Source organism: Gossypium arboreum, chromosome 8, assembly GCF_025698485.1.
Source record: "Gossypium arboreum isolate Shixiya-1 chromosome 8, ASM2569848v2, whole genome shotgun sequence".
In the NCBI taxonomy this organism is placed as follows: Eukaryota; Viridiplantae; Streptophyta; class Magnoliopsida; order Malvales; family Malvaceae; genus Gossypium; species Gossypium arboreum.
In genome coordinates this window covers 9,527,488-9,671,666 of record NC_069077.1, presented here as the reverse complement: position 1 = coordinate 9,671,666, position 144,179 = coordinate 9,527,488, and the positions used below count along the sequence as shown (strand labels likewise).

Genomic DNA, 144,179 nt, shown 5'->3' with positions numbered 1-144,179 from the left:
TATAAGATATAATACATATGACTATGAAGATTAGGGTGATCAATATGGATTCATCTACTTCATTAAACACACAAAAAACGTGTCACTGTATGTATATATTATATTAGATACCAAAATTAATACATACACTTTTTTTTTGTTAAAATGTCATAATTTTATGTATTTTTTAAAAAATTCAAAATTTAAAAATTTTATTTTTAAATTTCAAAATTTAAATTCTAACAATTAAATAAATATCATGTGTAAAAATCAGTTCAGAGACTATACACAAAATATCATCTCATCAATCTCACATTAAGAGCAAAGGCCATCTTACTGAGACCCATTAAGATTATGGGGTTTGAAAGTGGTGTGTACTTAGTTTAGTGGCGAAGGCTTGGGAAAGCACAATTGGGTATCGGCCCATCCAACTAAAAAACAACTATGTTTTCATGGTTTCAATTTGGGAGTAAAAGTAAAATATCACTATAACGCCCTAAATATTATATTTCTGCTTTTGTGAAAATATGATATAAGTGTGTATTTGTTTTAATGGTTAAGTGTTCTAGGTGTGTGTGAGAAGTCCTAAGTTTAAGCTTTATTTTTAGCAATTTTGTTATTTTGGAATTAAGCTTTGTCCTTATGCAGCGTGCTTATTTTTAATTGCCCATAATTTTATACAAGGATGAGCTTGCTGGTTTGAGTGGTAAGGATTTAGTCTGTTGGAGGTCTTGTGTTCAAATTTTTGCGTGAGCGTGGGAATTATTTTTGCTCGGCTTCATGATAGAGTTTCTGTTGGGGTAAAATTCTGAGTAGTGGGTGGTTAGGATTGTGGTGTAGTGAGATTTGAGTTTAACTCATCTTTTTCCCAAAAATCCCTTTTTGGGATATCTGACGTTTTTTCTTCTTTTCCTCTCTGCAATTTTTTCCCTTCTATTTCATCCATTTATCTTTTTCTTTGTTTGGGGCAAAATTTAGTTCCTAACTTCGGGGCTTCGGGTTAAGGTGTTCATACGTGTCAAATCAGGAAGAAAAGGGCTTTCCTCGTAGGTAATCAGAATCGTAGTCGCTCGGGGTGTTAGAGTTCTGGAAGGCTCGGGTGTGTTTTCACATAGAATCAATACCAGGTGTGTACCCAAAACACAAAAAACGAGACTTCGACAAAAGCCGAAAAATAAAACTGTCGACGCCATACGGGCGTGTGGTTACTGGTGTGGTAAGTAGTGTGGTCGACGAAGACATGGCCGTGTGCAGTACACAGCCATGTGGTGGCTAGAGTGTGGCCGTGTTGCTAGACGGGCTAAACCAAACTGGGCGTGTGGGCCCACACAGGCAAGTGGATTCTGGGCCAAGTCGTGTGATCCACATTGCTAAGGCCAATCTGGGCGTGTGGGCCCATTTATCTGAATTTTTCCCTAGGGTTGCACTGGTCGTCCCAAATGACACGGGTGTGTGGTTACTGGTGTGGTAGGCCGTGTGGTCGACGAAGACATGGCCGTGTGCAGTACACAGCCATGTGGTGGCTAGAGTGTGGCCGTGTTGCCAGACAGGTTAAACCAAATTGGGCGTGTGGGCCCACACAGGCATGTGGATTCTGGGCCAAGTCGTGTGATCCACATTGCTAAGGCCAATCTGGGCGTATGGGCCCATTTATCTAAATTTTTCCCTAGGGTTGTACTGGTCGTCCCAAATGTCTGTGGGCCTATTGTAGGGTCAGTAAGGGCTAAATAAACCCTAAACTAGATGATTTGATTGTTTGATATACTGATCTAATTAGGATACTGATACACGTCTACTTACACTATTATCTGCATATCTATTATTTATGTACGCTTATATGTAAGCATGTGAGCATGTTAGACTGTTTGTCTGTATTTGTATATTTCTGTATCTAAAATTTGGGATGGGATGATGTATATTGGAGGAAGTGTTCTGAAAGGCAATTTACGCCTATTATCTGGCAGCATGGCTGCATTATATCTGTTATGTGCCGTATAGGTACAATATGGTGTGTAAGGCTAGGTGGGTGTTTTAAACCCCACATGGTGTGCAGGGATGGTCGGAGATAGTGTGTAGAGGATGGGGGTAGGATTCTTATTTCTGATTTCTGATTCTGATTTGCACATCTGTATCTGTATCTGAAATGGGTGTGGGCCCTAATTTGTATCTGTTTGATGTATGATAATCTGTATGTTTGCATGTCTAATTCTATTGGGTTACACACTGAGTTTATATAAACTCACCCCTTTTCTGTTTGATTTTGTACAGGTAATTCACAGAGTTAGGCGGATCGATGGAGCGGAGAACTCGACGGTGACCTATCGCTATTACTGTTTTATTTTGTTTTATGGTCTTGTTTAAGTTTTGGCGTTGATATTTGAAAGGTTGTATTTTTTGGGACTCTCTGGACTATTTTACACTGTTTGATTTGGTTATGGGTTTTTGGAATTAACTTGCTTATAACTATGATGGTTTTACCTAAAACATGATTTTCTAAAAATACGAATTGTTTTCCTCAAACACGACGATTTCTTAAGCTTCCGCTAAAATGATACGTTTTAAGGCAAGTCGACTAATTGAATATATGTTTTGAATTAAATGAAAGCAATTAAGGGTTTATAAGCTTAAGTTTTTTATAGAGTTAGCTCTATTTTCAAAATCCCTTCCATGTGACATCGCCAGATTCGGCCATAACATCTAGATCAGGTTTGGGGTGTTACAATCTAGGTATTGTCATGTCTGATCACCTAAAATTTTGTTTTCAAACAGACAAAAAGCCCTAGTGCACTAAAACATTGGGTAACCAAATTACCTCCCAACAGCATTCACAACCCACAAGAGTCCAAAAAGTGGAAGCGATTAATGGAATTTGGGACCAAGTCCTGGTGCAAGATGCTTCTAGTTCATCCCTGTATTGATTGTCATGTATCAAACCTTGAATTGGTCTGTTATCTGTCATAATCCACAAAATAATGAAAAAAATAAACATTCCCAATGAATGGAATGATGCCACTAGTCCCTCTCTATAATGAAGATTTTTGTACTAAAAGTTAGATTGAATTTTATTAATTTTAATTAAATTTTTTTGACAAATTAGCCTATGTACATTAGATCAAAGAACAAACTGATTTTTTGTTAAAAAATTCATCAATTTTACTGTTAAAAATTGATTCATGTACGTCAGCATGTGATGCACGTGATACACTAGGTGTCATTATGTGGTTATTTCGTCAACTATATTAGTTTTTAATAATACAAATAGATAGAATTTTTAATAGAAAAATTTAATTTTTATTTAATTTAACATATATGGGCTAAACTTTTTTAAAAATAAAATACAATCTAATATAAGGATATCCATAATATTTTTACCTTTATAAGGATGACTCCAAAAAAATAAATTAAATCAAATCAAATCCAATCTCACAATTTCTTTTATCCATACTCTAATCTAAAAATGAAAAAATTTTCCAAGGATTTTTTCCCTTTGGTCTTTTGTCATGTACTCTTTGAATGAGCACGAAAAAACACCGTAAAATTGAACAGGGTATGGTTGTTGACAGTCTTGACCCCCCACATTAATATGCTGAAACAATTTGATAAAAACTGACAAATTTTATGACTGTTAGGACCAGCTTGAGGATTATTTGGACATAAAAATCTTTTCAAGCTAAGAAAAATTTACCTACAAAAACCTTAGACTGAATTGAGTTTGACCCCAAATTTTTTAAATAATAAACATCATTTAATTGATTTTTTTTCTAAAATATGGTGGGACAGATTTTTTTTTTCTTTTAAGAATCTTGATTAAATGTTGTTGAGGGGAGATTGGACTATCTTTTGGAAAAAGTCTTCAAAGTGTCATTTATTAGAAATCAAGAGGCTCTTGATGGTAAAGGTATTGTTTGGGATGTTTGTGCTCATTTTTATCCTTAGGTTTTGTCTTCCAACTTTACGGAAAGCCTTTGCCAAGTTCACAGAGTGAGAGCATCTCACTCACCATGAAAATGCAAGTAAGAATGGTACCACTTGAACCAACTAATCCCATATAAGGGTGTGGTTTTAAACTCCATCAAGGCCAAATGCTTACATTTCCTTGAAGGGCAACACACTCTAACTTCGTCAACTCGTCAAGAGCTCTCTGCGAAGTTGGTAGACAAAACACATGGATAAAATTGAGTACAAACACCCCGTGAAGCCTTAGACGAATAAATACTTGGAGCTTAGCGTGAAGAGTTGAGAAGGACTAAAGAAGAATTGATAAGCTATTTGATGGGTTTGAATGATATTTATTTAATTAGTGAATAGAAGAATGAAGGAATTAATGTGAAAAGTAGCTTTGATTTTGTTTGGCAACTTTAGCAAGAAAAAAAGAAATATGGTACTTTAATTGAAAATTATATTTTATGTTGGAGGGTGATTTTCTCAATTAGTCCAACAATACATAGTTGTTTGGTTATTTTGTAGGTTTATGATTTTGATATGGACTTAGATAATAGACCTTTTAAAGTCCATTCATTATTAGTGCACTAATTATGATTTTGTTGTGGGTATTTCATGTACACTTGTGGAAGATGATGTTTGAATATATATATATATATAATTTGATTTTGTTAATAGTTGATGTATCTCATCATTTACATTGCAATTAGGATATTGATTATGGTGATTTGTTGTTTGTCATATATAATGATGTTATGTTATTAAGCTTTCTTTAATTTATTAATATTTTTACCTAATGTTTCATATTACATCTAAACGAAATATAAATTTAATTGAAGTAAACAAATTTGAAATTGGGAATTTAGGGTTTAAGCAATATTATATTTTAAGAGAAGTAAAGAATTTACTTAGTAGAGTTTAGGGTTTATATTAGAAAATTTTAGGGTTTGATGTGAAAAATAAATGGAGAGTATTTTTTGTGTAAAATTTAAAATTACAAAGTAATTAAACTAGATCAATAAAGGAGGATACTCAAAAATCTTAAACCGAGTCTTCTAGTGCAAATTAACTTAGCCAAACTATATGCATTTGTATTTTTATTTGTTTATTTAAAGTTTTATATACACATATTCATTCCTTTAAACTAAATGAATTTATTTGTGAATATTAAACAAACACATATACAAACATATTAATGCAAGGATGTAGCTAAGAGACAAACATATTCTCAAGTCTTTTAATTATACATTCTTTATTACTTTTAACTTAATTTTCACGTATCAATTTCATTAGTTGTTACTAATTAATCCGTTCTGAATTTTTTGCTTTTGGATTCGCATTGAAAACTGATTAGATGTGTAACAAAAAACTTGAAAAATAGCAAACGACACGAAGTCGAAAAGTGAATTGTCAACGACACACGGCCATGTGTTAGGTCATGTTTCAGGCCATGTGGACCACCGGAGCTGGCTCGGTCGGGCCATGTGGGCTCATTTTAATTTTTTTTTTGCTTAGACTCGTATTATTGTGTGATTCGTATTTAGCCATTTCGTAGGGTTCGTATTGTATAAAAATGACCTTGAAACATGAAATTTGATAAACTGCTGTTGCGTGTGCATTTGGGTGGGATATGATGTAACGGAGAAAGTGCGACAGTTTAATAATCTGTCTCATTTGGTGGTTTAAAACCACATATATCAATTGTGGTGGCTTAGCCACATTTATCTATTTTTGGCAATTTACCACGTATTATATCTGATAGCCGGTATTCACTATTTTGAAAAGTGACATATGCTCACTTATAGGTGTGTAGGGTTGGATGGGTATTTAACATCATATTTGGTGTGCAACGGATGGTAGTATGATCTGATTATACATCTGTATCTGAATATGTTTTTGATTATGCATCTAAAAATGTATATGATAAATTATGTATATTTGATTTGTTTCTTGGGATGTGTCACACACTGAGCTTATAAGTTTACTTCTTGTTTGCTTTCCTCTTAGCTAACCCGCAAACTTAGGACGGGACAATGTAGCAAAAGCTTGGGTTAAATTTTTATTTTTGAATTTGGTTAAGTGAAAGTATTATTTTCAAATGGACTTTTTTGGACACTTTGGGGACTGTAATTGTTTTGGATTTTTATTTGTCTTTTTTAACTACTTTATGGGGCTTAAATTGTTTTATTTTCAAACTGCAAAATTTATGAGTTACAAGTAAAATCACAATTTTCAAAATTCCGTATAACTTAAAAGAATTTCATTGCAAAATTAAAACTTAATAAAGTGTTTTTCGCTAAAATTGGAAAAATCATTATTAAGATTCAAATTTCTAATCTTTGGTTTTAAAATAAACTTATGTAATTCTATAGGATTCGCTATAATGTTTAGGTTAAGTACAGAGTGTTATCATATAATAAAAAATGAAATTGTAATAAACTTAAATTTAACAATTAATTTTAACAAAGTTAACAATTCTTAAAATTAGCATAACTATTTTAATTAGAATAAAACATTTAGTTTGAATCAACAATTTTATATAAAATTTGAATTCCATGTGATAGTATTATCATCTTAAATATAGTTTAAGTTTGAATTATACTAATTACGATTATTATTGAATTTTATTCTATTATTAAAATTTACTAAAAAACTAATATAAAATTCAAATGTAATTTTAATTGAAATATTATCATATCCAAATACTATGTAATAAGATAAAATACAAGCATCCACTTTCAATTCAACAATAATAAGTTTATTCAAATAAACAAATTCAATGATTATAGTCGCTCGTTTCCTTAAAAGACGGTAGCCACGTCGAGGCCCAGGTGCCATGTCCCCTCAAAGTTTAATTTTTTTTTATTTAGTCTTTTATAAATTTACAAAATAGGCCTCTCAAGGTTTAAAATTTTTATAATTTTTCCTTTATAGAATATTATAACCTTCTTAAAATATAAGTAATCTCTCCAATATTTTTATAGAATTAAAAATAATATTTAAAAATTCATTCTTGATAAAAACAAAGAAAAATCTTCTTGAAGAAACTAAAGTACTTATAATGTTAAATAATAATAAATTAATGTTTATTTAATAGTTTACTTAACATAATAATATTTTATAAGTAAAATAGTAATATATATAAAAGAAAAGAAAACATGAAGAGACTTTTATCATCTTTCTTCATAGTAGTGCTTAGAAAGAAAAGAAAAAAATATTTCTTTATCATTTTTCTCCAAATTTGAAGTATAAGATATATTTTCTTCAAACTTTTCATAGATCTTGAATATTTGAAACTTATTTTTACATATATATACCGATAGTTTTTGTTTTATCAAGTATACTAAAAGTTATCATTAAAGGATATTGATGGAACTTTGAAGTTTATAAAATTAAGTGAAATGTGTATATTTTTAATGGAGAATAATTAGGAATCGGTTTCTAACTTGTTAGAACTGAAAAAATAAAACAAAAATAGTTAGATAATGTTATAATAAGTTTCGGCCAAAGTGAAGGGGAGGAAGAAAACCTTGGTCACTTTGTTTAAATTTATGTCAAATGATAGCTTGTGAATTAGTGAGCATTTCTTTGTAAACGGAATAAAAAATAGTTAATCGAGTCAAATGATAGCTATTTCGTTTTAATTGTTGGAATACTGCTTCTTTTGAATATATTTTTTATATGTTTAAATCAATTGTCATATTGGAATATTGCATTTCTTAAATTGATTATTTATATGCCTAAATTGATTGTTACATAACACTTCAAATTTTAACTTGGACCCTCTAAAATTAATATTCTCACTCCGCCACAGTCTAAAAATTAGAATGACCCAAGATTCAATGTCACATTCTTGAAAATTGAAAATAAATGCAAACTTGACAGGAACCATAAGAAACAAAAAATGTCGAAAAAACGCTCTCACACTCTGCCAACGATGACGATGGAGATTTACATTCTGTCGAGGATCGGTTTACCAAGAAAGTGAGATTTAAGGACGGACTTGATGAAGCAGCCGAGGATATGGTTGTGGAACCTAGTCTGTCTTCAACACCGTCATGGAAAGATAAGCTTCTGGGTGGTGCTTCGATTTCAATCGAAATGGATCGCGACCTTTTTCTATCTGGAATAGACGATGACAATAATGGAGATTTTGATTTATTAGATGATGACGTGCAAACATCAATCATTAATGGAATGCCAACCATCAGTTTTTCTGATCAGATTAAGGAAATTTTATTCAAAGAGATGGAATTAATTATGGTTATCAAACTCTTAGGCCGGAGTATTGGCTACAATACCTTACACAATCGCATAACTAGCTTGTGGAAACCTATTTCTCCTTTTTACCTCATGGATATTGAAAATGGGTACTACCTGGTTCGATTTGTGAACAGATCTGACTATGATCGCATTTTGTCGTAGGGGCCCTGGATCATATTTGGACAATATCTCACCGTTCAACCCTTGACCAAGGACTTCAGCTACAACCTTACCCTAGTGTGGTTTTGGCATGGATCGGACTACCAGGTCTTCGGGGTTTATATTTTGTCAACAAATTGTGGATGCTATTGGGGGACTTATTGGGCAGGTTGTGAAACTGGATTTTCAGACAGATAATAGAACTAGAGGACGTTTTGTTTGCCTTGCTATTTTCATAAATCTTGATAAGCCTCTGGCCTCTCAAGTTATGGTTGATGGGGTGGTTTAACGGGTGGAGTACGAGGTTTTTCCGACCGTTTGTTTTAGTTTCGGCAAGTACGGCCATGTCAAGGATTTATGCCCTACGGTGGCTTTGGATCGGGTCCCTACAAGGCTTCCTGAGAAGACAAGTGTACTTTCAGATTGTACCGACGGTGAAGCAGTTGAGGAAAGGAGGTCAGAGTTTAGGCCCTGGATGTTGGTTGAAATAAGGGCTCGACATGGTCAAAAGAACGGTCGGAATAACACCGGAGGGAATAAACGAGTAATTAATGGAGCTAAATCTTGTGAGGTTATTGGAAGCTCTCGATTTACGGCGTTGAATAAGGTGGGAAAGACAAGCGAAGATCACGCAGTTTTTGCTGGGAATACTCTATCGGTTAAGGAGAATGATATTTTGTCGGTGAAGGTCTGAAGCAAGTATAAGAGGAGCTGAAGTTTTTAATAATAAGGCTGGGGGTTTTAAATTGAGGAGTGTAGAATCAATCTTTTATGATGACCCAGCGCTTAAGGCCAATCCAGGGAGTGGATCCCTCTCAGAGGCAGTTACGGTGGCTATTGAAATGGAGAAATTGGGCCACTCTGATGGTAGGCTTATGGAGGGGTCTACTACTTTGATTTCCATGGGCCATGTTGTTGAAATGAAGTATGGGAAGGCTAAGGAAAAAAAGGCCTATGCTGGCCAATGAATTTGAGCAGAATAAACGTGATTTTAATAATGTTAGTTTTTCTAATTCGATTTCAATTTTTGGTGGTACAGGTTCGGTACATCAAGAAAATTTTAGGAAAGACATGGTTTTGGATGAGGCTAACCGTAGGGGTTTTTCCAATGAGATTCGAGGAGTTTCGAATGAGAGGATTTTCAATAATATTATAGCTCACTTTAATTTGGCTTTCGAAGGTTCCAAAGGCACTCCTATTACCATTTCTGAAGGTGTTTTGGACCCCGGGAAACATTCTGCTATACGTTTTAAAGGTGTTTCTCACAAAAAAGAAAAAAAATAATTCAAGTAGCACATCCCATGGAAAATATGATGAAGGAATTTTCGTTTCAAAAGAGAGGCTTGGAGGGAAAGATTTGATAGAGAGAAGTGGTCGAAAAGCTTCTAACGTATTGCGTAGTAGGGGGAGTCGATTCAAAGCTTCCGGAAACCCTAGAGTTTCGTTAGCCGAATCTATAGAGGAAATGGCTAAACTCATTTCACACTCAACTCTTAGCAAGGATCTCGTTTCTGGAACGGAAAGTGTAGCCTTATCCACAAATGGAGATACTGTCATTCGACAGTAATAGGTATGGATTCTAATTTTTTTATTATGAATTTTACTATTTTTTTCTTGGAATTGCCAGGGTTGTGTTAGTGATAAGTTTTCTCGTATTTTACGAGAATATAATCGGGAACATAGTCCTAATATTATTAGTTTGCTTGAGACAAGAGTTAGTGGGCTTAAGGCTGATAGCATTATCGTAAAATTGGGTTTTCCTAATTATCATCGTGTTGAAGCGATTGGTTTCTCGGGGCGCATTTGGATTGTTTGGAAAAATTCGGTCAGGGTTGAAATTATTTTTAATCATTCTCAGATCATTTTGGCTTGAGTTGGTTCTATGTCTTCCTCAAATTCAGTCTTTATTTCGTTCGCTTATGGGAGTTCGAATAAGCAGAAACGCAAAGATTTGTGGGATAATTTGAAATGTTCGATTCCTTTAGGAAATTACCCGTGGGCTGCAATTGGTGATTTCAACGCTATTCTCTCGTCATTTGAAAAATCAGGTGGTATGTCTAAAGGAAGACTTTGCCCTTTCTTTGGTGACTTCGTGGATAAGGCAGAGCTTTATGATCTAGGTTTCAAAGGTCCCCCTTTTACATGGCATAGGGGTTGTTTGTTTGAGAGACTTGATAGGGCCTTGGGAAATGAAGCTTGGGTCTAGCTGTTCTCCCATAGTTTGGTTACTCATTTTCTAAGATTAAGTCTGATCATAGGGCTCTTCTCTTTTTCTTAAATCCAGAGGCCATTCTCGCCAAAGGTAGGCCTTTTCATTTTTTAGCTAGTTGGGTTGAACATCCTGATTTTGGTAAATTTGTGGAAGAAAATTGGGGTTTCTCTGGTAACATGTCGGATTCCTTAAGCATGCTCTTTCGCGATTTTAAGAATTGGAACAAGACGGTTTATGGTCATCTCACTTCACGTAAAAGTTTTCTTATTAAGGAGCTCACTAAAATTCAGAAAATTATAGATTTATCAGGGTATAATCGATTAGCTCAAGTGGAGTTAAAGATTAGGCAAGAACTGGAGAATGTCCTTCGTCATGAAGAGATTCTTTGGAAACATAAGGCCTGTTATGACTGGATGCATCTTGGAGATCGCAATACTAGTTTCTTTCATGCCCGTATGCTACGTTAGAGGAAGAACAATCATATTACTACTATTCGCAATAATTGTGGGGATTGGATTTATGACTCAGAAGTTATTGAAGCCGAGGCTAATAGTTTCTTCTAGAATTTGTATGGGGAGACTTATAGCCCTATGGGATGTTTACCTTCTAGTAAATTTCCTTCTCTTAGACAAGAAGATATTTCTTTTTTAGAAAAGAAGGTTACTACTGAGGAAATCAAGGTAGCTCTTTTTGATATGGCCCCTCTCAAAGCTCCTGGAAGTGATGGTTTTCATGCTCTATTCTTCCAGAAGCAATGGAATACGATTGGAGACACGGTTTGTAATTAGGTCAGAAGTATTTTTAATGGGGGCACTATCGATGCTGAGTTGAATAATACTTTAATTGTCCTCATTCCCAAGGTGAATCACCCTGAAGACTTTACTCAATACCGCCTGATTAGTCTATGCTCGATTTTATATAAGCTCGTGATGAAGATTATCGCGAATCGTTTTACGATCATTTTTTTTAAAATCATTGGGCCTGAGCAGGCTGGGTATATTGCGAGTAGAAACATCATAAATAATGTCATTATTGCCCAAGAGGTTATTCATTCGATGAGAAGCTCTTCTAAGAGAAAGTGGATTACTATTAAGTTTGCTTTGGAAAAGGCTTACGACAGAGTGAGATGAGACTTCATCAATGCCTCCCTTCAAGCAGCTGGTATTCCTTTTTTTCTCATAAATGTTATTATGTCTTCTATTTCTAACTCTACGATGCAGGTTTTATGGAACGGAGTTCTCTTGTCTAAATTCAGGCCAGCTAGAGGAATTCGTCAAGGGTGCTCGCTTTCTCCTTATCTCTTCGTCCTATGCATGGATTGGCTTGGTCAAGCGATTCATTCGGCTATTGCAGAGGGTCAATGGAAGCCCATTCGCCTTTCTTGTTCTGGACCTCCCATTTCACATTTATTTTTTTTCTGATGACCTAGTTATTTTCAGCAAAGCAGACTTGAACCATTGTCGACTCATCAAGAATATATTAGGTAGGTTTTACGATTTCTTTGGGCATAGAATTAACGCCAGGAAAACAAACATTTTTTTTCGCTGAAGGAGTGGATGAGACAGTGGCAGACTCGACTAGTTCTTCCTTTGGTTTTCAGAAAGTCCAGAATCTTGGACATTATCTAGGTGTTCCACTTTTTCATCAGAGGGTGACTAATGGTTCTATGCAGTTTGTTGTTGAAAAAGTTAGAGGGAAGCTTCAGAACTGAGACGCTAAAAGATTATCAATTGTCAGCCGCATTACTTTGGCCCAGTTGGTTCTCATGTCTATTCCTAGCTATTTTATGCAATCTATGATAATTCCTAAGAGAGTTTGTGATGAAATTGAGAGCTTGGTGAAGCAGTTCATTTGGGGATCATCTGAGAATAATAAGAAGATATCTCTGGTTGGGTGGGATTCCATTTGTCAACCTAAATTTTGCGGTGGTCTTGGTTTACGGAAATTACGGGACCAAAATATTTCATTTTTGCTAAAGCTGGGGTTTAACATTGTTACGAATAAAGAAGCTCTTTGGGTTCGGGTTATTAGGGCTAAATACCGGATGATTGACAATCTTTTGATCTCTATTAGGCACGACAAAATCTCTTTTCTATGGAATTCTCTCTAAAAAATATGGCCTCTGTCGAAACCATTTTTTTAGTTTGAAAAAACGGGGATCGACTTTAAAATGAAATATGGAGTCGCACTAATCATTTTTGTTTAGGTGTGATAGGATCACCTAATAAAATATTTTTATTTTATTCAAATATTAATTTTGGCCTACGAAATTCAAGAAAATGGGTTTGAGAGCCGGTTACGTGCGAGGAAGGATTAGCATCCTCGTAATGCCTAAAATTCGTACCTAATTGATTAAATAATATCCTAATGTCTAAAACTTGAAAAGATTTTGAAATACAATTTCTTTAAAAAAAATTTGAATAACTTGAATTGGGTGTTAAAATTCTCTTGTTCCGAAGGAATAAAATATCACATCCAGTATTTTAAGACATGACTTTTTAAACCCTTGAAATCAAGATCGACTTTTGATCTTCGACAATTCATACATTGAAAGATTACAAAATGATATTCGATTATTTGGTCCAACGAAAATCGCAACCCAGCACGTTAGGGCACGATTTCTCTAATTTCTAAATACGGAACATTGCCTTGTTTTGAAGTTAAGAAAACACGGGCAAGATCTTAAAAGGACATTTGGTTATTTGATTATTTGGTTAAACGGAAAATCAAATCCCAACATGTTAGGGCACGATTTCTTAAATTTCCAAACGTAAAACATTGTTTTTGTTTTGAGAAATTTTCAAATAAACCATTATAAAACCGGCTCAAAATGCATTTATTTGGTTTACTCGAAGTAAAGGAAATGGAATGAACAATTTTAAGCAAATAAGTTAGCAATTTCAATCATAATACAATACATGGAAATGTAAAATAAAGTAACAAATATGGAAAATATACATTGATAACATCTTATACAAATTATTGACAATAATATAAAGATACAAATATGTAAATTAAAACACACCCAATGATAACAACCTTACAACACACGCTATGTAATATCCCGAATTAGGGCCTAATCGGAATAGTGGTTTTGTGATCACAAATCTAAGATAGAAATAATTATTTTATAATTATTTTGAGGTTTATGATATAATTGCATGATTGTGTGAAAATTTCGTTTGATATTTAGGACTAAATTACAAAAGTTGTAAAATGTGTATTCTAGTTCACAAAGGTATTAAGTACTTGTGAGTAATGGGTTTTTAAAGTGGAGGTCCTTGTATAGTAATTAGACCATTATACTAGTTTGGACAAAAATACCTAAAGGAAGATAAAACACCATAGTTTTTAATTAAGGGCATTTTGGTTATTTAGTTATTAAAATGGATTAAAAACAAAATTAAAAGCCAATTTTTGTCCATCTTCTTCATTAGGCTGAAATTTTAAGGGTTCTCCATAGCTAGGGTTTGTTTCAAGCTTCCAAGCTCCATAGTAAGTGATTCCAAGCCCCGTTTTTAATGTTCTTTACGTTTTTGGAATCCCGGTAGCTCGATTTAGCTTATGCTAACAATAAGTCAACCTAGGATTCATATTTGGAAAAATACCCATAGGTGAAATTTGTGTATTTTGGTGTTTTATGATAGAATTTGAGGTTTTAAATTATGTTAGACAACTTGTGCTACTCAGTTTTAAGTGAAAACGAGTAAAAGGGCTTAATCGGTAAAAATATCTAATAGTCATAAGTACATGTTAGAGTGAGAATTTGATGTTGTCATAGAAGGGAAAAATGATCAACATGTCATAAAACATAAGAAAATAGGATGAAGTTTAAATTCCGAGCCTTGGGGAAAAGTGTAAATATGTAAAAGTTTAGAGGCAAAAATATAATTTTTCCAAAGTTTGGGTCAAGGACTGTTTTAATAAATGTGAGTATTAAATAAGCTAAATTTTTTTATTATAGATCAAGAAGAACAAAATCCGGAGTTAGACCGGGGAAAGAAAAAGATAGTGGACTAAATCGATATAGTTGATCGTATTTTGTTTCGAGGTAAATTTGCGGTAAATAATTGCAATATTCTATTATTTTATGTTAATTTTGTTAATTTCCAGCATGTGTATATTTATTTTATGAAATTATTCAAAGAAGACTCAAGCATGAATTGACGGAGAAGTTGTAACGACCCAAAATCCGTGGGCACCGGAAAAGTGTGTTATCGGGCCTCCGTATTAGTGAAATAAGTTCGAAAATAATTATTAAAAATATTTATGAGCCTAGTGGTGTGTCTAATTAGGTTTTAATTAAGTAAATTTAGCTTAATTTAGAGTAATTAGCAAAAAGGATTAAATTGAATAAAGAGTGAAAGTCTAATTATAGATTAAACGCAAATAAAAAGGGCTAAAATGGAAATTAAACCATTTAGCATAAGTTGAGACAACAAACATGTTAAAATCTAAGATATTTTTAGATTTTAATTATGTAAATATATATAATTTAATTATTAATTACTTTTTATTTAAGTATATAGATATTTATTATTTATTATTATTCTATTAAATTATAATTTATATTATTAAATTATGATAAATATTATTATTAAAAATAAGTTAAAATAAAGACAAATGTATGGTGATTAAATTATACAAGTGTAATTCATATATTTATACATTTGTAATATATTTATTTAAGTAAAAAGATTTTTATCATATTAAAATATTAAATTATATAAACTAAATAAAATAAGGACAATTGGATGGTGATGATAATAGGCAAGTGTAAAATATATGTGTGTCCAATTGTAATATATATATTTGTTATTAAATAAGATATTTATAATTATTATTATTATAAAGTTAATAAAATAAAAGAATAAAAGAAATGAAATAAAATAAAGTAAAGAAGAAACAGAGGACATTTCGAAACAGAACAGGAAAGAAAAAGGAAAGAAAGAAGAAAGAGAAAATTAAGGTTTTAAAACTTGAAGTTTAATTGGTAAGTTTAATCAAGTCCTTTTCTTATAAATTTGATGTTTTTGGAATCTTAGAGTGAAATACTCTTGAATTTAAGTTGAAAATTTGAAAGTTAATAGATTTTTGAGTAGGGTTTATGTTGAACAAATGATGGAATTAGGGGTTTATTTGATAGAAATTTTGATTAGAATTGAATAAAGGATTGAATTGTAAACTAAGCTATAAGTTTTGAGTTTAGGGATTAAATTGAAATAAAATTGAAATTATGAAAATATGATAAAAATTAAGTAGTTAGATGTGAGTTTGGTAAGAAATTGAGTAGTAAAAAGGTATGAATTGAGAAAGAAAAATATATAGTTTTAGTTGGGATTAAAGTTGAATTAAAGTAAAAGTTAGATAAAAATTTCAGCATTTAAATTGTGTTATGCTAATAATTGTGAAAGTATTTTAATTGTTCGTAGCTAATATCGAGCCTGAAGCATCGGCCCAAAAAGGAAAAGGAAAGATCGTCGAGGATTAAATCCGAAGAGAATTCTGGTTTGTATTACTATAACTCAAGCTTTATAATTAATATGTGTTTAATTTAATATGAATATGTGGTAAGTATTTTAAGGTAAGTATTTAATGAAATAATAAAATTTGTGATTGGGTATTAAAATTGAGATTGATCTTGAATCAATTATTGGATTCGAATATTGTTTTGAATATCGAATTGAACTGTGAAATTCTTGAATAATGTTACGTATATTGCATTGAACTGTAAAATTTCTAATGAAGTAAATTATCAGACATCTGTGAAAATTTATCAAAATAATAAATTATAATTAATATTGAATCAAAATGGAAATTACACTGAAAAATTATTTAAATACCCTATTAACTAGTCGGGCTAGTCGGATATAGTTGGCATGCCATAGGATATGGAAGAGTACGGGTTTTTTTGCGGCTTATCGATCGAGCACTTATGTGCCGACATCTTATCTTATCGTTACGTTATCGATTCGACACTTTGTGTGTCGAATCATATCTTATTCTTATTATGATTCACATTTTGTGTGCTGAATATTGTTATGTTACTGCTACTGCTATCGTTACTGATTATTGATTAGATATTGTGTACCGTTAAGGCACATTGTGCCATACTGGTGTGTTGGTTGGAATCCGTGTATCCGCCGAGTCCGAGTCAAGTTAATAGGGATAAATGAAATAAATCTACTGATAAAACTAAATTTGAATGATATGTCCTATGTGAAAGTTGAGAATTGAAATACGAAATAAGAATGGTATATATATATAATTGAATGATAACATGAAAGATTGAATTGTTCATTAAGTGATGATAATTGTAATGTAAAAGTATGTGTGTGATTTAATGTATTTAATTATAAACTGAAGTATAGTGATACCACTGAGTATATGCATACTCAGACAGTTGTTTCCGTCTTGCAGTTGTAGAAGTCAAGTACTGAACCAACATCCAAAGCTAGACCCGACTTGAGCAAACTTTTGGTGATGTATATTTTCTTTTGATAATGTGGCATGTACTTAGGATGTGTATAAATGTTATTATGTTTTGAATATAAATGGTTTAAAATATTAGTATTGCAAGTTTAAGAATTATAATAAAAAGTTTATTCATTTCAATTTAATTAGCACAATGATAAATTTAAATTAATATTATATTGATTAAGTTGATTAGAAAGTAAATAGAACAGAAAATGAATGTGTGAAATAAATTAGTTGAATTGGTTATGTTTGAAATGGATATGGTTTTAATTGTAGAGGGTTTTATGTAAAAATAAGCAGAAATACTGTCGAAATTTATAAAAAAAATAATAAATAAAAAAATAAAAATAAAAATTTGGAGTATTTAAACGAATCCCGTTTCACTTAAATGTATGTTTTAGACTTTGAGAGTTCGATATAGGGATTTAGTAATTAAATTATGCTATGAATGTTATTTTATTTGTGAATTATTCATAAGTTGTCTGATACATCAGGTAATGCCTCGTAACTCTGTTCCGGCGACGATTCGGGGTTAGGGGGTGTTACAGAAGTAATTTCAGAAAGTCCCGATTGAACCTTAGGAATGTGTAGGATACAAATGTCATGACATTAAGGTTTAAGGATACCATGTAAGACCATGCTAAGGCATGGCAATTGGTAAGCTTTCTAAGGTAAGGAAATCATGTAAGACCATGTCAAGACATGGCATTGATAAGTTACTATAAGGCAAAGGTCCCATATAAGACCATGCCAAGGCATGGCATTGGTGAGTTCATAAGGCAAGGATACCATGTAAGACCATGTCAAGACATGGCAATGGTAAGTTTCAAAAGGATACCACGTAAGACTATGACAAGTCATGGCAATGGTAAGGTACCCGCGTATCGTTAGTATTCCAAGTGGTTCAACGGGAAAATTTAAAGAGAATATCAAGGTAAGGTAAGACGAGTTATACTAAAAAGGTAAGACAAGTTCATGCTAGAAGAGCAAAGGTAAGTACATAATGTTCATGTATGCTTGATAAGGAAAAAGGTAAGTAAAATGTATTAATAAATTTGATTAAGTAAGTAAGTATTTAAGTAAGTGAGTAAGTGAAGAAGTTTAAAATATGTCTATGACAATTAATGAAGTTGCATTAAGTAGTATCATGCCAAGTAGTAAGATAATTCTTATGAATGTTGTTATTTATTTGCATGCAAACTTACTAAGATTAATGCTTACCCCTTTATTTTCCTTCTTTTATAGTTTTTCAAGCTAACTCGGGGATCGTAAAGCACGCCTAAGTCCAGCACACTATCACGAGGATTATTTTGGTATAGCTAGTCGTTTCATTTTGAGTATGGCATGTATAGCATCGTAGCCATTTTATGTGTATGATCTTATGATATGGCTGATGAATGGTATGTAAATGCTTGATAATGATTAGCTATTGGAATGGCTAATCAAGGACATGTTTGGTGTTATGTATGCCTAAATGCTAGTTATTCCATGGAAATCATGAAAAAGGTGAAATTAGCTTTAAAACAGTATCAGATAGCAATAATGACATGAATTTGGAAAATCACTAAAAATAGTAGAAATGGATTTAGATAGTGAATGAGATATATAATTAAAGCTTGATGAGTCTATTTTCATATGGATGGAACAAAATAAGTATATGAGTTATATTTTATGAGATATTTAAATTTTTGTGAAACAGGGCCAGAGAGATTTCTGGATCCCCTGTTCTGACTTTGGAAATACACCAAAAATTGTAAAAAGATAATTAGAAGTCATGCTTTACATGTAAAGATTCCTTATTGAGTCTAGGTTTATAAGAAACAAACGGCATAATAATTGAAACTCTGTACAGGGAGATATTTAATTCATAATATACAGGGGTCAGAGTAGTCGAACCCTGAAACAGGGGAGACTTTAACTAATAAATTGTACTAGTTGCCCTGACCAAAAAGTATAAAAAAAATTTAGTTGATAGATATATGGGTCTAGTTTTAGGGAAAATTTACGGAATTTTATTTCAAGTTTCTTAACTCGAGATATGAATTTTTAAACGACAGTGACACAGTTAGCCAGCTTGTCTGGAAGTTCTAAAATAAATTGTTTAAGTTGTTTAATTAATGAATTAAGTCCGTTAACACCTCGTGCTCGAATCTGGCAACGGTCTCAGATTCGGGGTGTTACAGAGTCACTCGCGCGGATCCAGGGCCTTAAAACAACGTTGTTTAGACGTTCAGACCCTAGGCACAAAACGGTGCCATATTATGAGCGGTATAAATCTAAATTTTTTTACAAAAAATCATTTGGGTCTCTTGGTTTTTTTTTTTAAAGAAAACTGAATACTCTCTATTCATCTGCTAGGGTTTCAACCTAGCTTTGGCGCACTGTCAATTGGCCATACCATCGCCGCGGTCAGCCCATGGGATCATCGGTGCTTCACACACCTCCGCCTATGCCGATGAAGGTAAGCTTCCCCTTACTCTAATTTTTATTTAAAAATAGGTTTGTAAAAAAACAAAAATAAGAAAAATACAAAGAAAAACATGTGCACGAAATGAAATTCCCAGAAAAAGAGTAAAACTAACACCTTTTAACCCTTGGATCTCTCGATTGCTATTAATCTGTGTGCGTAAACATTTACAGATTACCTTCGGCCTCTTTATAGCCGATTTTTCTAGAATAAATAATAAAAGAAAAATATATAAAGAGGAATAGAAATCCCCGATCTATACATTTTTTGGCCTATTTTCTGTTATTGGTACTGTTTTTGTTGTTTCTTCTCGCAGGTTCTGTGACGTGAACGAATGGAGGTAAGAACCGTTCGCGGGCCATTGGGCCTGCTTTCGTTACTGGGCCACTGTAATTTTGTATTCTTGGGCTGTTAATTTTGTTTGTGAATAGGCTAAGGTTAATTGGGGATTTGGGCTTATTGTTTGTTTATTGGGCTATAAGTGTAAATGTGATTTGGGCTGGTATGTAAATGGATTGGACTATTTTATTTAATTTGGCTTTGGGCTATTTTAAAATGCTGGTGTAATGGAATTTTGTTTATTGTTTTTTTTTGTTTTAATTTAATTTATTTATTTTTGGATGATTTTATTGGCCCGGGCAAAATGGGCCTATTACAGCCTCTACTTCGAGAAAATTTATGTTGGTCTATTGGAAACGGGTGTCAAATTCATTGCTAGGAAGATGTTTGGATTCCTAGTGTGGGACAATTGATTAAGTATATCCCAACAGGTGTTAACATTAGTCCTGGATGCTATCTCAAAGATATGGTAAATGAGGATGGTTCGTGTAATTTAGATTTGTTCAGAATTTGGCTTCCGGAAGAGGTGATTGAATTGGTTATGGGTATCCCTCCTCCTATCCTCTCAGAAGGGCCGGACAAAATATCCTGGTGTCATACGTCATCTGGAAATTTTACAGTTAAAAGCATTTATATGTGTTGTAAAGGTGATGGTTGGAACTCAAAGGGTGATAAATGGAAGAGTGTTTGGAAGATCCCAGGACCACAAAGAGTTCGTGTCTTCATTTGGTGGATTCTCAAGCAGCGTCTTCTCAGAAATGTCGAAAGGGTCAAAAGAGGCTTATCAGACTTTCTTTCATGCTCTATATGTGGTTTTCATTCGGAAGATACTCTCCACATTCTCAGAGATTACACCGCAGCTAAAGATGTGTGGAGTCATTTCTTAACAGGTAATCGATTTTTTAATTTTTTTCTCCCTTAACTTACAAGATTGGATTCTTTTTAATGTGTAGGATTCTTAACTAGTCATGAAAGGTGGGGCTAGTTGAGCTTGCCTTTTTGGAATTCTTATTTGGCAGATTTGGAAGAATTGCAATCTTTTTATTTTTCAGGGTCAACCTTGGAACTCAAGGGAGATTGTCAATAACTCCTATTGCTGGGCTACTCAATATTTCTCACCTTCTAGAGGTACTACTAGTGGCAGTTCTGGTTTTCTCTTAGAAGAGCATGATTATGGTTCTACGATCTTCCTTAATACTAATAGGGCAGTACGTTTGGACACTAGAAACGCTTCTGCTGGGGGGTTGCAAGAGATATGAATGGACAGTGGATCTTTAGTTCAACCGTTATATTGAAAAATGTTCGATATTTGATGCTGAGCTATGGGGCATTTTTGAAGGGCTTAAACTTGTTCAAAGAAGAGGTCATAATCGCGTAACAATCATTTCGGAAAATCTGGACGTTGTTCGAGCCATTCAAGAAAGTAACCTAGCTGTTTCAAACTCTGTTTTAATCAAGCGTATCCACAGTATTCTTTCTCAAGAAAACTCTTGGGCCTTGCGTTATATTCCCAGAGAACAGAATAAAGCTGCTGATTGCATGGAAAAAGAAGCATTATCTTCTAGAATTGAGTTGCAATTTTTTAATTTCCCCCCTCTTAGGGTTTGAAACTTTTTAGATTTGGATCAGTCTTGGGGTTTTTCTCAAGTCTTGGATGTAACTAATTAGCTTTTTTATATCTTTCACCAAAAAAAAAGATACCTAACCAAACTTTAATAAAATTAGTAGACATTCAATGCCAATACAGGAGGAAAAAAACAATTACCAATCAGCACCCTAGCTTAATTAGACTTTCAAAACCACAGAAAACACCAAGAAGACAAAGACTTGGAAACAATAATTAGGGACATTAGAAGCTAGATGAATCTTTCTTTGAGCATGTTGAGGAAATCTGAGATGTTAAGGTTGATGCCCAAGACGTTAGGCTTTGCAAATTTCAACAACGTATCTGACAGGCATGGCGTTGGGTAAATCAACAGTTACATTGGCTATACCAAACGTCTCTAACACGTCTATCATTTTCAACAAATAAACTGACCAAGAAGGGTTTGGGTGAACCTGCAGTTACATTAGCCATACCATGCATCTCAGCACATTCATCTAATTAAAGGGTATCTCTGGGGAATTTTCCTGAGGGGGATGGGGAAGGGGTGGGCTTTGGTTTTGGTTTTAGGTTTGGAGAAGGGCAAGAACCGCAAGCACTGACTAAAAAAAAGAAGAGAACGTTGAGGGAAAAAAAAAGGGCAATTCTTTTTGAAGCCATCTTTGCCTAATGTACAAGTTATAGTATGGGAGATGGGGTTGGAGAATTGGGAGTGAAGGAAGGTGGTTTTATACTGTTTTAAGAGCACAACTCGATTGTATTATAATGCAAGCTTAGTTGATAAAATTTTACCATAAATCAATTTAATGTTTGCAATTTGAAATGGTTGAGGCAGAAGATTGTTCGTGAACTTTAGACGTTGGAGATTTACACTAAAATATTAGCAAGTCCCAGCCTCTAACAGTGGAAGAAAATGGGAGCCTCAAATCACTTAATCTATCTATATCATTAATCCTAATAGCATTATTATCAATCTAATATTGGGACATATTTTAATGGTTTTCTAAACAAAACTTAACGTATAAGTCGATTTCGTCCACTTTTATTTTACAAAATATCTTCTCTATTCCGAACTAGGATAGTTATGTTAGAGTAACTAATATAACTAATAAGTTAGTTAATAGCAGTTAGTAGTTAAGAGTCTGTTAAGCAGTTGGCAGTTAGTTCTATATAACGTGCATATACTGCATACATAGAAGTAAGGTTTTTATAACAGTTTTGTATCACATAATTCACTTCTTGATTCAATATAGAAATTATACTGAATGTTTAACATGGTATCAGACTGCCATTGCTCTTTGGCAAATTGGTTTTCTGTGGCTTTCATGTCTCGGCCCTCTAGTCCATCTGCAGTTCAGTCCGGCGCATCTCCGATGGTTTTCAGCCTGCCCGATGGTATGGTTGATAGCAGATTTCTCTCTACCAAGAAGATTAGTGTCCTTCTTGATGACACTAATTACCTGTTATGATGTCAACAGATTTTTTTGGTGATCAAAACTTTCAAGCTTCAGCATTTTTTAGATTCCCGAATTGTTGCTCCTCCGCAGTTTCTTTTCGATGCTAATGGAGTACTTCAAAAAAATGTTGACTTTATTAAGTTTGAGCAGCAAGATAGTGCTCTTGCGTCTTGGCTTCTGTTTTTGTAAGCCCGGGGGTTCTTCCTTACTTTATTGGTTTGAACACCAGCGCTCACATTTGGAATACCATTGTTGATCTTTATAGAAGCAAAACCACGTCTCGTATGATGTTCTATCGGCGTGTTTTACACTCTTAGAAAAAGGTGAGTTGTCTATGTGTGATTTTTTAGTAAAGATTAAAGGATACTGTGCTAGTCTTGCCAGTTGTGGAGAGTCTATTAGTGAACATGAGCATGTCATGGCTATCCTAAATAGGTTGCCCTTAGAATACGAATCTGTGATCACCATTATCACAGCTATTCCCACACTCTACACTGTCTAGGGTGTCATTACGATGCTTTTGGATGCTGAGGCGCGACAACTATCCTCTGTCCTTGAAGTACTTGCTTCTCCTAATATGGTTACCCACCAGCCCACAAGACAAGATGCTAAGTCTGAACCAACACCTGCATATCGCCAATCAACTAGTGCTCGTGGGTGAGGGCATGGTCGAGCATTTGGCTCGCGGTTTCAATGTCAGTTGTGTGGCAAACAAGGTCATTTTGTTGATCGTTGCTATTATAGATTCGATGCATCGTACAAAAACGCCGGATATAGACCCCCACAGCCTTCACAGGCTAATGTTTGCATGTTTGGTGCAAGTTCGCCCATGGTTCCTTGGCTGCCAACTATGCCAGCACCTGCTCCTAATACACAACCAAGTTGGGTTTATCCACCTTCAATGCCAACAACGCCTTGGTGAAACCCATTTGCTACAACTGCTTGCTCCGCAGTCAATACATCTAATCTGGCAACACATCAACCTCAAGCATACATTGCCACACTTGAGACTGTTGAAGATAATGCCTGGTACCTTGACTCTGAGGCAACACATCATCTCACCCATTCGCCTACTTCTCTAACAGAAAGCACTCCATATAAGGGTCTAGGTAAGGTATATGTTGGCAATGGCAATGCTCTCTCTGTCATGTCCCCTGGTCAGTACTCTTTACTCACTCATTCACGTCCATTGTTCATGCGCTCTTTATTGCTTGTGCTTGGCATCATAAAGAATCTCTTGTCTGTCTCAAAGTTTACCAAAGATAACCAAGTAATCTTTGAGTTTCTTACTTCATAGTGCTAGGTTCGGGACATGCACACGGGGGAGGTTCTTCTTAAAGGGTCGGAGTAGCATAGTTTGTACAAACTTTATTTGACCGACTCTGGTGCATCAAACTCGTCTACCTACCTTTTGATGTATAGTATTGTAGGCTAGGTCACCCTTGTACAAACATACTTACAAAGGCTCTACGCAAATGTAACATTCCTCTTGGTGTCAATAAAAGCTCCTTTCATTGTATTGCTTGTCACTTAGGCAAATAACACAAGCAGCCATTTTCGAAATCTACAACTGAGTATACTGCCCCACTTCAACTAGTGCTTGCTGATGTCTGGGGACCAGCCCCGGTTACTTCTAATAATTTTTGCTACTATGTTGCTTTTACAGATGCCTATACAAGGTATACTTGGCTCTATTTCTTGAAAAACAAGTCTAAAGTTCTTCATGTGTTCCCTCACTTTCAAAGACAAGTTGAAAGAGTCATTGGGCATAAACTTCAAACATTGCAGACAGATGGTGGTGGGGAGTTTCAAGCTTTGAAAAGGTACCTAGCTCAGCAAGGGATCGTGCATCACCTCACATACCTTTATACTTCAGCACAAAATGGCTTGGTTGAACGAAAACATAGGCAAATTGTCAAAACAAGGCTTTCTATGCTAGCTCATGCCTCTATGTCTCTAGTCTACTGGAGTGATGCTTTTGCTAGTGCAGTATACTTGCTCAAATAGATTACCTTCGCATCCTATAAACCATGCTTCACCACATGAAAAGTTGTTCAAAACCACACTAAACTATACCTTCCTACATGTATTTGGGTGCCTGTGCTTTCCTAACCCTAGGCCTTATAATAACCACAAGTTGCAGTTTAGGTCCACTCTATGCACCTTTTTAGGCAACTCTCTATCTCATAAAGGATATTGCTGACTAGACTCTTTTGGAAAGGTGTATGTTACACGACATGTCACTTTCAGTGAAAAAGTGTTCCCTTTTCACATTAACCATCTTAAGCTTACTAGCTCTCTACTACAACCAAAGTTCAGCTCTAAGCTTTTTATCCTATCGCCAACCTAGACTCAACCTACTATTTGTGCTCAAACGACAAATCACTCACCTACCACATCTGTCACTTCACACAACAGTAGATCTATGTCACCTATATCCTCACTTAATCTTAACCCTCAACCTCAATATACAAACTCATCTATTTTTTCTTCTACTCCATCCGTCTCTCCACAAGTTAACTCCATACCCGATCATCCACCTTCATTACCAGTTCCATATAACACTCATCCTATAGTCACACATAGCAAAGCCGATGTATTTAAACCAAAATTTTATGTAACCATCGCACCTTCTTCCCTTGGTGATGTCCCCACCAACATTCATACTGTAATGTCCCATGACTCTTGGAAGGCTGCTGTGTACAGTGAATTACAGGCACTCATTAACAATAACACATGGAGGTTGTGCTCCCTACCAGCAAACAGATGAGCTGTTGGTTGCAAGTGGCTCTTTAAGGCGAAGACAATGGCAGATGGTACTGTTGAACGATACAAAGCACATCTAATAGCAAAGGGGTTTTCACAGAATGCTGGCTTAGATTACCAAGACACTTTCAGTCCGGTAGTTCGTGCTACTACCATTCGCACAGTTCTTGCTATATCAATCATGAAAAATTGGTCGTTAAGACTAGTTGATGTCAACAATGATTTTCTTAACGGGGAGCTAGCTGAAGATATCTACATGGAACAACCACTAGGGTTTGAAGAATCCGGTCCTAATGGAGAGAAGATTGTTTGTAAGCTAAACAAACCTATCTTCGCGCATGGTTCTAAACACTCAAATAGTATCTCGTTGATCAACTTGGTTTTCGTGCTACTAAGGCAGATCTGTCGCTATTCATACATGCTGCATCCGATAGTATTTTGTTGCTCATGACCTATGTTGATGATATTGTTCTCACAAGTAGTTCTAATTCAAAGATTGACAGAGTTGTTTAACTACTTCATACAAAATTTGCTCTCAAAAATATGGGACCCTTACTTTTTTCTTGGGCATCACTGTTGAACAATCCTTTAAAGGACTGTTTCTTAGCAAACAGAAGTATATTCGTGAGATTTTGGCCCAAACAGACATGACTGCTTCAGCGCCCACACCAACGCCTATGGTGAGTTTCCCGAAATTGGTAGTGGATGATGAGAGTCCGTTTCTAGCTGATGGCTCTCTATATAGAAGTATAATTGGCAAGCTGCAATTCCTGTGTATCACTCGACCTGACCTGGCCTACTGTGTCCACAAACTAAGTCAATACATGAATGCTCCAAGAGAGGTTCATTGGAGAGCAGTCAAGCGAGTTTTACGCTACCTCAGTGGCACAATTAATCATGGACTCTTCTACTCAAAAAGTCAGTTTCAGCTCACTTGCTATTCAGATGCTGATTGGGCTTCTTCAATTGAAGACAGACGCTCCACAACTGGTTATGTGGTTTATTTAGAATCCAATCTCGTTGCATGGTGCTCTAAGAAGCAGGCTGTTGTATCTAGATCAACATCCGAGGCAGAATATAGAAGCCTCGCCAATTGCGTGTCTGAGCTCTTATGGATCAAACAGTTTTTAGAAGAGGTTGGAGTGATCACCTGTCAAACCCCTGTAATTTGGTGCGATAACACGTCCACTGTGTCCATGGTTGCCAATACTACGCATCATGCTAAGGTAAAACATATCGAAATTGATCATCACTTTGTCCGAGAGAAAGTGCTTGATGGCAACTATGTCCCTTTTGACAAACAGATTGCTGATGCCCTCACAAAACCAATCACGCCCAAGACATTTGGCTCTGTTCGACAGGCGTTTCGTGTGTTGTCCAACGATACTGCATCTGCTCTCAAAGAACAAGAGAAAAGTCAGGAGAATGTTAGAGTAACTAATAAAACTAATAAGTTAGTTAATAGCAGTTAGCAGTTAAGAGTCTGTTAAGCAGTTAGCAGTTAGCTCTATATAACGTGCATATATTACATACATGGAAGTAAGGTTTTTACAACAGTTTTGTATCACTTAATTCACTTCTTGATTCAATATAGAAATTATACTGAATGTTTAACAAGTTATAACTTACAACTCACAAAAGCAAACTGCTGAAGGCAAAATGGATAGAGATTCAGAACAACATAATTACTTCCCTGTTGAAGGATAGCTTGTCAGACCTTCATCTTATTCTTGGGTTTCATTTTTTGTTTTGTTTTGATTTCGCTATATTCCAATCTTGACAGTATCATGTATGGCATCCAACCAAACCCATATCTTTCACATTCAACTTGCTGTGAAAAAACTAACTGTAATGAGCTATGCAACTAGAAACGTTCATTATTTAATCCTTCAGTTTTCCTCTTTTGCCACACTACTAAGTTTGGAGTAAAGATTTATTAAAAGAAAAACATAAAACAGCCTCGTGTTGCAGCGGTGGTCCAGGTGGACAATATATATACATATGCATGCATTGAAATAACCAGGAAGTTATCTGCTTTCACATCTTGTGATTAAATTTGACACACAATCATTAGCTTTATTCCCTTTGATGTGATTCAATAGATGATAAATATTCTACTTCCCGACCATATTCCTCAAAATACTTTTTTATATATATTTGATTATGAAACATCTATAATATAAGTGGAAGAAAATAATAATATAAAAATATATTTATAACAATTTATATAGAAATCAAAAGAAACTTTGGTTGAAACAACAAATCTGAATCTTTGTTAGATTTTGATGTCTTAATTTAAATTCCATGAATCCATTTTTTGTTTGATGAGTCTGGGTTCAGTTCGAAAAATGGACATAAAATTTTGTCCAAATCCGATTTAAATAAAAATGTTAAATCTTAAACCCGACTCAATTCGTCTTTATTAAATTTTATATGATTTTTATATAATTTTTTAAAAATATAATACACTAAAAATATTAAAATAAATGTTTCACAACAAATTAAAAATAAATTTTAAATTTTTTATACTTAAATAACATTAAAATAGTTGTAACTTAACAAGTAAATGCTTTTAAAATAGTAGTAAAAGTTAACAATAAAATAAGCGTTATACAATATCCAAAATAATAATAAAATATTAGCAACATAATAGTGAAATAACAGCAAAATAATGGAAAACAAAGAAAACCACCTTTTTTTTTATAAATTTGAGTCGGTCCAGGCCCAAACTAAAAAAGCCTTATCTAATGCTTGACCCGTTTTCTAAACGAGTTTTATTTTTTTATTCAAGCTCATTTTTTGAACATATATGTTTATCCAAACCTTCTCACTTTTCGGATGGAAGCTCATGGACAGGTCTAATTAGAATGATCCTCAAAATTCATGTTTTTAGGCACTAATAAGATTTTGCCACATCATCACATTTTAAAGACATGAAATTATTATTATACACCCTCATATATTCAACCTACTCTCTAACTCTAATTAAATTATTTAAAAATAAGTAATTACAATAAAAAATCCATAACTAATTTATATGATTTTGAAATTAATTTTTTTACAAATTTTAATCCCATAATTTGTTGCCTTATCATTTATAAAATTTTGATTATTAAAAATTTCTCAAACAACAATTTCATTCATAATAAAACTAGAATACCATTAAGAAAGTCAAATACCATTTTTCCAATTGTAAATCCAATCACTGTTAATTTCAAGTAAGCTTTGTAAAAAACCTTCTATTAAATCTATGATTTATAATTTAGGTCGCAAAAGTTAAAGAATTTTCTTTTATTATACATTTTTAAAAGTAACAATTTTATTGCATTAAATTTTCAATAACAAGAATTGTGAATTTTTAAGTTTCTATGTTATTTGATTTTTTTGTATTTTCATGTCCGTTTTACAGTTTATGTTTAGGATTTATGGTTGTTTCTCTTAACAATGTCGCTCCAAAGCTTAAGCCGACCGCATTCTTTCCTTGGGAGTGCAACTATGGCTTGCCTCTACACCTAACACTTGGTATTTGATTTTATTTTAATTACTTAAGTTTTAAAATAATTTAATTAAAATTGAAGAGTAAATTAAATATAAATGGAAGTATAATAATAATAATTTCATGCTTTTAAAATTAGTGATGTGACCAAATTTTATTAATACCTAAAAATAGTAATTTTAAGTTATTCCCATGTTCAAATTTTACTTTAATCATTTTAATGAACAACTTCATTAAATTCATTGTATCTTGTATTTCAAATGATCTCCGTCTCCTATAAGTGTTGAGCTTTTCTTTAAAATGAGAATTAATTCCCGGAAAGAATTAAGAAAATAGTAGTAAATGGTTATAAAATTTATATATGAATATTTGAAATTTTAAACTTTCTGAATGTTATTTTAATTAAAATGGATAGTAAATGCATTTGATCATATATTTGGATAAAAATATCATGAAAGCCTATGTATTAAGAGGTAAATTGTATTTTGTTCTTCTTATTAAAAAATAAGTAAATTATCCTCATACATTAGAAAAAAAATGCAAATTGAACTTTCGTTAAAAATTTTCATCCATATATGTTGTTAAGGATGAGTAGGAGGAAAAAGTACTCTAGAGACTCCTATACTAAAAGTTGGGTTGCATTTTCTCCCCACTACTAGAAGCATGGTAAATTAATCCTTATGTATTATACCAAAGAACAAACTAGTCATTTTGTTAAAGATTCTATCCCTTTCTACTTTTAAATGTTGATGTAACTAACGAAGCAACCAGACACTAACACGTAGCGTGTCATGTGTACCTTATATTAACGTGACAAATTTTAAAAAATCCTAAAAATAAATAAATTGTTTATAATTATTTAAAAAACCACAACATAGAAAAATAATTATAAAAATATAAATATATATCAATATTAAAAATTATAAGAATTTATATGTAACACCCTAAACTCGGCCTAGAAGTTTAGATTGAATCCCAGATGTTACATTAATCACTGAAGTGATCGTAGGTAAATTTTTACAAAACAAATTGTCACATCGAACCAAGACATTTAAACGATCAAAATTCAGTAAGTAGAATTACAGTTAAATTAAATATATAATCAAAATTAAATAAACGAATAAAAATTCAAAACAGAACTTGTACCACAACTTTATAAAATCTTATAGTTTGAAAACCGAATAACAAAATAGAAACTGAAAATAAGGAATAATAACTTTATTTTTCACCGAGACTGTCTGAAACCTTCGCATTCTAGTTCAGCATTAAAAATCAAAAAAGTACCTGAAAGGGGAAACATTATGAGGGTGAGCTAAGCGAGCTCAGTGTGAGTTCAAACGAAAAAAAACAACATACTTGCAGAAGAGAACTCCAGACGACAAAACAGTAGCTGAATATACTTATACATATTTGCAAAAATAGATACAGTATAGAACCAACACCTCAACACACGTAACAGTCAGAGCACACCCAAAATACACAACACAAGTGTTGTACAGACAAATTGAGTACAGACAAAAAGTCTTAAACCCAAATAGATGCACATGAATGCAGCCAAATACTGGAACCCACCCATCCAGACAACACACCTCTCTGTCCCCCGATCACACCCTATAAGAGTTGTTTAAGCTTATCCAACCAAAACACACCACACAGGACCTCGAAGGCCTATCCAACCCTACACACCATAAATATGGACTAAGCCACTCAGATAATAATACGCAGCACAGCTGATGTATAAGCAGTACAGTGCAATGCGATAATCCGCTGTATAGACATGTTGCAGTTTAAACTGCCAGATCAGATAAAAGTACGCAGCAAAGTTGACACGCATGCAATACAATGCAATAAATCGTTATACGAATGAGTTGCAATAGAATTGCCAGATCAGATCAGAATCAGTCTCTCTTCTCTTCGCAATCCCACCCAAAACTTTACTTTATGCATGTGTATGTATGCACACAATCTCATAGAATAGTGACACATTAACAGACAGTCAAACAGAACAGATATGCACACACACACACACACACACACACACACACACACACACACACACACACACACACACACACACACACACACACACACACACACACACACACACACCTAGTTACACGGGTTCAGAATCAGACATCAGTTACAAACAACACATAAGCAGAGTACATGGTCACAGATATTGAGACTTAAACACCCTCACTAAAGCTTAGCCAAGGGTCAGAATACACAGACACATTTTCAAATAAAAACACGCCGTGGGAACAAGTCGTGTAACTCACTATCTAGTTGTGCTAAAATAGAGTACAAGGCAGACACGACCGTGTGTCCAAAACACACGACTGTGTGGCCAAGCTGTGTGACGTTAAAATACTAAATCCCTAATTCCCAACCATATACGCCCATGTACCTAAGGGACACGACTGTGTAAAATTGACAAAAACCCCAAATTGACCACACGACCGTGTGGCACCAAAACATACTGAAAAACCCTAATTCCTAAATACACACGGTCGTGTGATTTGGCACACGCACGTGTAGCCGCCCATGTGGTCACGAAACCACTTTGGAACCAGCCAAAATCGCCGTTCTAGCCATCAAAATGGTCTCCAACCTTTACAATAACAAGAGTATATCAGAATATGCAGCATTTCCCATACTGTTCAACAACTAAATTCCCACAATCAATGGATTCAAGCACATTCAAGAGATGCCGAAACGATAATTCGCAAAATAAAATAGATAAGTTTTGAATCCTACACCAGTTTCGTGATTGAAAATGTCTAGAACCTGACTCGAAGACAAAAGAAAATCGAAGCTCTGCCCAAAACCACCATACAACTCCTTTTCCCAAAAAGGAAAGAAAGAGAGCCAAAAGAAAATCCAGAGAGGGAGAGGGAGAACGTGTCAAAAGAAAAGAGTAACCAAAAATAAAAATATTCAAAAAAATAAAAATAAAATAAATATTTAACAAAATATTTAACAACATAGAAATATTTCTCCCCAAAATAGACACACAGAGGCTCAAACACCTAACCTAAAGATACATTAACACACAACCAATCACCAGACCAACATACCCATTCTCTCACTCAAATGCGCCACTAAACACAATATCGCAACTTTTTCACTGACTCTAACCACAAAACTTAAAACTTCTAGCCCCAAACTCTGGGGTGTTACATTATAAATAATGATTAAATTTTTAAAAATATATATACACATATAGTATGTATGATGAATTCAAATATACACATATGTATCTTATTAATCGAGTTGATATTTTTAATTAATTAAATTGATGAATTATTTTATTAATTTTTTATAATTCTTAATATTTTTATTAATTTCTTATAATTCAAATATATATTTACACATATATAATAGTAACCTTTTATAATTGTTTTTTATTATTAACTTCTAAAAATTAAATAATTGTTTATATTTTATTATAACTTAAACAATTTTCTATAATTTTGTATAATTATTTAAGAAACCACTATAAAATGAGCTTAGACAAGTAGTTGAATAGGCTTATTAGAATTTGGATAACATTTGTTCAAATTCATTATGGATGTTTTTAAAAATGTTAAATATGACTCCTATTTTCAGTCAAATTTGAAAAATAATCTTTCAGTTAAACTCTGTTTACTTGTTTCAATCAAACACTGATTAGTTTAGATTATTTTATTATTATTTGATCTATGAATTTAGCCTATAAATAGGCTCTTTTACGACCTTAGAAAATATAAACCCATTAGAGATTAGAACTCATAACACATTTAGAGAATTTTGTGTTTACGTTTTGTGGGTTTTTTGTTTTCAGGTTTTCGGGGTTTAATTTTTATCTCCATCTTTTGTACTCTTCATTTTTTTGTCATTATAGTAAAATTATCTTTGCCCGTGGTTGTTTATCCTCTTTGGAAGGGTTTTTCCACGTTAAATTTGTGTGTTCAATTTCTCAATTTATTCTGCTATTTTCTTGTTCGTTACTTAATCGGGTTAAAATCCTAACAAGTGGTATCAGAGCTAGTTCAATTTTCATAGATCAGCCCGTTCAGAGATGGCAACAAAAAGGTTTGAAATTGAGAAGTTCGATGGTGAGACAAATTTCAATCTGTGGCAAGTTTGGATGATGGCAATTCTAGTTCAATCAGGCTTGAAAAAGGTTGTTATCGGGAAAAAGCCTGAGAATCTAAATAAAACAGAATGGGAAGAGCCTGATGAAAAGGCTTTATCTGCAATCCAGTTGTGCCTCATGAAATATGGTATTGCAGGAAGTATTGATGGAGAAGACCTCATCTGCCTTGTGGAAAAGGTTAGAAACTCTTTATGTGACTAAGTCTCTGGCTAACCGTTTAGTGTTGAAACAACGTTCTATTTACGTTTCGTATGAATGAAGGGAGCTTCTTAGAGATCACATCAGTCAATTCATTACTTTTTAAATGATTTAAAAATGTTGAGGTTCATATTGACGATGAAGATCGTGCTATGCTATTATTGTGCTCTTTACCCCTTCATACAAGTCTTTCGGGGAGACCGATTTATGGCAGAGACAAACTCTCGTTCGAAGATGTGAAGGGTCATTTTTTGAGTAGAGACAAACTCGACAATGAGCTTCATTTGGATAGCAAGACAAATAGGCAAGCTTCCGTTTTGCATCAAAGAAACAAGATAAAAGGTGTTGCTATTGTAAAAAGTTAGGTCACGTCAAAGCAGATTGTTATAAACTGCGAAATAAAAGAGCTGCTGAGAGTAGCGAGGAAGATGTAGCTAGTGCTAATTTGGCCGATGAAAACGGTGATGATTTCTTGTTAGTGTCAACGAGCGATAACTCCAAGCTCACGTCCGAGTGGATCCTAGATTCGGGATGTTCTTTCCACATGTGTCCCAATAGAAAATGGTTCTTCACATACAGTTCGGTTGAAGGTGGAGTTGTGCGCATGGGAAACGATTCATCTAGTAAGGTAATCAGTATTGGTACTGTTAAAATTAATATGCACGATGAGATGATTAGGACACTCTCAGATGTTAGGTATGTACCTGATTTATGAAAGAATCTCATCTCCTTAAGTATTTTAGACTTGAAAGGATGCAAAATCAACATCGAGTCGAGCGGCATTAAAGTATCTCGTGGAGCTCTCATTTTGTTAAAAGGTAAAAGAACCGGCAGTCTTTATATTCTGGAAGGTTATACAGTGACCGGTGAAATCGGACATCCCTCGTCCGTTACGGAGTTGAAGTCAACTTGTTTGGAGCGAAGGCAACTTGGTCATAGGAAGGAAAAATGTATGACTATTTCGTTGGAGAGAGGTTCTCTTTTGGATGCAGGTTTTGAAAAGTTAGGGCACTGTGTTCGTGAAAATCAGACCCGGGTTAGTTTTGATTTGGCAGTGTACAAGTCGAAGGCTAGAAGTCTTCCAGTTTCGAAGCACAAATTCGACTTAGTTAATTCCCTGCATAGTTCAAGATAGGCTCGTGACGATCTTTAGCAAAGATGGCATGTGGAAATATGAGTCAAGGTGGAGATTTGTTAAATATGACTCCTATTTTCAGTCAAATTTGAAAAATAATCTTTCAGTTAAACTCTGTTTACTTGTTTCAATCAAACACTGATTAGTTTAGAATATTTCATTATTATTTGATCTATGAATTTAGCCTATAAATAGGCTCTTTTATGACCTTAGAAAATATACACCCATTAGAGATTAGAACTCATAACACATTTAGAGAATTTTTTGTTTACGTTTTGTGGGTTCTTTGTTTTCGGGTTTTCGGGGTTTAGTTTTTATCTCCATCTTTTGTACTCTTCGTTCTTTTGCCATTATAGTAAAATTATCTTTTCCCGTGATTTTTTATCCTCTTTGGAGGGGTTTTTCCACATTAAATTTGTGTGTTCAATTTCTCAATTTATTCTGCTATTTTCTTGTTCGTTACTTAATCGGGTTAAAATCCTAACAAAAAATATTAATAATTTTTAAATATTTTTTTGTCCAAGTTTATTAAATATTTATTAAAAATATTTACTTTTAGAATTTTTAAATATTTGTTGGTGTGACAAAATGTCACATCAGCTTGAGGTATACGTGGTTTACTATATGTCGTTATTTGATTGCTTCGCTAGTCAAGTTATCACTCAATAATAGAAATTGATAAAATTTTTAATAGAAATATTAGTTTACTTTTTGTTCTAACATATAGAGACTAATTTGCTCATTTTTTAAGTAGAGGGGACAAAATACAATCTGAATCCTAGTACAATGCTTTTATGATACTTTTACCTAATCCAAATTAAAAAAAAAATCAAATCATCAGTTAAAAATACATGTGGATGAAATTTTTAATAGAAAGATCAATTTGCACTTTTTTCATGTACAAAGACTAATTTATTTATTTTTTAAATAAAAGGAATAAAATGTAATCTACCTCCTAATATAAAAGCCTCCACAATACTTTTACTTAATACTTATTTTTGAACCACTTGCATCTTATAGCTATCACATAATCTAAGTAGGGCGACATGAAGTGAGGCTGGATGCATCCAACGTCCATGGAAGAGATAATTGTTTTTAAAATTACCTATCTATAATAAACTAGGACACGTGACAAGGCAGAGCATACATATTGAAATGAATTTGACAATATCCTTCCCGACCCGCTCTACTGCTATCTTTAAATGATGCTTTATGAGACTTGAAATTGTATATCATAAAGCTTCCCCATTGCTCTTAATTTGAGCTTTCCCTTTGAAACTACTCAACCTATTAAACTCAGCATTGTGACAAAGGGCCCTTCAAGCTTAAACAAACACAATGTCCATGTCTAGCGTCACCCACCCTTTGGATTTGTCAATCTATTTTTATGCAAAAAGATTTTCACCATGACATAGCAAACCATGAAAGGCAAATTCCCCATCACAATAATTAAAAGAAAACACCTAAAGTTAATTAAATTTAAATGGTCCACAATTACCCACATTAATAATAATTTGCATTTAATTATATATCATTTTCTTATGGTCAATCCAATAAGTGATGAGCCCATCCGGTTCCATGCACTATGTCTATTCATTTATAAATGTGCTATTTAATTATCCTATGGTTTTTTTTGAAGTCATGAAAATTCCTTTTATGCTGTTTTGAGTTTTGGGATATTATTATTATTATTTGAAGTAGGAGTGGTTGTGTGTCCATGTCTCTCATAGCCCTCACTGCTGGCCTATGAATCTTATGAATGACAAACTATACAATTTTGTGACTTCTTTTTTTTTTTTTTTTGGTTCTAGGTTCAAAGGCATTTTTGGCTTTTGGTTGAAGCTTGGACAAAGGAGAAGCTTTTTCTTTTTAAAATGCTTTTTAGTTTAACAACATGACTTTTAGGTAAATGAAAAAAACTTTATTCCCTTTCAATACTTACAGTACTTGATTTACATAGTTTATTTTGAATTTTTATATTATTTTTTAAAATTAATTGGCTTACTTATAATTTTTTTTAGATGTTTAAAGAGCATTTTTTAACGAATACAATAAACTAAAAATTTAAAGGAAAACTTATTTTTAACAGTATTTTTAAAATGGATAATTATTCTATACAAATAAAAAACTTCACAAGTATTTGTGTTGATACCATTTGGTTTTAAGCTTGTGGAGGTTTTTTTTTAATCCATTAACAGTCAACAAAATAATTATTCTTTTAAAGTTTCAAAAATATATTAACTTGTTTAGATAAATATAATAGAAAATTTAAAATTTTTAACTAATTTCAGAAAATTTAATGAGCTAAGTAACTAGAAACGTTCAGATTCTTCATTATTTAATCCTTTAGTTTTCCTCTTTTGCCACAACTGCGTGTGGAGTAATGAATTATTGAAGGAAATAACATAAAACGGCCTCATGTTGCAGCGGTGGTCCAGGTGAACTATATATATATATATATATATGCATGCATGCATGCATTGAAATAACTTGGAAGTTACTTGCTTTCACATCTTGTGGGTAAACTTGAAACACAAGCATTACTTTTATTCCTTTTGATGTGATTCAATATATGATAAATATTCTACTTGCCGACCATATTCCTCAAAATATTTTATATATATATATATATATATATATATATATTTGACTACGAACCATCTATAATATAAGTGGAAAATAATAATAATGTAAAAATATTTATAAAATCTATATCGAAAACAAAACAAACTTTGGTCGAAATAATAAATTTGAGTCTGTGTTAGATTTTGATGTTTTAGTTTAAATTTCGTCAAATCATTTTGGATTTAAATAAAAAAATAATTTATATTAGGATTAAACTTGTTTGTGAGTCGAGTCGGGTTCGTGTTGGGTCTTGATAAAATTTTAGGCCCATTAAATTGACTTGGGCTGAAATAGAAAAATAAGCCTAAAATTTTGCCTAAATCGACCCAGGATAAAAATACTAAAACCCAAGTTCAAATTGGACTCAAGTCTCCTATATTAAATTTTTATATTATTTTTATATAATTTTTAAAATATATATATAATACACTAAAACCTTAAAATTAATGTTTCCCAACAAATTGAAAATAAATTTAAAAAATTTATAATTAAATAACACTAAGATAGATATAATTTAATAAGCAAATACCTCCAAAATAGTAGCAAAAATTAACAATAAAATAAATGTTATACAATATCAAAATAATAATAAAAAAATGGTAGCAACATAATAGTGAAACAACAAGAAAACAACATTTTTTTTTAAATTTGAGTTGGGTCGGGCTAGGCCGAAAAAGTCTTACCCATTTTTTTTTGTCCAAACCCATTTTTCGGACCTATATTGTTGCCCAAACCCTCCCATTTTTTAGACAAGCCTTCAGGCTGAGCTGAGTGGCTTGGCCGATGAACAAGTCTAATTAGGATGGTTCTAAAAATTAAAGTTTTTAGGCATTAATAAAATTTTACCACATCATCCAATTTTAAAGACATAGAATTATTATTATACACCCTAATATATTCAACCTAGTCTCTAACTCTAATTAATTATTTAAAACATAAATAATTACAATAAAAAAATCCATAAGTAATTTATATGATTTTGAAATTAAGGAATTTATTTTACAAATTTTAATCCCATAATTTGTTGCCTTATCATTTATAAAATTTTGATATTATTAAAAAATTTCTCAATCAACAATTTCATCCATAACAAAAATTAGAATACAATCATATTATTAAAAGAAAGGTCAAGTTTCATTTATCTAATTGTAAATCCAATCATTGTTAATCTCAAGAAAGGTTTGTGATTTTTTTTGTTAAATTTACGATTTATAATTTTACATTGCAAAAATCAAGAATTGTTTTTATTATACATTTTGAGAAGTAAGAATTTTATTGAATTGAATCTTCAATAACAAGAATTGCGTAATTTTTAAAATTTTATGTTATTTAAATTTTTTATACTTTTCATATATATTTTACGGTCCATATTTGGGATTTTTGGATGTATGTCCCTTTTAATAATGTCGCTCCAAAGCTTAAGCTTCATTATTTATTTGGGAGTGCAATGTGGCTTGCCACTACACCTAACATTTAGGTTTTGAAATAATTTAATTAAAATATTTAGAGAGTGAATTAAATATGAGTGAATGTATAATAATAATTTTATGACTTCAAATTTTAGTAATATGACGAAATTTTATAAATGTCCAAAACATTAATTTCTAAATCTTTATTCCCATTTTAAAATTTTACTTTAATCATTTTAATCTAACAATTTCATTAAAAAATTTTCCTTCTACTAGAAAAACTAAACTCTTCCCTTTGTAGATGTACCCAAATACTTACCTAAATATTTTGAAAACAAGTGAAATTCGTTAGGGAGAGTAGGTAGGTGGCATGTTTTCCGACACTAATTAACAATACATATTCAACCTAACCTATCATCCTATAAAATTGTCGGCTGCCATGGCTTAGTTTTATCCAAGGTTTCTGAAATGCATCATTCTATTCCTGATTTAATCGATGAAGATATATAGATTTTAAATAAAAAATAATGAAAATGATGGATGATATTTCTTTTCTTTTTTTTTTAGACAAAAAAAAATGAAAGATCTTTTGCAAGAAGTGCAATGTATAAGGCTGTGAGTCGACGATGATTAGAAAAAGGAAAGTAAAATTAGGTTAGGTTTAAGCACTTTTGTTAGTTGTAGTGTTAGATGGTGGGACAAACGCCACTAATCACTGTCCTACCTCATGGATTCAACAATCAATTATCACACAAACTTCAACTTAGGACTATGTGAAAATATATGATAATTCAAACTTTTGCCAATTGCCATTATTTCACTTTTCATCCTTTGAAAACTGTAAATATAAGTTTTGTTCACATGCATGATTAGGTGATTGTTTTTTAATATGATTATCAAGTGTTTTTTTTATTTTAAAATATTAAGCTTGCAGATCCAATAAAAAATTTTAAGGGTTAACAACTAAATATAAATTTTGAAATATAAAAGGGTGAATGTACTTAAGGGTCTTTTATTATAGGGATATGATCAAATTAGCCATTCTATTATTAAATGAATCAATGTAATTCATGCACTATTAAAAAGAATCAAATAAGGTCAAACCGAATAGAATTAACATTTATTGTTTAAAAATATCATTTATTGTTTAATGTAGTTGAAATTTTTAAAATTTTTATGATTTTGTAAATGAAATCTTTTGTTAGGGATTAAATTGTAATTGAAAAAAAATTTCTAGACATTTTTATGCAATAAATGCTAACCCTATTATAATTTGGACTTATTCGATTCTTTTTAATAACAATGAACTAAATTAATCAATTTAATAATAAAATGATTAATTTAATTAATCTATTCCTATAATATAACGACCTTTCCAGTACTTCAACCCCCTCTCTCTATATATACACAGCGTAGAGTATAATTTAACCATTAATTTAAGCACCCACAATTAAGAGGAGTATACCAAGATTTATCAAGAAAAAGGGAACCGCATCAAATCATGAGCAGTCTTGGTTTTAAAGCTTTTAACCAAACTTAGGAAATTCTTTTTTTTTTTCTTGAACCAACACTTATAAAATTCCTGTTGTTGAATCCAGTTAGAGAGTGAAGGAGACAGCTTATCCAATCCCACAGTGCCAAGCCATTCATATAGGCATACATTTTTGGCTTCTCAACCATTAAATTAGATTTAGGATCGCCCAAAAAGTTTTGAAACTGAAATGATACTTTGATTTTGCTTTTACCAAAGATTATTATATTGTAAGGGAAAAGTGGACACCAAAGAGGAGGACCAACCTTATTGTCTAAGACATTAAATCTCACGATTGCAGAAAAATGGCATTAGAAAAAGGGCCAATTCTGATGAGGTGCTGCTTGCTAAGGGGAACTAATTAATGGCAGAAATGTGACAATAAGCCATAAGGTTAAGTGACTTTTAATTAAATAAACACAGCTTTAATTTGACCCAAATTTGAAATGGATTTGAGAGTTATGTAGTTAAGTTGGGGTTATCGGTGAAATCCGAATAATACGTTAAGATTTTAAATTGATTCATTTAAAATGAAGTGAATTTTTTTTTTTGAAAAGAGGATGTAGGGTGAGATATTTAAGATGAGTCTTTTTTTAGACAGTCGACATAGAGCAAATATATTAATTGCTTGCCCTTTTTGTCCCGCTTCACTATATGAAATTATTATTTTACCATTATGTAGGTATAACTATTAAAAGGGTAAAAATGTGTTTATAAAAAAAGTCATGTTTGATGTTTAAATAATTTTTCTTGAAAAATTATGTTTAAATACTTACTTGCCTTTAAAAATATTCAAAATACTAGAAATAACTAAAAAAAAATTAAATTGAAGCACAGTGGCATGAAGTGAGGTTGGATGCATCCAACATCCATAGAGAAGATAATTGTTTTCAAAAGTATACATCTATAATAAAGTAGGGCAAATGACAAGGCATAGTATACATTCTATAATGAATTTGACAATATCCATCCCAATCCACTCTATTGCCATCTTTAAATGATACTTTATGAAACTTGAAATTGTATATCATAAAGCTTATCCATTGCTCTTAATTTGAGCTTTTCCTTTGAAACTACTCAACCTATTAAACTCTTTTGCTTGGAAGCATTGTGACAAAGGGCCCTTCAAGCTTAAACAAACACAATGTCCATGTCTTAGTGTCACCCACCCTTTGGATTTATCAATCTATTTTTATGCAAAAAGAATTTCACCATGAAATAGCAAACCATAAAAGGAAATCCCCCATCACAATAATTAAAAAGAAAAACCCTAAAGTTAATCAATTTTAAATGGTCCATAATTTCCCACTTTAATTATATCATTTTCTATTCATGCACTACGTCTATTCATTTATAAATGTGCTATTTAATTATCCTATGGTTTTTTAAAGTCATGAAAATTCCTTTTATGCTGTTTTGAGTTTTGGGATTTTATTATTATTATTTGAAGATAGGAGTGGTTGTGTGTCCATGTCTCTCATAGCCCTTATTGCTTGCCTATGAATCTTGTGAATGACAAACTATACAATTTTGTGACATTTTTTGGCTTTCATTTTTTCTAGGTTCAAAGACATTTTTGGCTTTTGATTGAAGCTTTTTCTTTTTAAAAACCTTTCTAGTTTGACATGATCAGTTCTAGGTAAATGAAAAAAAAATTTATTCCCTTTCAACAATTACGCATTTCCTGTACTTAATTTACATAGCTTATTTTGAAATTTTAAAACAAATATTAATTGGCTTACTTATAATTTGTTTTTAGATGTTTAAACAGCATTTTTTAACGTTTAGATCAAAAATTTGAAGGAAGCCTTTCATTTCTAACTAGGTTTTTAAAATGGATAATTATCCTCTACACTATTAATCGAGTAAAAAACATTCCACCAAATGAGTTTGTGGTTTGTGAACTTCTTTTAACTATTAACAGTGGATGAATAATTATCCTTTTAAAATTTTAAAATAAATTAACTTATTTGGATAAATATGATAGAAAATTTAATTTTTTAACTAATTTCAAAAGTTACTCAAAACCCTATTCAAAATTCTACTAAAGATTCAATTTTTTTTAAATTTATTTTTGTTTAATACATGTGATCTAACAAGAAGATAAAAAATGAATTCCTCAATGCAGTTTTATTTAATTCCAATATATCTTTTTATATTTTAGGTTATATATGAAATTTCAGTAACTTAAATTATTTTTCAAAATAATCACAAATACTAGAATTTTAAAACGATACATATAAGAGATTTTAAAATTCTAGCATCTTAATATAGCTTGTGCCCATTCTATTTCTTACTCTATCGAGTTGTTATTTAGATACTTATTATACAGAGTTGTAATATTGTACCATATGAAAGAAAGTATGTGTCTTAACTATATCAACCATCGTAATTCACATTTGCAATTTATTGTAGTATAGTAAGAACGGTGAATATTACATTTTATTTGTTATGCATGCTCAATGTTTATTCTATTAAATTTTATGTTTTATCACATGGACCAAGTATGACAGCATAAGATTTTTAGTCTAAATTTATGATCCAATAAAGTCTGAAATCGAGTTGTCCAAAATGATAGTAAAAGTATTATATAGACCCTTATAATAAGAGTCAGATTACATTATAGATAAAAAAGTAATCTGATACAGAATAGTTAAATACAATCTGATACATAAGATATATCATGTGCACATCATGCTAACGTATATGGATTAAATTGTTTATATTTTGAATAAAAAGAGCAAAATACAATCTATACAAAGATTTTCGTGATACTTTTATTCCAAAATAATTAAATTATTTATATATATTAATTTTATAATTTATGTTGAGGTTATTATTACTCCATCCACATTCAAAATGTAACACTATATTTTTTTCTTTTTTTCTCATAAACAATGGCATCAAATAATTTTGGAGATGAAAGAAAATTATAGTTATTTATGTGATGTTGAAAACCAAATCTAATTTTACTATTAAAAAGTCAAAAACCAAAACAAAACCTCTCTTTGAATCTAAGTTTTCACTCACATCTGTTCCTTGTCTTGTTTTAATTTACTCAAAAGACTTCACTTTTTCTCTACTCCTTAGTATCGTATTGTCTTTTTCTTAACAAGTGATTTGCTTTCGTGGGTGGTTGCAATTTCTTGAATTTAAACCCACTACTTTAGTATTCCTACCATCTTCATTTCTTCTTTATTTTTTGTTTTCGCTTTCTTTCATTTTTTTTTTCTGTACTTAACAAAGCAACCCCATTTTTCAGCTGATTACTATTCAGTGTCTTCATAAACCCCGCATCTTCTACTCCCTTCTTTCTTTCTATTCTTTCTGGTTTCATGAATTCTACTTGCCGGTCATAAAACAGAGTAGAAAACTATGAGACCGTACATTTATTTCTTGCTTCTGTTTCTTGGCTATGGAGTTTCTTTAGCCACTTGCAGTTTTTTCCCTACTAATGAAGGTAACTAGCTTTTTTCTTTTTCTTTTGTTTTCCAAGGTAGAAGTTGGTTTCTCGGAAAATGTGGGTAGATATAAGGGCTTTAAACTGTTATTCATGTCTTTCACAGTATTCAAATTTATTCTTTTAGATTTCTGTTCTTGAATTTTAGGGGATTCCCATAATTCTAGGTTCAATATTTCTCACTAAGCTGGGAACTTTCTTTTTCTTTCTTTTTAAAAGTTTGGGCTCTTACAACATTTAAAGAAGCTATATATGAAGACCCACATCTGGTTTTGTCAAACTGGAATGCTTTGGATGCTGATCCATGTAACTGGTTTGGGATTACTTGTAATCCAGAGAGGCAACATGTTACAAAGATGTAAGTCTATGATCTACCAACTTTTCCAAGTTCTTTAACCAGTTTTGATCCCATTTAAATGGTGGATATCTACCCAATTTGATGCCTTTTTTCATAGTCATGTCTCTCCTTGTGTTACAGAAACATAACCGGTTCATCTTTGAAGGGATTTCTTGCACCAGAAATAGGCCAAATTACCAACTTGCTAGAACTGTATGTTTTTCTTAGTCTTTATTTGTTCAAAATGATGCTTTTGGTTCAACTTTTACAATGGTTGATGTATACTTTCATGTTTTTTGTAGAACTTTACATGACAACAATCTGATTGGAACAATACCTAAAGAACTAGGCTTTTTGAAGTCCCTCAAAGTATTGGATTTGGGGATGAATCAACTGACTGGTCCTATTCCTCCAGAGCTAGGGAATTTGTCCGGTGTGACAAAGCTGTAATGAACATTTCATGTGTTTTGTTATAAGGAAGTGGTTTTTTTTGTTTGGCCCTTTATGCATTTTTTTCATATTTCGGTTTCCTTTGTTATCACAGAAACCTTCAGTCAAATCGGTTAACAGGGAGCCTGCCGGCTGAACTTGGGAATTTAGAGAATCTTCAGGAACTTCTCCTCGATCGAAATAAGCTTCAAGGAACTGTTCCTGCTGCTAGCAATTCAGCATTTTCAGCCAAGATGCATGGAATGTAAGCAGAATATTGTGAAAATGGAATTACGTTCTATTGATCTCTGAAGAACAATTCTATTTGATGAACTTCTCATTAGGAAATATGCCCAATATACCTTCTTAATGAACAGTTCTAGTTTCTAGACATATAATTCTGGTAGAAAACAGTACTATATTTGTCGGTGTTAATCCATCATCATTGCAAATTCTGAAAATAAGCCAGCGGCAACTGTCTATGCAAAATGCGGAGGATGAATAGCCATTAAATAGAATGCCAAATGTGCTATCTAGAATTATATGGTCGGATACGGCAAACTCTCAACTTTACCTACTTTCAGAGTATATTTTTCACCCTTAGAACTTGAATGCTAGTTTAAAGTTAAAAGACCACTGTATGGGGCCATAGAAGTTGAAAATATTGCAGGCTTCTTCTCTAGAAATTTAGCCACCCAAGTTAAATCATGTTACTATTTAAGAGTTGATCGCTTGTAATTCTTTTCACTTCAGGTATGCCTCTCGTTCAAACTTAACTGGACTTTGTCGCTCATCTCGGTTAAAAGTGGTGGATGTCTCCTACAATTATTTGGTTGGAAGCATTCCTAAGTGTTTGACAAACCTTCCAAAGTAAACTTTCTTTGCCTTTGTAATAGATCCATTTTGGCTTCTTTTTGATCCAGTTGCCTCATGTTATCCCATATGATTAATGCAGCGCAAGCTTTCAAGGGAACTGTCTTCGGGACAAAGATGTTAAACAGCGTCCTAGCACACAATGCGGTATGTATTACATCTTACCTTTGGCAGTGGCGTGGATGATATTTGAACAAAAACTTATGTCCTTGGCTAAGTCAAACTGACTATTATCGACATCTTGAACTTCAAAATTCATGAATTTATTTATTTATTTTATCACTCTTAGTTATGCAAACTGATGATTTTATGACCATTAGAATATTTCAGTATTGACACTGAAGTAATTGACAATGACAGTATTCCTTATTTAGGTGCTTTTCCATCCAAAAGTCACCAAGTACCCAAAAGTAAGCATCGGCCTACTGAAGACGTTCCAAAGCATCAGAAAGAATCAAAACCTACCTGGCTCTTAGCTATTGAAATCGCAACAGGAATCACGGTGGGTTCTCTCTTTCTTGTTGGCCTCCGTACTGCTTTCCATAGATGCAATAGCAAGCCTGCAATCATAATCCCTTGGAAGAAATCAACGAGTGAGAAGGAACAGTTGGCGGTATATGTAGGTTAGTTTGCTACCTGTGACATTATCTGCTGCTCAAATTAACTTCGGTAGTGCACTCTTTGAAGCAATATCGATTCACATTGTGATTTTCTGCAGATTCTGAGTTGTTGAAAGATGTGAATAAATATAGCAGACAAGAGCTTGAAGTAGCTTGTGAAGACTTCAGCAACATTATCGGTTCCTCTCTGGACAGTTTGGTCTACAAAGGCACCATGAAGGGTGGTCCTGAAATTGCTGTGATATCCCTCTCCATTAAAGAGGAGCACTGGACAGGCTACCTTGAGCTATATTTCCAGAGAGAGGTACTTGTTATTACATTTAATAGTTTCGGTGAATAATGTGCAAAACTTGGAGTGATCTGGTTCTGGGTTTTTTTGGTTCAAATTGCTATTCAGGTGGCAGATTTGGCAAGATTGAATCATGATAATATAGGGAAACTACTAGGATACTGTAGGGAGATCAGTCCATTTACAAGGATGCTTGTTTTTGAATATGCATCAAATGGAACACTTCACGAGCATTTGCATTGTAAGCATACTCTTTCTTGCTCTTACATATAATGATAAACATTTTTATATTGGTACTTATCCAAGTAATTGATTTTAATGCAGATGGAGAAGGATCCCAACTATCTTGGACAAGACGTATGAGAATTATTCTCGGCATTGCTCGAGGACTCAAGTATCTTCATGCAGAACTTGAGCCACCATTCACTATATCAGAGTTAAACTCTAGTGCTGTGTATCTTACAGAGGATTTTTCCCCAAAGGTATCTCCTTGCCTTTTTTATTTATGAGCATCTAATATTTATATTCATAATGAGGGATACTCAAGTTAGGATCATATCGACCTTATTCTTGGTATCTGGTGATGCAGTTGGTTGATTTTGAAAGTTGGAAGACTATTATTGCTAGATCAGAAAAGAACTCTGGTTCTATTGGCAGCAATGGAGCCATGTGTCTACTTCCCAGTTCTGTGGAGAATCGTCATCTCGATATCCAGGGAAACATACATGCTTTTGGCATACTTCTACTCGAGATAATCAGTGGTAGGCCTCCATTTTGCAAGGACAGAGGGTCTTTGATAGATTGGGTAAGCAATCTTTCTAAATGCTGTAACATTTTTTATCTATTTTACTCGTCGGAGTAACATAGAAACTTATATAATCTTTGCAAACAAACAAAGCTTTTAGCTTTTTGATATGCTCCGCAACATTTAAGTTGCTTCCCTACATATTACAGGCCAAGGACTATCTTGAACTACCGGAAGTAATGTCTCATATTGTGGACCCTGAACTAAAGCGTTTCACGTACGATGACCTCAAACTCATCTGTGAAATCATAAGCCTTTGCATTCATCCAGACATTTCGAGACGGCCATCCATGCAGGAAATAAGCCTCATGCTCGAGAGCAGAATTGACACGTCGGTATCTATTGAGCTCAAGTCATCTTCTTTGGCATGGGCTGAACTTGCTCTTTCATCATGATTAATTGAAGCTGCTAACCACACTATTAGATCAAAATACATACAGTTTTATCCTTTTTTTTCCCTTCCTTTCAATCTTTGTAAATGCTGTACGCCAAAAGAAACATTTGGGGTTCATCTAATTACTGAAAAATCCCACTTTCATTTGTATACCTTGGATGTTTTCAGAATTTTTTCTTTTCTGAAAATAACAATACAACTGGTTTAGTTCTTTTCCCATGGATCAGTGTACACTCAGTTTCACTATATATGTAAATTAAGCTCGTTGTCCCCACTTATAAAATGAACTTGTTGGCTGTTTTTTTTGTCATATGGAATAGCAAAAAGAACCCATTAGCTGTGTGCTAAGGATTTCGAGTTACTTTTTCTGTTTCGATTTTGGTAAATCTCTTTTCGTCTTTGCGCATTGCTATTATTTGTTTCTTTTCTCCTTTCTCTATGGCCGATTTCCTACACGATATGTTTATCAAGCTTTCTTTCGTGGAGGAAGAAGGCATTGTGGTAGAAAATGTCATCCCGAGGTGGACCTATGGGTGGTGGGGAAGCTTTCTGCTCCTAAAACAATCAAGGAGGAGGTGTTTTCCGGGTTTTCAAAAATGTGTGATACATAAATAAACTTTGGTTTTCTCTGCACTTGGCCCAAACGTTTTTCTGTTTAAGTTTGGCGAAATGAATGATAAAGGAGAAATTCCTTAAAATGGGGTTGTGGAATTTTGATCCGCATATGCTAGTCCTCAAGAACATTGAAGGGACTTTTGGTCCAAATGATCATAATTTATCACTGGTGGCCTTGCGGATATGTATTTACGAGGTACTGGTAGGATGGGTGAAGCGATAAATAGTTGTTCGAATTGGACAAGTTTAGGCTGACATCGACGCGATCTATTGGAATAAATCATGTGGGGGTTGGACAGAATACATTGTTATGCGAGTACACAGTGATATCACCTAGCCTCTAGGCGTGTGATTTTACTTGGATCAAAAGATGATGTGTCCAAGTGTTATGCTTTGGTCAAATATGAACGATTAGCAACGTTTAGTTATAAGTGTGGTATAATTGGCCACTTGGTGGATTCTTGTGTGATGTCAAAAGGCCCTTGCAATGAAAATTGTGAAGTTTTTCAATACGAGGGATTGGATGTGTGTGCCTCTATTCGCAAGATCTTCTAGGGGCATTTGTATCCAAAGAAAACGAAGGGTGGAATTTTTTCCAAAAGAGTGTTCGAGCGGTTCAACTGCAAAGGATGATAATGGGTCTTTTGTGGAGGGCAATTCAACCTCTACGCATGAAGAAGGGAGGGAAAGACCGAATCTGAATGTTCAAGCGGGAGCTAATTTCATTTCGAGTTCCTCCTTTGAGGGGAAGGAGAAAACTTTCCGAGATGGAAGGAAAAGAAGAGAGGTGCAAGGTTGCTTTGTTCCGGTAGCTAGATCTTCGATTAAAAAGCCTCGTGTCAATACAATGAAAATAAAGGGTATAACAATTCGAGTGTTGATAATTTCACAACCAAAGTAGAGGAGGCTGATGATCAACCCCGATGTGAGCCATGAGGATTTTATGTTGGAATTGCCAAGGGCTTGGGAACCCTCGAACGATTCATGCTCTTTCAAGGCTTATAGCCTCAAATGACCCACAATTATTTTTTCCACGTGAAACTAGGCTGTTGGATAATGAGGTTGAAAGCATAAAGCGTCAATGTTTGATGCATGGTTGTATCCGTTTTAATTCTAATAATAGATCCAACGACCTTTTGCTTTTATGGGTGTTAATTTTTCAATAAGGCTATGTTTGTTTGTCAATAAAATATTTTTTGGAAAATAATTTTTGGAAAATTATTTGCTTCATTTCCACTTTTCTAGTGTTTGGATGAACCTGTGTAAAATATTTTCTGTTGTTTGGTAAATTTCTAAAAATATTTGTGAAAAATAAAATAGAATAAAATAAATAAAAATAAAGAACACATAAATTTTACGTGGAAACCCTTTCGAAAAAAAACCACGAGGCAGAGGAGAAGAAAATTCACTATGTCGAAAATTTTTACTCAAATACAAGAGGAATAGACTATGTCTATTTATAGGCTTGCAAAGCCATATTCTAGTAGGATTGAAACACCTTATCCTAATCAATATAAAATAGATGGAGTTTAATAAGGTTTAAAACCTTATTCTAAAATAAAATAAAAGAAGTCTAGTTCTATATGGATTTTACTTTTATTTTATTTTCCATCGATTTTATTTAAATAAGAATTTGGGTCACTTAATTCTAACAATCTCCACCTTGACACAAATTCTCAATGAACAAGTTCTTCATCGCGAACTTTCAATAAACAAGTTCTTCACCTCTTCCAAAAACCCTTAAGGGTTTAACTTCAACAATGAACACCAACCAAGTCTAAGCAATGCTCAAACTTGGTTATAGGAAGTGACTTAGTCATCATATCTGCAGGATTTTCATGAGTGCTAATTTTGCTCACAACAATATCACCACGAGCAATAATATCACGAACAAAATGATACCGAATATCAATGTGTTTTGTTCTCTCATGAAACATTTGATCTTTTGTAAGAAAGATGGCACTGATTGTCACAAAATATCGTGCTAATTTGAAGGTCTTCATTGAGTTCACTAAATAGTCCTTCAACCAAATAGCTTCTTTACAAGCCTCAAGAATCGCCATGTACTCACCTTCATTGGTAGACAAAGCGATCGTAGTTTGCAAAGTGGCTTTCCAACTAATTGCACAACCTCCGATTGTAAAGACGTAACTCGTGAGAGATCTTCTTCTATCAAAGTCTCCAAGAAAATCAGCATCAACATACCCTATAACTCCATCTTTAGTTCTTCCAAACTGTAAGCAAACATTAGTAGTGCCTCGTAAGTATCTTAAAATCCACCGAATCGCTTTCCGGTGTTCTTTACCGAGATTCGCCATGTATCGCTAATCGCACTAATCTGCATATGATAAATCGGACGTGAACAAACCATAGCATACATGAGAGATCCTATCGCACTAGAGTATGGAACATGTGACATGTACTCAATCTCATTATCGATTGAGGAGATAAGGCCGATGAAAGTCTGAAATGGTCGCTAAAGGAGTACTAACAGCTTAGCACTCTGCATATTGAACACGCAAAGAACTTTCTCAATGTACCCTTCCGACTTAGGTACAATTTACTTGCTTTTCTATCTCGAGAATCTCCATACCAAGTATCTTCTTTTTTGGTCCTAAATCTTTCATCTCAAATTCTTCACTTAGTTGGGCTTTAACCTTTCTTATCTCTCTTTATCTTTTGTTGCTATCAACATGTCATCAACATAAAGAAGTAGATACACAAAAGAACCATCACATCGCTTTTTCTTAAAGTAGACACAACTGTCAAAACTACTTCTTTTGAAATCATGAGAAGTCATAAAGGAATCAAACCTCTTGTACCCTTTGTCTTGGTGGATCTGTTTCAAACCGTAAAGGGACTTTTTCACAAGCAAACATAGTCCTCTTTTTCGAGACTATAAAACCCTCTGGTTGTTGCATGTAAATATCTTCCTCAAGTTCTCCATGCAAAATGCAGTTTTACATCTAACCGCTCAAGCTCCAAATCATGCATGGCAACAATACCAAGCAAAGCTCGAATCGAACTATGCTTAACAACCGGAGAGAACACATCTGTGAAGTCCACTCGGAATTTGATCTGTAACCCTTTGCAACAAGCCTTGCTTTATATCCGGTTCTTCAACTCCTCGAGTCCCTTCTTTCTTTTTAAACACCCATTTACAACGAATGACCTTTTTACCTTTAGGAAGTTTTACAAGATCCCATGTTTGCTTTTTGTGGAGTGATTCCATCTCCTCTTGCATAGCAAACATCCACTTTTTCGAGTCTTCACACTAATCGCCTCGAATAATTAAATGGCTCTTGATTCGCATCTATATCTTCACCACATTTAAAGCATAAGCAACTAGATCAACCTCGGCATACTTCTTTGGAGGTTTAATTTCTCTTCTTGTCCTGTTTTTGGCGATAGAGTATTGCGGTGAAGAAGCAACTCTATTCTCAATTTTGTCTTGGCTTGAGGAGTTGATTCGTATTAACTGATGCTCCACCGCTTTTGGTTTTCTTTATTGGAAGAGTCTTTAAGAGATAAGTTAGGTAGCATAGCGGTTTCATCAAAAACAACATCTCGCTAATCACAACTTTTCTATTTTCAGGACACCATAACTTATAGCCTTTTACACCACTTTATAACCAAGAAAAACGCATTTAATGGATCTCGGTTCCAATTTTCCATTATCAACATGAGCATACGCAGGACACCCAAAAATCTTTAAATCGAATAATTAGCAGGATTACGGACCATACCTCTTGTGAGTCTTTTTCTCAATGGCAACGGATGGAGATCGGTTGATCAAAAACATGCAAGAGAGGTCGCTTCGCCCAAAATGACTTGTAAGTTGGCATTTGACAACATACATCGAACCTTCTCCATGATCGCTCGTTCATTCGCTCGCAACGCCGTTTTCTTTGTGGAGTATGACGAATCGTCAAGTGTCTCATGATCCTTCCGACTTGCACAATCTATTAAACTCATCGTAACGTAACTCTAAGCCATTGTGCATGACGGAGGTATTTTATCTGTTTTCCCGTCTGTTTTTCAATCATAATTTTCCAAGACTTAAATGTGGAAAACACATCACTTTTCTGCTTCAGGAAGAACGCCCAAACTTTTCTGGAAAAATCATCAATAAAGGTTAGCATATAATTAGCTCCACCTCTCGAAGGCACTCGGACGGCCCCACAGATCGTAATGGATATACTCCAACGCTTCCTTCATGTTATGGATTCCTCTAGTGAATCGAACTCTCTTTGCTTCCCAAAAACACAAGTGCTCACGAAATTCGGTTTGCAAATTCCTTGCCCATTAAGAAGTCCTCTTTGCTTAATTTCGCCATGCCATTCTCACTCATATGCCCTAGGCGCATATGCCAAAGTTTAGTAATATCATCATCGACAAGGAAGAGGAAGCGCAAATGCATCACCAAGAATAAGAGAACCTCAGAAACATATAACTTGGCAATCTTTCTTTGCCCTTTCATCACAACAAGGGACCCTTTGAAATCTTTAAAACCCCACTTTCACTGTGTATCTGCACCCTTTTGAATCAAGAGTACTCAACGAAATTAAATTTCTTTTCAATTCGGAACATGCCGCACGTCACTAAGTGTTCGACAACTCCATCAAACATCTTAACTTTAATTGTTCCAACACCGCGATTTTACATGAAGCATTATTTCCCATCAAAACAACACCTTCAGATCATCGTTTCATAAGTTGTAAACCAATCCCGATTGGGACTCATGTGGAAGGTGCACTGAATCAAGTATCCACCTCGCTTACTTTAGAATTATTGATGAAGCAACTAGAAGTTCACCATCGCTGTAGTCTTCTACAACATCGCCTTCACCGAATTTTTGGTCTGTTTTCCTTTTGATTCGCAGCCTCCTTTTAATCTTATTTTGTAGCTTATAGCACTCAGATTTAATGTGCCCTTTCTTCTTGCGAAGTTGCAAGTTTTACCTCTGCTTGAAGATTTCGATCTACCCTTAGATTTACCACGAGGATTCCGTTCGTGTTCTACCACGATCATCATCAACATTCCGGTCTTGTCTCCCACGAACAATGAGACCCTCTCCCTGAGAGTTGGGTTTAACCACAAGATGCTTCATCTTATCATACGAGGTTAAAGAATCATAAACCTCATCAACTGTGAGAGAGTCGCGGCTATATAAAATCGTGTCTCTAAAGGTTGAATAAGACGGGGCAACGAACAAAGTAGAATCAACCCTAGATCTTCCTTATCATCTTGAACCTCCATGGCCTCCAAGTTTGAGAGAATTTCTTTAAACACATTAAGTGTTCGTGTCTGACGCACCTTCCTCCAAACGATGAGCATAAAGACGCCGCTTCATATGCAACTTGCTTGTTAGAGTTTTCGACATACATATTTGTTCTAGCCTCTTCCATAATGCAATGGCGTTTTCTCTTTCATCACATCCCGCAAAATTTCGTTGGACAAATGCGATGTAATTGTGTTAATACCTTTCGATCCTTACGCTTCTTCTCCATCTTAATGTCAAGGCATCTTATCTATCCTAGCGGGGCATCCTCTAGATCCATCGTGCAAGAAGCGCTTGCATCTTAATTTGCCACAACGCAAACTGTGTTGCGATCCAACAATGAATTTCATACTTCAAAGACGCCATTACCGTGATCGAGATGAATAACCCTAAGCTCGATACCAATTTGTGAAAAATAAAATAGAATAAAATAAATAAAAATAAAGAACACATAAATTTTACGTGGAAACCCTTTCGGAAAAAAACCACGGAGAGGAGAAGAAAATTCACTATGTCGAAAAATTTTTACTCAAATACAAGAGGAATAGACTATGTCTATTTATAGGCTTGCAAAGCCATATTCTAGTAGGATTGAAACACCTTATCCTAATCAATATAAAATAGATGGAGTTTAATAAGGTTTAAAACCTTATTCTAAAATAAAATAAAAGAAGTCTAGTTCTATATGGATTTTACTTTTATTTTATTTTCCATCGTATTTTATTTAAATAAGAATTTGGGTCACTTAATTCTAACAATATTTCATAAAAGTTGTTTTAAATTAAACAAATATATATTTAAGAATTTATTATATTTTATTGTTTATTTTAGTTTATTATTATTATATATATATTAATAAATTTATATTTTAAATTATTTTTACATATATTGCAATGATTTATTTATGGGTAAACTAGATTTTAAGTGCCAACTAGATTTTAAGTATATCTGTTAATACATACTTCATCCGGCTAAATTATGTCTGTTTATTTCTTTCTCTCCTTTTTACAATGCCAATTGACTTTTCTAGCTTAATAATTTTTCTAGACAAAAACTGCAACTAAAATTTGAAATTAATTACCAAATAATATAAGCAATTTCGTGCTAGAAAAATCAGAATCTTTTATCTTGTAACAATTATTTTCACTCAATTGGCATTGTAAAAAGGAGAGAAAGAACTTTACAAATAATACAATTTTCACTCAAATACATAATTTAACTGGATGAAGTATGTATTAATAGAATATGGTGAGAGTGGAGGAAGATTTTTCAAAAAATATCTTACCGTTTAAAAATCTGTAAGACATTTTCCCTAAAATCCCTTCTTATTTTCCCGTGTTTCTGAAAACGTTTTACAAATGTAAGTTATTTTCAAGCAAACAAACACTGGAAAATCAGGAAAACAATTTCCGAAAAATATTTTCCTCGTAAACAAATGGACCCTAAATTTACTTTTTTACTTTCCTAATCACATTGATGTTGACATTAAGGTAAATTGTGGATTTTCATTTCGATTTATAGGTTTCTGTAGCCATAACATCCCTTCTCAAAGGATTTATTCTTGGAATTTAATTAAATCACTTAAATGGGCTTCAAATAAACCGTGGCTTATAGGTAGAGATTTTAATGAGATTCTTAATGGATCAGAAAAACAAGGTGGTAAGAGGCCCTAAGCCCAATGTCTGCTTTTGGTGATGCTCTCAGTGAAGTAGAGCTAGTGGACATCAAGCCCAACTATGGACGTTTGACATGGACTATTAAAAAGGGTAATGCAAGATGGTTAAAGAAATGTTGGGTCAATTTGTGGCCTCTTTAGACTAAATAGGATCTTTTCCTAATATTTGTGTTTCTAATGAGCCACATACGGCGTCAAATCATTTCTAATTCTTTTGGATATTGAAGGTTTGAGTTAGAGGATTGAAAGATGAATAGAAAAATGCCACATTCGTTTTGAGGAGTGTTGGGCCTCGAAATTGGATTGTAGCTTGATTGCATTGACAACTACGTGAATGTGTTTTTGAATGCTCAATTTGATAAGCCTTTTGAGGCTAAGCAAATCTTAGTATCTTTGAAACAGATGACCCTTAACAAAGCTCCTGAGTTTGATGGGCTGAATGGTTTGTTTTTTAAGACAAATTGAGATGTGATTGGACAAGGTAATATCCGTTAGTGCCTAGATTTGCTGAATGGTAACATGGATATGGTTGAAGTGAATTAAACAATTATTGTCTTGATCCAAAAAGTGGCCCAACTAGATGATCTTTCTAAATTCAAACTTATTAGCTTTTGTAGTTTTGTCAACAAGTTAGTCTCAAAAAACACTAGCTAACCAATTGAAAGTTATTCTCTCTATGTGCATACATGTGAATCAGAGTGCTTTGTACCAGAAAGAATGATACAAGATAATGAAATTTTGGCTGATGAAATTATCCACTATGTTCGGTGTTCTAAGAACAGTTCGAATAAAAGATGTGCCCTAAAGCTTGACATGAGTAAAGCTTATGATGGAGTGAAATGGAGGTTTTTTGGAGGCTGTTATGACACGAATGTGATTCTTTAATAATTGGACTCGTTTAATTATGAGTTTTGTTTCAACGATGTCATACTGTATAAAGTTTAATGGCCAACTTACTGACTTTTTTCGTCTTGAAAGAGGGTTCCTATAAGGTGACCTATTATCCCATTATTTGTTCCTCTTATGCATGCAACGTTTATTGGCCTTGTTTAAAAGGGCTTAAGATAACAGATTGGTTAAAGGGATTCAAGTTAGCCAACAGGGGCTAAGGGTGATCTGTCTCTTCTTTGTAGATGATAGTTTTCTTTTTCTTCGGAATAAAGAAGAGAAGGCTAGAGCTGTAAAATATATTTTGGCTTTGTTTGAGAGGAACTCGAGGTAAAAGATTAATTTGGAGAAATCTTCGATCTATTTTAGTCACAATACTCGTATGAGTCTAGAAGTCTTCTTAATTTTGTTCTGAAAGTTCGTGTTGTTGAAGATCTTGACTCCTATTTGGGTCTACCCCTAGTGGTGGGTAAAAAATAAAACATGCCTTTAAATGGGTAGTGGATCACATTTTTAAGCATGGCCACAGTTGGATGAAACATCTTTTTTTCTTATGGTGGTAAGGAGATTTTTATTAAATCAGTATTACAAACTATTCCAACTTATACTCTGAGTATTTTTCTATTGTCGAAAGGTATTACGGATGATATCACTAAGGCCATTAGGAAATTTTGGTGGGCAAAAGTGGGAGCGGATAAGGGTTGAGCGATGTTAGGTTAGAAACAAATGAGAAAACCCAAGGGTATCACTACATGAAAATAGGTTTTTAGTGACATTTTTAAAGCTTTTTGCCACGCTTATAAAAATATAATAGTGAAACTTGAATAGCCACAAAAAATGTCGCAATAAAAACTATCGTAGAAGATAGCAGTGTTTGTCCAAAGACGCCACTAAAGGTAAAAATAGTTTGGGACATTGGCATTGGAAACGCCACTAATTGCAAACCCTTTCACGGTGTTTGTCATTAAAACGTTGCTGAGTACATGAACTTTTTGTGGTGTTTGGATGTACAAATGTTGCTGAATGTAGGACTTTTTGAGGTATTTTAAAGGAAAAACGCCACTAAATGCATTTTATTAAAAATTACACCACACTAGAATTTTTTTTTCAAATTTACGGTATTTTTCACATTATTTTATAAAATAATATATAATCCATAAATTGCAAATATTACATATACAAATTCTTGAAATGTACAAGTTTTGATAAATCAAATATAATATACATTAAAATTTTATACAAAGATTTCACTCCAAATACAATGTAAAACAAAATTAACAAAGACACCCCTATTACAACCAATATCAAGCAAACTATGAGGTCCAAAAATATTCATGCAAAAGAATGAAGCTAAGTAAATTTCTTTACAATATCTCAGTTCCCTAACCTACTTCTTTCTTTCTTTTAAAAGAATCAACTGAGTGAAGACATCATCAAGTTTCTTTATTCGAAATAATCATTAATTTATCCTAAAAAAATAAGAACATAAGTTCAAGGCAGAAAGAGAAAGTATCATATCTGTTGATACACAGTATCAACCAGAGTGAAAATAGGAAGACAGGGTGGTATTGAAGAAGATTTTGGAGTAGGGAGATAGAAGACTTTCTAGAGAAGAATATAAGCCATGTGTTAAAGCTGAATGCAAATAATGACAATATAGAAAGATAGCAAAGCAATAAGAAAGAAAAATAAAACACTTAGGGTAGCTGTAATTGAATAGAGATGTAATGGAATAGAGCTGTAATCAGTAATTCAACTATTTGGTTGAATGGAATGGAATAGAACTGTAATAGTATTCTTGTGTTTGGTTGAATGGAATGAGGTTGTAATAGAATAAGAAAAAAACTAAAATGACCAGAATACCCTTAACAAATTTTTTTTAGGTAGATGATTATTGTTATTATTATTAAATTTTAATAAGATTATTATTAAAAATAATTTAATAAAAATAATAAATAATTTAATCATATTTTAACATAATTATTGCTAAATATAATTTAATAAAATAATATATAATTTAATAAAATTCTTAATATAATTATTATTATATGAATTAAAAATCATAATATATAATACTATAAAAATAATATATAATCTACTTTATTATTTTTAAACTGCACTACATAATGTGTTAAAATATCATTAGTGAAATAAATAATTTGATTATTCTACAATAAAAAATAAAATATAAGAAGTAATAAATAACTTGAGAATTATATTTCACATCCAAACATAATATTCATATGTTCTTGGGAATGTTCCTCGAATAATTTTCAAGATTGGAATACTACAATATTTTTTTCTCTAGAAATCATTAATGAGATAATACAATATTTCTTTCTCTAGAAATCATTCACTATAAGATTGGAATACTACAATATTTTTTCTCTAAAAATCGCCATTGTAGAAGGACATGATTGAATGTGCAGAGGTTTTGCAATCCATCCCTAGGTTAAAGTAATGTGTTAATGAGATAAATTGATATCCTTAAATATTCTATTCAGTTTCCCCATAGTTCTCATATTTAATTCAACCACCAAAAAAAAAGGGGAAGAAAAGAGAAACTGTAACGCCCCAATTTTCGAGAATCCTGTGAATGTTGGCATAGGTTTAATTATGTTAGTGGGCCTCTAGAAAGCCCAAACTTAAGATAGAACCCGACAATTTTAGTTAATTTTTGTTCCATAAGAAAAAGGGGGTGAAATTATGAAATAGGACCTATGTGAAAATGTTTGAAAATACTATAGATTAAATTGAAGTGGCCAAATAAATAGAAGTGCAAAATAGGAGGATTTGCATGACAAACCTCCCATTTTACATGAAGTGGCCAGCCATCATGTTGTTGTAGACAAAACGTACATTTGATATCCATAATTTATTATACAAATTGATACAAATTGATAAAAGGTTAGGTAAATGTTCCATGATAATAGGTTAGGTAAATGTTCCATGATAATGGGTTAGGTAAATGTTTCATAATAATGGGTTAGGTAAATGTTTCATGATAAGAATTTCATGTCTTTTGTATTAAAGAATTAAATGGATGAAATATGAAGTTTTATTAAAAGAAAAAGGGGTGAAAAGAATAAAGTTTTGTCCATCTTTGTTCAACATAGCTGAAAGTTAGAGAAGAGAAAGGAGAGGAACAAGCTCTTGAGTATTCGGTCATTAGGAGGAGGAAAATTGAAGGTAAGTTCTTGGTAACTTGCTTCTATTTTGAGGTTCATGAGTTCTTCTTGATTCTACCTTAACTCTTGAAGTATATTTTGATTTTTAGTTGTGTTGTGAGCATTTAGTCATGAATTAAAATGAAGGAAATGGTTGTTGTTTCATGTTCTTTTGATGAAAAATGGAAGATAGGTGAAGTTGAGCCAAACAAATGAGCATGCATGTGCCTTAGATGTTAAAGGGAAAAATCAGCTAACATGTTGTGCTTTAAAATGATGAAATGGAGATTATACTTAAGTAAAATCATAGATATGTGATGATTGATTGGTGATATACATGTTTAAATAACAAGCATGCAAGTTAGGTGTGAAAAAGTGATTTGGTAATAAATCTGCTTGGGACAGCAGCAGTAACGTGAATTTGGAAAATCACCATAAATTGTGGGAGATGAGTTAGAAGCTACATAAATTATGTAATTAAAGCTTAATGAGTCTAGTTTCAAATGGAATAAACTAGAACATATTTTGAATTCTGTACAATGAGAAATTTGATTCGTAATGAAGAGTGGTCAGATTAGTCAAACAGTGAAACATGGGAAACTTTAAGAAAAATCTGGTATTGATTTGCCATACCAAAATTCTGAAAATTTTATGGATAGAAGATATATGAGTCTATTTTCAGGGAAAATTAACGGCACTTGATTTGGAGTTTCGTAGCTCCAGTTATAAATGATTTAGTGACTGTTGTTCAGGAAGACAGCTTGCAGTGAAATTATGATTATGTGGTAAACATTGACAAAAATTTGTTAATGAGTTGCTTATTGATTTCTTATAAGTTTACTATGATCTGTAGGTGTGGTTGGCCGAATATTGTAAGGGGTTAATACGTAGTTTGTATTTGAATAGTTAGATTAACGTGTTAGTAATCCAATTGTAGGCGGTTCGTGTGTGGATTTCGTCAGCATATCGTCGCAAACAGGTGTGTAACTAACACCCTCTTTCTTAGTCTGGATTGGCAAAAGTCGAAAAGCCAAAATGCCAAAAACTGGTATTTTGTAGATTTACGAGTGTGCGAATGCTCGTGAGCTAAATCGATTAATGTTTTTAGTAAGCTGCAAAATTTGGACTGCAAAGTGTATGATTTCTGTGCCCTCGATATTTTGGGCTTAATGGGCCAAAATTGGAATGATGGGCTAACGGGCCCAATTCGGTAAGAACCCTCGGTACGTGATTCTGTTAGTACGTGAAAGGTAGGAATATGCATGAAAAACCCTAAAATAGATAAATTACTGAAATACCTTTAAAAGTGGAAAATTTATAGTTAGCAAGGCTGCAACTGTGGAGTGTTGGGCTGGGTGGGTTGAGCTATTCCCCACATGGAGTGTATGGCTGGTACGGATGGAGTGTAGTGGTTGTTGGGTTGAGTAGTCTCCCCAAATGGGCTTGCATATGTTATTGATGTTGCATGTATTTTGAAATGGGCCTATGGGCCATACTGTTATCTGAATAAGGGCTAAGGCCTAGTTTATTGTAATCAAAAGGGCTCGCCCAAGATTACTCTGTTACTGAATGGGTTTAGGCCCAATAGGCTTGAGTGACTTGGGCTTTGAATGGGTTTTCCTTACACATCGAGTTTCCCAAACTCACCCTTTTATTTTCATCCACGCAGAAATCTCCAACCATAGTGGGCTTGGAGTGTGAGGGAATTTGAGTGGCCACCGTTCAAGGTTTGATTTTCTTCCGTGAACTGGACATCCTTTTATTTACGTTTGAAGTTTTGGGTTTTAAATGTAATAAGGCCGCTTAATTATTTTTGATGGTTTTAATATGTATTACTAAGATAGGTATTACTTATTTTAACTGTTGAAATTGGATAGCTTTAGTAGCGTTTTCAAAAACAACAATTGATTTCAAAATAACTCGACAACAAGCAAAGCTTCCATAATGAAAGTATTTTCCAAAATTAATCACTTTTCCTAAAATGACTTAATCAAATCGGTTTCCTAGAAATATCCATGACGTTAAGGTGTGGCAATGGCGGTATGCATGTCTAGGTTTGGATCCGAAGGGAGCTTGGTACTTAAGCAGTCCGATGGACTCACCACCTCTTTTCCGGTTTCCTACCTGGTGCACAGCTTCCATTCACTTTAATCCTTAATGAATTAATCTTTTGAACATCAAGTACGATTTTCTGAACTTAGAATGGAAAAAAAAAATTTTAACGTTTTTGATGTGGCATGCCGAATCCGGCCGTAACTTCTGGACCGGGTTTGGGGTGCTACAGAAACTGTATATGAATAAGACAACAAATGAGTGTATGATAGGAGCTGGTATTTACATTGAAAATATTACGAAATAACATCATCAGTTTCCCCAAAATGTGATTCTACCCAGATCCGCCCCTATCACTCTGATCAATAGAACATTTTAATAGCAACCAAAAGATGAATAAAAAAAGGGCTGCCAAGACAAAAAAAAAAAAGGCATTGTAATAAGCAACCAAAACAACTATTGAAAATGCTTCCTATCATTTGTAACACGAGCAGTAACAAGGAAAAATCAACCGACTTGAATAAGATGAAGCAAATTGGCATTGATGAGATATTACTTCTCATGTGCCAACATAGGGAACTGGAGTTGATATAGGAGCACCATGTGAATATCTCCATTGGTCACATGCTGAGCATTTATCCAGTTCCACACTGTTTTTCCAAGGTGCAAAACTTGCAGGACCAAAATTTGTACTTGGTGCCAATGTCTCTAGGCCTTTCCATGCTGCAAAGCTTGCATATTGGGGCTAATGGCTGCAATGTTTTCACATCAATGATATGCAAAGTAAGTTTCCAAGAGGGGGCATTAAAAATATATATATTTCTCAGGAGGCAAACAAGTAACACAAAGCATCTCTCACTGTAAAAAAAAAAAAAAGCAAACATGGTCCATACCAATATTAATATATCATGGCCTGTGGACCTAAAAAAGCACAATTTCATGATTATTAAGAACAACCAAAGTGAAAAATATGTGGGCCAAATACCATACAGGATAAGGATATACAACTCAAAAACAGGACCAAGCATGCCAGCGTGAACATTATCAATATAAAAATCAAAATGTTTCAGCACATAAAATACAATATAAAACATGAACATATGTGTTAAACAATATGATATCCCTTTATAAGCAAAGCATTTGAATGAAATGATATTGGTGTATGAAACACTTACTGGATTCAATAAAGTGCATGATTAGCACTCCCACACCGTAGATACTCAATCTCTCTCCTCCTTGATCTAAGTCCAAATGATCCTGCAGAGTATCAGCACAGCTTTTTTCATCCCCAGCAATGTCAGAGCAATGGGAACCACACTAGATATCATCCTGCAATCTCCTTTCAGCAGCCATTGCAACTGCTTGTATAAGACTAAGCGCATCCCTAATGGTGCTGTCACCACCAAGACATTAAAACCAGCATGTGCTACTTAAATATAGATTCTCCAAATTATCTTCATATATCAAGATCTTTAGGATACCTAAGATAAAAATAAAGGTGCATTTCTTAAAACCTTAACTAACCCCTATTTAATTGTAATAATTTCAGAAACACAAGTAAATAGACAACAATGAGGAAACATGCAGAAGGAACACTGATTGAGCAAAGATCAGTCCAATTTTCCAAGTAAGACATGCATCCCAAATGGATTAAAACTAACATAGGGCTCAAATATATTGTAACCAATAATCAAATTATTCAACTAACATAAAATCTCCCTTTTCCACATAGATAATGTTTAATCGTGAATCCATATATAGGCACATCCTGAGAACCTTCAGTCACACTTAATAATGCTTTCTTAATGATTTGATCCTCACACGCCAGAATCTTTCATTTAATAGGCTTATATGGTTTTAACACAATAGCACGATCTTAAACAAGTCTTAACAGGAAAATTAGTAATATAGACATGAACCATCCATAAAACAGCATTTGGCACTGGAAAATGATGATTAGGTACTATCTAAAAGAATGGAAATGGACCTTTCTAAGCTCATCCTAGAGCTTGTAAAAACTAGCATTATGAGGACCATGAGCATTATGGCAAAGCTCGTGAAGTATTGTATCAAGAACTTGATCGAAGGGATGAAAATCCCAATCCCGATTCGGTCTTCATAACCTTAACTTTATGTGGATGCAAGCTCTCACATTTAGTCCAAACAAAGCTGGATTATTCGGACTATCAATATGAAAAAAAAAATCAAAACTAAATTCAGTATAATTTTTGAAAGTCAAGCCAAAGTAACGCCTAGTATGATAACTCAAAGCATGCAAACACTTCACAATTCTTTCAATGCATTATTTGCCTTCGGCATCATGCTTCAAAGATTGATAAAACACATCTCAATGCCATAAAATAAAAGCGCTTGAATTTCAGAGTATAACCAGTAAATACCCATTCTTCCATCAATCATAATTGAAGAAAAAGAATTCAGCACAATTGAAGAAAAAAATCATTTTCTCTAACAGAATAAAAGATACAAAAATGAATAAAATTGATAAAGATACCAGAATTTTGAGAGGAGCTTGACCCTCCATTTATGCTTACACATAATGGGTTGAACTTGTTTGGCTATTTTCTTTAAGATTTTTTTTTGGCTTCTTCTTCTCCAGGTTTCCTCTTCAATGCTTTGATTTCCCAGACCTTGTGCAAATCCCCCAAATTCATTTTCCTTTTTTAGATAATTTTGGGAAATATCAAAACCCTAATTCAAATTCCTGAAAGGTTAAAACTTTAGGGATGAATATGGTTAAGGTTGGAAGGAAATGGGAAAAAGAATGAAAAGAGAAGAGGCTTCAGACGTGAGGAAGGGAGAAGGGTAAAATTGAAACTGAGACACTCTGAATGGCTATTCTGTGGGTAAGGCGCTGAATGCTATTCAGCGTGTTTAGTGGGAATAAAGGCTAAATTGAATAAGGCTGTAATGACTTACAGCCAACCAAACATTGGTTTGGTGGTGGGCCCATTGAATTGGGCTGTAATCTATTCCTATTACACTCAACCAAACATAATGTTAGATTTTATATGGAAACCCTTTCGGGAAAAAATAACGGGCAGAAGAGAAGAAAATTCACTAATTTTGAAAATTGAATAATGTAAGAGGAGTTTCGACTATATCTATTTAAAGGTTGAAAAACCTTATTCTAATCAATATCAAATAGAAGAAGAGTAGTTCTATATTGATTCTACTTGTGCAATCAATGTCAAATAAAAGAAGAGTAATTCTAGATGGATTCTACTTGTGTAGCCTGGTCCGTACCATGGTGCACCCCCAGTGCGAGGAACTATTATGCTACGACCTTTAGCCCACCACAGATCTCCTAGTTTTACCACTGTATTATTTCTTTAACAGGAATTTGTGTCACACAACTCTAACATCATGGACTCTTCTACTTGCATGTCTACCCCAAATAGAGTGTTTGGGGTTACTTAAATTATGGGTTTTTCAAGTCGGACCCTGAATCAAGTTATTTTTATTACAATTATATAACATCCTTAGATAAGCTATGGAATTATGAACTAACACTAGGGCCATGTTTGGTTCAATGTAAAGGTGTCTAGCCATTACAACTCTATTCCGTGGGCCTACCATAAACAACTGTTTGGTTCAAGGGAATGCCTTATTACGAGCTTATTCTATTACGGGCCTATGCAATGAAATTGCCTAATTTCTATTATGTTTCCTCACCACTGATTACTGAATCGGTGCTTAAGGAGACTATCACCACAAAAACGCTCCCTACTTTGCCCTCTCCCACTGTCTCACCTTAAAAGACAGTCACCTTCATCGCAGCGTTAGGTAAAACATTTTCTTCCTCCGTTCCTTCCATTTTCCTCTCTTCCAATTTTTCTGCACTCTTTTTCTGTATTCTTTTTCTTTTCTCAATAGAGTTTTCTTTTCCTCTCTTCATTTTCTTTTGCTTGATCTATAAAATTCCATCGACTGTTGGAAAGAGCAAGAGAGGAAAATTAAACCAAAGGTTCTAATTCTTAATTTTATTTGAAAAATCATTTAAATCTCGGTTTTGTTTTCTTATCTACTAATTATTTTGATCTATTTTTGTTTTAGATAAAATGATTATTAGCAATAAAGGACGACAATGAAGAACTGTGAAAGAGTCGCTAGCTTAACTTTAGCAGGTTTACTTTTCTTGTTCTTTTTTATTGATTATTAGTTCATTTTAGTTTATTATTTAAATTTGTTTTTGTTTTGAACCTTTTTTTGGACAATTTATATTCAATTTCGTTATTCAGATGTTGAATTTAGTTGAATAGAAGATTTGGTTAGTTACTTAGCTATAGTTTCTGGGTTTTATTGGCAACAAAAAGAAGAGACTAAAGGGATAGAAGAGATTTGGGTTGAAATTTGATTTTCTTTTAACCCTATATCTAGAATGTGTAATTTTAGGTAGAAATGTGATAGCTTTGTTGTTTGATGGTATGAATGATCAATGCTTTCTTTATAAAATGATGGATTATATTGTAAAATTTAGAGTAATTACATTTAATCCTAAATAATTATTGATTTCAAGGAAAAAAAACTTAAAAAGAATGTAAATTTAGTCTTTGGTTAGTAGTTGCTTTTTTTTTTAGTCCTTCCAATGACCAGCACTCCATTGAAAAACATGGCTTTACTTTAAAATATGAAAAATATCCCGAGATAGAAAGAACTTGATGATATTTCTCATAATAATGTCATTTACGATGTTTATATTAGCGTAGAAGGAAAAATGACAAGTTTTTGCTCATTTTATAGCTCTTTGGAGGAATTTTGAGCGTGTGCATTGCTTGAGTTTACATAAGAAAGGCCAAAGAGATGATTTGATTCATTTGTATATACTAGTGTCTTCATATGAGAAACAAAATATTGTTTATCTCTCTGTTCAAGAGAAAACCAAGTTCTATAAATTAGCATTAGAATGTTTAGGTATCGTTTGCAGTTGTGTTATTAAGTTCATAACTAACCTCTGGAATTAGTGCCTCCCGAAATCTTTGACGTGCAAATCTTATATGAATTCATAGAAAACCAAAATACTCATTTTTGCATAGCTCATAATGAAACTCAATAGTAATTTTAGAGTTTCACATCTCCACGATCACTTCAGAAGTTTTAAGGGTTGCTATTTTTTCGAATGTGTTAATTGCTCCTTTCATTGATAAGACTTTCTAATTTCCTAAATAATATCTTGGGTATATTGCTAGTTCTTTTTACTTTTTCCTTTTGAGTTCCCTGGTCCACTAATGATTTTTCCTTTGAGTTTTCATTATGGAAGGTTTCATGTTGAATTATTTTGTCTTTATATTTCACTTTCCTTGACATAATATATATTTACATTAGGCAAATTCAGCTCTTGTTTCTCTGTCATTGATTTTGTTTTTATTTTTAGTTCTATTCTATAACTTGTATAAATCAATATGACATTTGTCCTAAATTTCTTCTTGATTTACTGTCTAATATTTTAATTTAGATAATTATTATGCTCTATACTTCTATATAGCTTAGATCATTAGCTCTTCCATTCACGGCAATGGAATAGACTTTATTTTCTGCATTTTTTTGCATAAGTTTTCCTTATATTTTTGTATAGAAAAAATATATTTTTAGTCCATAGGCATTTTGGTTTATTTCTGATCACATATTACTTGTATTCTCTTTTTATATTCTACATTTTTCATAACATATAATCACATTTCCTTTCCCTTTTTGCTTGCACTAATAAGGATTCTTCGCTTGTCTTCCAGACCAAAATGGCCTTCTTCTTTATTTGTTTCATTTGATGGATTGATTACAGCAATGGCCTACCACTTGCCTCGTGTTGTATGTATCATATTTAAATTATTGGATCCAATTGATATTTATCTTGTTGCCTTAAAGATTGTTGTCTTCACTGATATCATTAATTTATCAGGTCATGAGGGACAAGTCAGGTAACATATGTATAGTTTGGTAAGACTTGAGAAGGCCTAAATGTGCTAGAAAAACTGTCAAAAAAAATAGCTAGAATATTTGGAGTCCTAAGAATTTAGATATAAAGAAAGCTTGTTCTATTCAGGGATCAGTTAGAGAGGAACTCACCTTTTCCACTACTTTTGCTCCCTTCAAAAGTTGTCATGCCTCTACTATTGACATCACATTTTTCTGTTATCAGATGAAGATTGATGTTCAATTCAGTGAGTGCATTCTATTGGCGTCAATGGTATAATATGAGTATGTATTTGTTGAGTTGGACATTGCCAATCAAGTATTGCAACTCCAAGGGTTTTTGCTGTTAATCTGGGGATATATGTGGTGTGTGAGAGGGCAAAAAGGGGTTTTTGCTGTTAATATAGGACATTGTTTTGAATGTTATTTTGCTTCTCCTTTTGCTAAAGGGTTAAAGTTTAAACATAATTTACTGATTAGTTGAGTTAAGTTGGTTTATGTGTCTTGCTTTTGGCTTGTGGATATTAGTCCATCAGACTTAAATAATCATTGAGAAGCTTAATTTTAGTATTAGAATTTTCTTTTCCTTATTGTATCCAATACATATTATCTTACATCTCCGTCCAACATATTTATATAACTAGCTGCAAATTGCTCATGGTTGTAATTTTTAATCTTTTATGCATCTTTTCAATGTTGAATTGATTGTCCTCTGTTAAAAGTTATGAGAATCCCTTTTGCTCTTAGAACTTTTGACTGAGAATGTTACATACATTTCAAACAGACTTCTTTTGCAAAACCTCAAGACTCTGCTGCTAGAGCCAACAGTGGATCACAAGCATCTAATGTTAGAATTTTAAATAATATCTAATATAGAATTAGAACTCTAAACTAGGATCAATCATGTCTAATCATCAAGAACAAAACTAGATGCGAAAGCGTACCTGAATCTATGAATTTCTTGAAGTTTTACCCGATCTTGGGGATTTGATTTTCCAAATTAGCACACAAGAAATTCAAAGAATATCTACTCTCTCTTTCCTAATGATGGGATATTAGAAAAGATATCTTGTATGTAATTTGGGGACCATAGCACTAATATTTATAACATTGGCATATTAATTCTAATCAAATTCTAATTAGCCCATCACTAATTAAAATTTGATTAGAACTCAATTACTAGAGTATCTACACATATTTGACCCATACTTTATTTAATAATTAAAGCCGAATAAAATTTTAACCAAATTAGATCACTTTTAATTTGGGCTAATCTATTATGATAGTAAATAATAACATGTAATTACCCTTATTATATATGTGATGTCCATATGTTCCAACAATCTCCCACTTGGACCACATATATATACTAATTACTCTATAATTACATGTCATTAAATAACCTTATGAGCTCAAAATTTTACTATCATATCCAAAAGGTATTTCGAACAATCCCGTCCATTAATTATGTTAATATAGAACCAAGGCGATTTTCGTTACCTATATCGTAACTAAATCCATCCATGATCACGTATATTAACACAACCAAATGACATAGATCAAGTATGGACGTGTAGCATGGAAATTACATATAATATGATCTAAACATGTCTATTTCCAACTGGTCTTCCTTAGTGAGATCAAACCTTACCAAAATCAGAGTGTAAATAAACCAAATAAACTTTATTTCTGCAGAAAATAAACTTATTATCTTTAAACTGAAATAACTGAAAATGAGTCTATAACATAAAAGCGTTTAAAAATACAAACTCCCAATAAAACCAAATATCCTTTAAATGGCATTACACCCATATGAGCAATGTGCTCTTATAAAACCTTAGGTGTAGTTTCTTAGTAAGCGGATCCGCAATCATAGAGTTTGTCTTAATATGCTTTATAAGCACCTAACCACTCTGAACTTTTACTTTAACAACCAGGAACTTAAAGTCTACGTGTTTTGAGTTTAATGTGCTCCTGTTGCTATTGGAATAAAAGACTGCAATTTGTTTTCACAATTTTCACCTTAGTGACAAAATCTTGTATCCATATTCCATCAAAATCGGAGTTTATATACATGATGATCTCTAACTAATTAGATCTTCGATATGTGAGCCTGTAATCTTTTATTCTCTAAAAATACCTTATAACCCTTTTGGATGCTATCCAATGGTCCAAACTAGGGTTGCTTAAAATATCTGCCTAACATCCCAATAATATACACAATATTCCAATGTATACAAACCTGAATGTACATTAGATTTTCCATTGCTAAAATGTAAAAAATCTTATGCATTTTTGTAATCTCAAAATCATTCTTCAGGCATTAATTGAGGCTATACTCATTATTGACAAGCAGTATGCCATTAACATATAAAACCAAATATAGAACCTTACTCCCACTAAACTTATGGTATATAGGATTATCAACAAAATTTATCACTAAATCGAATGAGATAATCATTTGGTAAATTTTGTAATATTATTGACGAGAAGTCTACTTAAGCACATAGATGAAGTTCTTTAATCTGCAAATCATTACCTTTGCATTACCAGACACAAAGTTTTTTAATTGCACCATATAAATGTATGATCAATGTTACCATTGAGAAACCATTAACTTAATATTCATCTGATGTAACTTAATGTTAAAATATTCCACTAAAACCATTATAACCCTTTCCCTAGTGGACATTTTTAATAACATTCATTCTTGAGGTTGTTGAGTTTGTTTTTCTGGAACAATTATCTTATCTTGAATAGGGAGTTGTTTAACATTGTCTTATTGAGGTTCTAGATTCACTTCTTAATCAATGATAGGTATGAGAACCTAAACATCATCAAAAGTGATAGTAGGAACTGAGTTAAAATTCAATTCCTCCTTAAAAATAATGTCTCTAACCTTATTTCTCCTTCCAAACTCAACATCCTAAAAGAATGTTGCAATTCTCGTCTAAAAAATATTCCTAATTGTGGGATTATAAAATTCATAGCCCTTAGATCGCTCAGTATTTCCTTGACCCTTATACTTTATAGACATCAAAGAAGTTAGAAATGATGTCATTTTAATTTTATCGTTTTTAGCAAAACATTTCTCAATTTCGTCAAGGAAACCTTGGACTGAGTAATCTTTTCAGATTCTATACCCCTAAAGGATTCTAAAATGTTGTGCTTCATGATCATTAGACTCGTACAATTTGAACCGATCCCACCTCTCAAAATCTCTCTTAACATAAGGGGTGTTTTCTGCAGTGAGAGGTGCAGGTTGTTCTTCCCTTAGTGTAAGGTCTATGTCCATGCAGCCAAGCACTATAAGTAAGTGTCTTTTTCATTCCTTAAAATTAGTCCCATTAAGCATGGGTATAGATGTAACGCCCCAATTTTCGAGAATTCTGTGAATGTTGGCAAAATTTCATGCTTTAATTTTGTCATTTGTGAGTGAAATTATGAAATAGGACCTATGTGAAAATGTTTGAAAATGCTATAGGCTAAATTGAAGTGGCCAAATAAATAGGAGTGCAAAATAGGAGGATTTGCATGACAAACCTCCCATTTTACATGAAGTGGCCAGCCATCATGTTGTTGTAGACAAAATGTGCACTTGATATCCATAATTTATGGTACAAATTGATACAAATTGATAATAGGTTAGGTAAATATTCCATGATAATAGGTTAGGTAAATGTTTCATGATAATGGGTTAGGTAAATGTTTCATGATAAGAATTTCATGTCTTTTGTATTAAAGAATTAAATGGATGAAATATGAAGTTTTATTAAAAGAAAAAGGGGTGAAAAGAACAAAGTTTTGTCCATCTTTGTTCATCATAGCTGAAAGTTAGAGAAGAGAAAGGAGAGGAGAAAGCTCTTGAGTATTCGGTCATTAGGAGGAGGAAAATTGAAGGTAAGTTCTTGGTACCTTGCTTCTATTTTGAGGTTCATGAGTTCTTCTTGATTCTACCTTAACTCTTGAAGTATATTTTGATTTTTAGTTGTATTGTGAGCATTTGGTCATGAATTAAAATGAAGGAAATGGTTGTTGTTTCATGTTCTTTTGATGAAAAATGGAAGATATGTGAAGTTGAGCCAAACAAATGAGCATGCATGTGCCTTAGATGCTAAAGGGAAAAATCGGCTAACATGTTGTGCTTTAAAATGATGAAATGGAGATTATGCTTAAGTAAAAATCATAGATATGTGATGATTGATTGGTGATATACATGTTTAAATAACATGCATGCAAGATAGGTGTATGAAAGAGTGATTTCGTAATAAATCTACTTGGGACAGCAGTAGTAATGTGACTTTGGAAAATCACCATAAATTGTGGGAGATAAATTAGAAGCTGAATAAATTATGTAATTAAAGATTATTGAGTCTAGTTTCTAATGAAATAAACAAGAACATATTTTGAATTTTGTACAATGAGAAATTTGATTCAGTAATGAAGAGTGGTCGATTAGTCAAACAGTGAAACATGGGAAACTTTTAGAAAATCTGGTATTAATTGGCTAAACAAAACTTCTGAAAATTTTATGGATAGAAGATATATGAGTCTATTTTCAGGAAAATTAACAGAACTTGATTTGGAGTTTTGTAGCTCCAGTTATAAATGATTTAGTGATTTGTTGCTCGGAAGACGACTTGCGGTGAAATTATGATTATGTGGTAAACATTGACAAAAATTTGTTAATGAGTTGCTTATTGTTTTCTTATAAGCTTACTATGATCTGTAGGTGTGGTTGGCGAATATTGTAAGGGGTTAATCGTAGTTTGTATTTGAATAGTTAGATTAACGTGTTAGTAATCCAATTGTAGGCGGTTCGTGTGTGGATTTAAACAAGATATTGTCGCAAGCAGGTGTGTAACTAACACCCTCTTTCTTAGTCTGGATCGGCAAAAGTCGAAAAGCCAAAATGCCAAAAACCGGTATTTTGTAGATTTACGAGTGTGCGAATGCTCGTGAGGTAAATCGATGATACTGAAACCATAGAAAAATCTGATAAGAGACTGAAACTGTAGCTAGACTTCGATTCTGCGAAAACAAACTATAAACTCTTTATGTCGATTCATAAAACATCCGTAATAAACACTTTGGAATATTAATTGATGCATAAAAATTCGTAATCAAGATAATACGATATGAGTACAAGAGGCCGTGGACGAAGCCGAGGAAGTGCTTGAGCGAGATCTTCATCTTCGAGACATATACCGGCGGTGGATGCACCGGTACCACCTGCAACAGAGGTAGAGTCTCATGACTGCAGTACCGGGGATGATGCCCTGTCATAGACAATGCTTCGTGTTCTGGAAAGGGTTGCCGGGGCAAGTACGGGCAATAGAGTTCGAGGATCTATTTCTCAACGACTTCGGGCTAACGAAGTGGAGATCTTTAGGGGCGTGTCTGGTATCGCCTCGAATGTGGCAGAATATTGATTGGAGACCACAGAACGGATTATGGACAACTTGGACTGCTCTGAGGAGATTGTGAGTGGGGTATCTGTACTAAGTCCTTTGGATCACTCGGTTAGGGTAGACAAACTGTATAGGAATGTAACCTTAGAAACTCAAGGTAAGATTTTCCCTGGAGATCTAATGGAGTTACCATTCGGAGAGTTTGATCTTATTTTGGGAATGGATTGGCTTGTTAAGCATAAAGTGACTCTGGATTGTGCTGCTAAACGAATGGAGTTAAGGACCACAAAGGATGAGGAGGTTATGGTGATAGGTGAGCGAAGGGATTATTTGTCCAATGTGGTGTCGGCATTAAGAGCCGAAAAGTGGATTCGAAAGGTTGTGAGGTCTATTTGGCATTTGTAAGTCGATCGAAGAGGAGGGACCGGTGGATAAGGTTAGGACCGTAAAGGAGTTCCAAGATGTTTTTCCGGAGGAGCTTCCAGGATTGCCTCCGAATCGAGAAGTTGAGTTTGGAATAGACTTGTTGCCTGGAATAGCGCTTGTGTCCATCGTACTGTATAGGATGGCACCGAAGGAGTTAGTGGAGTTAAAGGCTCAAATTCAAGAGTTGTTGGATAGGGACTTCATTAGGCCAAGCGTGTCTTCATGGGGAGCACCGGTGCTATTCGTGAAAAAGAAGGATGGTACGATGCGGATGTACATTGATTATCGCCATTGAACAAAGCGACGATTAAGAATAAGTATCCACCGCCAAGGATTGACGATCTATTCGACCGACTTAGAGAAGCTTCGTATTTTCCAAGATCGACCTTCGATCCGGATATCATCGATTAAGGGTCAAGGAGGTAGATATCCAAAAGACGACATTCAGGACTCGGTATGGTCATTACGAGTTTTTGGTTATGCCATTTGGACTAACGAACGCTCCTGTAGCGTTTATGGATCTGATGAATCGTGTGTTCCAACCATTTTTGGATCAGTTCATAGTCGTCTTTATTGAGGATATCCTGGTATATTCTAAAACTGAAACGAAACATGATGAGCATCTCCGTATAGTGCTGTAAGTATTAAGGGAGAAGGAACTCTTTGCGAAATTCAGCAAGTGTGAATTTTGGTTGAGGGAGGTAACCTTCTTAGGACATGTGGTCTCTGCTAAGGGGATTAAGGTGGACCCTCGGAAAATTGAAGCGATTTTGGAGTGGAAGCCGCTAGGTTAGTGTCGAAATCTGAGTTTTCTAGGGTGGCGAGGATACTCTGAAGGTTTGTGGAAGGTTTTTTGTGATGGCGGCACCTCGACAAAACACATAAAGAAAGGAGTACCGTTTGTATGGACTAAGAAACAGCAGGAAGCTTTTGAGAAGTTGAAGAAAGTTCGATGAAGCACTTGTGTTAATTCAATTGAGTCAGGAATGATTTTCTTGTGTGCGATGGCGTATCACACGTGGGTTTGAATTGCGTGTTAATGCAAGAGGTAAGGTGGTTGCATATGCATCACGATAGCTTAAGCCTCATGAGGGAAACTATTTGACTCATGATTTAGAGTTGGCGGCGATGATATTTGCACTTAAGATTTGGAGACATTACTTGTACGGAGAAAGGTGTATTATATACACCGACCATAAGAGTCTTAAGTATTTGTTGACTCGAAGGAGCTGAACCTTAGGCAAAGGAGATGGATTGAGTGCTTAAGGATTATGACTGTTCGATCGAGTATCACCCGAGCAAGGCTAATGTGGTAGCCGATGCTCTAAGTCGTAGAAGCAGTATCGATCCGAGAGCAATGTTTGCTCGTCGAGTATGTATGATGATGGAAGTCTGTTGGTGAGTTGTAAGTGAGGCCAACTTTGGGTGGATCGATTAAGGAAAACAGTTGAACGATGAGTCTTTGGTCGCTCGTTTTCAACAAGTTAAGGAAGGAAACTTCGAGTTTGGGAGCGGAAGAAATGATGCAACAACAATACCCTCATCTGTTTGGATTAGGGAAATTTCGAGGACGAAATTTCTTTAAGGAGGGTAGAGTTGTAACGCCCCAATTTTCGAGAATTCTGTGAATGTTGGCAAAATTTCATGCTTTAATTTTGTCATTTGTGAGTGAAATTATGAAATAGGACCTATGTGAAAATGTTTGAAAATGCTATAGGCTAAATTGAAGTGGCCAAATAAATAGGAGTGCAAAATAGGAGGATTTGCATGACAAACCTCCCATTTACATGAAGTGGCCACCATCATGTTGTTGTAGACAAAATGTGCACTTGATATCCATAATTTATGGTACAAATTGATACAAATTGATAATAGGTTAGGTAAATATTCCATGATAATAGGTTAGGTAAATGTTCCATGATAATGGGTTAGGTAAATGTTTCATGATAATGGGTTAGGTAAATGTTTCATGATAAGAATTTCATGTCTTTTGTATTAAAGAATTAAATGGATGAAATATGAAGTTTTATTAAAAGAAAAAGGGGTGAAAAGAACAAAGTTTTGTCCATCTTTGTTCATCATAGCTGAAAGTTAGAGAAGAGAAAGGAGAGGAGAAAGCTCTTGAGTATTCGGTCATTAGGAGGAGGAAAATTGAAGGTAAGTTCTTGGTACCTTGCTTCTATTTTGAGGTTCATGAGTTCTTCTTGATTCTACCTTAACTCTTGAAGTATATTTTGATTTTAGTTGTATTGTGAGCATTTGGTCATGAATTAAAATGAAGGAAATGGTTGTTGTTTCATGTTCTTTTGATGAAAAATGGAAGATATGTGAAGTTGAGCCAAACAAATGAGCATGCATGTGCCTTAGATGCTAAAGGGAAAAATCGGCTAACATGTTGTGCTTTAAAATGATGAAATGGAGATTATGCTTAAGTAAAAATCATAGATATGTGATGATTGATTGGTGATATACATGTTTAAATAACATGCATGCAAGATAGGTGTATGAAAGAGTGATTTCGTAATAAATCTGCTTGGGACAGCAGTAGTAATGTGACTTTGGAAAATCACCATAAATTGTGGGAGATGAATTAGAAGCTGAATAAATTATGTAATTAAAGATTATTGAGTCTAGTTTCTAATGAAATAAACAAGAACATATTTTGAATTCTGTACAATGAGAAATTTGATTCGTAATGAAGAGTGGTCAGATTAGTCAAACAGTGAAACATGGGAAACTTTTAGAAAATCTGGTATTAATTGGCTAAACAAAAACTTCTGAAAATTTTATGGATAGAAGATATATGAGTCTATTTTCAGGGAAAATTAACAGAACTTGATTTGGAGTTTTGTAGCTCCAGTTATAAATGATTTAGTGACTGTTGCTCAGGAAGACAGCTTGCAGTGAAATTATGATTATGTGGTAAACATTGACAAAAATTTGTTAATGAGTTGCTTATTGTTTTCTTATAAGCTTACTATGATCTGTAGGTGTGGTTGGCCGAATATTGTAAGGGGTTAATACGTAGTTTGTATTTGAATAGTTAGATTAACGTGTTAGTAATCCAATTGTAGGCGGTTCGTGTGTGGATCTCGTTAGCATATCGTCGCAAGCAGTGTGTAACTAACACCCTCTTTCTTAGTCGGATCGGCAAAAGTCGAAAAGCCAAAATGCCGAAAACCGGTATTTTGTAGATTTGCGAGTGTGTGCGAATGCTCGTGAGGTAAACCGATTAATGTTTTTGGTAAGCTGCAAAATTTGGACCGCAAAGTGCATGATTTACGTGCCTCGATATTTTGGGCTTAATGGGCCAAAATTGGAATGATGGGCCAGCGGCCCAATTCGAAGAACCCTCGATGCGTGATTACATTAGTACGTGAAAAGTAAGAATATGCATGAAAACCCTAAAATAGATAAATTCTGAAATACCTTTAAAAGTGGAAATTTTACCGTTTTACCTCTAGGAGATAAATTACCAAATACCCCTAGGGTTAAATTGACTTAAATGCATGTTTGATTGTTGTTATTTCTTGCATGCCATGTTGTTATTATCGATGCATGGGATTGGGATATTGACGGAGGAAGTATTGAAAGTGGCTTGTCCACGTCTTGGAGGCTTTGCCTCAATTCTTTGATAAATGGCGACAATCTTTGCAAGCTGTGGAGTGTTAAATTTGGGTGGGTTGAGCTATTCCCACATAGAGTGTATGGCTGGTACTGGTGGAGTGTAGTGGTTGGTGGGTTGAGTAGTCTCCTAAATGGGCTTGCATATGTTTCTTGATGTTGCATGTATTTTGAAATGGGCCTATAGGCCATCTTTATTATCTGAATAAGGGGCTAAGGCCCGTTTATTATGTCTGAAAAGGGCTCGCCCGATATCCTTTATTACTGAATGGGCTTAGGCCCAATAGGCTTGAGTGACTTGGGCTTTGAATGGGTTTTCCTTACACTGAGTTTCCCCAAACTCACCCTTTTATTTTCATCCACGCAGAAATCTCCAACCATAGTGGGCTTGGAGTCGTGAGGGAATTCGGAGTGGCCACCGATTCGAAAGTTTGATTTTCTTACGTGAACTGGACATCCTTTTATTTACGTTTGAAGTTTTGGGTTTTAAATGTAATAAGGCCGCTTAGTTATTTTGATGGTTTTATATGTTTTATTAAGATAGGTAATATTTATATTTAACTATTGAAATTGGATAGCTTTAGTAGCGTTTTTAAAAAGCGAGAATTGATTTCAAAATAACACGAAAATATGCAAAGCTTCCACAATGAAGATATTTTCCAAAATTAATCACTTTTCCTAAAAAGGACTTAATCAAATTGGTTTCCTAGAAATATACATGACGTTAAGGTATGGCAATGGCGGTTTGCATGTCTAGGATTGGATCCGAAGGGAGTTTGGTACTTAAGCAGTCCGATGGACTCACCTCCTCATTTCCAGTTTCCTACCTGGTGCACAGCTTCCATTCATTTTAACCTATAATGAAATTATCTTTTAAAACACTAAATAAGTTTTTCTGGACCAATAATATAAAATGTTTTGAATGCTTCGATATGGCATGTCGGATCCGACCATAACGTCTGGGCCGGGTTTGGGGTGCTACAATAGAATTTATATTAGCAGATATTGTGGCAGTAGAATATGAATTGGCTGAATATAGAACAAAAAATAAATAAAAAGCTCACATCAATATTCATAAGTAAACAATAAATTCAGGATAATGGCTAATCTCATCTCAAGATACTAAACACAACATTAATATCAAGTCTTTAGACATTAATATTAACAGTAAGCGATACTCTTGTTGTAGTAATCAAACATTGACAATAAACTATGTCAAACAATGAATTAATCTTTGGACTAACTTATTGCTCACATAAAACACCTTATAATTGTCACACATTTATCATCACAGATGTCGTTGTAATCCTGCCAAATATTAACTTACCTTTGGGTCAATTAATAAACGCATGAATCACAAAAACATATAATCATCTTAATATTTCAAATAAACTAATCTACACAAAAGATGTCACTTTGACGACATTTTGTTTCAACTAATTTATGTAAAATATTAAACATCCTTAATTAAAAGCCAAAATCTAAATTTATTTGTTTCAAAATATTTACCTTAATTTCATTTTTCAATCAAATCAAAAGATAATAATATATATTTATATATATTTATCCCAAAACAACATACAGTGAGGTTGGCAAATATAATAATAGCTGAATAAATCAAAATAACCTCACATAAGACTTTAAATTTAAACTAAAATAATTTGAATAAAGGAAAGCCTCACATCAAGATATCGGGCACTCCATTAATATTTCATCTTTGGACAAAATATTAACTTTTAAGTGATATGTTGGTGGAGTAATCAAACATTGATAATAAGAACATGTCGAATAATAAATCTTCCTTTGGGCCAATTTATTACTCACATGTAAAACCAAATAACCGTCACATGTTTATCACCATAGTTGCACATGTAATATTATTAACCTTCATTTGGGCAATCAATATTAACATAACTTAAGTTATATGCACACAAACTTTTATATTTTAAAATAAAATAATTTATACAAAAAAATTACTTTGATAACTTTTTGCTTCAATTAAGTTATTTTAAAATATATATAAACATACCAATATTAAAATTTAAATTTCCCCAAAAGTCAAATGTAAAAACTATTTTTTATTACTTTATAGACTCTGAAATAATCTAAAATAAGGTTGTCTTAATAATGCAATAAAAACCAAAACCTTAATTTTTTGACTATTTCTTTCTTTCTTTTTTTGTTCCAAAATCATATATATCAAAACCAAACAGAAATAACATAGTGGTTCAAAGCCAAATAACTAACAAGTACATATATTCATAATTTTGGCATGGATAAAAATACCAAAGCAATTCATGCATATACATGTATTCATAATCAAATGGAAAAACTTACGCTGAATCATATACATGTGTTCATAATCAAATAGAAAAACTTACGCTGAATTTACCATGTAAATCCAAAGTTGTATTTATGATTAAATAGATATTCACATAAATACTTGAAAAATATTTTCAAGCCAATAAATCTTAAAAAAACAAAATTATAATAGTTGGCGTATCCCACAATTCATACATCATCATAATTTAACCAAATATTTGGAACCATAAGATGCCAAAACCTAAGATTATATAACCAAATTTAAAACCAAAATATTTAAATATGTATATAGTTGACATGAATTTGCACTAAAGCACCCATAAAACTGAATATATAACCATAACAAATAATAATAATAATAATAATAATAATAATAATAACTTCAATGATATCCATCAAAACTTAATTTCACCAATTAAACTATAAAAGATATCTTATTGAATAATGGTTATAAACACTGTTCACACAAACTATAATCATGCATTAATCCTCAAAATCATTGATATGCATATAATATATATACACCACAAATATAAAAATAATCTTGGTTTGCTTTACATATTTCATGTAAACTCAAATTTATATTCATAACTAAAGACATTATCATAAAACTTCTTTATACGCACAAATACTAAAAAAATCCATAACTACAAAATATAAAAAGAATCTCAAATTATATAAAAGTTTTTATATACGCAACTACCTATGAAAATTCATAGCCACCATATTTAAAAAATAATCTCAAATATTTTAATTTTAGTCGATTCTATAAAGACTAAAACTTACATAAAATAATTATAAAAGAAGCGAAAAGTAATCATTCATATATATGAATTGAATTCAATGGTGAATATAATTTATCATAAATAAAGATAAAAGATGATGATTCCATATATATTCAACTACAAACAGAAAATTTAAAACAAATAGTGCAAAAAAAAACATCTTACCAACATTCATTTATTCGATTATCAAGTGAATTAACTTTCAAAATCAATTATACAACCCAATTGGAATTCTTCAATTGAAAAAAGTTGTAAGTCTGTAATTTTAATTTAATAATGACTTTAACCAAAATTTATAAAATAATTGTGTGAAAAGAAGAAAGAAATCTCACAAATCAATTTTTATCAATTGATTATAAATAAATGAATAAACCTTCATCTTCGAATAGCATATGCAAATATTAAACTAGATTATATTTATAAAACCTTAAAACTTTATTTAAAGAATCAAAACCCAAAAATTTATCAAGAATCTCAAAGATTCAATATAATATATAATTAAAATATCAAATCCATAAAACTAAAAAAAAAAACGAATCAATCCAAAATTAATAAAGAATCAATTCATTCTCAATGATTCAACATGACAAAACTATGATACCACTTGCTAGAATTTTAAATAATATCTAATATAAAATTAGAACTGTAAACCAGGATCTATCATGTCTAATCATCAAGAATAAATCAAGAACAAAACTAGATGTGGAAGCATACCTAAATCCATGAATTTCTTGAAGTTTACCCGATCTTAGGGATTTAATCTTCCAAATTAGCACACAAGAAATTCAGAGAATTTAATCTTCCAAATTAGCACATAAGAAATTTAGAGAATATCTACTCTCTCTTTCCTAATGATGGGATAACCCTAATATTTATAACCTTGGCATAGTAATTCTAATCAAATTCTAATTAGCCTATCATTAATTAGAATTTGATTAGAACTCAACTACTAGAGCATCTACACATATTTGACCCATACTTTATTTAATAACTAAAGCCCAATAAAATTTTAACCAAATTAGATTGTCGAAACCATTTTTTTTATTTCTTCGATTTAAAAATGATGGATCGACTTTTTGGAAAGCGAAAATGGGGGTAATCGACTTTTGAAAAACAAATGCATGGAGTCACCACCGATATTTTGTTTTGGTGTGATCGGATCACCTAAAAATGAGATTAGTTTAATAAAACATTTTTGGTTTATTAAAACAATGATTCTGGTCTACGAACTTTTGAGAAAATGGGTTCGGGAGTCGGTTACGCATGAGGAAGGATTAGCACCCTCACTACGCCCAAAATTGGTACCGAATCAATTAAATACTGTCCTTATGTCTAAAATTAAAAAGTTTTTTTTTTAAATGTGGTTTTTTAATAAAAGTTGAATAACCCGAGTTGATCGCCAAAACTTTCTTGTTTCGACGTCCGAAAGTTTATAATTCAAGAATCACAAAAGGATGCCCAACTATTTAGTCCAACGAAAAATCGAGACCCAGCACAGTAGGGTACGATTCCTCAAATTTCCAAACATTGACCATTGCCTTACCTTAGAAAATACGTGTGAAATTCCGAAGAGATGTTCGATTATTTTGGACAAATGAAAAAGCGCAACCCAACACGATAGGGCTCAATTCTCAAATCGCCAAACATTGAACATCATCTTCGTTTTAAAGTATTTTTAATAAACATGAGTGAGAATATAAATGACTATTCAATTGTTTCGAGCAAGCGAGAGATCACAATCCAACACAATAGGGCATGATTCTCGAATTGTCAAACGCCAAATATTTCTTTCGTTTTAAAGAATTTTTAAAAGGCATGAGTAAAATCTTGAAGGGACATTCGATTATTTTGAGCAAACGCGAAATTGCAACCCAACGCGTTAGGGCACTATTCCACAAATTGCCAAATATCGAATCTCGTCTTCAATTTAAAGAATTTTTAAATGGATACTTATAAAACCAGCTTAAAAGTATCAATTTGACTTGAGATAAAAAAACGGAGTCGGTCTTAAGAATTTGTATTTTATAAAACCACATTTCAAAAATCAAATGGAAAATGACGAATGGGGTAATACGTACATACGAGACATAATGCTTAACGAACTAAAATTTAAGTATAACTAACCTAAAACATATAATCCAATCACAAGCATGCATGGGATACTAATTGACATAACAATATCAAAACACAATTATAATGACAACGCATCGTACAAAACGAAATAAAACAATACATGAAAGTACACCACAATGATATATAAAACCTAATATGATATGATCCATAGTACCCAACTAGCTTGAAATAATAAACACACAATGTATAATACATGAATGGATGAATTTAGAAAATTAAAGATATATACTTGTTTGTTAAAATATGTGAAGTGAAATGGATTTTGATCGAGCAATATATCAAACATTAAAACATATTGGTTTAAAAATGACAATATATACATATAGAAAATTTGAAATTGCGTACGAAATATGAAAGGATTGTAAAATGTATAGAAAATGTAATTTTAGACACATAATAGATTGACAATACATGTACATAAGTAACTTTTAAAAAAAAACAATTATGTGTAAAAACATAGAAATACCTACAAGCTTAAATTAATTTTATAACAAATTATAAAATGGACATAAGCGTTTAAAAGATGACGTATATATTCAAAGTTGACAAATGTATATACACACAAAATGGTATTTAAATGTGAGACTTAAAATCAAAATAATATATAATAAAATATGTTCTAAAAGAAAAACTTATATACACAAAATAATATATATAAATAAATTTGAGAGAATTTGTAAAATAAATTGGCATGGGACTAAATATGCACATAAGATTAAATTAATTTTATTACAAGTTATAGACTAAAAACCACACTCATATATACAAAGTATTTTTTATTATAAAATGTCTATTTAAAGATGACCATATACATATAATAAAAGGGAAATGATTTAAGTAATATATACACCATGGAAGGTTTTCAAATAACAAAAAGGTATGATGAAATATATGTTATATACATAAGGTTTTAAAGTATATATGAAAATAGATTGAAAAGAAATCATACATGTAAAGTAACATAGAATTAATATTACATATATAATAAAACTAATTTTACCATGAACTGCATATGCATAATAATATATAAGAATATTTAAATGAAGTATTATACAAAATTTAAAACAATATGATGAAAACTTTACAATAAAGATTTTATATAAAAGGGGTAATTATCACGATAACTAAAAACATGTATACACAAAATAGATTTAAAAGACATATGTACATGGAAATCTATTGTAAAAAAACGATCATGAAATTAATAATATATACATATATTGTTAATCTAAAATTATATACACACCCTTTTATTAAAAATATTTAAATAAGAGGCTATATTAAAACATAAACATAATATAGAAATACTCAAAAATAATAATTTTAAAATTACAAAGATGAAGTTTCTAAAAATAATTTCATATATATATAAAGAGAAGATTTAATAAATCATAAAACAAAAAGTATTTTAAATAAAAAATCTATTAAAGTAATAAGTGTATCGATATATATACATATAAATTTAAAAGAGAGTACATGCAAATTTATATAGAAATGATAATGTGTATAGGTTTAATATTATATAAACCAAATATGTATACTAATATAAGCAAGCAGAAAAAATAATTTTATGCAAAATATATATATATACAAAACATATTATTGTAGCAAAAATTTATGCTAAAATACATGGTTAGAATACAAAAGAAAACATTATACAAATGAAGTAACATTAGCCTTACTATAATATATATGTATATGATAATGTATAAAAAGAAATTACATTAAATAATGTACAGAACATGAAAATATAACTACTCCAAAATGAGTAATCAAATGACGTATGATGGTGAACATAGATTAAAGAAGTATGAAATGAAGAAAAAGGAAACTAATTGAAATCAAATTAAAAATAATAAGAATAATTTAGGAATGAAATAGTTTATGAGGCCAATATATGAGCACACGATCGTATGAGGACTAGAATTGGGAATATTCCAGAGCCTAAAACGCAGCAGTACACCGTGGGCTAAAATGTAAGAACATACAAATATTGGGGAACATTTAAAAAATAAACAAAGCACAAACAGAAGCCGATTGAAAATTGACGCGAAAGAGGAAGACCAAATGCGCCATTAACCCATTTGAAACAAAAGAATGCAGATCCAATGTTTTGGATTGGGTCAACACGCATGGGTCCCCTCCTTTAAACTCCATCATTTCCAAGTCTGATGCTAAAGTTTAATTCCCATTCATTTCCTTTTCAAAACTCAGCAACCTTTCATTTTTATTTTTAAAAATAGAAGCTTTAACCCCTTCCCCTAGTGTTTGATTCAACATGCAGCTGCCTAAACCATCATTTATTTGATGTCCGACTGTGCACCAATGGCGATCGAACCTTGTCAACGGAGGACACGCCCACGGAGATCGAGTAAGCGCACTCCTTCTCCCTTTTTTCTTCTTTTTTTTTTTTAAAAGAAAAACTTAAAATCTTATGCTATTCTACCAAAAAACAAAGCAAAATCTGATGAAAATAAAAATAATAATAAAGAAAACAATCCTAGCCCTAATCTCTATGTTTCCGAGACGTGTGGGCTTTCATCGGTATTGTTTCAAAACACGCTTTTCGTTTTCTATGATAAAAAATCACAAGCAGATCGAAAATAAAGGAGAGAAAAAAAAAACGAAATCACCTTTCAATGACTTTTTTAATTTCTTTTTTGCTATTCAGTATGTGTGTATTCTGTCTCTTTTTTTTTTCTAAAGAAAAATCCTCAGAGAGATTACACTTTTTTTTTATCCCTTTTCTTGTTTCTATTTTTCTCCCCAAAAAAATCTATCTTCCCCTTTTACAATATTCATGTTTTTGTACTCAAAAAAATCTGGGATTTCAGGCTTTATAGCCGAAATACCATGGATTTGCTATTATCTATTTCCTTGTTCTCTTGCTTCTTTTCTGCCCCTTTTTGTTTTTTCTTCTTTGTTTCTTTATGTTTTGTCTGCTACTGTTTGCGTTTTGTTTTGGTTCTCTATTGTTGTTTTGCAGGTGATGGGACGATGGGATGGGGTTAGGTGGTGGCAGCAGGTACAAAGGCTGAACATAGGGCTAGGTTTTTTTCTTTTTCTGATTTTGTTTGGGCTAGGGTTAGTTTGGTTTAGGTTGAATTTGGGCTTTCTACATAGATCACTTTTAATTTGGGCTAACCTATCATGATAGTAAATAATAACATGTAATTACCCTTATTATATATGTGATGTCCATATTTTCCAACATCTAATGCTCCCAAAACTGTTTCCAGAAGTTTAAATTCATCACTGAAGCTTCTAATGAGCAATTGTTCTTTTTTTATTCTTTAATAGCTTTCACAGTGGCATATGCATTTGAGTGTTTAAGGTTGGAGTAATGACTGGATTGGAGTAATAGAGATAAAGATGGGGTTTGATCTTCAGAAAGTGAGAGCCATGAGACTGAGAATAGGGTTTTTATGTTCTAATGAACCTTTCGTTTATTTGTTTGTGATCTATTATTTTGGGAAATTTTTCATTTGTTAGAAGAAATGAAGAGAAACCAAATTGTGGACCTTTTGGGGTTATATTATTTGGTATAATTTGTTTAATCCTTTCCTTTAAAGCAATCATTAATGCAAAGATTTCTCATTAACATCACCTTTTCTAATTCTATAATGTAGATAAACAAACATTTTTGTGTTTGTTTCTTTTAGTTGAAAAAAGAAAAATAAAAGATGGTGTTTTTCTTTTAGATGCTTTGTGAATTTTTCTTTTCTTTTAATAAAAATTTCGTGTTTAATACAATTAATTAATTTTAGATTATAACACAGGTAAATTTTTTATATAAAATTATGTGAATAACAAATGAAACTTTAGTTAAAATCATAAAATTTAGATAACTTGAGAAGAAATGGATTCAAATAATAGTGTACTATTTTAAAATGTAGTAAATAAAATATTTTAAATATTGTTTAATATAATTAAATATAAAAATAATTATATTAAGAATGTTATTAAATTATATGTAATAATAATTATATTAAAATATGATTAAATTATATTTAATAATAATCTTATTAAAATTTAATAACAATAATCATATCTAAAAAAATTCTACTAAGGGTATTATAGTCATTTTAGTTTTTACTGATTACATTTCTATCTGAATTCTGCTTTATTTCATTACAGTGAATTAGACGTGCCCTAAGACCAATAAGATTTAGATAAGGGGAAAAATAAAGTCACAGATAAAAGCTATTTATGGATCACATATAATATTAAATAAAAGAAGATGAAATTGCAGTTTCATGACAAGAAGATTTTTAGCACATAAAAAATTGGAATTCTTAGGTATCAAGTTAGCTAATCTCTAGAACCTAATTGTCAAATGACAACCAAATAAGCAAAGGTAAATATATTTACGCTTCACAACATGAAAATGGTTGGAAAGGGCAACTAAAACAAACATTGCGAGTTGAAAAACGTTAAACACCAACGGTAAATTTAATATTAGCATTATATATAAAAGAGAGAAGGGATTATTATTCATATGCTGAACCATAAAATTAGATTTTCCAGAATATGGATTCTTGATAGACATAAAAACTTTCCACGACACAATTGATTGTGTCGCCAAGTACCTACAGAATGCCTTCGTTGTCATGTTTGGAGTAATATAAATTACATATTCAATGCAAAAGAAACAGACCAGAGTGCTTTTAATTTTGGACAAAACAACTTGGGGGTTCGACCCCACCTACAAAATGGCTATACAGAAAAGCTACCCCATTGAATGCCAATCCAAGTACTATCCACCAACCAAATGAGATGTCTCACTCTCCATTTTGTAAAATTTATTAAACTGGTTTTGAGATTTTGGCCTCAGCTATGCACCTAGGTGTAGGATAAGGTAGGCCCTTAATCTTCCAGGCCTTAACCTATATGGGGTGCTAACCTACTATATATAAAATTATATAATTTTAAAAGTCTTTAACAAAAACTTGTACCTGCTGATTGCAACGATCTGGAGAACCATATATAGCCTTAAGATGCTCTTCCTTTGTTTTCTTCTTTGATCTCCAGAAAACTTTAATCTCTTCCTTAGTAAGAGATGGATTTATTTTAAGTACAAGTGAAAGATTTTTCAAGTGATCAGAGATTAAACAACAAGGGGTTAAGTAAAAAAAGAAAAGAAAATGCGCATGCCATGGAAACACTGAGGCTAGTAACAACATCTAGGATAAACATTGAACCAAACCCGTAAGTGAAAGAAACAAGATTAGTAGATCTCAACAATAGCAACATGGAAAAAAAGCAAGAAATTTATCTCATAAATTTCCAAAGCTTACATGCCACAGGATGGTCAAAAAGCTTCATGATCTGAAGAAGACAAGGTACGTACGAGCATTTTGTTAAAAAACTGAAACCATGATGGTAAAATATCAGACTCAGGCCCTGCAAAAAAAAGAAGAAGACATTAATCATATATAAATCAAAGCAGCAAGGTCAAGTTTTAATAAAATCACAAAAGAAGGGCATGCAATGATATCAAACAATAGTATAAGAAAAAAAATAATTAGGCCATCTAAAATGGTTTTTTCATATAATTTTCTCTGACTTTTGTTCATCATAAAAGTTTCGAATATTTCTCATTCCTGTTCCATTTACATCCTTTCCGAACTTACGTTGTTACTTTTCGGATCCTGAAAACAGAGAATGTTGAATTTGTAGTAGCTCCTCCATATGAGGCTGATGCACAACAAGCATATTTGGCCACCCTTTGTTTTAAATGTTTTTTTTTTTTTGTTGAAACAATATATTACTACTTCCATCTAAATTAAGTTAATTTCAATGTATTATATAAACACAATTACCCAATTAAATGATCAAATTTTCATAAATTAAAGATTCAATTAATATTTATTGACATCATGAATCCAAATTTATTCAAAGTAAAGTTTAATTTAATTTATTTCTAATTATTAGGTTTTAAAATAGTAATTATTGTTTTCTGTAATAACAAATGAATTTATATTGTAATATATAAAAAACAAATTTATTTTTCATAACAATACTATAAGAAAAAATGATTACTTATAGTAGACAATATTACGAAGTAATATACCATTCTAAAATAAAATTAAAAAGTATTTTGTGGCGTTTTTGTATGGACTGCCACTAAAAGTATAGCAATTAGCGGCATTTAAGAAGAAAACATTGCAAAAGGAATAGCCCATATTTGGCAATTAGGTTTTAGTGGCGCTTCTAAAGACAATCATTAGTACTTTATTCATATGGGCTGTACTACCCCTAACCCGTAATCGATGTCGAAACATGGTTACGAAGCATTACCGGACTTATAAATCAATCATTCACACATTTCGTATACATTTATCATTCATATAAAAAAACCATTTAAATACATTTACATAGTCCCTAATACGAGCCCTCGAGGCCCCAAATAGACATTAGAAGTGGTCTGGGACTAAACCGAGTTCTCTACGAATTTTTAAGAAAACATGAAAAGTTTTTTAAAGTGCAGGGGTCACACGCCCATGTGGACAGGGGACACACCCGTGCTTCAGGCCGTGTTCAACCCCATGTAACTCTCTACTTGGGTCACACGGCTAGACCACACGCCCGTGTGCCAGGTCCTATACCTTTTGAAAAGGCCTCACACGCCCGTGTGCCCAGGCCGTGTGGTAGGCCGTGTAAAAACTGGAGGGTATACTAACTTGTACCACACGGCCAAGCCACACGCCCGTGTGCTAGGCCGTGTGAAGCTACTGACTTGATTTCAAAAGAAGCATCAGTGGACACACGGCTGTGTCACTTGGCCGTTTGTCACACACGCCTAAGCCACACGCCCGTGTCTCTGCCCGTGTGGACAAAAATAGGCTATTTTCCAAGGCATATTCCTCACCCACAATGGTACCAACCTATACACATCAATTGGCATACAACTATGGCATAAATAGGTACTTAAAACCAACCAATATCAAGTTTATAACATGAACATTTACACCACAACATGATATAACCAAAACAACATAAGACATATAGGCCACATTAGCCAAAACACCTATACACGCCATTTAACCCAAAATGTAAAGTCTAAGTACCAAAATAGAGTTTAATAGTGCGACGCGATCTCCGACAACTTCCAAAATCGAGCGAGTTTCTGAACCACTAAATACATATGAAAATAAACAGAGTGAGCAATTAAGCTGAGTAAGTTCGTAATTCAAAGAATAAAACTTACCATATAACTACAAATTTAGGTAAATAACTTGAAACATAACTCAATTCAATTTGGCCAAAGCCTATCATACAACCCATAATCAAGTTAGTCATATATTTACATAAAATCGAAAATCATATATGAATTCGTCAATTTGTCAAATTCCCTATACATGTAACATTTATGCTATATAATCATATATCAAATATCAACCATTTCCATACAAATACTTGTGCTTATCATATCGAACTTGTATAGTCCTGTATTACTACTATGCCCATTGAACCATCTAGAATATTGTAGGATACGCAGGTGGTAACACGAAGTGTACTTAACGGTAAACCGTCAATCCTTATACATGTATGTTCATTCGAGCGATAAATGGTAAGCTCATTCGAGCAGAATATTAATAAGCTCCTACGAGCTGAATAACGGTAAGCTCTTACGAGCTGAGAATCAGTAAGCTCATACGAGCTGCGGTGAGCCTGCAACACATGCAGGATCTCAACCAAAATCGGTAACCCTAATGACATGACACGTCATTTGTATCTTACGAATTTCTAGGGTTCAAATAGGGCCCGACATTTATAGTACTATATTAGTTATGCATTCCATATATATGCATCATAATATTAAATTCACATACATATAATTCAATTAAAGTATATAAAAACAAATTGTGATTATATGAACTTACCTCGAATTAATACGGAGTAAGTCAACCGTTCACTCCACTACTTTTTCTTTTCCCCGGTTTAAGTCCGAACGTGGCTTTTCTTGATTTATATAATATCAAATTTAACTCATTTAATCATTATTCAATTTAATTCACCTCAATTTCATATTAGGATAAAATTACTATTTTCCCCTAAACATTTGACTTCTTTACAATTTAGTCCCTAAGATCGTAAAATGAAATTTATGCAATTTCACCTATACACAATCCTAGCTGATTTTCATAAACACCTAAATCAGCCAATATATTTCACATTTTCACATGATTAACACCAAATTTTCATTTTTCTCTATTAAGCCCTTAATAGACAATTTCATTAAATTTTTTTAACAAAAGTTGTTTATGTAACAACCAAGATTCATTTTCTTTCATTAAACTTCAAAAATAACCAAAATGCTCTCATGGAAAAACCCTAGACTTTCCATCTTATTGCAAATTAACCCCCTAATTAACTAGATAAAACAAGGGTTTCAAAAACATAAAAATCAACAAAAACGACCTTAAAAATCACTTACATGCTAGAGGTTTATGTTGCTGAAATTTGAAGCTCCAAAAATGGTATTTCTTGCTAAATTTTCGGTGGAAAAATGAAAGAGATGAAGCTTTTTCTTTTATTTTTATTATTTTATCAATTCATACTTAATATTAACCTAACCCTAAGAATTTTTTATGATTTCACTCCATGTACATCCACTAACTCAATTAGTGGCCTAATTACTCAATAAGAACTTCCACATTAAAGTTCTATAGCTATTTGACACCTTTGGCTAATAGAACTCAACTTTCTCACTTTATGCAATTTATTTTTATTTCAAAAATTGAGCATACAAACGGTAATATTAAAATAATATTAAAATAAATTTTATGACTTCGGATTTGTGGTCCCAAAACCACTGTAACACCCCAAAAATTTATACAGTAAGATATTACTCTTAATATAGTAAAATAAGGAAATAAAGTGACAAGAAAAGGAAAATTGAGTTATGTCACTGGAAAGTATATTATGACATAATGATTCAAGAAAGGACTAAATTGTAGAAGTAAGAAAAGTTTTGTGGCCCAAGAGTAAATACTCAAAATTTGAGGGATTAAAGTGTAAATATGAAAATTTTGAAGGGCTAATAGTATAAATATTTTAAGGGTGGAAGGATCTAGAAACCAAGGAAAAATTGATAAATTAGGACCAAATTGAATAGGTGAAGAATTATGAGGGACTAAATTGCAATTTTACCAAAATTAAGTGATGACTCAATAATGGAATTTTAAAAGATCAAAAAGGGCAAAATGGTCAATTGGAAGAGAGAGAAATCTAGAAATTAATGATGATGTTGGAGATATTTTAGATTAATTATTAATTAAATATTGGTTATTAATATTTTAATTTGATTTTTTATATGATATTTTATTATTTTATTATTATTTTATTAGTATATATAAAGGAAGAAAGATGAGGAAATTCTCATCCATTTTTCCATGCATTCACGTTAGGAAGAAGAGAAGAAAAGAAAGAAATTTTTCATTCTTTACAATTTAGTCCTTCTACCAAAAATTCACCATTTTCACCTAGAAATCAAAAGAATTTCCATAGCTACCAAGGGAGAAAAATGTTAAGGAGACTATGGGGAGTTAGAATATCAAATTGGATTCAAGGAATAGAAGCTGGAGGAGAGAAAAATCAAATTAAAGATTGGAATCAATAGAACAAGGTAAGTACATCAATATTTCAATATATTTTTAAGTTTGTTATTATTGAGAAAACATGGAAATAATGTTATAGTAGAGTCTTCTTATATAATGTTCTATGATCTTGATGAGTTAGTGAAGGGAAATAGGAGAAAGTGATGGAAAATATTGTAGAGAAAGGGAATAAGGGTGTTATAAACATGATAAATAATATCTTGCACTAAAACAGTTTTGGACCGCAACAGTAAGCTAACTTTGAAAAATCACCAAAACTTGTAGAAGATGAATTAGAGGTTTAATAAAACATGAAATTAAATTCTATTGAGTATAGTTTCTTATAGAAGAAACAATGTAAGCAATGGAATTGTAAATCATGAAATATGATAAATTTTGTGAGACAAGGTCAGAATGATTTTGGGTTCCCCTATTCTGACTTTGGAAAATCATCAAAAATTGGATAAAAATAATTATGGGCTTAAATTAATATTTTTAGAATCCTAAATGAGTCTATTTTCAATAGAAATAAACGAACATCATTTGAATCCTGTACGAGGAGATAATTAATCTTTAGTAAGGAAGGGTCAGAATTGTCAGATAGCAGAATAGAAGTGAATTTAAAGAATAAACTGTACTTATTAGCTAAGCCAAAAATTCTGAAAATTTTATGGTAATAAGATATGTATGTCTAGTTTTAGGGAAAATTATCCGATCTTAATTTTGAGGTCTGTAGCTCAAGATATAAATAATTTAGTGACTATGACGTAAATGGACAGTTTTGAATATACATATAAGTGAATAGTGAAAGTATTGATAATGTTACTTGTAGCATGTTATATAAATTAAGGATGAGAAATGGAGAATATGTATAAATATTCAGCTAGCATGGCTAATTTGTATGTTTTAGGCTCAGAGACTAAATTGAATAAAAGTAAAATTTTAGGGGCAATTTTGTAAGGATATCAAAAATGACCAATTTGAAGGAAATGAATTGATTTATTGTTTAAATTAATAAATTGAATGGAATTATCAATTTAGATCAAAATCGGATGAAAATCGGGGAAAATGAAAAATTACCAAAATGCCCCTAAATCTGGGTATTTTTGCAATTTTGTCAAGTAAATTTGTGTATCATAATTGAGCATGAAAATATGTTAAATTGTATGTTATATTGGGTTGAATGTAAAATATTAGTACATTCGTATAATATGAAACAATATGAACACGAAATGAATTATTACCATATATGCTTGAAGTATATATATAATGATTTGTACATGTTATATGGACACATGGTGTGGAAAGTATGTGCATATAGAATTTGATTTATGTTAAGTTTGATATGAATTATTATCGGAATAAATATATGTGAAATATATGGAAATTATGGTACATGAAATTTTAATATAATGAAATAAATGATTTTAAATGGTAAGAGAATGATATATTTCATGACATGCACATATATGATTATCTAGATTTATTGATACAAGGAAATTATGTAGGTGGAGACAATTATTAAACTCAAGTGTGACGTGTTGAGAAAATAAGTATATCAATGTTGAATTTATATAAAATATGCGTAAGTATACTAACAATGTTGATTGATGCTAAGACAAGTGCCAAGCTATTAATTGAATGATAATATATTTATCTATATGATGTATTGAATCGGTAAGTATTTAACGGAAATTTTTGCTAAATGATATGTAAATCCGAGTAATACTCCGTAACCTTGTTCCGGCGACGGATACGTGTTAGGGGTGTTACAACCATTGTTCTGATTTCACCGAAAACGGGTCGTTACATGGGCATTTTATTGAGAAACGCTGCGATAAATTTGACCTGGCAGCATTTTTTCTATAAACGCCACAGGCTTCCACCATTGTATCTCCTTTTTATTGTGGTGTATAGGAGGGCCTAGATTTAGGGATATTAAATTGTTTAATATTCTTTACTTGGGCAAAAATTATGGAGACTGTTGCACCATAAAGATTCTATTTGTTTCAAAGTTCTTTAGACTAAATACTTCCCTTTAGGTGATATCTTCTTAAGATGAAATGTTGATAAACCCCTTTTCATTTGGAAGGGTTTTATGGAAGCTTTGAATATGTTTCATCCGAGCTTTTACTAGAGGATAGGAAATGGTAATAAGGCCAGGATTTAGATGGATAGGTGGGGGGATAAGTTTATAAATGATATGGATATAGGTCATTGTGATACTATTTCCCCATGATGCTTGTAACAACCCGATTTTTAGTGGTGACGGAACAGTGGTTTTGGGACCATAAATTTCTGTTGTATCGACTCGTAATTATTATTTTTATAATAATTATAGAGTTATTAAAGCCATATTAAAATTTGAATGAGAAATTTTAATTTTGAGTTAGTTAACTAAAGAAAAATGACTAAATTGAAAAATGTGCAAAATATAGTAAATATAGTGTTTAAGTGTAGCACCCCAAACCCGGCCCAGAAGTTATGGCCGGATCCGGCATGCCACATCAAAAACGTTAAAAAAAATTTCCATTTTAAGTCCAGAAAATCGTACTTAATGTTCAAAAGATTAATTCATTAAGGGTTAAGGTGAATGGAAGTTGTGCACCGGTAGGAAACCGAAAAGAGGTGGTGAGTCCATCGGATCGCTTAATACCAAGCTCCTTCGGATCCAATCCTAGACATGCATACCGCCATTGCCACACCTTAACGTCATGGATATTTCTAGGAAACCGATTTGATTAAGTCATTTTTATGAAAAGTGATTAATTTTGGAAAATACTTTCATTCGGAAGCTTTGCTTGTTGTCGTGTTATTTTGAAATCAACTGTTGTTTTTGAAAACGTGCCTAAAGCTATCCAATTTCAACAGTTAAAATAAGTAATACCTATCTTAGTAATACATATTAAAACCATCAAAAATAATTAAGCGGCCTTATTACATTTAAAACCCAAAACCTCAAACGTAATTAAAAGGATGTCCAGTTCACGGAAGAAAATCAAACTTTCGAGCGGGTGGCCACTCCAATTCCCTCACGACTCCAAGCCCACTATGATTGGGGATTTCTGCGTGGATGAAAATAAAAGGGGTGAGTTTGGGGAAACTCGTGTGTAAGGAAAACCCATTCAAAGCCCAAGTCAGCTCAAGCCTATTCGCTTAAGCCCATTCAGTGCAGTGGTCTTGGGCGAGCCCTTTTCAGATTACAATAAACGGGCCTTAGCCCTTATTCAGATAATGATATGGCCCATAGGCCCATTTCAAAATACATGCAACATCAAGTAAACATATGCAAGCCCATTTGGGAGACTACTCAACCCACCAACCACTACACTCCACCCGTACCAGCCATACACTCCATGTGGGAATAGCTCAACCCACCCATTAACACTCCACGATTGCGTACTTTTTGCTCGATTATCGATAAATTGAGGCAAAGCCTCCAAGATCGTGGACAAGCCACTTTCAGTACTTCCTCCGCCAATATCCCAGTCCCATGCATCGATAATAACAACATGGCATGCGATAAATAACAACGATCAAACATGCATTTAGGTCAATTTAACCTAGGGGTATTTGGTAATTTATCTCTTAGGGTAAAGCGTAAATTTTCTACTTTTAAAGGTATTTCAGTAATTTATCTATTTTAGGATTTTTCATGCATATTCCTACTTTTCACGTACTAACAGAATCACGTACCGAGGGTTCTTACCGAATTGGGCCCATTGGCCCATCATTCCAATTTTTGGCCCATTAAGCCCAAAAATATCGAGGGCACAAAAATCATGCACTTTGCAGTCCAAACATTGCAGCTTACCAAAAACATTAATCGATTTACCTCACGAGCATTCGCTTTTCGTAAATCTACAAAATACCGGTTTTCGGCATTTGACTTTTCGACTTTTGACGATCTAGACTAAGAAAGAGGGTGTTAGTTACACACCTGTTTGCGACGATATGCTGACGAGATCCACACACGAACTGCCTACAATTGGATTACTAACGCATTAATCTAACTATTCAAATACAAACTACGTATTAACCCCTTACAATATTCAGCCAACCACACCTACAGATCACAGTAAGCTTATAAGAAAACAATAAGCAACTCATTAACAAATTTTTGTCAATGTTTACCACATAATCATAATTTTACTGCAAGCTATCTTCCTGAGCAACAGTCACTAAATTATTTATAACTGGAGCTATGAAACTCCAAATCAAGTGCCGTTAATTTTCCCTAAAAATAGACTCATATATATTTTATCCATAAAATTTTCAGAATTTTTGGTATGGCCAATCAATACCAGATTTTTCTTAAAGTTTCCCATGTTTCACTGTTTGACTAATCTGACCACTCTTCATTACGAATCAAATTTCTCATTGTACAGAATTCAAAATATGTTCTTGTTTATTCCATTTGAAACTAGACTTATTAATCTTTAATTACATAATTTATGCAGCTTCTAACTCATCTCCCACAATTTATGGTGATTTTCCAAAGTCACATTACTGCTGCTGTCCCAAGCAGATTTATTACCAAATCACTCTTTCACACCTAACTTGCATGCTTGTTATTTAAACATGTATATCACCAATCAATCATCACATATCTATGATTTTACTTAAGTATAATCTCTATTTCATCATTTTAAAGCACAACATGTTAGCTGATTTTTCCCCTTAGCATCTAAGGCACATGCATGCTCATTTGTTTGGCTCAACTTGACCTATCTTCCATTTTTCATCAAAAGAACATGAAATAACAACCATTTCCTTCATTTTAATTCATGACTAAATGCTCACAACACAACTAAAAACCAAAATATGCTTCAAGAGTTAAGGTAGAATCAAGAAGAACTCATGAACATCAAGATAGAAGCAAACTACCATGAACTTACCTTCAATTTTCTTCCCCAAGTGACCGAACATTCAAGAGCTTTCTCCTATCCTTTCTCTTCTCTAACTTTAGGCTATGATGAACAAAGATGGACAAAACTTTGTTCTTTTCACCTCTTTTTATTTTAATAAAATTTCATATTTCATCCATTTAATTCTTTAATACAAAATATATGAAATTCCCATCATGGAACATTTACCTAAACCATTATCATGGAACATTTACCTAACCCATTATCATGGAATATTTACCTAATCCATTATCATGGAACATTTACCTAACCCATTATCAATTTGTACCATGAATTATGGATATCAAGTGCTCATATTGTCTACAACAACATGATGGCTGGCCACTTCATGTAAAATGGGAGGTTTGTCATGCAAATCCTTCTATTTTACACTCCTATTTATTTGGCCACTTCAATTTAGCCTATAGCATTTTCAAACATTTTCACATAGGTCCTATTTCATAATTTCACTCACAAATGACAAAATTAAAGCATGAAATTTTGCCAACATTCACAGAATTCCCGAAAATTGGGGTGTTACATTAAGTGAGTTAATGGCTTGATTATTAAATTAGAAAGGACCAATATAATAAATAGTCCTTAGAAGTGGCATTGGACAACATTATGTAGTTAAATTATAAAACATTTTATACTTTAATGGCAAAATAGTATTTTTTAAGAAATTAAAACAAAATTAAAAGAAGAAAAAGACATTTTGTTCTTCATCTTTCTAAATTGCATTGCCAAAACACCATGGGAGCTTAACTTGGAGGTTCAGCCACTTTATACTCTTGCATGTGAGTCCATTTGATTCGGTTTCTTGTAATTTTTATGTTTTTGAGATTGTTGCAACTAGGTCCAACTAGCCCGTACCTTCATTTTTTATTCTGTTAAAAGTTTTTGGAAGTTTTCATTGATGAATATTGAATATTTTTTATGAATACCATGTATTTGGAGCTTTGATTATGCTATTTGATGAATTTGTAAGGTGATTTTTGTTAGATTTTGATTTTAAGATTAAATTGTGAAAATGTTAAAAGTTTGGGGTAATTGTGTAATTTTGAAAAAAATAAAGGGTCTTAATTTTAAAATGGATTGGAAATGAAATATATGCTAATAAATGAGGAATTTTACATTTTAGATCAAGATCTCGTAGATACTTGTGGAAAAGAAAAATTAGCAGAATAGCCCCTGAACTTCTGCAACTACTACAATTCAGTCTAAGTAAGTTCGTTATATGGTTACTATTAATTGTATTGAATATTTCATACTATTTCATTATTGGCTAAATCATGAATTTCATTTAGTTATGTTTATAAAGAAATAGAAATGCTGTGATATTCGGACCATGTGCCTAACAGGCTTTGTACCTGTGAATTAAAAATTTACATCAATTTGATCGTTTTCGGTTAATTAATAAATGAAGCTAATACCACTTACTAATATTTTTAGTGCTTATTAGTTTGATTTATTCTTGTAGGACTTGTAGAAGCATTACTTTGATTGGATCGACTCGGAAGCTCACACACTATCATCAACATGTCGGTAGTCAATTTGGTTCTTGCTAGTTGGTTTAAGTGGCATGTATTAGGAAGGGTCTTTAGTACTTAGATATTTTTTATAGATGTAAATATTGAAAGTTAATATGTTATGCTTGATGCTAGTAAAAGATAATTGAACTTGTGTGTATAATTCGGTAAACCTTTGGAATATATATTTAAATAGAAAACGTATAAATCTTTTGGTGCCAAATGATGATGCTTGAATGCTTCAAATATGTTTTATGAATTAGCTTATTTTATAATGAGTTATGATGCTTAATTTTGATAGGCCTTTGATATGTTTAGATGAATTGTTGGTTGATTGAAATTGATGTGCCTTATGGGCATATTGGTTGGATGAATTTATTTGGTACATTGAATTGATTATTTCATGAATAAATGGTTTATTTTGAGGTCTACAATGTGGAAACAAAATGCTTTTAGGTACATTTTGAAGTTGGAGATGGAAATGGCTTAAATTTGGCCAATTTCATGTCCACACGGCCTGAGACACGGACGTGCATTTCGGCCATGTGTGATACAAGGCCATGCGACACGACCATGTGTCCCTTGTAGGTTTTTAAGGCATTCAAGTTAGGCAGTTACATGGCCTAGCACACGACCTGTCACACAGGCGTGTGAGGCCATTTCGAGAGTTACACAGGCGTGTAGCTTGGTTGTGTGACCCAAGTCAGAGAGTTACACGGGCTGGGACATGATTGTGTGTCCCTAATTCGAATGTCCACACAACCAGAGACATTTGCATGTGTCTCATCCGTGTGACTCACACAACCTGGCCACACAGCCGTTTAACCCCTGTAGTGTAAACAATTTTATATTTTTCCTAAAGGTTCCAAATGTTTCCGATTTAGTCCCGAATCATTTCTAATGTATTTCTTGGCCCTTGAGGGCTCGAATAAGGGACAATAAATAGGTGTTTGAATGAAATTGCTATGATTTAGGAAATCTTGGTATTGAACGTTTAAAGTTACGATTTATGCCGTAATGCTCCATAACTTTATTTCGGTGACGGATACGGGTTATGGGTGTTACAATGCTAGGGTGTCCCAGTTTCTACTAGAAAGACTAAGATGGAATAGCACCTTAATTCGATCTTGTTGTAATGATGAGATGACCTCCTAAATTCTTCATCTACCTATTAGAGAGGCAAATGAAGAAGACCAGATGGTTTGGGAGCATGCCCCTAACAATGGTTATACTACGCATTTGGGATATAATTGGTTACTTCTTTAGACAGTGGGAATAGGACTTCATAGAGTCTTTTGGCAGGAATTTTGGAAGGTGAAAATCCTTCCAAAAATTTAACTATATGGGTGGAGACTTGGCCATGGCATCCTACTTCCAAGTAACAAATGTGCTTTGTTCTCCCAAGGGGTGGATCCAAGTTGTCCTAAATGTAAGGCCCCTAAGGAGGATGTTATGTATGCTCTTAGGGATTGCCCAATTTCGATGGAGGCTTTAAACCTTGAGTATTATTCATAAGTATTTGCTTTGTATGTCTTGTTGCAGTGTGATCGACTGGCTCAAGGTGACTGTGCAGAAGATGGACAAAAGAGCTTTCACTAGTTTTCTTGTGCTCCTTTGGTCAGATGTGGGAAGCAAGGAACTTGTTTGTGATTCAGGGGCGAGTTTCCTCTTTGCAAGATGCAATTTTGAAAGCTTTCTCTACCCATCATGATTTTTGGGTGCATAACCTTTTTTATGGGCCGTTGTTACCTCGACATCTAACTGTGGTCCGATGACTCCGTCTTATGAAGATGGGGTCAAAATTAATGTTGACGCTGCATTAAATGAGGAGATGAGATCTGCTTTTTGCGATGTCATTGTTCGTGATCATGAGGGAATGGTGCTAGTTGGTTTTTCTTATTTATTCACTAAGGCTTTTGATGCTTCTTTAGCTGAGGCCCTCGCTTTGGCTTGTACTGCTCAAAAGGCCTTCAAGAAGGGCTTTTCTAGAGTAATTTTTTTAGTCTGATTGTGCTTTTATAATAATTAAGTTTAATAGCCAGACTCTTGATTTGTCTTTTTATGGTTGTATTGCTAAATAGGCCTTAGGGATTTTCCAATTATTTTAGTGTTGTTAGTTTTTCTTTTACTCATAGGTCAGTCAATTGTGTTGCACATTACTTAGCACGTTGGCTGACGGATGGGAATGTTGCTTTGGAGTTCAGTTTGGACTATCCGAATTTCGTCCATCTGTTGGTGTTGGATGATACTTTATGATATAATATAGTAGGGTCTGTTTCTTTAAAAAAAAAAAAAAAAGATCTAAAGTTAAAATGTTTATAAAGAAAAAAAAAAATATTGTGAAGTTACTTATGTACATTAATCAAAATAGGGGTGAGCATCTGATCAAATTGAGTTGAATCAAGTGAAAAAAGTTCGAGTTAGTTTAGTTGACAAATCTTATTTTATCATTGTAACTTGATTTGAATTTTTTCAAATTGAATCAAGTGGAATGATATTCAAGTTGACTGAATAAATTTATTCAAATTAAATTAAAAACATTAAACCTTCCATATATTGATATTTTGTTGACAATATGACTAAATTCTAAATTAAAAGAACATAAAATACAATGTATATTTGATAACCCTTTTAAACAAAATAAGAGAAAAAATAGATAATTAGTATTATAAACTTGGTTTGATTATTTACTTGTTTAAGGACTCAAATTTATCATTTTAATTTTTTTATAAAAACTATAATTTAGGGTTTTTATATACTTTTAAGATTATTTAGGTAATTTTTAATATACATATTTATAAAATTTTAGAAAAAATAATATATAAATATTTTGAATTTTATTATTTTGAGAGACCAATTTGCACATATTTGAAACTAACAATGACCCAAAGGATATTTACATTAGTTTGTTATTCAAGTTATTAGAATTATTTAAGTTGTAAAATTCAACTCGACTTGTACTCGAAAAATCTAATTATTTATTCGAGTTAATTTGAAAAACTAAAAACTCAAATAACATGATTCAATTAACTCGAAATTAAAAAATACGATTTTCAGTTCAAATCTAATTTTGTTATCCACTAAATCAAAATTATATACATAATTTACTTTAAACATATATATATATATCTATAATATATAACAAAATATATATTTCTTTTTTGAGGAAATGTAACAAAAATATAGATATTATAGATATATTATGCCTCAAAATTATTTATCTAAGGTTAGCAGAATGATTTGTTAATTTCACTCAATTGGGCATTGTTGTCAATGTAAGAAGACGAGAGTTTAAGTGCGTTGAAGTATATTATCCTCTTATTTATGAGTTTGGGAGGAACTATAGATAATTTTAAATATTTTGTCAAAAATAACAAATATGATCAAAATATATAACAAGACCATTAAAAAGAATTATACTAAATAAATTTAAGCATAACTCACAAGCTTAAAATAAAATTTGAAGAGTAAGAAGCAAAAATTATATATTTTAATATATATTTCAAATCCCCCTCTTTTGACACCCAAATTTACTAATTAAATTGACCATTTTATGGCAATTGAGGAAAAAAAAAAAAAAAGAGGCTCCCCAAAGCAAAGTGCAGAAAGATTAGAACGATGATAAAAAAGAAGAATTTAGAAAGCTCGCTCTTTGACAATATCAATACTCATTTCACTTGCATCGGTTGCTTGCAATTCAACTTGAACACCATCCAACTCTCTTCTGAATCTATCTTTAGAGCTCGCATACAACATTTTGCTCCTCACCCTTGATGTATCAGGAGACCTATACAATAACAAACATAAAAAATTATGACCACAGAGATTAAACTCGAGACTGGTGTCAATTCAACACTTAGATACGGATTATATTTAAAAAGAGTTGAGTAGGGCGAACCATGCAATGAAGAAGATTTTGCTTTTCTGGACATTTTCGTCGGTAGTGAAGTCGAAATCAAAGACAGCGTAACGACACTCGTTATGAGGCAAACAAGCACTGAAGTCGTCGTATTTTTCTTTAGGTCCACCGAGTTTTTCAACCATGACCTGTTGAATGTTCTCTTCTATTTTGAAAACGATGAACCTGTAGCTTCTTTTGGCCTTTAGTTCCAAGAACCTCATCTTGCATTCATCGTTAACTGCCATTCCGGATGCTGAGTTCGCCTGCTCATAAAGCCATGGATTAAATTACTTCTAAAAAAACACTACTATGAGTCATAATAAAAAAACATCATCAATGAGTCATAATAAAACAACATCATCCATCTCCATTGATAAGAAATCTGAAAGTAAACATACCATTTTGGTGTCAAATGAGGCAAGAGGGGGTGGTATTGGGAGAAAGTGAAAGGGGGAGAGGGAGCCAGAGGCTGAATGATGGGTGCGGAGAGTTAAAAAGAGAGGAGAGATCCTTGTTTTTAGGGGTTATGAAAGGTTCAAAGAAATCATACAATTTTGAGGGCAAATTTAATGGTTTTGAAGTGTTGGTCAATATTTGGATTTTGATTTAGTCCACAAATTAATTGCCATATGCTTTTTTTTTTTTGTCAAATTTGTGGTTTATCCAAAGGTGAAATTCTGTCATTAGTCACAATACTTTGCAAAAGTTATGGATTAAATCCTTATACATTTATTTGGTCATTTTTAGTCCATGTACTTTTTAAATTTTAAAATTTCAATCCTCACCAAATAGTAATTATTAAATTCATTAAGTAAAGTTTTGCTATCTCTAAAATCCAATGTGCCAAACATGTTATCATATGTGTAATATTATGCCAACTTGTTATTTTCACATATAACTCACTAAAAATCCAGTTAATTGATTAATGATTATCATTTGCGTCAAGACTAAAATTTTAAATTTCAAAAAGTTTAGAGACTTAAAATGATCCGATGGGGTAAAATTGACTAAATCCATACATATACACATAGTATATGACTATTAATTAAATTTAACCAAACAAATTTAACTGCTACTATTTGGATCAAGACTAAAATTTCAAATTTTAAAAAAATATAAAAACAAGTGACCAACTTAAAAAATACAGAAACTAAATCCATAACTTTCGTAAAATACATGGATTGATAGCATACTTTAACCTTATCCAAATTGTTTTAGTCCAAACAAATGTTGTTACAAGCATATGTTCTTATTCAATAAACAATTCAATTTTGGAAAAGTTGAATGCTTTACTCTAATTTTTCATAAAAGATTATGTGAAAAATAAAATAGAATAAAATAAATAAAAATAAAGAACACATAAATTTTACGTGGAAACCCTTTCGGAAAAAAACCACAAGAGAGGAGAAGAAAATTCACTATGTCGAAAAATTTTTTACTCAAATACAAGAGGAATAGACTATGTCTATTTATAGGCTTGCAAAGCCATATTCTAGTAGGATTGAAACACCTTATCCTAATCAATATAAAATAGATGGAGTTTAATAAGGTTTAAAACCTTATTCTAAAATAAAATAAAAGAAGTCTAGTTCTATATGGATTTTACTTTTATTTTATTTTCCATCGTATTTTATTTAAATAAGAATTTGGGTCACTTAATTCTAACAATCTCCACCTTGACACAAATTCTCAATGAACAAGTTCTTCATCGCGAACTTTCAATAAACAAGTTCTTCACCTCTTCCAAAAACCCCTTAAGGGTTTAACTTCAACAATGAACACCAACCAAGTCTAAGCAATGCTCAAACTTGGTTATAGGAAGTGACTTAGTCATCATATCTGCAGGATTTTCATGAGTGCTAATTTTGCTCACAACAATATCACCACGAGCAATAATATCACGAACAAAATGATACCGAATATCAATGTGTTTTGTTCTCTCATGAAACATTTGATCTTTTGTAAGAAAGATGGCACTCTGATTTGTCACAAAATCTTGTCTGATTTGAAGGTCTTCATTGAGTTCACTAAATAGTCCCTTCAACCAAATAGCTTCTTTACAAGCCTCGATAATCGCCATGTACTCAAACGATTGGTAGACAAAGCGATATGTAGTTTGCAAAGTGGCTTTCCAACTAATTGCACAACCTCCGATTGTAAAGACGTAACTTGTGAGAGATCTTCTTCTATCAAGGTCTCCAGCAAAATCAGCATCAACATACCCTATAACTCCATCTTTAGTTCTTCCAAGCTGTAAGCAAACATTAGTAGTGCCTCGTAAGTATCTTAAAATCCATGAAGCGCTTTCCGGTGTTCTTTACCGAGATTCGCCATGTATCGCTAAGCGCACCTTGTTGCATATGATAAATCGGGCGTGAACAAACCATAGCATACATGAGAGATCCTCTTGCACTAGAGTATGGAACATGTGACATGTACTCAATCTCATTATCGATTGAGGAGATAAGGCCGATGAAAGTCGAAATGAAACGCTAAAGGAGTACTAACGGGCTTTAGCACTCTGCATATTGAACACGCAAAGAACTTTCTCAATGTACCCTTCCGACTTAGGTACAATTTACTTGCTTTTCTATCTCGAGAATCTCCATACCAAGTATCTTCTTTCTGGTCCTAAATCTTTCATCTCAAATTCTTCACTTAGTTGGGCTTTAACCTTTCTTATCTCTCTTTATCTTTTCTTTGCTATCAACATGTCATCAACATAAAGAAGTAGATACACAAAAGAACCATCACATTTTTCTTAAAGTAGACACAACTGTCAAAACTACTTCTTTTGAAATCATGAGAAGTCATAAAGGAATCAAACCTCTTGTACCCTTGTCTTGGTATTTGTTTCAAACCGTAAAGGGACTTTTTGACAAGCAAACATAGTCCTCTTTTTACGAGACTATAAAACCCTCTGGTTGTTGCATGTAAATATCTTCCTCAAGTTCTCCATGCAAAATGCGTTTTACATCTAACTGCTCAAGCTCCAAATCATGCATGGCAACAATACCAAGCAAAGCTCGAATCGAACTATGCTTAACAACTGGAGAGAACACATCTATGAAGTCCACTCCTGGAATTTGACTGTAACCCTTTGCAACAAGCCTTGCTTTATATCTGGGTTCTTCAACTCCTGGAGTCCCTTCTTTCTTTTAAACACCCATTTACAACGAATGCCTTTTTACCTTTAGGAAGTTTTACAAGATCCCATGTTACATTTTTTGTGGAGTGATTCCATCTCCTCTTGCATAGCAAACATCCACTTTTCGAGTCTTCACACTAATCGCCTCGAGAATAATTAAATGGCTCATGATTCGCATCTATATCTTCACCACATTTAAAGCATAAGCAACTAGATCAACCTCGGCATACTTCTTTGGAGGTTTAATTTCTCTTCTTGTCCTGTTTTTGGCGATAGAGTATTGCGGTGAAGAAGCAACTCTATTCTCAATTTTGTCTTGGCTTGAGGAGTTGATTACGTATTAATCGATGCTCCACCGCTTTTGGTTTTCTTTATTGGAAGAGTCTTTAAGAGATAAGTTAGGTAGCATAGCGTTTCATCAAAAACAACATCTCTGCTAATCACAACTTTTCTATTTTCAGGACACCATAACTTATAGCCTTTTACACCACTTTATAACCAAGAAAACGCATTTAATGGATCTCGGTTCCAATTTTCCATTATCAACATGAGCATACGCAGACACCCAAAAATCTTTAAATCGAATAATTAGCGGGATTACCGACCATACCTCTTGTGGAGTCTTTTCTCAATGGCAGCGGATGGAGATCGGTTGATCAAAAACATGCGATGAAAGTCATACGCCCAAAATGACTTCGGTAAGTTGGCATTTGACAACATACATCGAACCTTCTCCATGATCGTTCGTTCATTCGCTCGCAACGCCGCTTTTCTTGTGGAGTATGATGAACCGTCAAGTGTCTCATGATCCTTCGACTTGCACAATCTATTAAACTCATCGAGCAGAACTCTAAGCCATTATGCATGCGGAGGTATTTTATCATTTTCTCGTCTGTTTTTCAATCATAATTTTCCAAGACTTAAATGTGGAAAACACATCGCTTTTCGCTTGGAAGAACGCCCAAACTTTTCGGAAAAATCATCAATAAAGGTTAGCATATAATTAGCTCCACCTCTCGAAGGCACTCTGGACGGCCCCCACGATCGAATGGATATACTCCAACGTTTCCTTCGTGTTATGGATTCCTCTAGTGAATCGAACTCTCTTTGCTTCCCAAAAACACGGTGCTCACGAAATTCGGTTTGCAAATTCCTTGCCCATTAAGAAGTCCTCTTTTGCTTAATTACGCCATGCCATTCTCACTCATATGCCCTAGGCGCATATGCCAAAGTTTAGTAATATCATCATCGACAAGGAAGAGGAAGCAATTGCATCACCGATATGATGAGAACCACAAAACATATAACTTGGCAATCTTTCTTTGCCCTTTCATCACAACAAGGACCCTTTGAAATCTTTAAAACCCCACTTTCATTTGTGTATCTGTACCCTTTTGAATCAAGAGTACTCAACGAAATTAAATTTCTTTTCAATTCGGAACATGCCGCGCGTCACTAAGTGTTCGACAACTCTATCAAACATCTTAACTTTAATTGTTCCAACACTGCGATTTTACATGAAGCATTATTTCCCATCAAAACAACACCTTGAGATCTTGTTTCATAAGTTGTAAACCAATCCCGATTGGGACTCATGTGGAAGGTGCAGACTGAATCAAGTATCCACTCCTCGCTTACTTTAGAATCATTGTGAAGCAACTAGAAGTTCACCATCATTGTAGTCTTCTACAACATCGACTTCACCGGAATTTTCATTTGTTTTCCTTTTGATTCATGACCTCCTTTTAATCTTATTTTGTAGCTTATAGCACTCAGTTTAATGTGCCCTTTCTTCTTGCGAAGTTGCAAGTTTTACCTCTGTTTGAAGATTTGATCTACCCTTAGATTTACCACGAGGATTCCGTTCTGTGTTCTACCACGATCATCATCAACATTAGGTCTTATCTCCCACGAACAATGAGACCCTCTCCACGAGAGTTGGGTTTAACCACAAGATGCTTCATCTTATCATACGAGGTTAAAGAATCATAAACCTCATCAACTGTGAGAGACTCATGGCTATATAAAATCGTGTCTCTAAAGGTTGAATAAGGCAGGCAACGAACAAAATAGAATCAACCCTAGATCTTCCTTATCATCTTGAACCTCCATGGCCTCCAAGTTTGAGAGAATTTCTTTAAACACTGTTAAGTGTTCGTGTCTGACGCACCTTCCTCCAAACGATGAGCATAAAACGCCGCTTCATATGCAACTTGCTTGTTAGAGTTTTCGACATACATATTTGTTCTAGCCTCTTCCATAATCGTGGCGGTTTTCTCTTTCATCACATCCGCAAAATTTCGTTGGACAAATGCAGATGTAATTGTGTTAATGCCTTCGATCCTTACACTTCTTCTCTTCATCATTAATGTCGAAGGCATCTTATCTATCCTAGCAGGGCATCCTCTAGATCCATCGTGCAAGAAGCGCTTGCATCTTAATTTGCCACAACGCAAATCGGTGTTGCGATCCAACAGTGAATTTCATACTTCAAAGACGCCATTACCGTGATCGAGATGAATAACCGGAAGCTCGATACCAATTTGTGAAAAATAAAATAGAATAAAATAAATAAAATAAAGAACACATAAATTTTACGTGAAACCCTTTCGGAAAAAAACCACAGGCAGAGGAGAAGAAAATTCACTATGTCGAAAAATTTTTACTCAAATACAAGAGGAATAGACTATGTCTATTTATAGGCTTGCAAAGCCATATTCTAGTAGGATTGAAACACCTTATCCTAATCAATATAAAATAGATGGAGTTTAATAAGGTTTAAAACCTTATTCTAAAATAAAATAAAAGAAGTCTAGTTCTATATGGATTTTACTTTTATTTTATTTTCCATCGTATTTTATTTAAATAAAATTTGGGTCACTTAATTCTAATGATTAAAATATGTTATAAGTATATGTACTCTTCACAAATTTAAAATTTAATCTCGTATTTTAATTTTAAGGAATTTAGCTCTTTTATTTTCAAATTTCAAAACTTGAGTTTGATCGTTAACACTATTAAATTTATTTTATTAAATTCAAGTTCATTAGAATGTCATCTTTTTAATTACATTGCTACCAAATGAGTCTTTTTTTATTTAAAAATGTTATACCAATAAATTTAACAATATTAATAATCAAGTGAAATTTGGAAAATAAAAAATTAAATTCTTGAAAATAAAAATAAAAAATATTAAATTACAAATTTATAAAAAAACATAATTTATAATATATTTTAGTCCAAATAAAAAATTTATTTTGGATTCAGATAAATATTCCGATCAGTAAATAAATCCACTTTTATATAAATGTTGCAAATTGGCTCCGATGTAGAGATTTGTTGTCCTAACTAAGATTAATGCTTAAATAACTTCTTTTCCCTCAAAATTATTATTTTTCAAATAATTCTAACTTCTAAATTTCAGTAAATCCACTACTGAGAAATATCTTATATATAACGGCATCAATGATAGTCAAAGTCGAAGGTAGAAAAATATTGTTGAATGAGCTAAAATTAAATTATATATTTTTACGTTACTAAAATATAATTTCACCATTTTATTAGTTTATATCTTTATAATTTTTAAAAATTAAATCAAAATTTTATCATTTTTAGAATTAAAGTGTAATTTTATTATTACTAATTTAAAATTTTATAAATTATAAAAATACCTAAATAAAAAATTCCCATTTTAAAAGTGTAGACCCTCCAACCTCTAGCTCCGCCCTTATAATGATGGATTGAGTTTGAAGCAATTAAATATAAAATATTTGGGGTTTAATTCAATATTTTTTATTTTGGTAGTATAAGATTTTGAAATTATGTGTTTGTTTGAATTGAGTTATTAATCTTGTGTTACTAATAATGTTGAAATTAATCTTAATATCACATTACCTTTACACCTTATTTTTCAATTTTTAACTTTTTTTTTGTCATTTGTAATATGTTAACCATTTCTAAATTATATGAAATTAAAGAAATAATTAAATTAAATTAAATAAAACTTATTTATTTATAAATGGAACTCTAATTTGAAGTTTTAATCAAACATTCCTAGGTGAAATTTACTAGAAAAAGAAAAATAAACATTTATTGAGTTTATATAAGCCTAATTTGCATGCTAAATATCACATTTAAAAAAATTATGTAAAAAACAATTTGATAAAATATTATTTTAAATAATATTATATTCTACCAACCAACCAAACAAACAAACAAAAATAAAATATTATATTTTAATTAAGTTAACCAAATAAAATGACGTAATAAATCTAATAATTTACTAAAATATCCTACATTGCAACAACCATATTACCATAAGTAATTATATATTCTTCAACTCAACCAAGGGTCGAAGAAAATTGAGAGTAGATAAGCAAAATCATTGAAATATGTGAAATGATCGTAGAAGATAAATTGGTGGGTACATAGGTTCCTTCGTTTCCAAGGCATGTAAAGCTTCTTAGGTAGGAATTAGAATCTCCATATATTTCAGTGCTCACATGATGAAAGAATAAGAATCCTCTCAATCCCTTTTTTATTGAATTTGTCTATACTTTCAATTATCCCCGTCATTTACAAATTTGTAAATTAAAATTAAAATATCTTTCTTCTTCAATCTATTACACTGATCATCAGATGGATTTTAGTCTAAGCTATTTTTTTTTACTCAACGATATGTACTAATCTATTGTACCAATTATCAAATTTTCGCTTGAAACTGATTAATCAAACTTTAAAAAAGAATTAACCGTCTAATAATTTGAATGAAAACTTTCAAATAGTTTAATGACTAAATTATAAATTTATTAATAATTTAATGAATCTTAAAAATACAAGTTTAAATCTGAAAACTATATTCTCAAGAAAAACATCGCAAACCTTGAATATGAATAATAAAACAAACCTAAGAAAAAATCCAAAAAAACATTTATACACTACAATACCTTTCAATCCTCCACCTTGTAAAAAGGTATACCTTTTGTAGAAGAAGAGGATGGGAGAGTAAAATGCAAGTTTCAGACAAAAATAGAATGAAGAAAAAGAAGTGATGGGTTCTGCACTGTCCTGACATGAGTTTGCCATCAAATGTTTCTATAATAGCTAGTGTATGCATATAGAAAACTTGCTTCATTTATACTATACTATACCCCTCACAGCCAACAGCATGTGCTCTGTTCTCCCATTCATGGCATTATATTTGCACTCAAGCAAGAATCAGACCCAAAGCTCAACTGGCACCAAAAAAGAAAAGCTGCACACTTTTGAATCTCATTAAAACAATATTTTATCACATATTATTTACTTGGGATTTCCATATTGTGGGTGAATACATATTTTTCTTAATTAGGTATAATAATATATATTAATAATATTTTGGGGTTTTTACCCAAATAATATAAAATAATTAAATAAACACTGAAATGGGATAAAAGTATAAATATTTACGAATCTAGGTAGGAGCTACAGTAAAAAAATTGATGCCGCCTGACCAATCGGCGACACCCCTCTCTCCAGCCACCGGCATCACATTAGCTTTTGAAAAAAAATTATGGATGCCCTCATTCAGGGCAGCACTAATATTGTATAGATTTAATCGCCATAGATTAACCCCTTGCTGCTATTCTTTCATCACTAGAAAGGAAAAATAATGATTTTGGTCTTTCCATTATGTTTGAATTTAAAATTTAGTCTTTTAGTGTAATTTGATAGTAGAAATCGGTAACACTGTTAATTATTTCAATTTTATAACATAGATTTTTTTTTTATGTTGATGTGATAAGTTTGAGGGTTGTTTTGAAGAAAAAAATCGTATCAGCATTTGATTATGTTATATATTTGAATCGACTAATTACATTCTAAGCATAAAAGGACTAAATTATTTCAAATTAAAGTTTAAAGACCAAATCTTAAATTAAAACATAATACAAAGACCTTAACAATCATTTAACCTAAAAGAAAACGTAGGTTTCAGTTATAGAAAGTGGTTGCGTGTACCTAGATAGGTTCTTTCATTTAGAATTAATAGTGTTATCTATTTCTACTACTAAATTACACTAAAGAACTAAATTTTAAATTCAAACATAACGGAAAGACCAAAACATTATTTTTCCTTTCTAGTGATGAAGAATAGCAGTACCGGTGCCACCGATTTACTAATGGTACCTATAAAAAATTATTATTTTTTAAAAAGCTGATGTGACCAGTGGTTGGGGAGAGAGGTCTGCCGATTGGTCAAGTGGCACCAATTTTTTATTTTACCTCCTGCCTAGATTAAGTAAATATTATTGCATTTATCTCATTTCATTATTTATTTAATTATTTTATATTATTTGGATAAAATTCTAATACTTTACTTTTTTTTAAAGAATTTATTTAATTATTTTATATTATTTAGATAAAATTCTAATACTTTACTTTTTTAAAAAAGAATTTCAATTGCGTTTTTCTTAATTTAGTTTTAATTCTATACTAATTATAAAAATTCTGATCGGATTACTGTGGTGTCAAAGTCAAGTCACATGAATTTTGTTGGAGAAAAATAAAATTAAACACATTTTCGATTAATTTATTATATATATAATAAAATAAACACATTTTTATTTAATGTTGTCAATAATATTTTTAATTAAAATTTCAGCACAACAATTACACTCTCATCATTAAATTTAATCTTATTACCATAATTAAAATTATGAGGACAATTATTTTTAATCTCACCCTCCATTAATGCATATTATTAATTTTTGTTCGCTACTTCTTATTTCACTCCTAACATTAATCATTAACCCAATTTTGAACTGTTATAATTTCTTAACTTATTCACTATTGTGGCCCTGGGTCCATCTGGAAAGGCCACCGTCAAGGCTGTCCAACCACAACTTGCCACGTCATCAATTCAGTAACTATATTGTTACAGTTACTAAGCAAATCCCAATTTCAAAAATTCAATTTCCCACGAAAACGAAACGTCCGTTACTAACCGACCAAAAACACAGCTCAGCCTGCCGTCACTTAACGGAAACCTTTTAACTCCTCTATATAAACAAAAACCACTCTTATCACCATTTCCCCATAAAAAGAATTTCCGGAATTCTTATTCCTTTTATATTTTTCCTCTCCAATTTTCCGTCACTTTCCCGAGAAAATGAGAGAAATCCTTCACATCCAAGGTGGCCAATGCGGCAATCAGATAGGAGCCAAGTTCTGGGAAGTCGTATGTGCCGAACATGGCATCGATTCAACGGGTCGATATGGTGGTGACTCGGAGCTCCAGCTTGAGCGAATCAATGTTTACTACAACGAAGCCAGTTGTGGCCGTTTTGTTCCCCGCGCAGTTTTAATGGATCTGGAACCCGGTACCATGGATAGCGTAAGATCCGGTCCTTACGGACAAATTTTCAGACCCGATAACTTCGTTTTCGGACAGTCGGGCGCCGGAAACAATTGGGCTAAGGGACATTACACTGAAGGAGCGGAGCTTATCGATTCCGTTCTCGACGTAGTTAGAAAGGAAGCCGAGAATTGCGATTGCTTGCAAGGTTATCATTTGCAATTTTGTTTTTAAAAATTTTAAGGTTCCTTTGGTTATTAGGTGTTAACTATGATCTAATGCTAATCATAAATTAGGGCTGTTTGGTTACAGGGTTTCAGGTATGCCATTCTTTGGGAGGAGGAACGGGTTCCGGAATGGGAACGTTGTTGATATCGAAGATACGAGAGGAGTATCCGGACCGAATGATGCTTACGTTTTCGGTGTTCCCATCTCCCAAGGTTTCTGATACTGTTGTTGAGCCTTACAACGCGACACTCTCAGTTCATCAGCTTGTGGAAAATGCTGATGAGTGTATGGTTCTTGATAACGAAGCTCTCTACGATATCTGTTTCCGTACCCTCAAGCTCACCACTCCAAGTTGTAAGTATTTTTATTTTTATTTTGTTTTCTTGTTAATGAAGCTTCTGATTTGTTACTGTCGAACTACTTTTTGTGTTTGTTTGGCTGGTGAGAAATGAAGTAGAAACTGTAATTTGGGTTTTTATAATTTATTTTGGTTTAATGTGTTTAATATAGTATTGTTTGGGCAACCATTTAGATATTAATTAGATTGATTTAGATTGTAAGTGCGTTTGGTATTTGATTTAGTTGAAAATTTCTATTTTGTTATGATGAATCCAAAACTAGGAACACATGGAACTTATTGTGTCCATTTTGTGATTAAATTAGCATTTTCAATTTAAGGTCTAGAACCTTCTCATTTAGATTCCAATTTGTGAGAGTTAAAACAGTGAAGTAATAGTCCATCTTTCTGTGTATTGAAGGTGAGGTGGAACTAAAATAGTAGGAGCTACATGAATCTTAGATTCTCTTCTCTGCCACTCTGCAATGAATGCAGTCGGGGTTGTATATACAATATATGGGATCTAACTTGTAATGTTTGATGTTCAGTTGGAGATCTCAACCATCTAATTTCTGCCACCATGAGTGGTGTAACATGCTGCCTTCGCTTCCCTGGTCAGCTTAACTCGGATCTCCGCAAACTTGCTGTAAACCTTATTCCATTCCCCCGACTACATTTCTTCATGGTGGGATTTGCACCTCTCACCTCACGCGGTTCCCAACAGTACAGAGCCCTCACTGTCCCTGAACTTACACAGCAAATGTGGGATGCCAAGAACATGATGTGTGCAGCTGATCCTCGACACGGCCGATACCTCACAGCATCAGCGGTCTTCCGTGGGAAGATGAGCACGAAAGAGGTTGATGAGCAGATGATCAATGTGCAAAACAAGAACTCATCTTACTTTGTTGAATGGATCCCGAACAATGTGAAGTCCACTGTTTGTGACATCCCTCCAATCGGCTTAAAGATGGCTTCCACATTTATTGGGAACTCTACTTCAATCCAGGAGATGTTCAGGAGGGTGAGTGAACAATTCACTGCCATGTTCCGTAGGAAAGCTTTCTTGCATTGGTATACTGGAGAAGGGATGGATGAGATGGAGTTCACAGAAGCGGAGAGTAACATGAATGACTTGGTTTCTGAGTACCAACAATACCAGGATGCAACTGCAGATGATGAAGAGTACGAGGAAGAGGAGGAATACGAGGCAGAGGCTTAAAATCTAATGGAATAATTTGGATGTTTTTTGTTGTGTTTTGGATTGGGCTTGTGGAGTGTGTTGGTGCAATTTCTCACTGCCTGTTTTGGGTCTTTGGATCACTGTGTTGTTGATTGTGTCGACTTTAGTTTTGTCCTCACAGCTTACAGAGTATATGTTGTTGTATTGCTTGTTGATTCATCTTATAAGTAATTTCAAGTACACCTTAAGTAAACGGTTTTTTTATACTAATTTTCGTTTTAACCGACATTATTAACATGCATTCAATCTATGTTATGACTGCTTCTTGGCAATATGCTAAACATTGTGTAATTTAAGGAACATGGTTTACCGATTTGTGCCATGTATTGTGGCAATGTCTCACTATAGTAAGATATTTTTTAATTAAGCATACATATCTAGGTTAATGGCTTGATCTGGGACTAAGAAGGGCAGTAAAATCATCCAACTATGCAACTATACATTAAACATTGTCTGCCATGGCACAAAGATGCCCCAGGCAATAGACACATTATGTCCGTTCTCAACAGTGTGCATACCATTGAATCACCAGAAATTGTAGCGGAAAAATTAATATTTTATCCAAAACCTTAGACTATTAGATTAGAGCACAGTTATAATAATAAATATATCTGTTAAAAGGTTTTTGTTGAAAGGGTTGAGTTAAGCTAGAAATTCTATTAGTGTGAAAATTAAAAATTAATTAAACGTATGATTTGAAATAAATTAATAATAACACATGAAATATATATATTATTAAAATAAAAAATATATTACAATTTTATTATGATATTGTCATCAATCTTGAGTCGGTGTCAAGTTAATTTGTGACACCAACTTAATCAAATACATTATTGATATATATACAATTGATGGAAATAATAAATTGTGCATAATAAAATTAAAATGCATTAAAATATTAGAATAAAATTTTAGTTGAGTGATAAATTTAAAGTATTATTAATGTATTTAGTGCAAGTTTAAATCCTACTTTATGCATAATTTTTTTAAAGTGAAAAGACTAAAATAATGTCAAATAATATTACTTATTTTAATTACATAAGGGCATTCACGTAACTTCTTAATAAATTGGTGACCTAGTTGAGGGTGACACCAATTCAACAATGAAATTTTTTTTATAGTATAGAAGTTTAAAATTTATTGTGTCACGAGTTTAAATCACATTATAATCGAGTTTTTGTTGACTTTATATAAAAAGAAAAACACTTTAAAAACTATTACATTTTAGTAATTTTCTAACGAAATTGATCCTCAATTCACTCATCATACCTATGGAATCAAATACTTAAATTTAAGTATGGATATAAATATAAAATACAAGTTTGAGAGAAATTTTGAACTAACAACATTACCCTTTACTATTCATTATATTACTATATTGACATTTGAAAATAATTTTTAAATAAAATCATAATAATAATATTTCTACTTGAACTTCATGTGTTGGCCTGATGGTCAAGGTGTTCACCGCTCCAAATGTGGTCTGGATTTGAATCACGCTAGTTACGTTGCTGTTAGGGCTTTGCCCTCCTCTTGTAAGTTATCAAGAAAAAAGAAAAAAAAAGACTCTCATCAATTTCCAATTATCATATGTATTTGGCCATGATTCCAAATAACAAATTTATCAAATTAAATAATTTAATATGTGTAGCTGGTTATATTAATTATAATTATAAATCAACTTATGTGTCTTTAATTGATAATAGTGTAAAATAGTATATGTGTATTAAAAATAGTTAGTTTGTTGATTGGTCAAACTATTGTCTAAATTGTTGTTCAGACACAAGTTTGAACAAAGTAGAGAACAAAACAAAAACAGTGTAGAGAGTAAAGGAAGAGATAACATCTAAAGTTTATTAATGCAATTTAGAAGCACTCTTACTCTATGGAGCCTCGCTTAGTGGATGTTTTATTAAATAATTTATCTAATCACATATTGGTTAAAGTTTAATTTACCATTACACAAACAACTTATTACAACCACTCTCCTAAATATCTCGTTACAAGCAGTTTTAAACTCTTTCAATTCATGCCTAAGTGAATCAACAAAATCAGCACAAGCACTCTTCAAGATGATGTTGTAGTTCCAATAGGGTCGGAAGCGTGTAAATTATTGTACTAAAAAATCACATAAAGTTCAATTCCCAGGAAAGAGAGGTGGATCACAAGGATCTCTTAAGTACCAAGTCTTTCCTTAGTCAGAATATCCCTTCTATCGTAATTTAATAGCACAATTAAATACTACTATTATACCCTCAAATATTGAAAGAAAAATAGGACAAGAAAAAACACAAGAGTTTTAACGAGGTTCGGTAAATTATACCTACGTCCTCAGGCACTAACACCAGATGATAACTTTACTATCTCCAAAATATTACAAACAAATAGAATTCCTTAAGAATTCTCAAATGGGAGAAGAGAGAAAGATTGGTTGGGATGGTTGAAATGAAAATGATTAGGCCTATTTATAGTTGAGGTTCAGGGACCAACTTGCAAATGGCCTAAAAAATTAGGGACCAAAATTGCAATTATCCCATTCAACTTTAAACAACATGCCTATCACTTTTTTTTTCGGTACCAATTGCACCTCCCATTTTTTACTTTTCAACACCCCCTTAATTGACTTTTCAACAATCTCCACCTTGAAGATTTGATTAGGATAATCACATCTTCATACACTTCCTTCAACTCCCCATATTCGATAAAGCTATCTTTTGTAGTGCCTTCAAATGCGCTCTCGAGCGCTATACACCTGAAGGTGCTCAAATTCTCAGGATGTTAATCAAGTTCAAACAATGATTAAACTTGATTGTTGTTACCACCTTGGTCATCATATCTGCGGGATTATCTGCTGTCGGAATCTTCTGAAGTAAAATTTTTCCTTTTTCAAAGACTTCCCGCACAAAGTGATATCTTACGTCGATATGCTTGGTTCTTGAATGATAGACTTGATTTTTCGCTAAATGAATAGCGTTCTGACTGTCACAATATAGACTAATGTGACTTTGAACAACTCCCAAGTCTTTCAACAATCCATTAAGCCAAATAGCCTCCTTAACAGCTTCTGTAACTGTCATATATTCTTCCTCTGTAGTAGACACTGCTACTATAGACTGTAAGGTAGACTTCCAACTCACAGGGGCTTTCGCAAGAGTAAACAGATACCCCGTAGTTGAACGACGTTTATCTAAATCAGCAGCAAAGTCGGAATCAACATATCCAACTACAAACTGACCAAGTGTTTCATCCTGTTCAAAAATTAAACCAACATCTACGGTTTTTCGAAGATACCGTAGAATCCATTTCACAGCTTGCCAATGTCCTTTTCTAGGATCATGCATATACCTGCTCACAACTCCAACAGCTTGTGAAATGTCAGGCCTCGTACACACCATCGCATATATCAAACTCCCAACTGCATTAGCATATGGGACTTTTGCTATATATTCTCTTTCTTCTTCAGTTTTCAGAGATAATTGAGCACTAAGTTTCAAATGAGAAGCAAGTGGGGTACTTACATGTTTTGTGTTTTCATTTACACCAAAACATTGTAATACCTTTTTCAGATATTGCTTCTGATTCAAACAAAGCTTGCCTCTCTGTCTATCTCTACTTATTTCCATGCCGAGAATCTTTTTGGCCTCACCTAGATCTTCCATCTCGAACTCTTGATTCAACTGAGCCTTCAGCTTGTCTATCTCCTTTTGGCTTTTCGAAGCGATTAACATGTCATCAACATATAAGAGTAGATAAATGAAAGATCCGTCATGCAGCTTCTGCAAATACACACAATTGTCATATTTGCTTCTTGTGTATTTTTGCCTTCTCATAAAGCTATCAAATCGCTTGTACCACTGCCTCGGGGATTACTCCAATCCATATAGCGATTTGTTCAGCTTACAAACTCAATTTCTACTACCAGCATCTGTGTATCCTTCGGGTTGAGTTATATAGATCTCCTCTTCTAACTCACCATGCAAGAAAGCCGTCTTAACATCAAGTTGAGCTAGCTCCAAATTCAACTGTGCTACCAAGGCCAACAAAATTCTGATGGAGGAATGCTTCACAACAGGGGAAAATACATCATTGTAGTCAATTCCCTCCTTCTGAGCGTAGCCTTTAGCTACCAATCTTGGATTGTAGCGAATATCTTTCTTGCTAGGAGATCCATCTTTTTTGCGAATACCCACTTGCATCCGATTGCCCTTTTACCTTTCGGTAATTGTGCCAACTCCCAAGTATTGTTCTTCCGGAGAGACTGCATTTCTTCATCTATGACGCTTTTCCATTTATCACTTTCTAAGCTTTGCATTGCTTCTTGATAAGTGATAGGAATATCATCATCAACAACGGGAAGGGCGTAGGCCACTATATCAGTAAATCGAGCAGGTCTACGAATTTCTCTCCGTGGCCTTGCAACTGCAATTGGTTCTGGTGTACTTAACGGTTCTTGGGTCAGAACCTCTTCAACCTCTAATTCCTCCATTGTGGCTGGAGAATTAGACTTATTAACTGGGCAAATCCTCATCTGCTCAAACTCCACCTGTTTTGGAGTACACTCCACCTGCTGTGGAGTATCGCTCGTCTAAATATCTTTATCTGCTACCTTTTTCAATGTGGCAGATTCATCAAAGGTAACATCTCTGTTACAGATCATTTTCTTTGTACTTAAGCACCAAAGACGAAATCCTTTCACTCCAGAAGTGATTCCCATAAAGAGAGCTTTCTTTGCCCTCGGATCTAACTTTGACTCCTTCACATGGTAATATGCAGTGGATCCAAACACATGTAAGGAATCATAATCTGTAGCCGGTTTTCCAGACCATACCTCCATAGGAGTTTTTCTTTCTAATGCAAATGATGGCAAGCGATTAACAAGATGGCAACAGATGTCACACCTCACCAAAATTGCTTGCCCAACCCAAGATTGGACAACATACATCGAACTTTCTCCAGCAATGTTCGATTCATACTCTCTGCCACTCAATTCTGCTGTGGTGTATCCCTAACTGTGAAGTGTCGAACAATACCATACTCTTGGTACACATCGAAGAACGGATCATTTCTATATTCCCCTCCTTTGTCCGTCCTAAGCCGCTTGATTTTCTTGCCAGTCTGGTTTTCGATCATAGTTTTCCATTTAAGAAAAACTCCAAACACTTCATCCTTAGTTTTCATGGTATACACCCAAACTCTTCTGGAAAAGTCATCAACAAAAGTAACTAAGTAGTGTTTTCCTCCCAACAAAGGTGTTTTGGAAGGCCCCTACACATCTGAGTGAACATATTCCAAAATACCTTTTGTATTATGGATAGCGATCTTCAATTTCACTCTCTTTTGCTTTCCCAGAACACAATGCTCGCAAAATTTTAATTTGCAAGCCTTTGCACCTTTCAACAATCCTTGCTTTGCCAGAATTTGCAAGGATTTTTCGCTGGCATGTCCCAACTTCATATGCCACAACTGCATTGAGTCCAATTCTTTGTTCTGGAAGCTACAATGATCGCTCCAATAACTGTACTACCTTGGTAGTAATACAAGTTATTTTTCCTGATGCCCTTCAATATCACAAGTACACCAGATGTCACTTTCAAAACCCCATCTCTCATAATAACAACTGAACCATTAGATTCCAAGGCTCCCAATGAGATGAGATTTTTCTTCAAACTGGACACGTACCGAACATCAGTCAGAACTCTAGTTGATCCATCTTGATTCTTTAATTGGATTGAACCTATCCCAACAGTTTTACAAGCATTGTCATTGCCCATATAAACAACTCCTCCATTTAGTTCTACTAAATCAGAGAACCACTCCCGGTTAAGGGACATATGATAGGTACAACCCGAATCTAATATCCACTCATCTGAATGGAACGACGATGATGATGCAACCAGTGATAGTTCAGAGTCACTGGTATCATGCTTTACAACACAAGCATCTACAGCAGCTTTTCCCTTATTCTTCAGCTTTAGACAATTTTTCTTCCAATGGCCTTTCTCATGACAAAAGGCACATTCATCTTTCCCGAGTCTGGACTTTGACTTTGATCTCCCTTTCTGAGTTTTCTTTCGAGTGTATGAACGACCTCGGACTACTAAAGCTTCTATATCTCTGATTGACTTTTTCTGTTTGTCCTTCTTTCTCTGTTCATAACTGTATAAGGCCGCACAGACTTCGCTCAGAGATATATCACTCCTGCCATGAAGTAGAGTAGTTTCTAGGAACTCAAACTCCTCAGGAAGTGACCCCAACAGCATCAAAGCCAAATCTTCATCTTTGAATGTCTCATCCGTATTTAGCAAATCAGTGACTAACTGATTAAATTTGGTGATGTGATCATTCATTGTGGTACCTGGGACGTAAGTGAAGTGAAACAGTCTTTTCTTCAAGTGGAGCTTATTTTGACTGTTTTTCTTCAAAAAAATTTCTTCAAGTGCCACCCACAACTTATTTGCAGAAGTCTCATTTGAAAAAGCATACCTCTGCTCTCGAGAAAGACATGATCGAATTGTGCCACATGCCAACCGATTTATCGCCTTCCAATCTTTCTCCTGTACATCATCCGATTTCTCTTCATCAATGGCAATGTCTAGACCCTGCTGAAAAAGGGTATCTAGAACCTCACTTTGCCACATACCAAAATGGCCCGCGCCATCAAAGATCTCCACGGCCAATCTTGCATTTACAATTGTCGGTCTTATCCACATGGACGATGTTGAAGCTCCTATACTAACCGTTTTCTCCATAATCTTTCAATATACCTAAGAAAATCTTTTCTGATGTGGAAGATCAGTTTAAACTGCAACCACAGAGCATACTACGATTAACCTTCGGCTCTTGATACCACTCATAGTTCCAATAGGGTCGGAAGCGTGTAAATTATTGCACTAAAAAATCACACAAAGTTCAATTCCCAGGAAAGAGAAGTGGATCACAAGGATCTCTTAAGTACCAAGTCTTTCCTTAGTCAGAATATCCCTTCTATCGTAATTTAATAGCACAATTAAATACTACTATTATACCCTCAAATATTGAAAGAAAAATAGGACAAGAAAAAACACAAGAGTTTTAACGAGGTTCGGTAAATTATACCTACGTCCTCGGGCACTGACACCAGATGATAACTTTACTATCTCCAAAATATTACAAACAAATAGAATTCCTTAAGAATTCTCAAATGGGAGAAGAGAGAAAACTAAGAGAGAAATATTGGTTGGGATGGTTGAAATGAAAATGATTAGGCCTATTTATAGTTGAGGGTCAGGGACCAACTTGCAAATGGCCTAAAAAATTAGGGACCAAAATTGCAATTATCCCATTCAACTTTAAACAACTTGCCTATCACTTTTTCTTTCGGTGCCAATTGCACCTCCTATTTTTGACTTTTCAACACCCCCTTAATTGACTTTTCAACAGATGTATCATTACCATGCGAATTGTTGCCCATTTGTAGGCCAAATAAGACATCCTTCCAGATCAGTTTTTGAGAAGATAAATACATACAAAATAATCCAAGATAAAAGCCTCCAGTATTTATCTCAAAACAGTCTTATTATCCATCTTAGTATCTAAGTAAATGCATCGGTGCAATCCACAATACAATGATATGTCAATCTCATCGGTTGGAGATGAAATAAACCACGTTTTAGGATTCATTTACTTTTGGAGAAGACAATCATGAATATCTAAGTCAAAAATGTCAACATCTAATATTATTTAAGTTGCCCTAATATCCGGTCCAGACTGCTCTTCAAACATTTGTATGGATAGCCTGTTTAAACAAGGAATTATCTAAACAATGATCAAAATACCAACACTGAACAACTTTGGTCCCAACAATCTCCCTCATTGGCTTTTTGAAAAAACATAAAACTGATAAATACTCCCCTACTCTCCCTATCACCAAGCCACAAACACATTTGAGATATCAAATATAATCTGGACAAGAATCTCATGAAAGAACATAACTTCTTAATAACAACAGTAGTAGATAAAACATGAAATAAGAGTAGCAGCAACAAATAACCATCAAATCCTCTAGAACAAAACATAAGAAATTCATAAAAGTATAACATCAGCAGCAACGACACAAGAGTTCTCTTGCTGACACTAGCAACTCACATTCTCCCCCTCACACCAGCAACTCCCTCTATTAGCAACCATCTCCTCCTCCTCGTCAAAAAGCTCCACTTATCAAGGTGTCTTTTCGATATCACAAATCAATTTTGAGTATTGTTTTCTTAGAAGCCAGCCTTTTGAATATCCATAACAAGGGAGTCCACTTCTCTCAAAATCTCGAGTTGTCTTTGAAAATTGCCTATCATTCTTATTTTTGTTAATGCAAAATAGGTAATTCCACCTTAGTTGAGAAAAGGTTTCTAAGGGAATTTAAATATAGCCTTGCCTTTTATTTTCATTGAGTAAATTGAGGCTAAAGGCTCACCATGCGTGCACCACTATTGCCGCCCAACCTAGTTTGTGTTAACATTGTTTGTGTTTTATTTTTAATAAAATTTTTGTTCCTTTTATTATTTTTTTTTTCAAGATATTTTTCAGTTGCAAAAATCTTATGGCTGTTACAGAATATTTTCGATTGAGGAAAATCCTCTGTTATTTTTAAAAACTGACACTGTTATTTTATCGTTTTACTCCTTTAGAAAACAATATAAATAGCAAATCATTCTTTCCATTTTTCCACAACAAGAAGCAAACAACAGACTATTTTTTGCCTTTCTTAGCTTACTTGTTTTTTGTTCAAAAAAATTTTCCGGTCAAATTTCTGACCAAGTTTTCAATTTTAGTTTCCAATTAGTTCTTCCACAACATAGTGATTATTTTATTTATTTATGCTCAATTTATTTATCCTATCTATGCTAACTATTTTGTTTTGCGAAATATATTTCTAACCATTATTATTATACAATTATATATATTATAATTATACAATTTTTACACGTTATTATATTTGCTTTTATCATTAATATATATAATAATTATGAATTAATTATTTAAAGTAGGGTGAGCGTTCGATCGAATCGAATAAAAAAATTTTGAGTTAATTAAGTTGATGAATTCTATTTTATCATCCTAACTCTATTTGAAATTTTCTCAACTCAAGTCGAGTGAGATGTAATTCGAATTGAATCGAATCGAAATTAAAAAAATTATTTTGAGTCTTTGTAATCACTGTCACTCAACGTAATCAAATTTGTTAATCAAATTTGCTATTAACTTTATCCCTCATAATTTATTTATTAATCTTTTATGTACGGGTTAGCTTATTTGCTTGCTTAGTTGCTTCAATTATCTTCGATTCTTGTCACTATGTATTTTGAAATTAAAAATATATTAAATGTAAAAATGTGGTTTTTAAATAAAATTTATCTTAAAGATAAAATGTGAAATTGATAGTAATAATTTTATTTATATCTACTATTGAATTATTTTAACACAAATATTTTATAGCATCATCAATAATTCAATTTTAATAAAATTTATAAAGATTCAATAGTATTAAATAATTCAATAATATAAATAGTGTAAAATGTGAAATTTAATTTAATAATATAAATAGTAGATATAAATAAAATTATTACTATTTAAGTTTAGGGATTTTTTGGATGATTTTAATTTTTAATTTGGGGGTAAAAAGTGAGAAGTAAAAGTTTAGGGGGGGAATAAAAAGTTTTGGGGGTTGAGGGAGTAAAATTTTGGGGAGCAATGGGTTTGGGGTAAAAGGGGGTGGGATGGGAGGAGAATAAAAGTTTTGGGAGGAAAGTAAATAGGTTTGGGAGTTTGGGGTAAAAATGTAAAATATTATAGTTTGGTATTCGGTTTATTTGAGTTATTCGAATTCTAAAATCAAACTCAATTTGAACTCGAAATTAAAAAAAAAATTCAAGTTGACTCGAATAATTCGATTAATTTGAATAACTCGATTCATTTAATTCAAAATTCATTTTTTTCGAGTCGAATCAAGCTTTGCTCACTCCTAATTTGCAGATATAATATATTTTAATATATGAAGTATATAATTTTTTGTACTTTTTAAATAAAAATAAAATTATTTTAATATGAAATAAGTTACAAATTATTTTATATTATTTAATGTTGCTATAAAATTTTTATTGTGTTATTGATTATTTAAATGTGTATTATGATATCGTAGGAGAGTTAAAATGGACCGAAGTATAATAGCCGCAAACAAATTATTCAATCGTCGGCCATAGGTATGGACCCTAATACTTACCATCAAAATTGACCACCAATGTCTATTTCTAAAACAACAATACCTCAAAACTAAAATTTCACCGTCAGAAAAACCACTTATATAGCCCCAGATTTTCCCATCCACCAAACTTCACCTGCCATTGCCAACCAGAAATAACTTGTTCCCAACTTCTGGCTAGGAAATCATTTTCCACCCTTTAATTCTGATTGTTTGGCCACTAGAAGATCCAAGCTTGGACATTTGGCATTACGATCACATATATAAAAATACAAATGCTGTGGTGGACAAAAGAAGGTAAAAGTACCATAAAGGTCCCTAAATTAGGAGTTAGATTACATTTTACTTTTTCTATTTAGGTAATGGACAAATTATTCCCTATATATTTGATAAAAAAATAATTAAATTTTTTTACCAATTTGTACAGCTAAAAACTAACATAACTAACGGGATACAAAACTTTCATAAAACTTTTACTGTGAAATTTTAACTTACACTCTTAAAGCACAGATTCAACATTCTGGGTACTGGAAATTAACTGAATATAGGGTTTAGGTATTGTTGTATCCTCCCACATTAGTTATCATTGAGTCATAGTTGATTGATGAAACAAAGAATGATTGGATGATCAAAATGTTTATGAATGTGGACTTTCCAATAATTTCTAATCAGAATTACATGTAACATGGTGCTTTAGTAATCCCCTTTTACACAAACAATAAATTACAGTCGCTTAAATATGTACCTAAGCAACTAAGCAATAGACAAGAAATGCTGAATTTAAGCTCCAAATTTGGGTACTTTAGCGGCAGACATTTGAGCCAAGAAATGCTCTGCTACTATCCTCCTCTGGATTTTTCCAGTAGCTGTTTTCGGCACGGAATCCGTGATGAAAACTTTCTTGGGTACTTTGAAACTCGCAAGATTCCTTTTGCAATATTTCGTGATTTCTGCTTCATCCAAGCTTACTCCTTCCCTTGGAATCACCGCACAATTTATCTGCAATTTTTTGAAACCGACTTCTAGACAAATTACACAACCAAACAGCCATTCAAAACAAAAAATAATCAAATCCATGAATTGGATTTTCTTACCTCCTCGCCATATTTCTCATCGGGAACACCGAAGGCAACTGCCTGTGCTACATCTGGGTGAGCCAATAACACTGCGTCTACCTCAATTGGTGATATTTTTTCACCTGCCAAACAGAAGTGAACCAACTAAATATCACATCAACATTCTAGCATAAAACACGAGTGATCATTCAACGCAATTGATGACTAAGGAGATGATACCTCCACGATTGATGAGCTCCTTGATCCGACCAACAAGATGCAAGTATCCATCGGAGTCAAAAAACCCGACATCCCCAGTGTGGAACCAACCAAATTGAAAAGCCGATTTATTAGCCTCTGGGTTGTTCTTATATCCCTTTGTTACATTCAATCCCCTAATACAAACCTCCCCATTAGCATTAGGCGGCTGAATCTCCCCTTGTTCATTCAAAATCGCCATTTCTTGACCAACCGGTTTCCCAACCGACCCAGCCTTATGCGGGCCATTGTTTGGTAACGGGTTCGATGCCATGAGGTGAGACGCCTCTGTCATGGCGTAAGCCTCGAGCACTGGTGCGCCAAATGCCGCCTCTAGCCGTTCTAATATACTCGGTGCCAATGATGCACTGCAGCTTCTAATGAACCTTAGCTCGGGGTACTCTGGTTCGGGCTTGCTCTCATGGCGGTCCAATATGATCTGGTGTATCGTGGGGACAGCAGTGTACCATGTGGCATTGTATTTAATCATGTCCGTCCAAAATGTCGATGCAGAAAATCTGCCGGCGGCCGGGAGAGTGACGGCAGCTCCGGAAACGAGGGAACTCAGTAAGCCAGCTAACAAGCCATGCACGTGAAATAACGGGAGCACAATGACCGTCGAGTCCGACTCAGTGAGTTCGTAAACCGATTTAATGTTCAAAACTGAAGTCCCCAAATTGAACTGAGTCAAAGGAACACCCTTGGGACGACTGGTGGTACCGGAAGTGTGAAGGAAAAGAGAGACGTCAGCAGGGTCGTTAACGAGTTGGTTGACTGAGTCAATATTTGACTCGGGGTTGGAGGAGAGAGTAATTTTGGAATTTTCATCCTGGAGAGCGGCGGATACGAGAGGGATGTTCAATTTGGAAGCGGCGGCTTCAGCCGGCTTGATGCCTTCGGCTGGGATTAATAACAGCTTGGATTCTGAATCAGAAAGGTAAAACTCAAACTCCTCGGCAGTATAAGCTGAGTTTAAAGGCGCGGCGGTTGCACGGCAACGAATTACAGCCAAGAACATAATAACAAGCTATATATGAAAAAAAAAAAAGAATTATTTTTTCAGTAACTAATAATAGAAAAATAAAACAAGGCAACTCGTAGCCTCTGTTTGGCAGCTCAGTAAATGATGGAAACCAAACCATGAAAAAAAAGTATCACGAAAAATTAAAATTAAAAAGAAAAGAAAATTATAACCTAATAGACAAAGACATTTTATATGCGTTTTGCTTTGTTTTTTTTTACAAAAGAAGGGTTTTTTTATTTGAAGGGAAATAAGACAAACAGTTTAACACGTAAAATAATTAAGAGCAGCAATTTTATTTTCTTCCTCCGTATTTTCTCATCAACCAAACAGAATCTGATCCTAATGATTCATTCAAGAAGGTTTTATTGATTGAAACGTAAAAAATAAATAAATAAACATACCTCCACAGTGTTTGGGAAAGTAAGAGCGACGACATCGCCGGGATGGATGCCGGAGGCGATGAGGAGAGAAGCAGCATGATCGATGATATGTTGTAATTGAGCATGCGTCAAATCGAATTTGCCGGAAACTGATAAAGCTCGCCTGGCAGGGAACTCGGCCGCAGCCTTGTGAAGTAATCCTGTCAAAGTTACAGTTTCCATATTCTTATTTTCTTTTCTCGACAACCAAATAAAGGGTGAAAATATTGATGGAGAAAATTGGTGACATTTGGTAGAGTTTATAAAGGGTTAAGAAGAGAGGAAGGATCCGGTGTGGGTTGGGAGTAGGGGAGGTGAATTAGCCACGTGGCTAAAGTGGACGGGTCAGTTTGCGTGTGCCACGCTTTGAGAGGTGTGCCTCCTTTTTAGTCTTTTCCTAACTGGCAAAATCTAAAGTACACCTGTCCATCGACCTCATCGGATTGGGTCTTAATAAAAAAAATTAGTGATTGATTTGAATAGTTTAAAATTTTATTTAAATTATACGGATAAAAATTGTTAAAATTTAAGTTTGGTCTAATTTGTCTATATTAAATTTTTATATAATTTTTAGAATATAATATATAAAATATTAAAATAAATATTTTTAATAAATTAAAAATAAATTAAAAATTTAATACTTAAATAATACCAAAATAATTGTAACTTAACAAGTAAATGTATCTAAAATAGTAACAATATTAAAATAAAAGTTATACAATATTCAAATAATAATAACAATATAATAATAAAATAATAATAAAATAATAAGAAAACAATAGCAAAACAGTGAGGAAAAACAATTTTTCTTTTTGCAAATTCGAGTTGGGTCAGGTCGGGTCAGGCCCAGACTATAAAATCTTATTTGAGGCCTCATCCATTTTCTAAACGAACTTTATTTTTTATTTAAATTCATCTTTTGAGTTTATATTTTTATATAAATTCTCTCTCTTTTGGTAAGAATTTCGTATCACATCTAGGCCCGTCCCTAAGAGTTGTCTGGAGGTGTGGCCGCCTAAGGTTTAAAAGGGTGTATAATATTATTTTTTCAATTTTTAAAGGTCTAAAATCCTTTTTTATTTTTAAATATCCAAAAAAGAATTTACCAATTTTTAAGGGATTAAAAAAATTTAAACGGCTCACCGCGTCTAATCCAATGTCAGCTGAAATTGATATTTTGGTTGGTCATACGTGGCTGTTGGAGTGCAAACAAGGATAAGAAAATCTTCTTATATCTCCCCATGAAACCTTTGACACAAACTCCTTGCTTTTCTTATGGCTAGCTGTCACGCTTCTCAATTAACAAGATAATAAAATTTTTATAAAAGGGGACAAATTCGCAGCATTTTAAGCAAGATACCGCTTACCCCACGTAATAATATATTTGTATTTTGTTTCTTCAATTAAAAATATATATAAATAAATTAATAAATTATTTTAAAATTTTCATCATATATATTTTTATCGGCTTTTAAAAAGTAAAAATTTTAAAACTTCTTAATTAATATAACCTATTTTAATTATAAAAATATTTTTATAATTTTTAATCTAATTGGTGTCACCAGTCAATTAAAGGATTTAAAAATCGTATAAGTTACTTGCAAAAGAAAAAAAGTCACTTAATGATTTAACATTTTATATTTACTTTAAGATTGAAATTTTAAAGTTAAAAAAATATAATTACTAAATTGATCTAATTGAATAATATAAAATAAATCTCTTGAATCAATAACAAAATTTAACTAAAATATATTTAATTATTACTATTCGAGTTAAGATTATAATTTTAAAATTTGATAAATATAAAATTAAAATTAATTAAATTAAATTAATATAGGAAATTTGTGACCTATCTAAATTTATCAAATTTAACTATTTAAAAATAGGAAATTAAAAGAAGCAAAATGTGAGATGAGATAGAGATTGATGATGTTCGGCCAATTTCTTTTTAGAGTACATGACATATGACTAATGGGTATTACGAACCACCTAAAAATTTTAATTTGGTTAAAGAATTTAAAGTATTGAAAATGAATAAATTATTTATGTTAAAACAAAAAGGAAAGCAAATTGTATACATCTCATTATATAAATAGAACATGAAAAAGAATCATGTGTGTTGGTCTAATGGTTAGAGTATTTATCACCTCAGGTGTGGCTTGAATTTGAAACACATTAATCGCGTTGTTGTTGAGGTTTTACTCTCCTTTTGTAACTCAAAAAAAAAAAAAACATTTAACATTAATTAACACATAAAGATAAATTCACTCCATTACTTGTCTTCCACATCCAAGCTATCTCATTTGTTGCTTTAATTCCTTTTCTATATTTTATCAAAAAAATAAAAATTCTTCCATTAAGCCCATTTCTTGATTTTTTTAAATTAAATTAAGGGAATATATTCAGTATTTTGTTAGTAAAGTTTTTAGATTTCACAAGCTGAGTCAGGGGTTGACAAGTGATCTATAGCAGTATAATAAAATATTAAAAAAATAAACGTGGCAAATTTTTAAGTTTACTTGTGGAATAAAAAAAAATTAAACTCCTTGTATATCAAATACTAACATTTAAATTAAATGTTTTATTCTTGGAACTTAAGTTGCCTTATCAATAATTAATATATAATAGGCGTAACTTTATAAAAAAATTATTTTATTCCTTTATTTAATTTTTTACTTTTTTAATCTTTATCAAAGTAGATGGAAAAGTTAATACTTATTAACTTTGTTAATGTGGCAAACATGTAAATACCACCACGTCGCAATAATTTTTAAATTTTTAATTAGCCGTTAATGCCACATTGGTAAAGTTAATAAATTTTAACTTTTTTCTATTTTAAGATATTTTGATAGATAATGCAAGTATAAGAATTAAAAAATTAAAAAATTAAATAAAGAAGTAAAATGATTTTTTAGAAAAGATAGAAGAAAAAAGTAATTATGCCTAATTTATATGACTTATGGGAGAGCCAAAAGGCAAATGTTATAGACAGCCGACTGCCAAATCAATTCCATGATAGAAGAGTGGAACAAACTTTGTAATCTTAAATTGCAAACAACGTGATTTAAAACAACTTTCGCATGGTGTTGTATGTTATTACTGAGTTACAATTTTTGTTTTTTCCATTTTTAACTTCAAATATGACAGCTACTTATAAAAAATTATTAAAGCCCTAGATATAGAGGGAGGTTAATTGGTGTATACGTTTGCTAGAGTCAGAATCTTATCAGCAATTCAGCATGTATGTTAGAATTTCGCAATGTTTTGGTTTTATTTATCCTGGTACAAGTTTGAGAGGGAATCAACATGTGCATGCTTTGTATAAATAACCTGGATTTCTATTTTCTATGTTAACCCATATGGTGCCTACGCCTTAAGACATGGAGAATGTCGTATCCTTTTTTGGGGGGTTTCTTCACCAATGTGTAAAGTTAAATATTGTATTTTTCAATGCTCAATTCAAGCTATGTAATATCTCATGCTTAACCTAGCGGTCAGGTTACAGAAGTTACTTCATTCTTGCAAAAGAAACACACTGTTTAGTTTTAAAGAAAAACCAATTGTTCGCGAAGAGAAAAAACCAACCTAACAATTTTGATAACCACTACTTAAATGATTTTTCTAGAATCAAATTCAATTTACTTCGTTCATAATAATTCTAACATTCTAAACAAAACTTAAAAAGTCCGAAATTCTATAAATCCTAAAAAACAAAAAAAAACAAAAAACCCAAAACGTTCATATTAAACAAAAATAAAGTCCATAGTACTTAAACTAAAAATATCCAGAGTTGTCGTCCAGTCCTAAGTTGGAGGATCTCATGATTGCTGAAATGATAAAACTCACAATTAATGTGCTCTAAACCCCTTCACAAACAGTGAACAAATACAACGATTACACCTCTGGAGGGTCTTGATTCGCAACCCCTTAGCACTATTATTTGCCTTACTATCAAAATAGAGACCCAACGCAATATCCAAACGAAACTAGCAACAAAATTATCCAAAACAAAAAGAAAATAGAAGAAAGAACAAGAAAAGTAAAAGAAAGACGAAACAGAGAGCACAAGAAAGGGTGAAAAAAATGTCAAAGAAAGAAAGGGGAGTGGGGTTCTGACAGTTGCAAAAGAAAAGGGATAGGGGTTTGGTCAACAATTAAAAGCCGAAGTAAAAATATTCTACACTTGCGTATAGCAAGATTCAAATTCAAAACCATTTAACTATTAAGCTCATAGTTATCACAATTCAACAAAGAAAATAATTTAAGTCCTAAAACCAAGTTTATCATAATACCCAAATAGATAGGAAAAATTGAAACAAGGGAATTGAACTCAAGAGCTTAAGCATACTTCCAAATCATTTAACTAACACACCATATCAAATTATTCAACATGTATGCACAAAATTAGAACAAAAAAAAATTTGGAGTGTTACAGGCTATGCAATAAAAATCCTGGTTAAAATATGTATTATAGTTAAAACTACAATTTACTTTTGTTATACCCACCGATATAGACATGTGGCAGTACGTAGTATTATTTGAGGAACATACTTCACTCGCTACGAAACTAAGAACACCAAAAGCTTTACTTCCTAACTCAACCTGGTCGAGCAAGAGGTAATTGTTCAAGGTAACTAGCCACCTACTCCCAGAATGTAGCTACCACTTATTCCTCTAGGCACCCAACCACTTTCAATCTCTCTATTCTCTAGCTCTTCATCCAGGAAAAATGAACTGATCTTCTTTTGCATTACCACTTCCTCTTTCATGTCTCCTTATTAGTTTTGCAAATCAACAAATTATTATACATTAAATTAACTACTTTAATCTTTATATAATTTATTTTAATTGCCCTTTAAAAAGACAATTCTTTAAGGTGAGAAGTGAAAATTCTTATACTCCCAATTAACTAATTCAATCTTGGTATAGTTTCTTTTTCTTTTAAATGCCTCCTAAAGACATTTCGTTAAGGTGAGAAGTGAAAAAAAGTGTACTTTGTATGGTAATCGACAATAATCACAGCATTGGTCCCCTCTCAACACTGTCATGGTGCAATTGTACCATCCCCTCATGACCAAATAATACACTTTTTGTTTCCATTAGAAAAATGTCCATACAACCTCTTATCGATCCACACTTGGCAACCATTAACTCCTCATCATAGCCACGTATGACTGCTCCAAACACTATCATATTGCCATTATACGCAAGGCTTAAGTCAACTTTCAACGTTTACTTTGAAAAATAAAATATTGCAGTAGGCCATTGCCACTTGGAATACAGGGAGGCAGGGGCAAAATTTTTTTTGGACACGCTAGCTGTTGTGGTCAACTTGTTACCCCGTCGTCTATCGATCGTTCTCTCCACTCACTCCATTGGCCTCTCCACTCATCGTCATCACTTTAGGTCGACCGTCTACCTCTCTCAGTTAATCGTCGTCGGTTGTCGACTGCTGACCAATTAACTAGTGCCTCTCTCAGTCTTTCAAATCTTTGTTTGAAGGTATGAAGCTCAGTCTGGAACTTAAGCAATATCGTAATAAATCCATATAAAGAATGAAGAGAACTTGAAATTCAAATCAGGAGATTTGAGCTTGAAAAACAGAATGAAAGCAAAGAAAGAAAGAGTATTTTTGGATGAAATTCTAATGAATTTTCATTAACTTGAATGAAGGCTAAAATCCAATACATATACCAGACACAAGCTGGTCAAAATGAACAAATTTCACCTAAACAAATACCTACTATCACTAAACAACATTGAAACTTGTAAAACATTGCTTGTACACAAAGATAAATTAATTTATCAGTCCATCAGTACCTAATTACATCAAGAAAACAATGTCAACTTAGTTCAAATCTGACTAAATTACAAAACAATATTTAAGGTAACTAAACAGAATAAAATACAATAGCAGTAATATGCTTCAGCATCTACATGCATACTTCATGTGCTAAAAGTATGGCTTGATCTGTTTCTCTATACTTCATCTGGTGACATTACAATAGCTTAATCTTTTGCAATTGCATATACTTCATCTGCATAACTTGTGTTGCATGGTTTGCTCCTTTGCTGCTTCATATGTTGCATGCAAGCCAACTTTAACACTCCTCTTTGGTTTGCATGTTGGATAGTTCTCATTGAACCCTTTACAACCAGTCTTGCTTTGAGTTTGTTCAAGCTACCATTAGCATTTTGCTTAACTTGAAACACCCTCTTTAGTCCAATAACTTTCTTATTTGCTGGTCTAGGAATAAGATCCCAAGTCTGATTCATGCTTATCTCATCGAGCATGGCCTGCTTCCATCCTTGTTGAGCTTCAGCTTCTTCAAAGTATCTTGGTTCAACTGCAGCCACTTGAGCTCTCTCATAAATCTCAGCCAATGGTTTAGTGCTTCTGACTGGTTCATTATCAATGTCCATTTCAGGACCATTTTGATCAGCTTCAGCTTGATCTATTGCAAGATCTTCAGAGACTTTATCTCTGATGCTACAATCAAAATTCTTAGAATCTCGAGTTCTTTTCGGGGAAACCTTTTCATTTATTTCAACAATTTCCCAAGCTTTAGGCTTTTTGGTCTTATTTTTCAGCTCTTGTTGCGCTTCTTTCTTTGCAACTTCTACTGAAGCCAACTAGTCTTTGAGATTCTTCAGCTCTTCTTGTGCTTGCCCCAGTTGAGATTCTAAATTCGTAATACGAGTGCCAAGCTTTTTTCGGTCCAATGGATCAGATTGTGGAGCACCTCTTAGTGAACGACGATCTCTAAACTTCGGACTACTACGATTAATAATAGGTCGATGATGTAAAGGTTCTGAATCAGAACTTGATGGCCTAACCTGATGCGTCCCTTGAGGAGATTGCCTTTGTGGCATGTTCACAATAAAGCTTTTGTCAGCCATGGTCACTGACATGAGCTTGGATCTATTTGAATCACTGATTAGACACTCTTTACCTTTGAACACCATAGAATAGTCCTTTTTTAGCAACTGAGCTATACTAAGCAAATTTATGTCTATTTCAGGCACCAAAAATACATTAGAGACAAGTTTAGTACCTGTAGGAGTGTCTATCAGCACATCTCCTTTGCCTTCAACTTTGATGAAGTGTCTATTTCCAACCTTCACTCTTGTTTTAATGCTTCTATCAATTGACTTGAAGATAGCAGCATTAGGGGTCATATGGTTTGTGCAACCATTGTCAATTAGCCATTCGTCTGTGGCTTTTCTTTTGGTAGATGAGCAAGAGACAGCAAAGACTCGTTCTTCTTAATCATTTTCTTATTCTGCCATTTGAGCTTCAGATCTTGGCTATTGAGTTTGATTTGGCCTCTGTCTGCCTTTGTTTTTGTAGACTTTTTCAGTATGGCTCATCCTGTTGCAAAATTTGCACTGAACATCAGGCCTGAACCAACATACTTCCCTGGATGACTTACCCTTTTACAGTGTAGGCAGGGTGGATATCTTTTTTCACCATCTATTTTAGGCTTATTTGACCAGGTTTTCTTCCCCTTGTATGTAAAGGAGTTTGAGGCTGGTCTGCTTTTGGCTTAGAAGGCATCTTCACGATGCTCTTCCTGTCTGCTGGCTCTCCTTTGCTCTTGAGCATAAAGGGCATTGATCAGCTCTGTCAATGAGATGTTGGTCAGATCCTTTGAATTTTCTAGGGATGATATTTTTGCCTCATACCTCTTCGGTAAGGTTGAGATCACTTTCTCCACTACCCTTGCTTCACTAAACTGTTCTCCAAGCAATCTTATGTTGTTTACCACAGCCATAATCCTATTTGAATATTGTTTGATAGTTTCTTCCTCCTTCATCTTTAAGTTTTCGAACTCCCTTCTCAAATTCAAAAGTTGTTGCTGCCTTGTTCTTTTAGTCCCTTGGAATTCCTCCTTCAACTTGTCCCAGGCTTGCTTTGGTGTCTCACAGGCTATGATCCTTATAAAGATCACATCTGACACACAATTTTAGATGCAAGACATGGCTTTATGCCTTTTGGTTCTTTCATCTGAATGTTGTCTGATCTGAGCCATTGTTGGATTGGCTCTAAGAGGCGCTGGTTCAACATCTGTGTTAACAACCTCTCATAGGTCAAATACCTGTAGGTAGGTTCTCATTTTTACTACCCAAATGTGGTAGCCCTCTCTATTGAAGACTGGTGGTGCAGCTGGTGAAAAACCTGAGGAAGACATGGTTTTAATGATTGAAAATGACAGGTCCACTAAGAATAAGGCTCTAGATACCAATTGTTAGGGTTTTTGACAATTTATCCGGAGGAAGTATGAAGCTCAATCTGGAACTTAAGCAACAACGTAATAAATCCGGATAAAGAATGAAGAGAACTTGAAATTCAAGTCAGGAGATTTGAGCTTGAAAAACAGAATGAAAGCAAAGAAAGAGAGAGTATTTTTGGATGAAATTCTAATGAATTTTCATTAACTTGAATGAAGGCTAAAAGCCAATACATATATCAGACACAAGCTGGTCAAAATGAAAAAATTTCACCTAAATAAACACCTACTACCACTATGCAACATTGAAACTTGTAAAACATTGCTTGTACACAAAGATAAATTGATTTATCAGTCCATCAGTACCTAATTACATCAAAAAACAATGTCAACTTAGTTCAAATCTGACTAAATTACAAAACAATATTTAAGGTAACTAAACAGAATGAAATACGATAGCAGTAATGTGCTTCAGCATCTGCATGCATACTTCATGTGCTAAAAGTATGGCTTGATCTGCTTCTCTATACTTCATCTGGTGACATTACAACAGCTTAATCTTTTGCAGTTGCATATACTTCATCCGCATAACTTGTGTTGCATGGTCTGCTCCTTGGCTGCTTCATATGCTGCATACAAGCCAACTTCAACAGTAATTTATTTCTAGAGTTTCGAATATAGAAATCTTTGCACATCATATTTTGTCAGTATCTTCATTGTTTTCTAAAAGGGAATAGTGGAAGGATTTTTTTTCCTTGGAAAGTATTAGTTGTTTTCTATGAGGATTCCTTTTGTAACTATAAATTTGGACTCATGGGTAAGGATTTAAATAGCGGTCCGAGACAGTTATAGTGGCCGCTATATAGTGGTAGTGGCACCGTCTGAAACCGCTACTGTCGAAACTGCTATTATGTTTTACAATAAGTTGTGTGAATTTTTAAAAAAATTTCACGATCGTGATCCCCGCAGTGACCGCAATAGCATCCGTTATATCTGCAACCGCGACAAACGCAACGCGATCGAAAACGCGGCGGCGACTGCAATTTAAATCCCTGCTCATAGGTAATGGTTTTCCTGAAAGCATACTGTTGATTTTAACATATATTGTTGAATGGTTATTATTTGGAGCCTTCCCTTTGTGCTTATAATGGTGGGATGATTACAATAAATTAATTTCAATTTTTTCGGTCAGTCAATTGAACCAATTGTCATTAACTCGATTTTGGCTCAAGATCAGTTCAATTTTAGTTTCATAAAAAGGGAAATCGGTTTGATCGACTTTCAAGTTTTTTGTATCAAATCGATCGATTGCTCACCCTACACTAAACTCAAGACTTCACCCTAGTGTTAAGGCTAAAATAAACTACAGATTTAACCATGTTAATCTTTTGTCTAAAGCTCTTTTCAAAAGTCTCCAAAATGCACTTAACGGTTTTGGCCTCCCATTTTTATTGCGGATAAATAGCAAGCTATCGTCCGCAAAGAAGAGATGCATGGTTCACCTCCCAACCGTTTTGGCTCACTTTAACCTTTGATCTCTCCCTCCACTTGTACCCTAGTAAGCAAAGCTGAGAGGCCCTGCATGAGAAAAGAAACAAAAAAGGTGACAGGAAGTCACACTACCTCAAACCCTTCACATATCATAGAAAATTCCACTTGAATTTGTATAGTTACATAGTTATTTTGATAATTTCTTTTAATTTTAGATGAGATAAATTTTAAAACTATACATGAATTTTGGTTTAATGTGTAATTTTATACATAAAATTTTGATTTGATTTAATTCTCACAAATTATTAACACAATTATTATATAACATCATTTTGTGTTTATATATTGCATACACATAATTATATTTATCCAATATAAAGATAAATTAATGTATTTATTTCTTCAAATGTGTATGATTAAATTAATATTAAAGTTTCATCTATACATTTAAACCTATCAAAGTGTCTTGTGTATAATTGCACCAAATTAAAGTTCATGTATTAAATTGCACATTATAACAAAGTTCATATATAATTTTGAGCTTTGTCATTTATATATTTTATATTTCTTCATTTTCAAAAAGTGCTTGACACTTGTTCTACTTTGAAGCTGTCACAAGGGTTATCTTATTGACCGCCAATACCAACTTAATTAACAAATTCCAAGTTCATGTATTAATTAAATCTAAAAAACTTAGGTTAAAATATGTTATTAGTCCTTATATTTCTAGAGAATTTAAAATTTAGTCCATGTACGTGAAAAGTTAAAATTTTAATCATCATACTTGTTTGATTTAAAATTTTCAATCCAATCATTAAACTTATAAGTATCTACCGTCAAAATTTGTTAATTTGAGATGTTGATCAGGCTACCCTCACGTGACATGGCAAATGATTAATAGAAAGTAAACATGTTAAGTTGACAAAATTTAACGAAAACTACAAACGAAAATAATAATTGGACTAGGAATTTTAAATTGGAAAAGTAAAAGGATTAAATTTTTAAATTTTAAGGTACAAAGACTAAATCTCAAATTATCTAAAAGCACAGGACTAACAACATATTTTAACCAAAAATTTAAAATACCGATTAAATATAAATTGTCATAACCCGTGATGAAACAAAAGCCAGTGGGATTTTGCTTACATTGAGTGGGCCACGCTGTTGGTTCTGTATGTGTTATATTGTGCAGAGTGCCTGGAGTTTTTCTGTCTGTCTCCTAAAATGTTGGCTTTTAACGTAAGCGCTTACGCTGCCCCATTATTCGGTCATTAGCTGGACCGGTCAGAGCTAATGCAGCCGACGTTGGCTGGCTAGGTCGCCAACTTGACCTTGCCCACTGCCTCGGTCACTTGCCTTTTCCCCATAGGGAGAGCCGCCCAACCTGGACTGGATGCGTTCTCCTCTCTACTTCCCCAAGTCAACAACCTTTACTTTTTACTTCTTTATTAAAAATAAATAGATTTTGTTTCACATCATGCTTACAATTATCAATAATATATACCTAAATTATAAATAAGAGGATAATATGTTTTAAAGTATTCGAATTCACGTCTTTACAATAATATTTATGCCAATCGAAGTAAGATTCGTTAAATTTTATTTATATAATTTTAATAAACATTTTAGACACCAATTAAAACTTTTATTGCATATTTTATATTATCCATTTCTTGGTATATTATAAATTGAGAGAAAGAGATGTGATTATCAAAGTAAGTTGAACTTTAAGATGTGCTGGTGATAAAGTATCCATTTTTTGTGCAGATATAAAGCTAACCCTAATAATCTACGTCAAGTTTGTTTTACATATTCTTGGTTGATGCTCTAGAGACTATATAAAGTTGTTCTATTGTACTTCAACCTTTTAATTAAATTTGGTTCTATTCAAATTTATGAGTATGATCTGACTCAGAAATTGACTCATATAAAAGTTTTAATAGTAGCTTTTTTTTTCCTTTTACCTTTTATTTTAGTATAATTTTAGTTCACGCTTCGTATTATATTGTTTATTTGTTTGTTTTAAGTTATAAAATAAATATTTGAAAGTTAAAATATGCTTTAAGTCTTCATACATTTTGTATATTTAGAATTTCGTTCTCTACTTTTAATTTTAACAATTTAGTCACTTTTTTTCGGATTTAAAAATTCAAGCTAATTATCACCGCTATTAAAAATTTTCTTTTAAATTATCTAATGTGACATTTTAAAATAAAAAAAATACTTGGTAGCCATTTAACAATAAAAATAAGGTTGAAAAATACTAATTAAGATTTTTTCTTAAAACCCTTATTCGAACTTGTCTTAATAAGACAAATTTTTTCTGTTGGAATAATGTTCTTAAGAAAATTTGATGTCAACATTTTAATTGAAATAATTAACAATATTAACTATTTAGACTTACTAATAACATTACGAAAGTAAAGAGACCAAATAATTAAAGTATAACTTTTGACATAGTTTAGGTGTCAAAATCGAAATTTGACTATCGGCTTATAATGTTGAAAAAAAAAACTTATAAAAAATGGGAAGTTACATGTCAGTCTCTAATACTAAGCACATAATATTTTAATAAAAGATTAACAATATTAATTATTTGAACTAATTAATAAAAATATAAAAATATAAAAATCAAAATATGTTAGAAATTAAAGTATAAACATAAAATCTCAAATTTAAGTATAATAAAATGATTAAAACTAAAATTTAACTATTTTCTAAAATGAGAATAAAGCGCTCACTCACATGTCAACAAAAGTCCTTTGATATTCCTTTTACATATGGGTAAGTGTGAACAAAAAGTCCTTTGGATCTTTCTTATATATATGTATTTAGATAATTGCTTGGTATAAACACTTTTTAATTATCAAGGTTTGATGTTTTTCTTGCAATTGAAAAGTATTTTTTTTAAATGGTTTTGAAAAATGCAATAAAAGAGTGTTGTTTATTAATTTTAAGTGTTTTGTTGATTAAGTATTAGCTTAATTGGTATGAACATTATTGTTAATTTAGGAGGATGCCTGTTCAAGTGCGTTTAAATGTATCATCCTTTTATTTTTGGGTTTGTGAGGAGTTTTGAGTTGTTTTAGGCATTGTCTAAAAAAGAACATATATGATCATAACATAATTATTGTAAAAAAATACGTTGAGAGGTTCAAATGTCTATTTTAAACATAATATTGAAAAGTAAAAATAAAATTAATTTAAATGATATTTAAATAAATTAATATAATTATACATGAAATATAAATTTTAAGTACATTCTAAGTAATTAATATAAATTACTCAAACCCACACTTGATTGTCACAGACATTGTTACCAATGTAGGAGAACGTGGATTCAAATACGTCGAAGTGTATTATCCTCTTATTTATGGGTTCGAGAGGGACTATAGATAATTTTAATCATTATATTAAAACAAAATAAACAAATATAATCAAATGAGATTTTTCATAAAAAAAAAAATCGCATAAATAAAAAATTCCAACCCAGTAGACATTCTCTTGAGAGTATATATAAGATGATTTTAATGAGCAAATTATACCTTTTAAGCCCAAATATTCGTAAGACTCTTTTGAGTTTGAGGCGGCTTAGTCAGGTAGGCCAGTCTAGGTTCCAAATGGGTCAAAAATGCAATGGCCGATGCTTAAATGAACCAAACTGGGATCCAACTACACAAGAAGTGGTATTAAACCATGTATACTCAATCAGTTTCTTTCAAAATACTTAATTAAATATTTAAAAGTTTATTATGTTTTAATTACTCCAAAAAAAATAGCTGATATATGCAAATATATAAATATTTGCTTACATCTAGGAAATAAACCAAGAATTGAAAATTTTGAGGGAAGGCAAAGCTGAAATAGTTTAATTTGAATTGTTAATTTTTGAAAAAAATTAAATTTATCTATTTAACAAAAAATAATAGGGATTAAATTAAATTATTAGAATTTAGGAAGATTTAAAATGGAATTAGGCTATTTAAAAAGGATCTAAAGTTTTTATTTAAATAAATTTAATAAAAATTATTCTTCAAATTCCAAAGCAGATAAATACGAATCTAGTTTTCCTTTCAACTAAAAATCATCAAAATTGAAAATTCATGGACGTAAAATGAGAATTAAAAATATAAAATTCACAAAATTAATCAATAAAAATACATAATTTGTACTAAAAAACCTACATAATTAAATTTGTACAAAAAAATTTGTACGGCTAAAAAGAATAGAAAAGTCTTAATAGAAAATACGTTAATTAAATATTTTAAATACCAATATTAACCTATCAAATTCATTAAAATATAAAAGTTGTAACTTTTAATACTTTTAAATAAAGGTAAATAGATTTTTTACCTTAATTACTCCTCTTAGGAGTTAAGTAAAACACATGTTATTATCATATTCATGTTTATAGGCTTCATTTATGTCTGTACTTATACATGCATATTGTTACGAGTTTATGTTTTAAATTTTATTTTATGTTTTTTATAAATATTATAAATGAAATTTCTTTTGAATCATTTTATCCAAAAAAGTTATATTTTTTGACAATAATTAAGTTGGCATGTTATTATATATATTATATTTTAAACCAATACATTTTACTTATTATCATTTTAAAATAATAATAAAATATTTATATTTATTATGTTGAGATAGTTTATGTTATGTTTTTGTTATATTTTTTATTGGCATGTTATTTTTATTATTTTAATATAAAATTTTTATTTTTATGTAGGTAAAAGATTAAACCATTGAGATGGAATTTGTGAATGAGATCATTAAGTTGGAATTTGAGTTGAAATTTATAAGATAAATTTATTTTTTAATGTTGTATAAAAAAATATGATTTAGGTATTTTGACAAATATTTAAAATGCATCAAACTTTGAAATTAATAACCAAAATTTGTTTTGAAATTGCAGGTATCGCAATGAGTTCATTGATTAAGAACGATAGTCACATATCAAACATAGTTAATAATATGGTAATATATTGTTATTTGTTAATCACGGGTTCCTTTAAAAAAATTTCTACGTCATTTACGGAAATAAATTATGTTATTATAACTATTTTCTATAATTTAATAGTGTCAGGGCCCATACTGCCCATTAAGGGGTCAGGTGAATGGTTTAGGATATTCCCTGGATGAACAACTAATGCCATACTTGGAGTTAGGTGGATTCAGTCTGGTATGATTTAATATCCACATTGGTCAAGCATTGGCGCCCGGAGACCCACACTTTTCATTTGTCGTGTGGAGAATGCACTGTCACTCTAGAAGATGTTGCATTGCAACTTGGGCTCCCAATCGATAGGAGTGCTATAACGGGTGTAAGTACAATAGCTGAGTCGGCTGCCATTTGTTATAGCCTACTAGGAGTCTCGCCGACGTTGAGTTCAAATTTTCGGGTTTGAGATTTTCATGGCTGAAAGTCACTTTTGAACATTTATCAATTAATGCCATTGAGCAGGAGGTGATGTGCGCAGCTCGAGCGTACATTATGCATATTTTAGGGAGTGTACTGATGCTAGATGCAAACAACAATAGGGTTCATTTGATGCATTTACCTCTATTAGTTGATTTGCAGAATGTTCGCTCGTATAGTTAGGGTTCCGTAGTTCTGGCTATGTTGTACCGTTAGCTTTATCAGACGACAAAGCCTAATGCCTTAGACATAGGTGGATGTCTTATATTACTGTAGTCATGGGCTCTTTATCAGATGACATTTTTGGCATCGGTTAGGCATCAAGCATACGTATTTTCACCAATGAACAGGTGATAAAATTTAACTTGTTATAGCAATTAATTGAGGGGTTTCTTTCTCTAATGATACTATTCTAACGATATTATTCTAACATGTAATTTGTTTTCTTAGATGGAGTTTTTATCTGGGTATCGGGAGGTCGTACACTTTCCCAATATATCGTCTGATGATTGAACAACATACCATGGAAGAGGTAAGCTATTCTAATATTCGTGACATATAATTACTTTGTATATCTTACTTAAATCATGTTAAATTTTAACAATTTTATTAATCGTGCAGTTTATCTGGATACTGTAGAAATTTCTGCTGTTATTCCCTCATCTGTCCACATTCATTCTCACCTGTGGTGCATTAACGCACCAATTATCAATTTTCAAACAGTCGAGTGATATAACAAAAATCAAGTACTCCGACAGTTTAGTTGCATCCAGTATACCTCGGCTTTGCCAATGCAGTTGGGAAAGATTCACAGGATTAACAAGAGAGGAAAAAATGGAAATAATTGGGGAGTTGTGCACCAAAATATATTGCAGTGTGGGGGTAACCGGATGGTGCAGAGACCTTAGATGGATATTTCTTCCTATTTGCAACCATCGTTAGAGTACATATAATGGTATTCTAATGCGAGAAAACCTTATTTATTTGTTGGACAGTTGACTGTAGTCCCTCCGCACATACATTGGCTTGGGACATACGAGCCAATACTCGATATAGAGGCCAAGCCAGAGCTAGAGCCAGAACCCGAGCCAGAGCCCAAGCCTGAGCCCGAGCAGTTGCATACACATTTCGCTGATAGTTCTTATCATTCAGAGTTGCGGGTCAATGACTATTTTCCGAGCTTGTCAAGACACAGATATCATTTCGGGTTTAATATCTTTAGTCCAGTACCACCGCAATACAGCACTCCTATCGGCTCAAGTTCATCGATAGTGTTTAGGGAAAATAATTTTTCTTTCATGTTTCACACACCCCCACCTACGACTGAAGAGGATGTTGATTGCCGCGATCACCCACAACATGAACATCGACCCCCACAGAAATATACCCCTAGGGCCACACCATCAAACCATCAATTTTAGGGGTTTCTTGCAATTTAAATATTACAAAGTTTGTACTTTATTTATTCTAAAAAAATATAAATCAAGAAAAAGACAATCTTTGTATTTATTTAATTAGATTAATTGCAACATTAAAACTTGGAACAAACTTTGTGGTCATAAATTAGATTAACTGAAACATTACAACATTAAAACTTGGAACAAACTTTGTAATATAAATTAGGTACATTGAATTACATAAGCTCAATTCCTACCCGATTGTAACGATTGTCCAATATGGTAGTTTCACTGCGAGCATTTACTTCGATTATGACCAGCTAATTTGCATTATGCACAACGCTTACTGTCAGATTTCTACGTAATGTCCATTTCATTATGGATTCTGGATGATTGGGAACGACCTTCTGGATTCCTACGTAACCCTTTGTTTGGGACAAGCTCGAAAGTCGTCGGAGGTACCTCCTACATAGATAGGTCAGGTAGGACGGGGAACTCATTCTCACAGGCACGCAACGTGCGCTCGAGGGTGTACACATAGTCGACAAATTTTTCAACATTGAGCGAGACTTTAGTACACACTGCCACGACATGCGCACATGGATAATAAAGTGTTTGGAACCTCCTGTAATCGCACCGTCTGTTTTGGAAATCAACTCCATAGGACCTAGGTGGTATACCGGGTCGACGACCGATGGTCTCTGTAA

General features: G+C 32.8%; 4 protein-coding genes and 2 long non-coding RNA genes across 6 annotated transcripts; 3 read left to right on the top strand and 3 right to left on the bottom strand.

The window, feature by feature from the left end:
- Positions 1 to 7,636: 7,636 nt before the first annotated feature.
- LOC128296354 (uncharacterized) lies at positions 7,637 to 9,195 on the bottom strand. Its single transcript, XR_008286938.1, has 2 exons — positions 8,223 to 9,195; positions 7,637 to 8,044 (listed from the first exon to the last, which is right to left on the bottom strand). It is a non-coding gene; the product is annotated as an uncharacterized LOC128296354 (long non-coding RNA).
- Positions 9,196 to 43,173: 33,978 nt separating this feature from the next.
- On the top strand, positions 43,174 to 47,686 carry LOC108467871 (probable LRR receptor-like serine/threonine-protein kinase At1g63430). Its single transcript, XM_017768686.2, has 13 exons — positions 43,174 to 43,656; positions 43,876 to 44,014; positions 44,135 to 44,206; positions 44,296 to 44,439; positions 44,538 to 44,687; positions 45,176 to 45,292; positions 45,378 to 45,442; positions 45,670 to 45,918; positions 46,014 to 46,219; positions 46,313 to 46,445; positions 46,529 to 46,686; positions 46,794 to 47,009; positions 47,159 to 47,686. Exons 1-13 carry the CDS (start codon positions 43,572 to 43,574, stop codon positions 47,402 to 47,404), a joined length of 1,980 nt encoding a protein of 659 aa, XP_017624175.1. The 5' UTR covers positions 43,174 to 43,571; the 3' UTR covers positions 47,405 to 47,686.
- Positions 47,687 to 83,857: 36,171 nt separating this feature from the next.
- Positions 83,858 to 84,923, top strand: LOC128296500 (uncharacterized). Its single transcript, XR_008287108.1, has 2 exons — positions 83,858 to 84,081; positions 84,697 to 84,923. It is a non-coding gene; the product is annotated as an uncharacterized LOC128296500 (long non-coding RNA).
- A 16,295-nt stretch (positions 84,924 to 101,218) lies between these two features.
- On the bottom strand, positions 101,219 to 102,193 carry LOC108466055 (actin-depolymerizing factor-like). Its single transcript, XM_017766426.2, has 3 exons — positions 102,048 to 102,193; positions 101,647 to 101,912; positions 101,219 to 101,535 (listed from the first exon to the last, which is right to left on the bottom strand). Exons 1-3 carry the CDS (start codon positions 102,048 to 102,050, stop codon positions 101,385 to 101,387), a joined length of 420 nt encoding a protein of 139 aa, XP_017621915.1. The 5' UTR covers positions 102,051 to 102,193; the 3' UTR covers positions 101,219 to 101,384.
- A 9,664-nt stretch (positions 102,194 to 111,857) lies between these two features.
- LOC108469797 (tubulin beta-9 chain) lies at positions 111,858 to 114,131 on the top strand. The gene is made up of 3 exons (XM_017770841.2): positions 111,858 to 112,338; positions 112,443 to 112,712; positions 113,244 to 114,131. Exons 1-3 carry the CDS (start codon positions 111,945 to 111,947, stop codon positions 113,915 to 113,917), a joined length of 1,338 nt encoding a protein of 445 aa, XP_017626330.1. The 5' UTR covers positions 111,858 to 111,944; the 3' UTR covers positions 113,918 to 114,131.
- A 10,674-nt stretch (positions 114,132 to 124,805) lies between these two features.
- Positions 124,806 to 127,347, bottom strand: LOC108470071 (probable CoA ligase CCL9). The gene is made up of 4 exons (XM_017771271.2): positions 126,908 to 127,347; positions 125,465 to 126,509; positions 125,264 to 125,367; positions 124,806 to 125,168 (listed from the first exon to the last, which is right to left on the bottom strand). The coding sequence occupies exons 1-4, from the start codon at positions 127,106 to 127,108 to the stop codon at positions 124,950 to 124,952; spliced, it is 1,569 nt and encodes a 522-aa protein (XP_017626760.1). The 5' UTR covers positions 127,109 to 127,347; the 3' UTR covers positions 124,806 to 124,949.
- Between the last annotated feature and the right edge of the window lie 16,832 nt (positions 127,348 to 144,179).

What these genes read in the sequence shown, in the direction of transcription:
- LOC108469797 (XM_017770841.2), top strand. Translation starts at nt 111,945, where the DNA reads ATGAGAGAAATCCTTCACATCCAAGGTGGCCAATGCGGCAATCAGATA. An exon ending in GAATTGCGATTGCTTGCAAG is followed by an intron (nt 112,339 to 112,442) that starts GTTATCATTTGC and finishes GTTTGGTTACAG; the next exon opens with GGTTTCAGGTATGCCATTCT. An exon ending in CAAGCTCACCACTCCAAGTT is followed by an intron (nt 112,713 to 113,243) that starts GTAAGTATTTTT and finishes TTTGATGTTCAG; the next exon opens with TTGGAGATCTCAACCATCTA.
- LOC108470071 (XM_017771271.2), bottom strand. Translation starts at nt 127,108, where the DNA reads ATGGAAACTGTAACTTTGACAGGATTACTTCACAAGGCTGCGGCCGAG. An exon ending in CTTTCCCAAACACTGTGGAG is followed by an intron (nt 126,510 to 126,907) that starts GTATGTTTATTT and finishes TTTCATATATAG; the next exon opens with CTTGTTATTATGTTCTTGGC. An exon ending in ATGAGAAATATGGCGAGGAG is followed by an intron (nt 125,169 to 125,263) that starts GTAAGAAAATCC and finishes AAAAAATTGCAG; the next exon opens with ATAAATTGTGCGGTGATTCC.
- LOC108467871 (XM_017768686.2), top strand. Translation starts at nt 43,572, where the DNA reads ATGAGACCGTACATTTATTTCTTGCTTCTGTTTCTTGGCTATGGAGTT. An exon ending in ACTTCACGAGCATTTGCATT is followed by an intron (nt 46,446 to 46,528) that starts GTAAGCATACTC and finishes ATTTTAATGCAG; the next exon opens with ATGGAGAAGGATCCCAACTA. An exon ending in GAGGGTCTTTGATAGATTGG is followed by an intron (nt 47,010 to 47,158) that starts GTAAGCAATCTT and finishes TACATATTACAG; the next exon opens with GCCAAGGACTATCTTGAACT.
- LOC108466055 (XM_017766426.2), bottom strand. An exon ending in AAAATCTTCTTCATTGCATG is followed by an intron (nt 101,536 to 101,646) that starts GTTCGCCCTACT and finishes GTTATTGTATAG; the next exon opens with GTCTCCTGATACATCAAGGG.